The sequence below is a fragment of the Schistocerca nitens genome, chromosome 5 (genome assembly GCF_023898315.1).
Source record: "Schistocerca nitens isolate TAMUIC-IGC-003100 chromosome 5, iqSchNite1.1, whole genome shotgun sequence".
Classification (NCBI taxonomy): Eukaryota; Metazoa; Arthropoda; class Insecta; order Orthoptera; family Acrididae; genus Schistocerca; species Schistocerca nitens.
The window spans coordinates 791,352,350-791,496,528 of NC_064618.1; the positions used below are offsets into that span (position 1 = coordinate 791,352,350).

Consider the following 144,179-nt stretch of genomic DNA (forward strand, 5'->3'; position numbering starts at 1 on the left):
ATTCGAGCGTAGAGAAGATGAGGTATCATTATTTCTCCATCACAACGTTAAGTTTAGCCATAACGTGACGGGTCTTAGAAGTAATTTAATCGGTTTCGAGCGACTACGGCCATTCTTAATATTCAAAAGGTCTAAAAGCTACATTCGTTTGTTTTAAAGCTGGCATTGTATCCTCTAATGAGGATCGTGAAGCTAATCCAAGAGGAAAAATTTTTCAAATGGACTAATCGCGGTATTGTTGGGGCGGAGGAATGTCACAAAATGTTGATGATATGGTTGGCAAACAATTATTGCACAGCTGCAACCGAATGTGTGCAGTTTCGCAATACTGCTTCGAAAGTAGAAGTCATAACGCTATAAAACGTTTTGTGACGTATCTGGACATAAACACTTCCGCATATCAGCTTACCGATCATTTCTGATCAGTAAGCTCAAATGGTTCAAATGGCTCTGAGCACTATGGGACTCAACTGCTGAGGTCATTAGTCCCCTAGAACTTAGAACTAGTTAAACCTAACTAACCTAAGGACATCACAAACATCCATGCCCGAGGCAGGATTCGAACCTGCGACCGTAGCGGTCTTGCGGTTCCAGACTGCAGCGCCTTTAACCGCACGGCCACTTCGGCCGGCTTGATCAGTAAGCTCTCCTGTCTAGAGACTGCTCTCAAGTCTCGATGAAAGTAAGCTCCGATGACCCCATGTGTAGAAACTACAAACATATCGTTAGTTTGCAGGGGTGTAAACGACGTTCATAATCCGCATTAACACTGCTGTCTGTAAAATAATGTCGGTTGGGGTTGCTGACCCAACCTGCGCGGTGAAAACGCACCTCATGCGTCGCCCATTGCTTGCGTTACAATCAGTTTCCGCAGTAGGGTTGTTTGTTGTCTTCATTTGTTGATAACATGCTGTTTGAAACGAGAGATCTCCATCAATTGCTGCACGAAATGCAGCCCTTGCGTTGGGAAGTTTGAACCAACAAGTTGAATCATGTGAGCACTCACAGTAGGAAACAAAGGCAGCGCTGCTTGTTCACTACATGACGGCCATGGGTCCCGTTAGACTGAAACTGTTTTGGTTCGCAGGAGGGCCAACACCGTGTTACTAGAGGAGGCAGAAAGGCACGCGTTTTAGCTCACGCAGGCTGGCGTGAGGTCTGGAACAGGACAAGGAAATTAGAATTTAGAAATATTGGTGGAATACTTAACTTTTATTCGTTAATGAAGAACGTCGGTCTTGCCGGTACATGATTCACAGTATCAATGGTAACTGATAATGGCGCCTTGCTAGGTCGTAGCAAATGACGTAGCTGAAGGCTATGCTAAACTGTCGTCTCGGCAAATGAGAGAGTAATTTGTCAGTGAACCATCGCTAGCAAAGTCGGTTGTACAACTGGGGCGAGTGCTAGGAAGTCTCTCTAGACCTGCCGTGTGGCGGCGCTCGGTCTGCAATCACTGATAGTGGCGACACGCGGGTCCGACGTATACTAACTGACCGCGGCCTATTTAAAGGCTACCACCTAGCAAGTGTGGTGTCTGGCGGTGACACCACAGAAACAGGCACAGCCTCGGTAGCAGTCGGGTAGTCACAATTACACACTCCTCTATGTTTCTCTTCACCATACCCAGAGTAGCTAGAATGGTCTCAATGTCTGTAATAAACATTTTTATCGCGATGGGAGAGGGATTGTGATCATTATGTTCTAACTGAAAAAAAGCATGAGAACTGTTTCTGACCAACTGTAAAACTAGCACTGCAGCGCTATAACATGTTTTCATGGTTAGACAACGGTGTTCCGCGTTCTTGTAACCAGAAAGATAAAAACTAGCACTGTACATTACGCACGCCGAAGTTGAGTTCCGTAAAATGGTGCTCGGGTTCGAGTTCACGATCACTTAAGGGCCTACCGATTAGCTGGTGAACGTAAAGGTTACGTTCTGAGTTCGTACCTGTCCGTACATGGAGGCGAGCGACTTCCCGGGAAAAGTTGCAAGCAAACTGGTCCGTAGACACAGCAAAGTCAGTCTACAGCAACGTCCAAAGGTAAATCTAATACAAAGTACATACCGAGATCGTTAACACTGCACTGGTATGGAGCGTTCCGAACAACTTCGTACAGCGGCGTGCTCTGCTCAGGCGTACATTGCAGCCGACTCATAGGCCACTTGCAGCCCTAAAGTCTGCCCAACGCAGCCTTCGTTTCTATCTCAGCGAGCAGCCTCTGTCTGGTTCTGCCTCCCCTATGTCCCCAACACTGATCATATCGAAATACTTAATGCTCACTGCGTCTTCTTCCTTTCCGTATGATGATACGGTACACGTTTCACTGCATAATAAAACAATTCTATGTTTATTTGCCATTAGAAAGTAAATCCGTACAGCCTCTCAGATTGTCTATTGTTATTAATAATTAATTTTCACACAAACAAAAAATCAAACATACACATTTATAAAGACTAACGCTTAGGGTTCTGCATCACCGATTAATTACAATGTTGCTTGAATGAGTATATGCTGTTTCAACAAATACGGCAACAGACCCTTTCTTACGTGTTTTTATTTATACCGATATGTGTTTCGTGCTTTCGCCCTTCTTGAGTTGGCGAAACACGTATTTCAATATATAAATAGTACATCGTTAAAGATATAGACTGCAGTTTGGATGCTGCAACTGTCTTTCTATTACGCTTGCTGTTGTTCCTATTTTTCGCTTTTGTAAGAGAGGCACAAACAGTTTTTCTTTGCGTGATGCAGAAAAACAGCACAATGTTCGCCATGTTGCCTACTGACATGTTTGTTTACAATCGAAAATAATGTCTACAATCAAACATTACACTTTGCTTACGGCTTCTGAAAATACTGTGGAAGTCACTTGTGTGCGAATATTAATTTTTTTTAAATTTAAGCTTCTGAAAGATTAAAAGCTAAAATTGCTTATTATGCGATAGCCTGAGCCAAGTTAGCTTATTTTACAGTTTTTTTATGGTTTTAACAATTGCTATGTATGGTTATTTACTAAGTTCGTCACAAAAAGAAAAATTGTTTCTGGCACACTTGTAAATATCGACAATAGGAGCAAAAATAAACAGTATAGGTAGGCTGCTGCAGCATCCAAATTGCATTCAGTGTTTTTAATATTATACTAATTGAAGACTGAAACACGCATTACTTTAACTGAAGACGGCTGAAACCCCGAAAAGACGTGTTGGTGTAAATAAAAAAAAAAATAAAATAGTGGCTGATTACTGTATTTCTTAAAGCAATATAATCCACAGCCACGGAGCTCAACAACCAGTAAAATGGATAAATTAAGATTATACATAGTTCTGTAATGATTCACGTCTTTGGAAATCAGTAGGCAAACTGGCAATCCACAGTTAGGGTCTGCTTAAGTTTCAAAGCCACAAAAATGCCTCTAGGTCAAGATACCTGTTCTGCAATGTTGCCAACTCTAAGTGGCCACCGTGACGCATTTAGAAAGCTCCCCTTTCCCCAAGTCACCTCGTACTAAATTCCCTTGGCACCTCCGCGCCGACTGTATTCCTGTGACAATGCTTAGCCTCAGTTCGGACTGTGCTGTTGTCGTCCTGACTGCCGTGCCTCTAACACTGTATGTTGGTCCGCAGTTGGTGCTCCTGCTCGCGTCGGTAGTCCTGCACGAGGGAGACGCCGGAGGATTCGGCGGGGGCGGAGGAGGCGGCTATGGCGGCGGCGGCTACGGAGGAGGAGGGGGCGGGTGAGTAACACCAAAAAACCAACACAGGGATAAGGGAAAAAAATCTCAAAAAATCAATTCAGTATTCTACGTTCACCTCTAAATACAGCAGAGAATGCCTATAATAATCATTCACAGGAGATCTCAAGCTAACTCCATCTTTCCAAGATTCCAAAAGGCTTTTCACCTCATTCCTCACAAGCGGCTTCTAGTGACATTGGGTGCCTATGGAGTATCGTCGCAGTTACAAGACTGGATTCGTGGTTTCTTGTCAGAAAGGTCACTGTTCTTAGTAATTGAGGCGGAATCACTGAGAGAAATAGAAGTGATATTTGGGGTTCCTGACGGGAGTGTTATAGGCTCTCAACTGTTCCGTATATGTATAACCGACTTAGAAGACAATCTGAGCTTCCCTTGTAGACTGTTTGCATATGATACTGCCGTTTGCCAACTAGTAAAGTCATCAGCTGATCGAAAGGAATTGCAAATTAATTTAGATAAGATACGTTCAGGATTCGAAAGTGGCAATTAACCCTGAGCATCGGAAAATTATGAGCTCCTCCAGATAAGTATTAAGACCACCTGTTAAACTGCAGTAATACGAGAAATTACACAAATTTAGAGGGATTATGATTACTATTCACTTTAACTGGTACGATCACATAGATCACGTTGTGTCGAAGGCGAACCAAACACTGCGTTTTATTGACAGAACACTTATAAGATACTGTAAATGCACTAAAGAGACTACCTAGACTCCCCTTGTCTATGCTCTTCTGCACTGTTGCTGCGCGGTGCAGAATCCTTGTTTGTTGTTGTGGCCTTCAGTCAAAATATTGGTTTGATGCAGCTTTCCACCGCTACTCTATCCCGCGCAACGCCCTTCATTTCCGAATGTCTACCGCAACTTACATCCATTTGAATCTGCATGCTCGATTCATCCTTTGGTCTATCGCTACAATTCTCACACCCCTCACGTCCTTCCAACACCAACTGACAATTCGTTGATGCCTCATAACGTGTCGCATCAACCGATACATTTTTTTAAAATAAAGTTCTGCGGTAAATTTCTTTTCTCTTCAATTCGATTCAGTACCTCCTCATTACTAACACAATCTACACATCCAAGTAGCATTGTTACACCTGATATACTTTGCTACGAAGCACATACCGCTCTCGGATGAACGCGATCTAATGGCGCACGCAGTCGGATTCATTTCACGGAACGGAACGCTGTACGGCCTTTACAAGCAATGGGAAGGCAACCATAGAACAAAAAATAAATAAAAAAGAAATAAAAATAAATAAATAAAAAAAATTGGCTCTGAGCACTATGGGACTTAACATCTATGGTCATCAGTCCCCTAGAACTTAGAAATACTTAAACCTAACTAACCTAAGGACATCACACAACACCCAGTCATCACGAGGCAGAGGAAATGCCTGACACCGCCGGGAATCGAACCCGGGAACCCGGGTGCGGGAAGCGAGAACGCTACCGCACGACCACGAGCTGCGGACCCGCTGCGTTAGACGATGTCTTTAGTCTAGATGTAAATGCCATAGATATGGTTTTTTGTGTTAAAATACAGCTGTCTGGAAAACGACATTAGTCCTATTTTTCTCTCTGAATAACAAGCCATAGTAATCTGTTAGTTTCATATAATCGATGAGCTTCTCTTCGAGAAGACATCCTGAACGAATTAGCAATCTTACTTTTCGTTCGCTGTAATTCTGTTTCGTGTTGTCCACTAATTTTATGTATAGTACTTTTTAATCTGGGTAGTAATTTCGACAGACATTGCCACTGCGTACACAGCATCGAATGCCAGAATCCTGATAGTTATTTCCAAGCTTTTACGTGAGGAAATAGTCTCTTTACCCTGAGTCAACTTTACAGTAAGTTATGAATGATTTATTGTCGTACTATTATAATTCCACTAATTTCTTTTTTCATGAAAGATAAGGTCAGCACAGGTCACTAAATCTACGACTTTTTTCGGTCGATACTCGACATAGATTTCTGAAATTTAGATATTAATTTGGTATTTAGGCTTTTGTATGGTCGTATTGTACGATTATCTTTTGTTGACTGCAGTCTTTCCTACTGTTTCAGAAAGAAGTACATTCTTCACGTTCCCATCAAAGTGAAGACGATACATAAATACAACACTGTCTACAAGCACATCAAGAAAGGCAGCGGCGACTACGTCGTTGGTTACACTATAGAGGATGGTCATCATGGAGGTGGAGGATATGGAGGAGGCGGATACGGAGGAGGTGGAGGATATGGAGGAGGCGGAGGATACGGAGGTGGCCACGGAGGAGGAATAGCCATAGTGGGTGGAATAGGGGGCGGTCATGGCGGAGGCGGCGGCTACGGAGGCGGCGGCTACGGAGGCGGCGGATATGGAGGCGGCGGTGGTGGCGTGAAAATCGCCATCGTCGGAGGAATAGGCGGAGGCCACGGTGGCGGAGGATACGGAGGTGGCGGAGGATACGGAGGCGGCCACGACGTAGGAGGTGGCTACGGAGGAGGCGGCGGCGGATTCAGCAGTCACGGAGGAGACATCGGGGGTGGATACGGTGGAGGCGGTGGCGGCGGCTTCAGCAGCCACGGAGGCGACATCGGAGGCGGATATGGAGATGGTGGCGGTTTCAGCAGCCACGGTGGAGACATCGGAGGAGGTTACGGCGGAGGCGACATCGGAGGTGGATACGGAGGCGGCGGTGGTTACGGCGGAGGTGGCGGCTTCAGCAGCCACGGAGGAGACATCGGAGGTGATTATGGAGGCGGTCACCATGGCCACCACAAGAAGTGAGGCTCCAGTTTTCTGCAGTGACGTCACGCTGCAGTCTTCTCTCTCAGGGTGCGCCGGGCTGTGCGCCCAAATTGCGGTCCTCGCAGGAACCGTTCCGAGCCAGTAACCACGGCTACCAGCCAGTAACCACGGCTACCAGTCGTAACCGGGCCACGAAGGCGAGGAAGGAATCGCTGTGGCCACTTCCTAGTCCCAGCAGCAGATGCTGCCACTTCAACGTTGTGTTGTCATTGTTACGTTATTTTCTGTTATACTTTTCGTATTTTTGTACATTTCATAGTCTCTATGAGTAAACATTCCTTACGGAAAAGTAAACTGAGTTGGTACTTTTTGAACCTGAATGCTTCCCGCCTAAATACTGTACTTAAACATAGTATTCATTTACCAAAACATAGCAGAGGCTTATTCTGACACTAGCAACTATTTTGTGGAGTCAAAAGGTGAAGCTTTATTTTCTGAACAAGATTTCGGTTATTTTGCAGAACATGGTTAACTTAATTATACAAGGTTTTGTCCACAACAGTGTGTGAAAAGTGTAACTGATTTATTTGTCCTTCAGTTTATAAACCATACACTCGTCGCCTTAGAAATTCTCTGCCGTAATCGAACATCCAGGAACCTGCCAACGCTTTCGAACATTTCTTAGTCATTAACCACCGAAAGATAAGCCGAAAAACTATGATATCATCAAAACCCGTTACAGATGTCTCCGATGATATAAGTGGATAAGGCTCTGAAGTACATTAAGTATTCACAACCTCTAAAGAGTAACTTGCTTGAAACGGAACCAGCGTAGGCCAAATACACAAACAATGCAGTACGCTCAACTGGTACAAACAGTGCGTACATAGATCCAAAAACGAAGTAATTACACTACTGGCCATTAAAATTGCTACACTAAGAATAAATGCAGATGATAAACGGGTATTCACTGGTCAAATGTGATTACATTTTCACGCAATTTGGGTGCATAGATCTTGAGAAATCAGTACCCAGAACAACTACCTCTGGCCGTAATAACGTCCTTGATACGCCCGGGCATTGAGTCAAACAGAGCTTGGATGGCGTGTACAGATACAGCTGCCCACGCAGCTTCAACACGATACCACATTTCATCAAGAGTTGTGACTGGCGTATTGTGACGAGCCAGTTGCTCGGTCACCGTTCACCAGACGTTTTCACAATTGGTGAGAGATCTGGAGAATGTGCGTGCCAGGGCAGCAGTTGAACATTTTCTGTATACAGAAAGGCCCGTACAGGACCTGCAACATGAGGTCGTGCGTTATCCTGCTGAAATGTAGGGTTTCGCAGGGATAGAATGAATGGTATAGCCACGGGTCGTGACACATCTTAAATGTAACGTCTACTGTTCTAAGTGCCGTCAATGCGAACAAGAGGTCAGCGAGACGTGTAACCAATGGCACCCCATACCATCACGCCGGGTGATACGCCAGTATGGTAATGACGAATATTCGCTTCCAATCCGCGTTCACCGCGATGTCGCCAAACACGGATACGACCATCATGATGCTGTAAACAGAACCTAGATTCATCCGAAAAAATGACATTTTGACATTCCTGCACCCAGGTTCGTCGCTGAGTACACCATCGCAGACGCTCCTGTCTGTGATGCAGCGTCAAGCGTAACCGCAGCCATGGTCTCCGAGCTCATAGTCCCTGTTGCTGCAAACGTCGTCGAACTATTCGTGCAGATGGTTGTTGTCTTGCAAACGTCCCCATCTGGTGACTCAGGGATCGACACGTGTCTGCACGATCCGTTACAGCCATGCGGATAAGATGCCTGTCATCTCGACTGCTAGTGATACGAGGCCGTTGGGATCCAGCACGGCGTTCCGTATTACCCTCCTGAACCCACCGATTCCATATTCTGCTAACAGTCGTTGGATCTCGACCAACGAGAGCAGCAATGTCGCGACACGATAAACCGCAATCGCGATAGGCTACAATCCGACCTTTATCAAAGTCGGAAACGTGATGGTACGCATTTCTCCAGGCAACGCCGGGCAATAGCTGTTTGTGTATGAGAAATCGGTTGGAAACTTTCCTGACGTTAGCACGTTGTAGGTGTCGCCACCGGCGCCAACCTTGGGTGAATGCTCTGAAAAGCTAATCATTTGCATATCACAGTATCTTCTTCCTGTCGGTTAATTTTCGCGTCTGTATCACGTCATCTTCGTCGTGTAGCAATTTTAATGGCCAGTAGTCTATGTTACTTGAAACTGCCTGAAGAATCATCCTTCATGACTAGATGGCCGCCAACTATAGTAGAAGGCCTGAAGTCCGCGGTGCAGTGTACGAAGGAAAGACTCATGCTATTATTAGATTCGCATTGGGCTTTGATGAGGCTAAACAGCCATATGAGGCATTGGGAAAACAACCATTTTATGATCAAACAGTTAAGCAGAGTTTTCGGTTACAAGACATGCACAAAGCCGCTATATTCCTGTAGGTAAGGGGCCACAGCGCCCTTTATGGCAATAAATCGTCAGATAAACTTGTAAAGAAAAGTGATTTAATGTGCTATCAAGATCAATACAGGATCCTATAAACCGACCTAACCACTGTGCCCAAAAGACAACAGAGAACAATACAAAATAAACTGAGGCTGGAATCATAAGCTACTGATCAGTAAGAACGTGAAAAACATTAGCTCACGAAAAGAAATGTTTAGGACTGTTCTATAATGTCGGCAGCTGAGCATAATGAGCACCACAGGAACGCGGTAGCTAGTTGTGACAGGCTGTACACAGTCATTGTAACAACGTTTTCATGAATGCAGTTATGACAATATTATATCTGTGTCTGACTTGAAGAGGTTCAAATTAAGTATATATATTAAATCTTCTCTCCAGTCTATTAGTACTTCAGAAATAATATCAATCAAATGTTCCAGTTGTCTGTACATCATATCAGTGGCTCCTGTACAGAGTGATTCAAAAAGAAAGAATAGATTTCAATTCTTTGTTAGAAGAAACTACGAAAGACAAACTATGTCGCTGGATAGAGTTTTATGTTCTCAAAGACGCTCTGCCATACATTCAACACAAGCATAATGCGTTGCTTCAGAAACATCGAACGGTAGTCCATATCATTCTAGACACAGATCCACAGTTGTAAGTAGGCTGTTTAGGTTTTTATATTGGTAACACCACGTAGCGCTCTGTATGAAAATCACTGGCTGTGCTGTGTGCAGTCTGTGGCTGGTTAGCATTGTTGTAATATTCGCTATTGTAGTGGTGTGCAGTTGGCTGTTAACAGCACGTAGCGTTGCGCAGTTGGAGGTGAGCCGCCAGCAGTGGTGGATGTGGGGAGAGAGATGGCGGAGTTTTGAGAGCGGATGATCTGGACGTGTGTCCATCAGAGGCAGTAAATTTGTAAGACTGGATGCCATGAACTGATATATATATATATAAAATGACTTTTGAACACTATTGAGGTAAATACATTGTTTGTTCTTTATCACAATCTTTCGTTTGCTAACTATGCCTATCAGTAGTTAGTGACTTCAGTAGTTAGAATCTTTTATTTAGCTGGCAGTAGTGGCACTCGCTGTATTGCAGTAGTTTGAGTAACGAAGATTTTTCTGAGGTAAGTGATTCATGAAAGGTATAGTTATTGTTAGTCAGGGCCATTCTTTTGTAGGGATTATTGAAGGTCAGATTGCGTTGCGCTAAAAATATTGTGTGTCAATTTAGTGATGATCAGAATAAGTAAAGTGAGAAATGTCTGAGCACGTTCAGTTCTGCTCAGCTGTTTGAAAATCAAATAAGGGAATGTTTCACAGTTCCCTGTCTATTGAATCGACAGCTTCAAGAATTCGATTTCTCAGGGCTTGAAGAGTAGCTGCCATAGGTGGGACAAAGACTCTGTTTTTTATGTACCTGCACAAAACAATAGCGCAAGGTGTGAGGTCTGGTGACCTAGGAGGCCAAAAGCAATGAACAAGATCTTGTTGCCCACATTTTCCCTTCCAATTCTGCGGGATAATGTTAACACAACACCGCTCCTCAAGTCGTCATGCATAAAAATTAAATCAATGGAATGTTCGTGAAGTTGAGGAAACAACAAAGTTTGTCCAGGCATGACATTCCTGTCACTGTAGCCTCTGCAAAACAAAAGATAGGTCCATAAACTTTGTGAACACAAAAGGTGCAGAACACATTCCGGTTGGGTGAGTGTCATTCACTTTCGACGATGACGCTAAGGTTCTGTGACCCCCACAAATTCATACATTATGACTGTTTACTTCACCCGATAGATGAAACTTCGATTCATCCGAAAAGATGAGTCGTTCGGAAAAAGTGTCCTCTGCTATATCCTGGAGAATTGAAATGCAAAATTAGTACACTTTTGTTAAGGTCGCCGGGACGCAGTTCTTGCAGTAACTGCAACTTGTAAGGCTCTATGTGCAGGCGTCGTTTCAGAACACGCCACAACGTTTTCGAGAAAGTTAAAGTTCCTGGGCTGCCCCTCTTTTGGACTTCTGAGGGCTCCGTGTGATCGCGTCTCGCCTCATGACGCTTTCGGGATAATGCCATCTGTAAATCTGTGGTGCCAGCCCGTGACTTGGCAATTAGCCTGATCGTAGGTGGAGTGAAGTCTTTCCTTAGCCGAGCCGCTGGGGGGGATAGGGTTGTAATCCCATCGCCCCAGCCACCTTTTTATCCCCGGGAAAAATCGTCGGTAATTATCTGACAGCAGGCTGACTGGATGTGGAACTGTTCTGCAGGGACTGGAACGAGGAAAGATCGCCGCCAGTATCCAGGGTTGAACCCAAGATCTTGAAGTCCAGAGTCCAGTGCTTTACCCACTAGTCAACCAAGGCCACATAACATAGCAGACAAGACAGTAAAAGGAGAACATCGCAAAACGTAATAAAGCTGAGGATATACCTGCCAAAATCAATACGGAGTATCTTGTCACTTCGCACTCCACAACACCATCACTGCGCAACTGAGACAGGCAGTTCCACATTGAACAACGTAAACCGCCTCACCAGTAATGGGCGATAGTAACACCAACGCCTATGAGATCAGGCATATCGTCATACGACATACATTTGTCGTAGCAGAACCAGCCTTGTTAGTTAAAGTGCTATCCGTTTATTAACAACTACGACATTAACAACTACGACAGCCTTGTTAAGAACAAATACACTCCCTTCACTAAAAAGTTTTATACGTATAATCGTAGAAACATACCACCGTTTGAGTCTCGTATAGTTTTCCGTATGGTATGGAGGACATAGTGATAGACATCCCTGGGGTTGTGAAGCAGCTGGATGGGTTGAACATAAATAAATCGCCACGTCCTGATGGGATTCCAATTCGGTTTTACAGAGAGTACTCTACTGCATTGGTTCCTTACTTAGCTTGCATTTATCGCGAATCTCTTGCCCAACGTAAAGTCCCGAGCAAATGGAAAAAAGCGCAGGTGACGCCTGTATATAAGAAGGGTAGAAGGACGGATCCTCAAAATTACAGACCAATGTACTTAACATCGGTTTGTTGCAGCATTCTCGAACATATTCTCAGTTCGAATATAATGAATTTCCTTGAGACAGAGAAGTTGCTGTCCATGCATCACCACAGCTTTAGAAAGCATCGCTCCTGCGAAACGCAACTCACATGATATCTTGCGAACCATGGATGAAGGGTATCAAACGGATGCCATATTACTTGACTTCCGGAAAGCGTTTGACTCGGTGCCCCACTGCAGACTCCTAACTAAGGTACGAGCATATGGGATTGGTTCTAAAGTATGTGAGTGGCTCGAAGATCTCTTAAGTAATAGAACCCAGTACGTTGTCCTCGATGGTGAGTGTTCATCGGAGGTGAGGGTATCATCTGGAGTGCCCCAGTGAAGTGTGGTAGGTCCGCTGTTGTTTTCTATCTGCATAAATAATCTTTTGGATAGGGTGGATAGCAATGTGCGGCTGTTTGCTGATGATGCTGTGGTGTACGGGAAGGTGTCGTCGTTGAGTGACTGTAGGAGTATACAAGATGACTTGGACAGGATTTGTGATTGGTGTAAAGAATGGCAGCTAACTTTAAATATAGATAAATGTAAATTAATGCAGATGAATAGGGAAAATAATCCTGTAATGTTTGAATACTCCATTAGTAGTGTAGCGCTTGACACAGTCACGTCGATTAAATTTTTGGGCGTAACATTGCAGAGCGATATGAAGTGGGACAAGTATGTAATGGCAGTTGTGGGGAAGGCGGATGGTCGTCTTCGGTTCATTGGTAGAATTTTGGGAAGATGTGGTTCATCTGTAAAGGAGACCGCTTATAAAACACTAACACGACCTGTTCTTGAGTACTGCTCTAGCGTTTGGGATCCGTATCAGGTCGGATTGAGGGAGGACATAGAAGCAATTCAGAGGCGGGCTGCTAGATTTGTTACTTGTAGGTTTGATCATTACGCGAGTGTTACGGAAATGCTTCAGGAATTCGGGTGGGAGTCTCTGGAGGAAAGGCGTTCTTTTCATGAATCGCTACTGAGGAAATTTGGAGAACCAGCATTTGAGGCTGACGGCAGTACAATTTTATTGCCACCAACTTGCATTTCGCTGAAAGACCACAAAGATGAGGTAAGAGAGATTAGGGCTCGTACAGAGGCATATAGGCAGTCATTTTTCCCTCGTTCTGTTTGGGAGTGGAACGGGGAGAGAAGATGCTAGTTGTGGTACGAGGTACCTTCCGCCACGCACCGTATGGTGGATTGCAGAGTATGTATGTAGATGTAGATAAAATGTTTTTTAAGCATTACTCATATGATTATGCCCGAACTCACAGCCACTACTGTTACTAACGTCACCTAGTGGTGAGATTGTTTGCCTGACCAGATATTCCTCTTATAATAAAATTATAAACTGGCGACCAGTTGCAATGGATAAAGAATTCTTTATCTAGGTTTCAACAAATTTAAATTTGTCTTCTTTAGAAGGTGGCCTAAAAACAATGAGCATCATAGCTTCCATTAGAAAAGTATGAAACTTAAGTCAAGAATAGATTTTAATGTAAATTGGAGAGCTCTTGCATTACAGAAATATGAGAACGACGACTGGTACTTACAATTTTACATTAGTAAGGACTTATGTACCATCACCGTTTTTACAAATGTCGGCGTAGATCCATTTGTCAAAATTAAAATATAGCCCTAGAAATAGGGTTTGTCACGTAAATATGAATTAGTACATGGATCTTGCAGAGCTCACAACCGACTAAGTGTAATCGGCCAGCGTAGTTACTCTGCGACCAGGGCAGGTGGCGCCCGTGGCGCGAACCATGTGCCAATTGGCGTACAAAAGCAACGTGTAAATTATCAGTATTAATAACGTCCTTAGGTAAAGTAACAATGAAAAGAAGGAAAGCGTTTAGCACTCCCGTTATAACAGTATGGGAACCTTGGTACAATTAATGTAGTTATACATCAAAAAGGCAGGTGGCGCTTACGCCGAGAGAGTTACGCACAGTGGCATATACAGCCAAAATATAAAAATTACATTACTATATTAGTGAAGCCCACAAACGGTATATATGTCAGAACTTTAAAATTGACAATAATGGCTCTTAAGACAGAATTACGAACCCTGGTCCGCAATTCAGTTAATACACATTCGCAAACGTTGGTTCCCTGCCCTTGTCCTTAATGTTTATGACGTCATATCTCCTGAACTGTGAGTCGTACAGTGGTACAATATTGTAGGTACATTCAGCGGCATATTTAGCTGTTGTCTGCGATCTTTACTGCGAATGGACTTAGTAGTAAGGATGTAATAAATGTAAACGTCATGCATGATGCGGCAGTTTTTCACGCATCTCATTTTCTATGACAACTTACCTGCGGAACTAAGCGTCGTACAATGACATAATTTTGCGCTTACATTCAGTGGTGTCCGCAAAATGTATCGTGAATACAGTTAGTAGTAAAAAAGTAATACGTTATAAGATCGTGCCTCATGTGGTGCTTTTATTGCACGAACAGCGAGAAAGTATAAGCGATAAACATTTCTCTTTTCATCATTTTTCAGGGGTTACCAGCGAGAAAAAGTTTTGAAAAGGTTTAAAATTATGTGTAAAGTTTGTTGTAAGTCGATAAGAGCTCTCATTGTCAAATATTGGGTGAATAAAGCATGGGAATTCTCGCGACGCTGACTGTGCTTGTTTTTCACCCCCATCCTTTTGATAGGTAGGTGGTTCTTACCCCCATAGCGATTGCCGCCTGACAGTTATATGTGCACCAAGTTTGGTTCAGATTGATTCCAATAATCTTAATCTAATTTTTGATGCCAAAGAACATAATTCTTTCAGATCAGCCGCAAGGAACACAGACACGAATCCAGACCTCTGCGCTGCCTCAGAGTACTCTCAAAACCATCCGACTCCAGTTTCAAGAAGAATTCTGGAAGAATTGGAATTCAATTTCCTATTATCCCTCCTGCACCAAGGCCTAGGTACGTTTTTGGAAGGCCCAGTGGGACAAATTTTCTACTCATCTGGACACCGTCATCCGAAGGATCCTTCTAAAAGTCGGCAACTACTGCAGATTTGTCAAACTCGTTATAACAATAGCTAAACGGCACACACCTCATTCCGGGATGTAATGATGGCACAGAGAGGCTTTACCAAGAGCTTCGGAAGAGCAGAGACAATTAAGTAGCTGACGAGCTCCTCAATCGTCCAGGTTGAGAACGTCGTAAAAAGTAGAAACAAACAACCAGCAACGTGAACTTTAAAAAATCAGTTAGGAAAGTTTGGAGCCTCCTTAAGGAACTAGGTGTTCCTTCCTACACGTATGCCAATCTCAAGAGATATCGGCGGACCAGATTTCAGTTCCGTGTAATAAACAACACAACTGAAAATACGCCGTCAAGCAATGACAGCTCACCCTGTATACTCCAGGACATATACTGTCGATGATATAAATGAAGCACTAGCTCCTGAATTTGATGAAAACCACCTCAAATTCCTCAAAAACTCTGGAAAATGTACAAGAACATGGCTAAGCAATTTTTTTTTTCTGACATCCTACTAACAGGACGTACCCCTAAGGAGTACAAAGATTGAAAGTCATCGTAGTGCTGGAAACTAACAAACTAGAAAACCTACCTGAAAGTTAACGCACTATAGCTCTATTGGGTTCATGTTACAAATTCCTAGAAAGAATGATTCTAGAGTGAATAGGTCCACTGATATCAGAACACATTCCCGTTGACCAGGTTGGATTCAGACCCCATCGCAGTTGTGTCGAAGAGTTACTCAGCCTAATGACTTATACTGCAGTTGGGTTTCGAAAACGGTTGAAAACCGCAGTGTGTATAATGACTTGACTGCATCATACGACACGGTATGTATGTGGTATCATGCGGCCGAATAACATTTGTAATAAATAATATGCTCTCCGGCAGACCTTTCCAATTAATAATAGGTAACAAAAGGAGTAAAATGAGACATTTAAATAATGGACTCCCTCAATGCTCAGTACTCACTCCGGTCTTGTTTAATCTATGTATTTCGGATGTTTCAAATACGACATCTAAAATGTTTATATATGCCGACGACCTTGCCCTTACCGAGGAAAGCAGCAATATCATATCGGAAGCTGGGGAGCTACCTAGCTGACCGGAGACTAATTCCAAACAACACCGAAACTGGAGTATTGTGCTTTCTCCTCAGTAATAAACAAGCACGTCTTAAGTCCAAAATAGACTTCAACAATAAATCAGTTCGCTATAATCATTTCCCAAAATGTTTAGGGATAACAATGGATCGAACACTATCTTCTAAGAAGCATCTAGAAAACGCTGCAGCAAAACTCAACACCAGGAGCAAGATACTACATAAACTGTGAGATATCACTTGGAGAGCGAACGCAACCACCCTCAGAACATCAGCACTTAGTCTTGTGTATTCAGTTGCCGAATACTATGTTCCAGTCTGGTTAAAGAACCACCACCTGTAGAAAATTGACATCAACTGAATGAGACCATGAGAATAATTAGTGGAGGCTTAAAAAGCATCCCCTTCCTTGGCATGAGGTGTCAGTCAGCCTTCTCGGGGAATGGTCTGGGCGGTGGGACCTGACTGTTCTCGTCGCCGGCCGAAGTGGCCTTGCGGTTCTAGGCGCTACGGTCTGGAACCGCGCGACCGCTACGGTCGCAGGTTAGAATCCTGCCTCTGGCATGGATGTATGTGTTGTCCTTAGGTTAGTTAGGATTAAGTCGTTCTACGTTCTAGGGGACTGATGACCTTAGAAGTTAAGTCCCATAGTGCTCTGAGCCATTTTGGCTGCCTGTTTTGAGCCGTATCCCTCCTTATATTTTCGAAGAGAGGGGAGATTGGTTACGGAATACAACAAAATAGTAGCCAGTCTGCACCTTCAACTGCACAGTGACCTGCCTAAAACTGCTCTCCAGAAGCGAATGTTTAGATCTCCGCCACTACCGTTAGGACAACCACTTCTGAGGAACAGTATCAAAACTAACGACATGTGGAGAGAACGTTGGGAATCTCTGAAACCAGCTCAAGCTCCATCCACCATCGACACTACTTCGCCAAAAACACTAATGGAACTGCCTCACCACGTATGGAAAACACTCAACTAAATGAGAACGTCAAATGGCATCTGTCGTGACTCATTTTACAAATGGGAAATAGCCGAATCACCGAATTGCGACTGCGGAGAACCTCGTCAGATTGTTGCCCACATCGTCAACGAATGCCGCCCTACAGCATAGTCTGGAGAAAAACGTGATTTCTTTGAAGCTTTGAACTTTTCACTGGACTGGATTAATGGTCTAAACTTTAAAATTATAAATACTATTAGTATGCTCTGCATTATCCTTGTGTCTACATTGTGAAATTTTATCACTTCGTTTTACACATATTATTTTTATATATTACACCAGATTCCTGTAACCCATTCGCTAAATAAATAAATGACAAAAATCGGTCAGAAGGTTTTTTGAGGAAAGTGAACTGGCACGAAATCGAGCCACTACTTTGGATGGTGTAGATGAAGGCACTTTGATCAGCATAGTAAATTAATTTAAATCTCTTTGAATCATGAAGCAGTAATCTTCGCTTCATGAATAGATGTCTTATAAGCAGATGCGGCAGAGATCACGTTGATAACCTTTATAACAATCTGAAAACAAATTGCTATTGAAAATACTGGCATAATACTTGCTGTTATTTTGCGACTAGCTAAAGTTGATTTCCGTAGTCAAACCTAGAATAGTCGTCTCCATCACCCGACGACCACAGAATTTCACTATTAAAAATGTTATCCACTAGATTACAATCACGCAGGTAATGATCGCCGATGTGTCCATCACAAACACAATATCTTAATAAATAAACGTAAAACACACGGAATAAAATAGACAGATGAAGGTAATTTCCGAAGTATCTCAAGGAAGTACGATAGGACCGTTACTGCTCAATTGTATATGAATGATCGAGTAGAATGCGTCAGAAGCTCCTTAAGACTGTTCGCAGATGATGCTGTTGTCTACAACAAAGTAGAAACGCCAGAAGACAGTATCGATTTGCAGAATGACCTGCAGAGAATTGATGAATGGTGCAGTTCTGACAGTTGACCCTGAACGTAAACAAATGTCGCGCATATATAGGAAAAGAAATTTACTACTGTACAACTACACTATTGAGGACAAGTTGCTGGCAACAGTATCTACCGTAACCATGAGAAAGTATCCAGAGCGACCTTAAGTGGAAAGACCACATGAAACAAGTAGTGGGAGAAACAGATACCAGACTGAATTCATAGGAAGTATCTTAAAAGAAAACGTAATTAATTTACGAAGGTGGTGGCTTAACATGCGCGTGTTCCACCGGTTCTTTTCTTACTTTCTGTCTTTCTTTTGCTACCGCCTTTATCCCGCATTGTGCGCAGGGTCGGCAGGGTTACTTCAAGGGGTGGCCGGATGCCCTTCCTGCCGCCACCCCATACCCCCCGGGACGGTAGTAGTGTACCCCAGCTGTCTGCGTCTAGGGTAAATCGTGAAATAGTGTGAATGTGTTTCAAATTTCTGCGAGTCGTGGAACTGAGGCGGGACGTGGGGATCAGCCCGGTATTCACCTAGGAGGATGTGGAAAACTGCCATGCGCTTGTTCCACCGGTTCTTGAGTATTTCTTTATCAGTCTGGGAGCCTTACTAGGTAGGACTGATAGAAGAGAGAGAGAGAGAAGATCTAACGAAGAGCGGCACGTTTCTTCACGGTGTCGTTTATTCGACACGATAGCGTTGCAAAGATGCTCAAGAAACTGCAGTGGGAGACCTTACAAGAGATTGTTGCGTTTCGCAGAGAGGTTTACTATTGAGATTTCCAGAGATCACTTTCCGGGAAGAATGGAACAATACATTTCTTCCTCCCACAGACATCTCACAAAATGATCACAACGGGAAAGTTTTAGAAATTGGAGCTAATATGGACGCTTGCCGTCACTCATGCTTTCCACGCGCTATTCGCGATTGGAACAGGGAAAGGGGAATCAGCAAGGGATACCAGAATTACTTCCCGCCACACACCGTTAGCTGGCTTACGGAGTATTGCTGTAGATGTAGATGTGTTAACTTTGAAAATTAGAGACCCACTACGACTAAGCTAATCTACGAGGACAGCTCGATAAGAAATGCCATACTTTTTTTCTTGGCTAGTTTCTGTTGAAAAAATTGCGAAATTTTTTTGTGCAGCACAATGGAATATTCTCGCCTCGGCGCCTATACCATGTGTAGAAGTATGAAACCGGAATTTTCCTATAGATGGTGCTAGCCGTCAGTATATGGCCCGTGATACCGCGCCTGCAGCGCCATCTGCTTCCTGTAATGGCTCACGACGAATGTCAACACACTGCAACCCAAGTTCCATACATCGGTATCTGTTTCAGACCCATAAACATGTCGAGTTTTAGTGCCTACGAACTACGATTTGCTGACAGCATTGGTTTTTTTGTTATCATTTGAAGAAAACTGCTGCAGAATCGCATCGAATGCTTGTCGAAGCTTTCGGCGAACATGCTCTTGGGAAAACAAAGTGTTTCGAGTGGTTCAAAAAATTCGATAATGGTGATCTTGACGTGAGAAACTACGAGCGCTGGAAACAACCGAAAAAGTTCTAAGACAACGAATTGCAGGCCTTATTGGATGAAGATCATACTCAAACTCAACAGTAATTCGCGGAACAATTGAATGTGACGCAGAAAGCCCTTTTTTGGTTCAGAGCTATCGGAAAGGTGCAGAAAGCGGGAAAACGGGTTCCGCATGAGCTGAAAGAAAAACAGCAAGCGAATCGAGAGACACTTGTGAAATGCTGTGAAATACTGCTCGCCAGATACAAAAGAAAGTCGTTTCTTCATCGAATAGTGACATTTGATGAAAAATGGATATATTTTGAGAATTCCGAGCGTCATAAATCATGGGTGAATCCAAGCAAGCCATCGACATCTACTGCAAGACCAAATCGCTTAGGAAAGAAGACAATGCTCTGTGTTTGGTGGGAAGGGTATCATCTATTATGAGCTGCTAAAACCTGGTGAAACCGCTAACACTGATCGTTACCAACAGCAAATGATCGATTTAAATCGAGCATTACGTGAAAAACGACCGAAATATGGATAAAGGCAACACAAAGACATATTGCTGCATGATAACGCCCTAACAAACACAGCAAAACGGGTCAGGGAAACGATAGAGGCGTTCAGTTGGGAAATACTTGATTTCGTCCGACTATCATCTGTTTGCATCACTGGAAAACGTTCTCGCTGAACATCGCTTCAATTCGTATGAAAATGTACGAAAATGGCTTTCTGACCGGTTCGCTTCAAAAGAAGAACTGTTTTTTTGGCGTGCCATTCATAGTCTGCCGGAGAGATGGGAGAAATGTATCAATAGCAATGGCGATTATTTTGAAGAAAACTGAAAGGGAAGCAGTGGTTGGGAAGGGAGTGAGACAGGGTTGTAGCCTCTTCCCGGTGTTATTCAATCTGTATATTCAGCAAGCAATAAAGGAAACAAAAGAAAAATTCGGAGTAGGAATTAAAATCCATGGAGAAGAAATAAAAACTTTAAGGTTCGCCGATGACATTGTAATTCTGTCAGAGACAGCAAAGGACTTGGAAGAGGAGTTTAACAGAATAGACAGTGTCTTGAAAGGAGGATATAAGATGAACATCAACAAAAGCGAAACGAGGAAATGGAATGCAGTCGAGTTAACTCGGGTGACGCTGAGGGAATTAGATTAGGGAATGAGACACTTAAAAGTAGTAAAGGAGTTTTGCTATTTGGGGAGCAAAGTAACTGATGATGGTCGAAGTACAGAGGATATAAAATGTAGACTGGCAATGGCAATGAAAGCGTTTCTGAAGAAGAGAAATTTCTTAACATCGAGTATAGATTTAAGTGTCAGGAAGTCGTTTGTATGGAGTGTAACCATGGATGGAAGTGAAACGCGGACGATAAATAGTTTAGACAAGAAGAGAATAGAAGCTTTCGAAATGTGGTGCTACAGAAGAATGCTGAAGATTAGATGTGTAGCTCACATAACTAATGAAGAGGTATTGAATAGAATTGGGGAGAAGAGGAGTTTGTGGCACAACTGGAGTAGAAGAAGGGATCGGTTGGTAGAACATGTTCTGAGGCATCAAGGGATCACCAATTTAGTACTGGAGGGAAGCGTGGAGGGTAAAAATCGTAGAGGGAGACCAAGAGATGAATACACTAAGCAGATTCAGTAGGATGTAGGCTGCAGTAGGTACTGGGAGATGAAGCAGCTTGCACAGGATAGAGAAGCATGGAGAGCTGCATCAAACAAGTCTCAGGACTACAACAACAACAACATTGTTCATCAGTTTCAGATAACATACGTGTAATTATTGCAGCCAAATTCCGGTTTCATACTTCTACACTTGGCAGTTTCAGGAAGTTCTGAAAGGTGGCTGCACTATACGCAGCCTTCAAAATGGCGTCTGTTACGGAGGTGCGTTTCAAGCAGTGAGCTGTCACTGAGTTTCCATTGGCGGAAAACCAGAGCATCGCAGATATTCATTGGCGCTTCCAGAATGCATACGGAGATCTGACAGTGAATAAAGCACGGTGAATCACGCACACCTGTCAGATCTCACGCGTGCCAGGATCTCGCACCTTCCAACTTCCATCCGTTTGGCCCAATGAAGGATGAACTCCTCGAGAGTCAATATGTGGATGATGGGGAAGTTACTGATGCAGCGAGACATTGGGTCAGACGTCGAGCAGTAGAGTGGTAGCATGCGGGCCTATAGGCCATCCCAGTAAGCGGGCGTAATAGTGTGGTCATTATGAAGAAAAATAGGATTTTGTACCCAAAAGAGTCTAAAACCGTCACAGGGTCACCCAGTCGCCATTTCAGGGTGGCCATCTAACGGCGTCTAGGGGCATCAAAAACTTAATTTTCAGTATTTCGTATGATTGTTGAAGAATTGTAAAAAAATCACAGACAGGGTGTACACCACGCGCCTAGTGGACTGCGGGCGTCGCCACACAGGCCGCGCTTTCTCACGCTGCACTTCTTATCCAGGAGAGAGGCCACGCAGACAGGCATCCCGTACACACACTGTGCGCCTAGAAAGCGGCGCATCCAGCCGCTCACAATCTCTGGTAGCCTCGGTTCTGCTGAGTTCTTCGCAGCAGGCGTTCTGAACGCCGCATCTCGCTTTCACTGGAACCTGTTGCTGCATCATCTATACATATTATAAATTATGCTCCCCCGCCGAGTTTTTCTGTCTGTATGTGAATGCTAATTTCACGAACTACTAAAGGGATATTGGAACGGTTTTCAACAATAGATAGGCCCCTTCACGAGGAAGGTATTGGATTTATTACCACTACTCCAGGAAAGTCCGGTCGTAAAATCTTCGGCTATCTTTGCGAAGTCATGTCGGGTCGCTAGTGTGGCAATAATTTGAATAACCGACACTCTCTTGCGCAGTTAAGAGAAAGGCGAGTTTGCTTCTTTAGGATATCATGACTGCTTTTTTGCCTGAACACAACGTCCTACATTGTTCAAATGACACAGCAATGACTTTAGTACTTTCTTCAAAATTGTTCCAAGTAATAGGAGCAACAGGTAAAAACGGACACAACTGAGAAAGAAAGATTATTCTGGTACTATTGTCTCGGAGAGCACGAGAGGTAGTTTCGACCACCTAACAGAAAACGAGCCTCTTCGCTAGACACAATGGCCCGTTCTTTCGGCGTGTGTGACAGTCGTGTCTTAAATATATCTTTATATAATGAAGGTAACTATGATTAATATATGTTCAGTGCTGAGTCTTTGAGTTCAACGACGATAGAAAGAAAACACAAAGCAGAAGGCGTCAACAACATACATTCGCAATTTCTAACACCATTGGGAAAGCTGGCCACTAAACGATATTTCAGGTGGATGACTAATACCTATGAGACTGTGTCATTTCATAGTGAAAATAACTGTAATGAGTATGTGTAAAGTGTGATGTTATTTCGGTGTTGATTAATGGTAGACACAGATACAGATAACACTGCCGGCCGCGGTGGTCTAGCGGTTCTGGCGCTGCAGTCCGGAACCGCGGGACTGCTACGGTCGCAGGTTCGAATCCTGCCTCGGGCATGGGTGTTTGTGATGTCCTTAGGTTAGTTAGGTTTAAGTAGTTCTAAGTTCTAGGGGACTTATGACCTAAGATGTTGAGTCCCATAGTGCTCAGAGCCATTTGAACCATTTGAACAGATAACACTCTTTCGGAATTTCTTGCATCATTTGGGGAAATGGAAACCAAACAACTATTCTACTAAGTGTGTACCATGTATACCACCAGGCTTTCGGAAAAATATAATCTACACAATCCCGACAGTTGTACGGGTATATAGCGCGACAACTCTTGCACAGTCAGCTTAACATCTCATGCATCCAAGTTCATGACAAGAGTAATATAAAGAAGAATAGAAAACAAAATTGAGGATCTCTTGTGTGACGACCAACTTCGCTTTAGGAATGGTAAAGGTACCATAGAGGTAATACTGACCCTGCGGTTGATAACAAAAGCAAGACTTAAGCTAAATTAAGACACATTCAAAAGTTTTGGGGACTTTGAAAAAGCGTTCGACAGTGTAAAATGGAGCAAGATGTTCCACATACTCAGAAAAAGTAGAGACGGGTAAGCTAGACAAAAAACAAAACAAAGACCGTCAGAACACGCCTTGAAGGCGCAGCGGCACCAACCGGACGCCGTGTCACCCTCAGCCCTTAGGCGTAACGGGATGTGGAGGAGAGGCATGTGGTCAGCACACCTTTCTCCCGGATGTTGTTAGTTTTCGTGACCTGCCAGCTAGAGAAAAACGCAAGTAAAATACAATACGTATGTGTAAGAACCTGAAAGGAATAAAAGGAATGGAAGAGAAAGATCGAAGTGTTGTTCAACCTGTACGTTGATGAAGCAATACGGTAAATAAAAGGTTCATGAGTGGAATTAAAATGCAGGGTGAAAGAAATCAGCGATATGAGTTGCTGATGCCATGGAGCACAGAATATGGATTGGGAGTAGACAGAAAAATGACGGAAGAATTGAGTAGTAGCAGAAATGAGATTAGTGATAAGGTTTACATCAAAGTTGGGGCGCACGAAGAAGACGAAGTGATTGAACTCCACTACCTTGAAATAAAAATAACACAAGACGGACTTAATAAAGAAGACATAAATAAAGGACCGTCAGAGACAAAGAAGGCGTTCTTGGCCAGAATAACGCTAGTATTAAACAGTGACCTTAATTTGAGGAAGAAAATTCTGGGAATATACGTCTGTAAGAAGTGAATCATGAACTCTGGGGAAAGCGGAAGAGAATAAAATCGAATAGTTTGAAATGTGGTGCTATAGAAGGATATTGAAACTTAGATGGAGCGATAAGAAATGAGGAGGTTCTCCGCAGAACCGGCAACGAAATCAGTATCTGAAATATCTGACAAGAAGAGGGGACAAGATGATAGCACAAGTGTCAAGACGTCAAGGAATGACTTCCCTAGTACTAGAGCAAGCGATAGAGATTAAAAATCATAGGGGAAGCAGATGTTAGAATATATCCGACAAATAACTGAGGATATTGGGAGTAATAGCCATTGTGAGATGAAGAGGTTGGCCACGCGGGAGGTGTCCGTGCCGGGTCCCACCAACGAGTCAGATGGTGAGTGAAGGGAGAGGGTGAAGACCGGTGTTGACACATACCACATTGTATCAAGGGGACGTCGAGCTCAACTTCCCCATATGACGGACGTATCACAGTCAACAATGGAACATGTATCCTCACTCCATTGAGACACTGCGGAGAATGGACTTCAATCAATGACATTGGTGCAAAGCCAGGCGGTCAGAAGTTTTACGCTATTACCTCTCCTCCGGCTGCGGGCAAATACTTCTAGAGAATACTTCTTCGACCACCGGCATTTCAATCGGGTAGCTGCGAGTGGCGCGCAATTCCACAGACCTGCGTTAACGACTCAAAAGTATTAGACACATTCTCCGTTTCGAGAACAGTCATCTCTTGAAACGACAGTAGCCACCCCTTTACTTCTCACTGAATCATCGTGCGTAAGTATCTGTATTGCTACTCAGTGTCTTCTTAACTTTTTGCTTCCTTTCTTTATTTCTCCTTTTTTTATTTCTCTCGTTAAATTTTCACTATAATATAATTTTATAGAATAGGTTTCAATGTTTTAAAGAAGATAACGAACCACCAACAGCTGCTCTAATGCGTATTTGAGAGGGGCGTTCAATACGTAATGCAACACTTTTTTTCTGGCCATTCAGAATTTGATATGGAGCATCGTGGAATTTTCTTGCTTCAGCAACTATAGCTTCATAAAGTTGCGATAAGTGGCGGCGCTAAACATACCATTCACGGCGTCTGTAACGGAGGTGTGGTCTAAGCAGAGAGGTGTCATTGAGTTTCTTTTGGCGGGAAACCAGAGCATCGCAGACACTCACAGGCTCTTGCAGAATGTCTACGGACACCTGGCTGTGAAAAAAAGCACGGTGAGTCGTTGGTCGAGGCATCTGTCAGCATCGCAACTCAGCATCACAGATGTGTCTCCTGCACTGTTGGAACGTGAGGACACGCTCATTCGAGGTGATCGATGGATCACACGCAAACACGTCGACGCCCGACTGGACGTCACTGTTGGTAGTGGTGACCCAATCGGCCACCAGTTGGGGTAAAGGTGTGTGCCCGCACGGTTGCTAGCCGCCTAAAAGAAAACCATAAAGAGGAGCGAAAAACCATCTGTGCGGAATTGCTTGCGGTTACGAGGCTGAATGTCGCAATGTTTTATCGAACATCGTCACACGTGATGAAACATGGGTTCATCACTTCAGTATGGAAACAAAACGGCAATCCATGGAGTGGCACAACGCCACCTCTTTTCCGAAGAAAAAGTTTAAAGCCGTACCCTCAGCCGGTGACGTCGTGGCGACGGTCTTCTGGGACTCTGAAGGTGTTATTCTGCTTGACGCCCGCCCTCGAGGTGCAACGATCAACCCTGCAGTGTACTGCGCTACCCTCAGGAAAATTAAGAATCGACTTCAGCGTGTTCGTCGCCACAACAATTCAAACGAACTTCTACTTTGCATGACAATGAAAGGCTTGACCAGAGAGGAGCTCACAAAACTTCATTTGACTGTTCTTCCTCATCCACCCTACAGCCCGGATCTTGGACCTTCCGTCTTCCGTCTGTTTGGTCCAAAGAAGGATGAACTCCTCGAGACGCAGTACGTGGATGACGGGGTGGTTATTGGTGCAGCACGACGTTGGCTGCAATGTTGTCCAGTAGAGTGGTATCATGCCAGAAAGGTGGCGTAAAGCCGTCACGTTGGATGGAGATTGTGTTGAAAAACTGGAACGTCCCCTTAGAAAAATTTATGAATTACTGTGCTGGTAAACCCCTTACGTTATATGATTTTCAAACAGCTGAGCAAAACTGAACGTGCTCAGACATTTCTCTCTTTACGTATTCTGGTCGTCAATAAACTGACACACAATATTTTTAGCGCAACGCAATCTGACTTTCAATAATCCCTAGAAAAGAATGGCCCTGACTAACAATAACCTATACCTTTCATGAATCACTTACCTCACAAAAATCTTCGTTTCTTGAACTACTGAAATACAGCGAGCGCCAATACTGCCAAATAAATAAAAGGTTCTAACTACTGAAGGCACTAACTACTGATAGGCATACTTAGCAAATGAAAGATTTTGATAGAGAACAAACAATGAATTTACCTTAATAGCGTTCAAAAATCATTATGTAGATACGTAAAACGTGCAAGAGGGAAACCATTATGTGCTTATGAGAGTTGATGGCAGCAGACCGTATTATTCGTTTCGGACCTCTTGATAAGTATGGAGATGTGATTACACATGTCAATCACATCGCGATTACGGGCAGCATGGGGTTCACGCCTGAGCCTCAGGACGTGCGCTAGCAGCGCATGTCGGGTGTTTCAAGCGTCAACTTCGCGCCTCAAAATCTCGGGATGTAATGGGAATATTGTGGTGCAATCAACGCCATTGTGTATGTGCTTTGTCATGCTATGGATTGCTGAAGAAAAAATATAGGAGGTCCATTTAAAAAAAACATAAGTTTGTGTTAAAAAACACATATGCTTTCGTTTTAGAATGTTTCCAAATATGTACATTCATGGGCCCCAGCCCTACATTGATACCGGTGAAAGTCGTTTTCCAATAGCTGTTATTGTTCCAGAGATATTTTGGGTGGACAAGATAGCTGGGACACCCTGTATATATATATAAGTTCATGACATCCAGTCTTACAAATTTACTGTCTCTGATGGACACACGTCCAGATCATCCGCTCTCAAAACTCCGCCATCTCACTCCCCACATCCACCACTGCTGGCGGCTCACCTCCAACTGCGCAACGCTACGCGCTCTTCACACCCAACTGCCCAACACTACAATAGCGACTATTCCAACAATGCCAACCAGCCACAGACTTCACACAGCACAGTCAGTGATTTTCATATAGAGCGCTACGTGGCGTTACCAACATAAAAACCTAAGCAGCCTACTTACAAAACAGCGTTTTGTAGTTGAAAGTCTGGGTAATAATATACTGCATTGGAATTCTGAATAAAATCAACCGTTTCGTAGAAATAGTCTATTCCGCTACTTAGTGAACGCGTCTCGTTGAATAAGTTTTACTGTATTTAAATGACGGCATTACGAACCACGGAAATGTGCTCTAATGCGTACTTATTTATCGAAAACCAGTTCAAGTCACTGATACTACTACACCAGCCAAAAGGAAGGTTCCTTGGCGGCAACCACTGTACTGTTCTGCATATTGTCACACCGAAGACGTGTCACAATACTGAAGCAGCATCGGGATGGGATGCAAGTTTTCCTTTCCAGACTCAGAAAATCTCCCTCGCTGAGAAAGCATTACTTGGAGCCCATCCTGATGCTGCTTCAACTGTGCAGATGATGGCCAATGGTGGCCAATGCCTATGCGTAGTAAAAACGCGTTCATGTGACTCCGTCAGTGAAAATAATAAATGTCAAAACAAAACAGTCAGTCATTCACTGTCTCCCGAAAATAATATTAAGTACAGATGTTCAATACATTTATTCTGTCGCCACTAACTGTTCATTATTTAAAAACATCAACAATATTCATAAATAAAACACTAAGAAAAAAATAGTCTCAGTTATCTAAAACTCACATGGACTCCGCATTACAAAGAGACACATAAACACTGTACCAGCTCTCTGCAGGCTTTCCCACTTCGTAGCTCGGAGGTCAGCGTGTTTGGCTGCTAAGCAAAGGACAGTGGTTCGCTTCCCGATAATGCGAGTCATTTCCCTTCAATAGGAGGACTGAAAGAGGGTGCGCTTAGTCTGGTGATACCAACTGACGAGCTACTTGAGCGATAAGTAGCGGCTTCAAGGTCTAGAAAGTAGACAGCGGCCGAAAAATTTGTGTGTAGTCCCCCAAGCCCCTCCATATCGCATCCATATGATGCAATTGGCTGAGGATGACACGGCGGTCGATCGGTGCCAATTAGTGCATCTGCGGCAAGAACAGGGAGTCTATTTTGGTCTCCGAGGACAGGTTGTCAATTCAAACATTCTTTCACCGAGTCATACTTGTCAAGAAAACGCAATTTCAGTTTCTGCGTAAATCCAACTTCAGATAGCGTAGATCATCGGAAGACAGTAGTACTGCATCTTTATATAGTAGGGATGATAACTTTATCTGTATTTACAGGTCCTATTTTGTTTGCAGTCGATTTCGGTGCTACGTCATATGATCTTCAGGCCAGGTGATCATGTGAATGCGGTGTAACTGTCGTTACACATCTCATCCAGGGTACATCTTGTTGATGTGCTGTCGTTGTTCACACCATTACCGGAAAAAATTTCAGTATAGCGGACATCGATTCTGTGTACCCTGTATGAAATGTATAACGGCGATTGCCCAGCGTACACGTGATGACCTGGTGTAGAGGGACCTGAAGACGATGTCATGCAACACCGAACTCGATTGCAAATAAAATAAGACCTGTAAATACAGTAGAAGGTGTTATCACTACTACATACTTTCAATTTACATATTTATTTAGCGCTAAAATTCATCTCCTGCTGGAGATACAGAGAAGGTTAGGAGTAAAGACAAGGACAAATCGCCACATGCTGTTTTTTCTCTTTCTTTTTTAGTAGGTTTGCTCTGCCAACAAGAGCATCTTCTGATAGCTTTACATGCAATGCATTATGCAGTGTAGCATTTATTCTGCGGAGGTAGTCTTTCTAACTTTAGGATGGCGTCGTGTAGTAGGGAACCAGGGTTAAATTCTATTTCTCATGCTGACTCATATAGGCTTCAAGCGTAAATATAATACCCGCAAGTAAAACCTTTGTCCCTTTTTCCAGAAATACGGGAATATTTGCTTTTTAGTTTGTTTTCCTTCATTCAGAAGAAATAGACAGATCACTTTTTTTTGTTTTTTTTTTTTTTTTGCTTTACCTAGATGTTGAGAGAAGGAGAGAAGATTATTTAATGACACATACACAGCAATTACATTTAACGTAACGTTATTTGATTTAATGATAATAATTTATGATCAAAAATATTTTATTAGAAAAATAATAAAATTATAAAAAATTCATTAAACGTAATAACAGCGGGTTAGTGACTATGTATGTACATCTTATAGTAGTGCTTGTCTCATTAAGAAAAATAATAACAATAAGATAATCACAGTGATAAAGTCAACAATACAACAACTCTTATAAAACATGAAACAATTAAACAATAACAACAACTGAAAAATAATATTAACAACAAAACACAAATACAAGCCGAGGAACAGTTCAGTCTAAGGGTTATTTGATATGAAAAACGTTCATTAACAACGTGCTTCTACACTCGGACTGCAAATAGCGTCTCAGTGGGCAAAGAGAGCTACAAGTTGCGAACATAATGCTAAGTGATGAGGTATCGCAATGCTTTGCATTGCAAGCGGCGTACGAGAATCTAAACTAGAGAATAAGACTTTGGTTTGATTCGAGAAGGTTCTACGTCCATTGCTGACAGATCTTTCAGCAAAAGAATGCAGGCGCGCTTGATTTTCTTCAGTCGCAAGGGGGTGACAAACACAGCGATGCCCTAAGCCAAGTGGCACCAAGTTCTTAATGGTGGCCTTCATGGGTGGCGTTAAGACTGGCAACCTGTTTCCAGTTAGGGGCCGGGGCAGTGCTTAGTAGTGACTGAGGACTCGCATACTGCGGCCATAGCCGCTCCCGTATCCTGCCCCATAGCCGCCAGCGACGCCATAACCGCCATCCTCGATGCCGCCGCCCTCGTTGCTTGTCTCGTGCACGCTGAAACAGAAAGAACGATGTGCTGGCTTAAGAATTTGAAAGATTGCACCTGACAGTGGACAGAGAGCGAATTGACAATGCAGTTCTCATAAAACGTAGCAGAGCGTCTGAGAAAGTCGAGTGGTGTTCGTGTAAGAGATCGCACGCATATTAAGTAATGAGGGACCTGAAGGCACATGAATGCCGCTAAATACAGTTGTATTTCCTGAAGAAACGGGTTAAGGGGCTCCGGAAAGGCTCAAAATCATGAAAAGTTCAATTTTTACTTTTTTGCGTTTTCTGAATCTGCAGACTATTACCTTTTAATAGATATATAATTTATTCAATTCCGAAGACTACAACTATTTTTAAATTTTTTTGAAATGTGTTCTACATGGGCGTGACCCACTGTGGCGCTGTTAAACTGCTGTCAAATGCTGTTATTATTAACGTCCGTGTTCATCAGGTACATTTTAGTGATGTGAGATAAAGTATGTGTTGTGGCTAACCTGTGATGGTTCAATATATATCGCTGATGTGATTGTCGATTGTTTCATGTTTATTTACTCTGTCGTTATCTCGAAAATATTCGTAATTAATTCTGTTTCTTGAGTCTCTGTTTTGTTGAAGTATAATAATGAGTAAAAGTAAAGTTATTAGAAATCCTCTGAAGGCTTTTAAGAAAAGGAGAAATGTTGGAAAGGCAAAGGTATGTGTTATTACTGTAAACAATAAAGACGATGAAAATCCCCAACATAGCTTGTGTCACAAAGAAGAAGACAGTTGGTGTAAATATAACAAAGAATTGCTAACTGGTGAAGTGTACACTCATAAGCATAGTCTGCCTCATGCAATAATGGAGGTGATAAAACCTATTTTCAGAGACTTAGCAGCACCTGAAATGTTGAAAAAGTGTATTCACGGAAAAACTCAAAACCCCAATGAAAGTGTAAATAGTGTTATATGGTCGAGAATCCCCAAGACTGTATTTGTTGGAATAGAAACACTTCACTTTGGTGTGTATGATGCTGTTGCGACTTTCAACGATGGCAACATTGTAAGGTGCAAGGTATTTAGAAATATGGGAATGAAGATAGGTTCTAACATGGTACGAGCGATGCTTGCTTTAGACAAGGAACGCCTTCGGGCTGCAGACAGGGCTGTAAAGAGTCTAGAAATACAAGCAAGAGTAAACAGGAGGAGGAACAAGAGGAAGCTGGAGGAGGAGTTTGCAGAGGATGAAGATAATCCATCCTATGGACCTGGAATGCACTAAAAAGTTAATCCAATCTTTGTCGCTCGATTCCCAAAACTTTTATTTTCTCATACTAATTACATGTTTTCTAAGCATCTTCCAAACATATTTGTTTCAAACTTTCAGTAAATGTTACACAGTACCTTCTGCATAATTTAACACAGCCTTTTTCCAAAAAACTGTATATTTTTGAATATATAAATAAAAAATTGAAAAAAAATGTTGTGAATTTTCATTACAATTGAAAAAAAATCATCTTTAATAACTGAACTAAAATTTTGTAAAATCCCTGTGTTAAGTTGTAGCCCATATTCCAATAAATAATCTGTAAAAAGTTCAACTTCCTACCTCAAATACTTTGTGAGGAAAGATGTAATTTATAAGCGTTATTTTAACATTGCAAGTATAGGGCGTTCCGGAGCCCCTTAAGAAGAAAATTCAGGTCCAAGAGACGAGGGGAGGTTAATATCCATAACAGCATTATACAGCGCGTTCCACAAATATTGTGACTACCTTAAAGGGGCTGTAGAGGGTGTCTTGAGGAACAAATCTAAGATAGGAACCCTTATCCGGCAACGTCATCCAACGACACTACATAGCGTCGAAGTTATAGGTTCCGATAACTGCCACGAGACTACACCCTCGGTAGCAGTCTCGTAATATTGTTTGTTGGTCAATGATCACGATTGATTGCCACCATCGCCAGAGGAGAAGATGGAGCTAGCTCCTGTGTAGAAAGACCTTGTCTCCTATGAATGCGATGCTTCGATGCCTCGGTGGATTAGGATTTTGGACACGGGTCTCCATTCACTGTTTACTTTTCTCCAGTAGCCCTTTAAAATCTCATCGTTTTTCGGTATGCACTAGAAAAATAAACTGCATATGGAAACCCGTGTCCAAAACCGTCATCCACCGAGGAAGCAAAGCACCGCGTTCGTAAGAGACAAGGCCTGTCTACGCAGCTCTATCTTCTCCACTGGTGATCGTGACAACCAGTCGCGATCATTGACCAAGAAACGGCATTGCGAGACATTCCGCCTACAGTCTGCCAGCGTACAGAGTCACGTTTGCTGCACAAAGGCCGGCCTACTGGCAGGCGCCAGCGTCTATAACTTCGACATTCTGTAGCGTCGTTGGATGTCGTTCCTGGACACAGGTCATCACCCTCGAATTGTATCTCAAGACACCCTCTGCAATCCATCGAAGTTTGTCGTAACATTTTTGGGGCACTCTGTAGAATTGGTGAGTTGGCTGTGCGCAGTCACAAGTTGACCATGCGGTCAAGTGTCGTAATGAGACTAAGTAGGGTTTTAATGGCAACCAGAGCCGTGGTTACAGAAACATTAGGTCACTCTGCATTCATGATACAACAGTCGAATTGACTGTAACAGTGTTAAAATAGAAAAATTATGAACAAAGATATTGAGTCTACTAGCAACAATTTAAAATGACTTTGAACGGCTATCGCAATAAACATGGTTCCAGGCTGCAAATTTTTTAATTCAGCAACCTAAATAGTTTAATTTCGTGTGAGAATAATAATAATATGAGGTAAGTAGAAGACTTCTGTAAGGACAAGATACATAATCTTATTGAAGTTAAGACTACATCCCTATCTGGTAATTTAAAGATAGTTTGTTCATGTCAGTAGGAGGTGCCTGACCTTACACAGTGCATATAAAGCGTTCTTCATATAAAAATGAGATGTTCGCAGGAAGTTAACACATCCTGGAATGGTACTGGATGTAACTGATGCACAATCTGAGTTCCGAATAAGTACATGACAAAGTTATATAGGTTTTATCACATTCATGATGCATTTTAGAACCATCTCAGGGCATCGTTCAGTAATAGACCTGGAAAGGGCTTCAACAGTCAGCCGTGTAAAAGATATCTAAAGATGCATTTTCTAACCTCGACCTGGTCTTGGTGCATTTTTATTAAAATAATTAAAACACAAACTGTGACTAGTTGTTACTCTTTAAGCGAGTTTTTAATACTGTCAGTTTATGAAAAATTATTCTTGTACAAGTTGCCAGACTAAGGTAATAAACTAATCATAAATTTAAAAGCGACAGTGAACCATGGAATTTTCACGATTTGGTGGCCTCCACGCCTCAGCGATATAGATAGCCGTACGGAAGATGCAAACACATCGGAGAAGTGTCAGTGTAGAGGCCAGGCCGATTTATGATTCCTGAAGAGCGGCAGCAGGCTTTTGAATAGTTTCTGGGGCAGAAGTCTGGATGACTGATCTGGCCTTGCAACAATATTTAACAAAGCCTTGGTATGTTGGTATTGCCGCATGGATGAAAGCAAGGGGAAATCACAGGAGGAAGGACATACGGCTGTACTGCATGGTTTAATGATGATGGAAGCACTTACTATGTATCTATATACATAATTTGACGTTGATACCTACATCAGAATATTTTATCATCTGGAGATGGCAGTAGCCGAAACCGGTAATAGTGGAGTGTAAAAGTTTATGTGATCCAGACGGATCTGTAAAATAAAGTGCCACAATATGATCAGGCACTCATTTTCAGGCTTAAGTGAGAGATGATGGAATCATCTTGAATTAAAAAAATTTGCAGTGTAAAACGGTCCTACATTCGGATTTCCGGGTGGGGGCTACACAGGGGACGTTGCAGGAAGTACTGCAGTAACAAGAAGAGAAGTTTCTGAAAAAGAGAAATATTAAGTGCAATATAATTTTAAGCGTTAGGAAGTCTTCTCTGAAAGTATTGGACTGAAATGTGGAATGTACTGTTATATGGAACTGAACATGGACTATAACGAGTAAATACAGGACATGAATAGATTTTGAGGTGTTGTCCTGAAAATTTGTTGAGCAGTTCGGATAACTAATGAACAGATAAAGATCTGAATCGCAGAGAAAAAAAATTTATAGCACTACTTGACTAAAAGAAGAGACCGATTGACAGCGCACATCCTGAGCCGTTAAGAAATGGTCAATTTGGTAGTGTAGCGAAGTGTTAACAATCATGTTAATAAGTTCTTGTTCTAGTCGCAAGTCTGTCTGGATATCCCGTATGTAGGTATATTCTTTACTAGATGAAGACGCGGAACAGAATTGGAGACATCTACATATATACTCCCAAAGGCACCTTACGATGTGTGGCGGAGCGTTCTTTGCGTACTACTGTAATTTCTCCCCATTCCTGTTCCAGTAGCGAACCGTCTGCGGGAAATAATTGACGGTAAACCTCAGTGTGGGCTCGAACCTCTAATTTTACCTTCATGATCTTTTCGAGAGACGTATGCAGGAGAAGCGATATAATGACTGACTCTTCTAGGAACGTACACTCTCGAAATCTTAACAGTAAGTCACACCACAATGCACAATGCCTTCGTTGTAACATCTGCCAATGCAGTTGGCTGAATATCTCCGCGACACTTTCGCGCTTACTAAATGCAACTGTAACGAAACGCGCTGCTCTTCTTTGGATCTTTCTTTATCAATCTTATCTGATATGGATCCCAGACTGTATGGACTGCACTTTTTGAGTTCTCCCAAGGAACCTCTGTCTGGCGTAATCTTATTTGCGATTAGCTTTCTGTGGTCGGTCCACTTTCAATCGTTTCATACGCACATAACTAGATATTTAACGGGTGTGAGTGCTTCCAGTGATAGTTCTGCAAGACTTTCTACAAGACAAAATGCTCAGAGTTCCAGAGTCCATTACACACTCACGTAATATCAGGTTACAGCAGATGCTCACACACTTCTACAACAGCTAGACTGATGCGTTCCAACACGTCTGGCGTGAAGTGTTCAAACTACGGAGTTCAACAGTCAGTCAACGATGAGGTTAGTGGAAACGCATCAAAAAATCAGCTTCAGAACTTACAGACTCTCCTGCGTACTGCATACTGGTACATATGAGATGTTAGAACAGCTTTTATTCCAGTTCCACTGACTGTAGTAAGGCAAGTGTGACAAATGAGAGTAGAAACAATTATTTGCTTTAGTCTGTAGCAGCATTTTTATTTAGTCTACTGGCTACCAGTTCGGGCACGAGATCAGGCCATCCTATGATCAAAAAATCTCCGTAGATAGTTAAAATAGTTCTTTAAGAAATATTTACTTTTTTTCCTCTTTGATATTAAGTGGATGGTATAGATTGCATCATTTAAATATAGACAGCTCCATACCTCTGGCTCATAGAGGTCACGGTTTCTTCCCGAGTAGGTGTATCAATACTAAGAGCGTAAATGCTACAAGATGTTCGAAATTCTGATAAAAGCAGGGGTAAGCAATAGGGAAAGACGGATAATGTACAATATATACAAGAACCAAGAGTGAACAATAAGACTGGAACATCAAGAACGACGTGCTCTGGCTAAAAGGGGAATGAGACTGGCATGTAGTCTTTCGCATCTACTGTTCAACCTACACATCGAAAAAGTAATGATCGAAAAAAAAGAAAGGTTCAAGAGAGGAATTAAAATTCAGAGTGAAAGGATATCAATGTTAGGATTCGCTGATGATATTGCTATCGTCAGTGAAAGTTATCTGTTAAATGGAATGAATATTCTAACGAGAACAGAATATGGATTGAGAGAAAATCGAAGAAAGATGAAATGATGAGAAGTAGCAGAAACGTGGAGAGCGACAAATTTAACATCACGATTAGTGACCGGGAAGATGATGAAAAGGAATTCTGCTACCTAGGGAGTAGAACAACCTATGACGGACGGAGCAAGGAGAACATCAAAAGCAGACTAGCACTGCTAAAAAGGGCATTCCTGGCGAAGAGGAGTCTACTAGTATCAAACAAGGCTTTAATTTTCGACAGAAATTTCTGAGAATATACTTTGAGAGCACAGAACTGTATAGTAGTGAACCACGGACTGTGTGTAAACTGGAACAGTAGAGAATTGAAACGTTCGAGATTTGGTGGTACAGAAGAATGCTGAAAATTAGGTGGACTGATGTTGTTGTTGTTGTTGTGGTCTTCAGTCCAGAGACTGGTTTGATGCAGCTCTCCATGCTACTCTATCCTGTGCAAGCTTCTTCATCTCCCAGTACCTACTGCAACCTACATCCTTCTGTATCTGTTTAGTGTATTCATCTCTTGGTCTCCCTCTACGTTTTTTACCCTCCACGCTGCCCTCCAATACTAAATTGGTGATCCCTTGATGCCTCAGAAAATGCCGTACCAACCGATTCCTTCTTCTAGTCAAGTTGTGCCACAAATTTCTCTTCTCTCCAATTCTATTCAATACCTCCTCGTTAGTTATGTGATCTACCCATCTAATCTTCAGCATTCTTCTGTAGCACCACATTTCAAAAGCTTCTTTTCTCTTCTTGTCTAAACTATTTATCGTCCACGTTTCACTTACATACATGGCCACACTCCATACAGATACTCTCAGAAACGACTTCCTGACACTTAAATTTGTACTCGATGTTAACAAATTTTTCTTCTTCAGAAACGCTTTCCTCGCCATTGCCAGTCTACATTTTATATCCTCTCTACTTCGACCATCATCAGTTATTTTGCTCCCCAAATAGCAAAAGTCCTTTACTACTTTAAGCGTCTCATTTACTAATCTAATTCCCGCAGCATCACCCGATTTAATTAGACTACAGTCCATTTTTCTCGTTTTGCTTTTGTTGATGTTCATCTTATATCCTCCTTTCAAGACACTGTCCATTCCGTTCAACTGCTCTTCCAAGTCCTTTGCTGTCTCTGACAGAATTACAATGTCATCGGCAAACCTTAAAGTTTATATTTCTTCTCCACGGATTTTAATTCCTACTCCGAATTTTTCTTTTGTTTCCTTTGCTGCTTGCTCAATATACAGATTGAATAACATCGGGGATAGGCTACAGCCCTGTCTCACTCCCTTCCTAATGACTGCTTCCCATGCCCTCGGCACTTATAACTGCCATCTGGTTTCTGTACAAATTGTAAATAGCCTTTAGGTCCCTGTATTTTACCCCTGCCACCTTCAGAATTTGAAAGAGTCAACATTGTGAAAAGCTTTCACTAAGTCTACAAATGCTAGATACGTAGGTTTGCCTTTCCGTAATTTATTTTCTAAGATAAGTCGTAGGGTCAGTGTACTGCCTCACGTGTTCCAACATTTCTACGGAATCCAAACTGATCATCCCCGAGGTCAGCTTCTACCAGTTTTTCCATTTGTCTGTAAAGAATTCGTGTTGGTATTGTGCAGCCGTGGCTTATTAAGCCCTGGTCAGGTAAGGAATGAAACATGTTCTCCGCGGAATCAGTGAGGAAAGTAATGTATCGAAAACACTGACAAGAAGAAGGGAACAGGATGATAGGACATCTTACATCTTAAAACATCGGAGAATAACTTCCATGGTACTAGAGGGAGCTATAGAGGGTAAAAACTGTAGAGGAAGACAAACATTGTAATACATCCAGCAAATAATTGAAGACGTGGACCGCTATTGCTACTCTGAAATGAAGAGGCTAGCACAGGCGAGCAAGCCGTGGCGGGGAGCATCAAACCGGTCAGAAGACTGGTGACAAAAAAAAAAAAAACTAAAAGTAAAGGTCAGTGCCGTGATTTAAATAGCTCCAAACTGCCCCCAGAAGTGGTAAGAGTGTCCCCTAGTTGCAGAGTATTTTTATTAAAATATAGATATCTGAAAAGTGTTCGTAGTAGATGCGATGATATGTGGGCCGCCTCACCTGTACCCCTGCGAGGGCGCGGCCACGCCCGACCTGTGCCCAGCGAAGTGTAGGCCTCCGCCCCCGTAGCCGCCTCCGCCCAGGTGGTTGCCGTCGACCAACGAGGACAGCCCAGCCGCGTAGCCGCCGCCGTGCCCGCCCCCCAGGCTGTGGCGGATGCCGTGCGCCGTCAGCTCCGTCGTGATGCCGCTCGACGCACCGTCTCCGTAGCCGCCCCCGTAGCCGCCTCCGAAGCCGCCCCCGGACGAGCCCAGCCCCGAGTCCCCGTGGTACTCCACAGAGGAGGCGCCGCTGCCGCCGCCGTAGTCAGACGAGTCACCCGAGTGGTAGCCTTCCGAAATTCCAGAGGAACCTGCAACCGAACGAGAAAAACTCTGAGAAGCGTCCACGTAGGAAAGAACATCCTACCTAGTATTTATTTCTACCAAACCCAGACATTCCAGTGCCTATAGACACGCTTGTATAGACATACGTTCCATTGGTAAGCAAACTTCGCCTCAATACATATGCTTACCACTATGAAAAATGCTCCTATCATAGCACAAAAAAGGGCAAATGCGTCCTAGGCAGAGTTAGGAATGTAAAAGAAGGGAACTAGCTTTTCGACTTAACGGGAAGCTTCAAAGACTTTTAAATCAAAATATTTTGACAAGTATATTCCCTTCATTTACTTTATAGTATTAGTACCTCATGATCATCTATTATAAGGCATTGTGTCAAGTACAGTAACATGATACATGATGTCATGTCGTGAAACATGACAAATGCTATCACGTAACCAACAGAGAATTTGTCATATAGTGCAATATGCCACAAAGTGTCATTAAAGTCGCTCTGGAATACTTCCTATTACAGACGCACCCCCACTTTCGGATACTTCCTATTTTGGATCCATCCCAAACTCTAGAAGCAAATATATATAATTAATGTGATGACGATTAAGTTCCTTCAATGCTCGAACTCTTACGAAAATCGGCGAGATGCCGCAAATTATGAGACTAATGAGCAGGAGGACTACATTAGCAGTGTGTTGTATAAGATGAGGAGTTGTGTCTGACGGGTGGCATGCTAGGGTATTCCGTGCGGATGTGACGGCCATTGCCGTAGTGGACAGCGCATCTGCCTCGTAAGCAAGAGACCTGGATTCGAATCTCGGTCCAGCACAAATTTTCACCTTGCCCCATTGATATAAATAATTGCCCCTGGTAGCTAATGTCTTTAATTCCTTTGTGTCTTGACATAAATTTATACATATTTGTTTCTACCCCTCACTACCCATATAAAAGGCTGTGGGTTTAGGGGAGAAATGGTCTTCTAGGGTAAAAAATCAACCACCCCCACGCACAAATCAAAAAAATTTTAGCGTCTTCCCTGGAACAAATCTACACCCCAGAAATTTTATCCCTCCCAGGAAAACCTTTTTAGCTGTTGCATCTGTGCTCTTCAACCATATAACATCGTTTATTGTTTATTATGGGTGGCGAATCTTCTGGATTTTTGGCACAGGTGTGCCAACATCTCGCAGCTAAGAGAGCACAATGCGCTGGGGAAGTAGGGTTAACTCGTAAAAAGCGCAAATATGTCAACATGTTTTGATTTAAATGTCTCTGAAGCTGCCAGATAAGCTGGAAAGCTAGTTCCCTTCTTTTGCATCCCTAACTCAGACCAGGGCGGATTGGCCTTTTTGTGCTATGATAACAGCATTTTTTACTCTGGTTCCCAACTTTTACTATACCGCGAAATGTTGCAACAACCATTTAAGTATGAGTATGATTGGCTGAAATAAGCAGTAGAACTGCGAAACGAAGTCCGCGCGACAAAAGACTATCAACTTTTCAGTCCTCTACGAAAACTGACGAACTTATGCTTGTTTCGTGCGAAAACAACTTTTCCACAAGATGGGATAGCAGTTTTTGAAGATTTTATGTGCAACTTTAGACCGCTATATCGTGGCAAAGGATAAACCTTTCCCAAAAAAACTGAACAACCATTAGTTACATGTATTTGTCTATCTTCTTCTAAAATCCGACCTGATTCGCACAAGTTTAAAAGAATAGAAGAGGTGCGAGTAAAAAACTCACAAAAGACGAGTTTTTGCACATAAATTCCAAATGAAGCTACATTTTGAAAGAAAGTTTTCATTATTATCTGAGAATGCATTTTTTTCATTTCTCTCCCTCAATTGAAACCGTTTCCACGCACTCAGTTCACGTAATAGCTTGAAAAACCAGTTCTGACATCGCTACTAAAACTGCTCCACCCACACATCTTATCTTTAATCCACCAAGCTTAAACGAGAAATTAATACCACCACATCTCCGCAAGAAGTGTTCCACCGAGTACCCTGTAAAAATGAACTTTACGTCTCCCTGGGAACTGACAGAGTGCCATGGGCAGAGGATTTGTTCCACTACGAAAGCACTTTTTAAAAAGCGTCAATCACAGGGCAGTTATCTCCCCTACGCTGCCTGTTTCAGCTATTATATTTTAGTATTCGCTTATATTATATTCGTGGTAGCTTGTATCAGTCTTATCTCGACCTTAAGCTACTATTTGTTTATCATGAATTTCAGTTATTATAGCTGTAAGCGTACTACAGTAATTTTCTCTGTCACGCTAAACGATAACAGTCAAATAGTTGCAGGATAAAGATTTATTGACATCCTTGACCACGGTTTCGGTATATCTAAATATATTTTCATTAGAAGCAAAAATACAGGTGTAAAATGTTTAACCTTAGGAGATAACAGTGCGATAAAGAGTGAGGGTAATAACTTTATTCCTATTCCATTTTTGGGGAACGTATCATACAAGACAAGGAGACTTCTACTGAAGCAGTGCGGTTTCAGAGTTTACTTTTCCGTAAACAATAGCTTAAAACAAAGAGTGATTCATACTACTGGGGCACGGGAAGAACTTGGCATCAAATCCGGAGTCTACAAAATTACTTGTAACGACTGCCCCAACTACTACGTTGGACAGACAGGTAGACCCATTAAAGTAAGATATAAAGAACACATGCTAGGTAAAAATGGGGAAAATGTGTAGAATTCCACGTTTGCTGAACATCTATTGCTCTTACGACATATGCCACGTAAACTGGATGACGTAGAATTGTAAGAGAGTAAGGGTTACAAACTGGACCTGTTAGAGGAATTAGAAATTGTTAAATATCTATCTCGAAAAGATGGATTATTCTTAACAAACAAGTGCAGCTTAGAAACAAAAAATTTTTGGATGGTCTCAAAACTCTTCTTGCTCTAACGTAATATAGTCTGGCTGACTAGAAGCTAGTTTTCTTGTCTATTAATGCTGGTGAGATGCTCCTTTCCTGTCTTGTTGGGATTTTACGTATGTTTGATGATAGTTGTTCGCGGCTTTCGATGTGTACTGTGGTTAAAATGATTCTGTTATGGTTTTTATTCATGATGACAGATGGTTTCTTAATTTTAACTACTGGTGCCGCCTTTGGTACGATTGTTTTATGCATCTCCACTGCAGGATGTGATTTTAGTAAGTGACTAAAAGTTCTTGTGCATGTAATAATTTGGTAATTTTCATGGTTGCTTAAAGCTATAAGCGTTTGTTCCCTTGTGGTTGTTTTTTGTTTTTGTTTTTTTTTCGTGAAGATTTTTAACAGTTGCTGCTTCAGCCATGTTTAAAATTTTGAAATTTTCTCTGTTTTTTATTCACTGGGACTGTAATTACCTCGCAGTTTTTGCTGGCCACCCTCTGTAGGTCCTGCACCAATGCTCCAGCCTTCCGAAAATCCGCAATGTTTTTGACCGGCAAACGGTACTGCGAGGCATCCGCGTCATCCGCTCCGCTCAGCACAGAGAACACAATGCACAGAATCCATACGCCTAGCATCTTTACTATATTCATTACAGCTGCACGAGAGGATTGCATCGTTACACACGTCTGGCACGAAAGGTTCAAGTGAGCCAGCTTCCGAGACTGGCGGAAGATTCGCCACACACACGGTGCACCACAGGAGAGGGAATGAGAGAGACTCTCCTGTCCTGAGGCTTGGAAACCCTTTTGGACTAGTGGAGCATACATACCAGAGTGCAGCCCTACATATCTCTCTCGTTTCGAGAGGTACTGACTGGAGATTGGTGCTTAGCGTCCCGTCGACGGCGGGTTCATTGGAGATGGAACACAAGCTCGGATTAGCGAAAGATGGGGATGGAAAATTCTTCGTGCCCTTCCAAAGGAACCATCTCGGCATTTGCCTTAAGCGATTTAATGAAATCACGGAGAACCTAAGTGTCGATCTCCGGACAAGCAACAGTCCTCCCAAATGCGAGTCCAGGGTCGTACTTCACTGTTTTTGTTGTGGTCTTCAGTCCGAAGGTTGGCCTGACGCAGCTCCCCAGGTTGCTCCATTCTGTGCAAGCCTCTTCATCTGTAAGCTGCAACCTACATCCATTTGAAACTCTTTACTGTACTCATCTCTTGGTCTCTCCCTACACCTCTCTCCAATGTCACATCAACTGACTCCATCTTTCAGTAAACATATGCCGAAAATTTCTTTTTCCCAATTCTCTTTATTACCTAATCATTACTTACATGATCTTCCCATCTAATCTTCATCATTCTTCTGCGGGACCACATTTCAAAAGCTTCTGTTCTCTTCTTGTCTGACAATCGACCACGTTTCACATTCGTACAAGGCTACACTACAGAAAAGATGTCGTAACGCTTTTTAGCCAATGGCAGTCTACATTTTGTGCCCCTTCTTCTATGGCCAACATCAGTTATTTTGCTGCCCAAATGGCAAAACTTATCTATTACTTGTAGTAACTCAATCCCTAGACTAATTCACTCAGCGTCAACTGATTTAAGTCGATTACATTCCACTACTCTTTTTTTTTTCTTTTGCTAATGTTTAAGTTATATCCTCGTCGGCACACCTCAAAGCTTTTATTTCATCTCCCTGAGTAATTCCTGAATCTCTCTCTCTCTCTCTCTCTCTCTCTCTCTCTCTCTCTCTCTCTCTTTTGCGGGCCGGAGTGGCGTGCGGTTCTAGGCGCTACAGTCTGGAGCCGAGCGACCGCTCCGGTCGCAGGTTCGAATCCTGCCTAGGGCATGTATGTGTGTGATGTCCTTACAATGCTGTCTCAGTCCCTTCTCAATCACCGCTTCCCTTTTGTGCCCTTCGTCTTTGTAACTGCCGTCTGGTTTCTGTGCAAATTGCAAAAAGGTTTTCTCCGCCCATATTTTACCCCTGATAACTCCAGAATTTCAAAGGGTGTATACCGATTAGCAATATCAAAAGCTATAAACGTAGTATGCGTTTCTTTAACTTAAGTCATAGGGTCAGTATTTCCTCACTTGTTCCAATATTTCTCCAGAACTCAAACTGATCTTCTCCTAGCTCAGCATCTAGCAGTTTTTCCATTCTTCTGTAAATAATTCATATCAATATTTTGCCACGATAACTTATTACACTGATAGTTTCGTAATTTTCACACCTGTATGCACCTGCTGTCTTTTGAATTTGAATTATTTCACTCTTTTTGAAGTCTAGGGTATTTCCCCTGTGTCATATATCTTGCACATCAGGTGGAACAGTTTTGTCATTGCTGGCTCACCCCAAGGATATCTGTAGTACTGAGGGTCATCTACAACAGGGGCCTTTTTTCGGCTTAGGTCTTTCAGTGCCCTATCAAATTTTTCTCGGAGTATCATATCTGCCATCTCATCTATTTACTCTTCCCCTCCTATAAAATTTCCTTCATTTCTCTTGGATAACCCCTGTATGTATTCTTTCCATCCTTCAGCTTTTTCTTCTTTGCTCTGTACTGGTTTTTCGGTCCAGCTCTTGATATTCATATGACTACTTCTATTTTCTCCAAAGGCTTGTTTAATTTTTTTGAAGGTAGCACCTACCTGTCCCCTAATATACATGCATCTATAGACTTAAATTAGCCCTCTAAACGTTCCTGCTTAGCCATTTCGCACTTTTTGTCAGTCTAATTTTCTAGACAGTTATATAGCCTTTAGCCTCTTCATTTTCTGCGTTTTTATATTTTCTCGATTCATCAGTTAAATTCGGTACCTCCTGTTACATCCAAGGTGTTCTTCTAGGCGTTATCTTTTTACCTGTTTGATCCCCTGGTGCCTTCACTGTTCCATCTCTCAAAGTTACCTATTCGTCTTCTGTTGTATTCCTTTTCCATGTTTTAATCAATCGTTGCCTAATGCTTCTTTTGTAATTCTCTGCAACCTCTGGTTCTTTCAACTTAGCCAAGTCCCATCTCCATAATTTGCTACCTTTTTTACAAGTTCTTCAGTTTCAATCTACAGTACATAACCAATAAATTATGGTCACAATTCACATCTGTTACTGGAAATGTCTTGCAGTTTAAAATGTCGTCCTGAAATCACAGTCTTACCTTTAAATGGTCTATCGAGAAACTTCCAGTGTCTCCAATTCTCTTCCACGTGTACAACCTTCTTCCACGATTCTTAAATCGTGCTAGCTATGATTAAATTATCCTTTGTGCAAAATCCTACAAGTCGACTTCCTCTTTCAGTTCCTTTCCCCAGTTCATATTCTCCTACCATTTTCTGTTTTCTTCTTCCTATCATTACCGAATTCCAGTCACTCATCAGTGTTGTCCGCTACATTAATTACGTGAATAATTTCTTTTACCTCATCATACATTCCTTTCGTCTTTCCATCACCAGCGAAAGTAAACTGGATGTAAACTTGTACTATTGTGTGTGGGGAGGGAGGGGGCGAGGGGGGGGGGGCGGACGGGAGTGAGTGCTGTCTTTGTGTGTGTCTCGATTTGCTTTCGTATTGACAGGAGCAAAACAAATTGTTTGTTGGAAAGTGGCCACGAAAGAATGCTGTCACTTAAAACTGGCTTGTAGCCGAAATCGGTGAACAGTGGTTGAGTAAATGCATATCTGACAATTATTGTGGCTAAAATGAAAAATAAACAATTCTTTTCAAAAACGTTTAACTGTGGCATTCAAAACGCAAAACTTACATATCGTTAATTTTATATGTCCTAACAAATACCGTGTTTTTCTCTCCATGTGACAATAAGTCGAAAGTCTCACTTCGCTTGCGACCATTGCCTGCAAAGTCACATTTGTATTGTTTGTTTTCTAGTCTTATCAGTCTTTGTTCTTTTTGCATTGTGTAACTGAGATTATTACTGGTGATCTCGTCACCAGTTTTAACGGTTTTCACGATAACTGCTAAAGTTTCGTATAAACTGGTGATTAGGTCATCAATGAACTGTTAAACTACACGGTCTACTATACTGTCTCCCTAAATAAAGAGTCTTATTTCCGACAGTATACAGTAGGGGGGCAATTTTAATACGTTTTGCATTTCTTGTTTTCATTTTTTCGTTTCCTTCAATGGCAAACAGAAAAGGTGAAGCGGTAGTCCAGCGTAGAGCCTGGGCCTACCGTCATGTAATTTTGATTTCTAACAAGGGAACCTCCCCATCGCACCCCCCTCAGATTTAGTTATAAGTCGGCACAGTGGATAGGCCTTGAAAAATTGAACACAGATCAATCGAGAAAATAGGAAGAAGTTATATGGAACTATGAAAAAAAAGCAAAATATACAAACTGAGTAGTCCATGTGCAAGATAGGCAACAACAAGGACAATATGAACTGAGGATCTCCGTGGTCCCGTGGTTAGCGTCAGCAGCTGCGGCACGAGAGGTCCATGGTTCAAATCATCCCTCGAGTGAAAGAAATTTTATTTTCAGACAATTATCAAAGTTCAGGCACTCACACACAATCAACTTCGCCCTCCAAAATTCCATTACATGTTGAGATTTGCTTGGACATATGCAGGATTTGACGGTCTACACACGGAAAAATTTGAAAACTTTAAAAACATATGTTTTGACAGAGCACAGGGAAAACTGTGCGACTGTGAAACTATTGCATTCATTTGTTGCAGTTTATGTGACAACTCTTATGTTTTAATCACTTTTTGAGAGTAATTATCACATCCGCCCGCATCTCGTGGTCGTGCGGTAGCGTTCTCGCTTCCCACGCCCGGGTTCCCGGGTTCGATTCCCGGCGGGGTCAGGGATTTTCTCTGCCTCGTGATGGCTGGGTGTTGTGTGCTGTCCTTAGGTTAGTTAGGTTTAAGTAGTTCTAAGTTCTAGGGGACTTTTGACCACAGCAGTTGAGTCCCATAGTGCTCAGAGCCATTTGATTTAATTATCACATCCAAAAGAAAACCTAAATCGGGCAAGGTAGAAGAATCTTTTTACCCATTCGCCAAGTGTACAAGTTAGGTAGGTCGACAACATATTCCTGTCATGTGACGCACATGCCGTCACCAGTGTCGTATAGAATATATCAGACGTGTTTTCCTGTGGGGGAATCGGTTGACCTATAACCTTGCGATCAAATGTTTTCGGTTCCCATTGGAGAGGCACGTCCTTTCGTCTACTAATCGCACGGTTTTGCGGTGCGGTCGCAAAACACAGACACTAAACTTATTACAATGAACAGAGACGTCAATGAACGAACGGACAGATCATAACTTTGCGAAAATAAAAAAGTAAACTTTTCACGCAAGGGAAGACTTGAACCATGGACTTCTTGCTCCGCAGCTGCTCACGCTAACCACAAGATCACGGCGCTCCTGACCTCAGAACACCCTTGATGTTGCCTATCTTGCGCATGGACTACTCAGTTTGTATATTTTGCTTATTTTTTTCTTAGTTCCACACAACTTCTTCCTGTTTTCTCGATTGATCTGTGTTCAGTTTTTCAAGGCCTATCCACTGTGCCAACTTAAAACTAAATCTGAGGGGGGTGCGATGGGGAGGTTCCCTTGTAAGCGTTAAAAAACTAGGATGTTTTTCCTGTTCCTCGGTAAGAAGAAGGACTCGCTCTCTGTTAATGAACGAAGGTAGACGTACTTTATTTTATAGCGAGATCGGTGGTAGCCATTTTGGTTGTGAGAATAAGTAAAAAGTCTGTATTTTTGATGTGTGTAGAAGAAATATTATAGTAGTATTTCACCAGTGAAAAATTGAGTTATTATTCCAAGTAGCACTGGAATATATAAAAATACAAGAGCCCACCTGTGTGCTTCGCAGTTATTACGAAGATCCGATTACGAAAGGAATGATGGACACGGTCAAGATTTTGTAGGTGGATACTGCGATCGGACCTAGTATTATTAATTGGTAAGCAAAAATCTACAATACAACAAGAGAAAGAAAATTTCGTTTATGTGGAACTAATATATAAAAATTGTTTACCCATTTACAAGCATAGCTTAGCTTATTGTGCTTGTCCGACACACCGAAATATTAATCTCATTATTTCCATATATCTGAACATTTTTTATTTTTTATTATTTTATAGTACACGCAACAGTCTGACAGAAAAACAAAAACAAAAAACAAATCAAAAAGCCGGAAACGTGCGAGTAGGACATTCGGTCTGAGGGTTCAGTACAAAGTTAATTATGTTTGTAGATACCAAGAATAACCTTATGTGGTTCAATTTCTCGGTTCAAGTCTATCTACTGGAAGCCACTTGAGCAACTTGCGTGTCCCATACCCCATTTATCTAACTAGGGACAGGGTACCTACAGTTTAAAGTGAAAACCGAACCACGTGCTGTTTTTGACGACTCCTCATAGAGTCGAGAGGTGACGGCTCGATTCCAACGAAGACTGCCAAATTTGTGGCCCGTCCGTGATTCGATCCGACGACCTCCCGGTTTCCAGACAAGTGCATTTTCCATTATTGTTCCCGTCATTTGGTTTGGGCGGACGCCATGTGACACACCTTCAAATTCATCGTTGAATACTTCACCCAGTTTTTTTATTTATTTATTTATTGCATTTTTTTTAATACAGGAGGTAGCCAGCCCTCTGATCGAAAACGCTGAGCTACCGTGCCGGCACAACTAGACAACCAGGCCCGACATCTAGGTAGAGAGTTCGTCTACAGGTTTTGATTAGCGAGTCTGGGAGTACCAAAATATGTTACATACATGGAGTATCTTTTGACTGCATTGACTTACAATCGTAAATCATTTAGGGACCATCCTCCTTAGTATTGGACATAATTTCCAAATTTATACCTCTACCAACTACTTAGAAAAAGGAGGCCTCTACACACCGCCGTATCTTTTGATAGCACTGACTTACAAGCTTAAATTTTTTACACCGCCACGGAACCGTACATCTTACTGTTGGATATAAATTTCAACTTGATTCTTCTACCCGTTCCTGAGAAGAAGGGTTCTTAACAGACAGACAGACAGACGGACAGACGTACAACAAAGTGATCTACCCACAAGGTATCCGTTTTTACCGATTGAGGTAAGGAACCCTAAAAACGAACAATTTCGACGCGAATTTGCCTAAAATGCTCGCAGGTGACGCGCAAGAACGACTTAAGACGTGTAAAATAGCGAAACGCGTCTGAAGCGTTAAGCATCAACAGTTCAGGGAGTAAAAGTATCGCATTTATAAACGAGTTACAATAACTCTGAATGACTCGAATTAGAAATCCGTCCCTTCCTCTCTATAGCTCGAAATAGAAATCCCTCCTCCCTCATTCTCCCCCCCCCCCTCTCTCTCTCTGTCTAGGCGGTGCTTCTTAACAATGAGCTTTTCAGTGCTGTGCTTCATACTGTGTGTACTTACCAGAGTCGTATCCGTGAGACAAACCGGAGTCGCCGAAATTATGGTGTCCTATGGAGTGCGTGACGCCATGGCTCAGAAGAGCAGCGTGTGAACTCACGGAGTGGGACACGCCGCCGCCATCTGCACACGAAAACAAGCCTGTAACTTTCTCCTTGTTCCACAGGGAAGCAAATGCGTTAAAGGCAATTGCTTGCTGGGTCGTAATTATGACGTAATTTACCATGTGATGATTTCGTTAGTGAAAACACTTTTTATACATGTTATTTTTTAATTAGTTATTCATTTATTTATCCAGAGAATACGAGGTGCATTCAAGGTCTAAGGCCTCCGATTTTTTGATTTTTTTTCTCCGGACTGGAAAGAGATAGAAACATGCGCATTGTTTTAAAATGAGGCCGCATTCATTGTCAATACGTCCCAGAGATGGCAGCACCGTACGGCTGATGGAATTTTACCGCCAGCGGCGAGAATGAGAACTGTTTTAAATACTTAAAATGACGACGTTTTCCTTACTTGAACAGCGTGCAATCATTCGTTTTCTGAATTTGCGTGGTGTGAAACCAATTGAAATTCATCGACAGCTGAAGGAGACATGTGGTGATGGAGTTATGGATGTTTCGAAAGTGCGTTCGTGGGTGCGACAGTTTAATGAAGGCAGAACATCGTGTGACAACAAACCGAAACAACCTCGGGCTCGCACAAGCCGGTCTGACGACATGATCGAGAAAGTGGAGAGAATTGTTTTGGGGGATCGCCGAATGACTGTTGAACAGATCGCCTCCAGAGTTGGCATTTCTGTGGGTTCTGTGCACACAATCCTGCATGACGACCTGAAAATGCGAAAAGTGTCATCCAGGTGGGTGCCACGAATGCTGACGGACGACCACATGGCTGCCCGTGTGGCATGTTGCCAAGCAATGTTGACGCGCAACGACAGCATGAATGGGACTTTCTTTTCATCAGTTGTGACAATGGATGAGACGTGGATGCCATTTTTCAATCCAGAAACAAAGCGGCAGCAGCTCAATGGAAGCACACAGATTCACTGCCACCAAAAAGTTTCAGGTAACCGCCAGTGCTGAAAAAATGATGGTGTCCATGTTCTGGGACAGCGAGGGCGTCATCCTTACCCATTGAATTCCAAAGGGCACTACGGTAACAGGTGCATCCTACGAAAATGTTTTGAAGAACAAATTCCTTCCTGCACTGCAACAAAAACGTCCGGGAAGGGCTGTGCGTGTGCTGTTTCACCAAGACAACGCACCCGCACATCGAGCTAACGTTACGCAACAGTTTCTTCGTGATAACAACTTTGAAGTGATTCCTCATGCTCCCTACTCACCTGACCTGGCTCCTAGTGACTTTTGGCTTTTTCCAACAATGAAAGACACTCTCCGTGGCCGCATATTCACCAGCCGTGCTGCTATTGCCTCAGCGATTTTCCAGTGGTCAAAACAGACTCCTAAAGAAGCCTTCGCCGCTGCCATGGAATCATGGCGTCAGCGTTGTGAAAAATGTGTACGTCTGCAGCGCGATTACGTCGAGAAGTAACGCCAGTTTCATCGATTTCGGGTGAGTAGTTAATTAGAAAAAAAATCGGAGGCCTTAGAACTTGAATGCACCTCGTATTATGCTCAAAAGGCTCTCTGTCACACCGAAATAGGAGTTGTTCATATGTTACAATATATCTATTATGGCAAGGATTTTTTATAAGGTTGCTTATGTGTAGCATGGGACACAACATTCAGAAATAGCCGTGAGACAAACAGCGATAACAGTAATAGTTATAGTAGAAACCTAGTCGGTTTATGTTAGTGAAAAAGACACATTAGGGCCAAATTTAGACTGTGGCCCGTGATCAGTGGTTATACGAGCAGAGTTGAGAGGGAAAGAGTAATGAGGTAGAGCATAATTAATGAAGATACAAGAAAAAAGAAAAAGAACTGGAAGAAGAAGTGTGCATTTATTTGAAATTCAGCAGAAAAAAATCACTGCTTACGTAAGCACGTAAAGAGAAAAAGGGTAGAAGAACAGAGATAATTTACAGGAACAGAATCAAGACTGCGCTGTGACAACAATAGACATGAACGGTGAGAGAGGTGTGAGTAGGGGGTGGGGCGGGTTTGGGGTAGGAACAATGATGGTAGAAGAAAAAAAAGAAATCGGGTGAGTGAATGAACATTACGCTAATATTGGGAATTAAATTATGATGACAAAAGGAAGTGGTTTAGTCTTTTCTTGTTTGCAACAATAATTAAAATTGTGCTTAGCGTACAGGATAGTTAGGTTCGGGACGGACAGTTGTACTGGAGAATGTAGATTGTTTTTAAGTGGATTCTTACAACCACATAACTAGATAAGTGAGTCGTTTTAAACATGTTGAGATAATAGATACTGTTACTAGGCGGGATTAGCGTGTGCCCAGAAACTAGTGAAGGACATATAGCACTTAATAGTTATCTAACTTGTCCAGTCGCAACAATCCTTGTAAGAAGCATTGACAAAGGTCAAAGAGAAGTAATGTTGCGGATGTAATTCACAAAAGAATTCCTCTTTAGTTCTAATCGTCTAGAGTCTTCACTAGAAGTATCGTGTTACATTATACAACAGTACTGCAGGTTCGGCAGAGTGAATGAATACACAGTTTTCTCTCACTTTGATTAAATATGATCCGACATTTTTGAAGGGGGAGGAAGAAAGTCTTCCTACAGTGACGACAGTGGTTTCTGTTCAGCTTCGCTCTTCATGCAAAGTACTTCGGCGTTTTTAGATGAGATATTAGGAAACCATGAAAAAGAATAGAGGAAAGGTTTTTGCATGGTTCAGTTCTAATTAACTTCTGATGTGAAACCAAAATTACCTGAGAGTTCTTCGCATTTTATTTTAGGCTCAGCTTAACGCAGCCAACGGAGGGCCGAACCCAAGTCAATGTCAGTCAAAAACGGTTCAAATGGCTCTGAGCACTATGCGACTTAACTTCTGAGGTCAGCAGTCGCCTAGAACTTAGAACTAATTAAACCTAACTAACCTAAGGACATCACACACATCCATGCCCGAGGCAGGATTCGAACCTGCGACCGTAGCGGTCACGCGGTTCCAGACTGAAGCGCCCAGAACCGCACGGCCACACCGGCCGGCAATGTTAGTCGATTGGATGGCAGTACTGGTATATTCAGGTCCCTTCTAAGTAAAGCAGCAGGTCATATTTACAGAACGACACATACAGGTTGAATGTGTCAAAGTAATAAACTTCTTTTGTGAACAATACATTCCAAAATTCTGGTTGCAATATGTAAACTGCTGATTGGTTGGTAGAAACCGACGAACGGCGATTTTCATTCTTAGATACACAACGGACTATGCTTAGTTTCCATTCATCAAAAAATTCCCAGTTCACGAGAAACAAATTAAAGACGTCCGTCCAGGCTGGTATTATACTCTCAATATCCACCTGATGAAGCAGAAACCATCAGTAATCGGAGAAGGCTGCCAATCGTAAATCAGCTGTAGTCAAGGTTCTACACTGTTGGGCAAGAGAGCGTATCTTTCGAAGATACTCCGTCATTAGTTTGGGTTCGGAAAGCAGCTGTCAGCATCAGATGTTCACGTGCAGAAAAGTTCCTGGAACTTCAATGATTTACTTGTATAGTCACCTCTTCAGACTATCCTAGCAATTCGTCTTCAAGCACCTTTCTAATTTTTTTCCCCTTCTGCATCAATACAAGCGGAGGTGAACATTTTCCGTGACTGATATTTACGAGGATGCCATTAAAATACTCATTATTAATCCCACCCAGTATCAAGTTTTACTGCAGCCGATAATGATACTTTTCCGAATTCAGGCAGTTTCTTACACGACTTTGCTGTTCTTATCATAATCACTAAGTTTGTGTGTGTGTGTGTGTGTGTGTTTGTGTGTGTGTGTGTGTGTGTGTGTGTTTGTGTGTGTGTTTTAATGACAATTGGAGTGATTTCATCAAAAACAGAATACACCCGAACATTGTGGTATCACACATCGATACCATCCTATCAGCGCCTTTAATTTGCAGTGGAATTGCAAGTTCTCGTCAGGTAGTGACAGCAGTCGTGTGAGATCTAGCGGACCCAATGGAGCGCGCCTGATGAGCCGTTCCTCTAGTGGATCTGCACGAGTGCCCTGTGCCGTCGCGATATAGAACGGCAGGCGGCAGCCAGACACCCACTCGCACTTGGAGCCTCTTCGCTGCGATCTACTCAGAAGCTGCGGGAACCTCCCCATCGCACCCCCCTCAGATTTAGTTATAAGTTGGCACAGTGGATAGGCCTTGAAACACTGAACACAGATCAATCGAGAAAACAGGAAGTTATGTGGAACTATGAAAAAATAAGCAAAATATACAACTAAGTAGTCCATGCGGAAGACAGGCAACATCAAGGACAGTGTGAGCTCAGGAGCGCCGTGGTCCTGCGATTAGCGTGAGCAGCTGCGGAACGGGAGGTACTTGGTTCAAATCTTCCCTTGAGTGAAAATCTTACTTTCTTTATTTTCGCAAAGTTATGATCTGTCCGTTCGTTCATTGACGTCTCTGTTCACTGTAATGAGTGTCTGTGTTTTGCGACCGCTCCGCAAAGCCGTACGATTAGTGGTCGAAAGGACGTGCCTCTCCAATGGGAACCTAAAACATTTGATCGCAAGGTCATAGTTCAACCGATTCCTCCACAGGAAAACACGTCTGATATATTCTACACGACACTGGTGACGGCATGTGCGTCACATGACAGGAATATGTCGTCGACCCACCTAACTTGTACACTTGGCGAATGGGTAAAAAGATTCTTCTACTTTGCCCGATTTGGGTTTTCTTGTGGATGTGATAATCACTCCCAAAAAAGTGATGAAAACATAAGAATTTGTCACATAAACTGCAACAAATAAATGCAACAGTTTCACAGTCGCACAGTTTTCCCTGTGTCTTGTCAAAACATATGTTTTTAGCGTTTTCAAATTTTTCCGTGTGTAGACCGTCAAATCTTGCATATGTCCAAGCAAATCTGAACATGTCCTGGAATTTTGGAGAGCGAAGTTGATTATATAAAAAATTAAACTTCTCACTCGAGGGAAGACTTGAACCAATGACCTCTCGCTCAACAGCTCCACACGCTAACCACGGGACCACGGCGCTCGTGAGCTCAGACTGTCCTAGATGTTGCCTACCTTGCACCTGGACTATTTCGTTTGTATATTTTGCTTATTTTTTTCATAGTTCCACACAACTTCTTCCTGTTTTCTCGATTGATCTGTGTTCAATTTTTCAAGGCCTATCCACTGTGCCGACTTACAACTAAATCTGAGGGGGGTGCGATGGGGATGTTCCCTTGTTAGTACAGAGAGCCTCTTCCTTATAGACATTGGGCCTCTTTCCTACGATGCTAGGCTGACGCCACGTCATCACGGCTCCCACTCGATCATTCATACTTAGTACAGAGAGGCTCTTCCTTGTGGACATGGAGAGCTGGACTGCTGCATTTTTTGTAATGAGCCTTCGAACACTTGGAGATATGCAAATTGAGTAAATCTTCTGTTTACTGTGTTCGCTTGTTCGGTAATCATTTCTGCTCGTGTCCAGCTTTCCTATGACGACAGCTGCCACACCACTGTAATCCAGCTCTCCTTACTGTTGTGCGTGAAGTCGTACACAAGAAATAGCAGGACAGTACCCCTGAGAATGACACCAGAAGAAGCAGGAGATGAAGTGGAGCAGGTATAATGAGGAAAATTGGAAGGGAAATGATTGTGAAGAATAGGTATGTAATGGAAACTAAGGTATGAGAAGGAAGAAGGTGAGCGGGAAAAGGAGGAGGTGGAAGGGGACGTGCAAGGGTGAAATAGATAAGCGACAGGAGATGATGAACTGAACTAAAGAGAACATTGAGCACGAGGAAAAGTAAAAAGAACAAAAAAGTCTGAAGAGGAGAGAAGAAAGTTAAAATACGAACGGGAAACTTGAATAAGAAGACGAAGAGATTAAGTAAGAAGAGACAGATAGGTGAGGGAGAAGGAAGTGATTTGTGAGGAACAAAGATTTACGAGAAACAATTGGAAGTAGAGAAAGTAAGAGAAGGGTCATGGAGCAGAAAGTACTGGCAAAAGGAAGCGGCATGCAATGTAAGAAAGGAGAGGTAAGATGAAGATTATGTATGACCAGGAGGAGGAGCTGACTGCAGTGGCGGGATACGCACCGCCGTGTCCGTGTCCGATGATGCCGCCCCCGTGGCCGGAGTCAGGCACGTGGTGGATGGCGCCCATGACGTAGCCGTGTCCGTCGCCGAAGCTGAAGCCGTGCTGCGGCAGCTGAACGTGTCCGCCCCCGCCGTGGTGGCCGCCGCCCTCGATGTGCACCGACTCGCCACCGCCGCCGCCTCCCGCGTGGATCAGCACCGTCTTCGTGTGGTGCTTGTGCTTGATGAACTTCGGCACGTAGATCTTGAAGTGCACACTGCGCAACGGAAAGGGCGGTACTTATAAAATGTCCTCAGCTCATAAACAGAAATGACCCATTACTTGCTGATCTTAAACTCCGCATATTGGAGTGCCTAGCTTCATCCTGGTTTCAGTACAGTGGACGACAGTATTGGAGGCACATCTACATCTACATCTACATACATACTCCGCAATCCACCATACCGTGCGTGGCGGAGGGTACCTCGTACCACAACTAGCATCTACTCTCCCTGTTCCACTCCCAAACAGAACGAGGGAAAAATGACTGCCTATATGCCTCTGTACGAGCCCTAATCTCTCTTACCTCATCTTTGTGGTCTTTCAGCGAAATGTAAGTTGGTGGCAGTAAAATTGTACTGCAGTCAGCCTCAAATGCTGGTTCTCTAAATTTCCTCAGTAGCGATTCACGAAAAGAACGCCTTCTTTCCTCTAGAGACTCCCACCCGAGTTCCTGAAGCATTACCGTAACACTCGCGTGATGATCAAACCTACCAGTAACAAATCTAGCAGCCTGCCTCTGAATTGCTTCTATGTCCTCTCTCAATCCGACCAGATAGGGATCCAAAACCCTCGTGCAGTACTCAAGAATAGGTCGTATTAGTGTTTTATAAGCGGTCTCCTTTACAGATGAACCACATCTTTCCAAAATTCTACCAATGAACCGAAGACGACTATCCGCCTTCCCAACAACTGCCATTACATGCTTGTCCCACTTCATATCGCTCTGCAGTGTTACGCCCAAATATTTAATCGACGTGACTGTGTCGAGCGCTACACTACTAATGGGGTATTCAAACATTTCAGGGTTCTTTTTCCTATTCATCTGCATTAATTTACATTTATCTATATTTAAAGTTAGCTGCCATTCTTTACACCAATCACAAATCCTGTCCAAGTCATCTTCTATCCTCCTACAGTCACTCAACGACGACACCTTCCCGTACACCACAGCATCATCGGCAAACAGCCGCACATTGCTATCGACCCTATCCAAAAGATCATTTATGTAGATAGGAAACAACAGCGTACCTACCACACTTCCCTGGGGCACTCCAGATGATACCCTCACCAACCGATGAACACTCACCATCGAGGACAACGTACTGCGTTCTATTACTTAAGAAGTCTTCGAGCCACTCACATACTTGGGAACCAGTCCCATATGCTAATAACTTAGTTATGAGTCTGCAGTGAGGCACCGAGTCAAACGCTTTCCGAAAGTCAAGGAATATGGCATCCGTCTGATACCCTTCATCCATGGTTCGCAAGTTATCATGTGAAAAAAGGGCGAGTTGCGTTTCGCAGGAGCGATGCTTTCTAAAGCCGTGCTGATGCATGGACAGCAACTTCTCTGTCTCAAGGAAATTAATTATATTCGAACTGAGAATATGTTCGAGAATCCTGCAACAAACCGATGTTAAGTACATTGGTCTGTAATTTTGAGGATCCATACTTCTACCCTTCTTATATACACGCGTCACCTGCGCTTTTTTCCATTTGCTCGGGACTTTACGTTGGGCAAGAGATTCGCGATAAATGCAAGCTAAGTAAGTAGTAGAGTACTCTCTGTAAAACCGAATTAGAACCCCATCAGGACCTGGCGACTTATTTATTTTCAACCCATTCAGCTGCTTCGGTTGCTGAGAATAATGTGCAACAGAAATAAGCAACGAGTCACGTGTCCATTGCGACATCTAGAACGGATTATTATGAGACTTTCAAAAAACCTTTTGATGAACCGTGTTTATATCAACACTGTAATTCTGTTTGCTTTCATGATGTTCGACATGAGGATCAGGTGACGTAAAAAAATAAAAGGGTGTCACTTCTTAGGTATGTTGATACTACCCGGGTAATATCGCTCAAGTGCTTCGTTTGTGTGTACCAACAGATATTCCATCTAATAATGACACCGGATACGCAACTATTATTGAAATACATTTCTGCGTCACGAAACACGTTTCCTTTTATTCATTCAAAGCATCACTAATGCTGGAGCCTTTTTGACCATTTCTTTCTTGCAATGGATGTGTGAGGTCTACATGCATGTTTGATACCATTTTACCCTTTCGCACAGGTGCTGTCCGTAAAAAATAAAACGAAATGGCAGAGCATAAACAGTGAACAACGAAACATAGGGCAGAAAATGAAGTCTATCAGTAAGGCAATATGTTTCGGCCGACCAATAAAGCGATGGGAAGGGCTGTTTCCCCATTCCCCGCTACACACCTCGAGGGTATTCGTCTCAGGTGCGTGAGCAGCACACCATCCTCCAGGCCGTTAACATCAGCTTTCGACACTGGAGCCACTTTCTTTATTTCATACAGTTCCTGAGGTCTATTCATTTAGTTATTGAACTCCTTCTGTGTCCTTCCACACCTCCTCGCCTCCCCCCCCCCCTCCAAAAAAATACCAACATTTATCTCACAGGACTGCTCTGTTCGCCCATAACAAACCAAAGGACGGTAGGTAGTGATTCCGTAGATTGCACTCAGATTCCTTGACTTCTGGAAGACATTCGATACAGTTCCGCACGGTCACTCAGCGACGAAAATACGAGTTAACGGAATATCGGACCGGCATTGTGACCTTATTTAGGACTTCCCAATAGATAGTATTTAACATTCCATACTTAGTTTGTAACGCCGGAAATGCATATCCTCCTATTTCCATCTATTGCACTGCAAATTTTTTTCCTTATTTTGTTACCTGAAAATATAACATTTCTGTGTCTTTGTATATTGTAACTGTTTTACTATTTGTATATATATATGCATTTATTTCGATGTATAATTGGTTTGTTTTGTGAATATTATTTGTATTTATACGCTGGGTCTGGCCTAGGGAAAACTATGCTATCGAACGATTACATCGATAGGTCGTGTGGCGAACCAAAGTGTTTAGGATCTTTGGTAGTGTTAACTCTGCCTCGTGGAGCGCGGGCAGAGCAGAGAGAGTCTGGCTGGAGTAGTGCAGTGGAGCAGGTGTGTTGTGTGACGCTCCCGCGAGTTGCCGCGCTTTCGGGGTTTGGCAGCACGTAATTGCGCTCGAATTGCTATGATAGTTTCTGACACGGTGTCGCGGACGGGAAGCATTAGCTGGCGCACATCAAGAGCCCGTTTCACCTGACGACCGTGTCGAGAAGAAGGCGCGCCAACATCCAGCTTCTGCAACAGCGACGGCCGACAATGAGTGACTGTCGTCACCTGCTCGACCGACGACTGCAAACCTTCAATCAACCAACAAGGAAGACTGGAAGCACGTAAAGTTTTAGAACTGTATGGCAGACCTCAGCTTTTAAAATTGTTGCGTCACAAAATTACAGCAACTTAGCATGAACCTTTGTTGCTCATTGTCCCAATTGCATTACCAAGCAGGGTCCCTTCCTTTTCCGAAATGAACCCGAGCGTCGTTGAAATTCAGACGCCAGAATTAAAGTAATATCATTCCATTTCACTGCTTTAATTTTAAAGTTCAGTTAAAATATTCATACAATATTTAGATTACACAAGCACAAATTAAGAGTGCGAGTTTTGTTACCATATTTTAGCTTACCTGTGACTGCAGCTCAGCTTGGTACGTGCTAAATTTTACTATTGTTAATTGTTCAGAATCATTTAATTCAAGTTCAAAGTTAAATCTCTTATTTCTAAATTGCGTAAATTCAAGTAGCTTTTGAGATGATTGTTGAGGTAGCCCAAGACTAACCTTATTTTACTGAATTTCGTAGTGCTTCAGAAACAAATATCACTATTAATTTCAGTCACTAAATTAACTTTCAATTTTCCGGTTTTATTAATTCTTTTGCTAAATTAAGTCAGAGTGTAGCGAAATTTATTACTTCCGACAAACATTCAGTTTTCACACAACACGTGTCAACCTTCAGTTGCCACGCTTCTAGTGCTAATTATATGTGTAATCACCTTTCTTTTTCAGTTACTATAGTAATTGTCCATAGGATTGGCGACCGTAATTTCCCTCAAATCTCAAATATTTAATTACCGCTAGTTAATTGTTAACGTAACGGCCGCACGTTTACTTTCTTTATTAACTTTACCCCTTTTCAAAATTAATTTCTACCAGTTTCATTTGCATTTTTCCTTTCATTTAGATGTAACCCTTTCCTCCTTCTTTACCGACAAATTAACTTCGGTGAAGATTGCTTTTCCCAAATTTCCATTAGGTACACGCGGTTTAATTTTTCACTGTCATTAAGGTCGATAAGTGAGGGGGAGGTTACAAGTTGGCCACAACTGTGAGATGTCACTCCGGATGAATGCCGAAGAAATGTTGCAAGGTCTTCCTGTTTATGATGCGTAATACACACTGTTTAGTCACATTAATGTGACTAACTGTGAAAAGCTTGAATAACCGACTTTTGCAGCGCGGTCCATTGCGAGACGTGCAGGAAGGCCGTCAGCCAGGTTCTGGATGGTACTGACAGGGATGTGAAGCTATGCCTACTCCGGTGCAATGACCAGCCGCACTAGGTTTCCCGGTGGAGGATCCGCGGGACGAAAGGCTCGATCGAGGTGGTCCCACAGACCCCCTGATCCAACAGACCCTCGACTGGGTTTAAATCCGGGGAGTTTCGTGGCCAGGAGACTACGGTAAACGCATCCTGGTGCTCTTCGCACGTACACGGCGAGCTGTGTGACACGTTGCATTGCCCTGCTATCGTGCCGAGAAAAACAAACTGTATATAGGGGTGGACATGATCCCCAAATATAGATGCATACTTCTGCGATCCATTGTGGCTACCAGAATTACCCACGGAATACCACGACAATATTTCCCAGACCATAATGCTCCCTCCTCCAGCCTGGACCCTTCTGAAGATTGTTACAAGACGCTTGCTTTCAGACATTTCATGCATTACACGCCAACATCCATCTGTCCGATGAAGCATAAAACGAGATTCATCTGGAAACACCACCCGTCGCCACTCAGTGAACGTCCAGATGCGTTACTGGCGTGCAAATTCCTCCCTCCGTCGCCCGAGACCAGCAGTCAGCATGGCTGCATGAATCAAGCTCGCGCAGCGGAGGTCCATACGCAGCAATGCTCACTGAATGGTCGTCGAGGAGACACTCCTCGAGTCAGCATAAGGTCACCTCTAAAATCACATTCTCTTCCCAATAAACCACACCACCCATCCTCCCTGCCTCCCCATAACTCACTTCCTCAACCTATCTCTCTCTCGGCCCTTCCTCTCTCCTCCTACCCCTCTTCTCTCTCTCTCTCTCTCTCTCTCTCTCTCTCTCTCTCTCTCTCTCTCCCCCTTCCGCTCTCTCTGTCTCTTCTCACTCACACACACACACACACACACGTAAGCTAAATATCTCATTCGATAACACCACTTTAAATGGCACGCCACACCTAAACAAACACGAAACGAAACAAATAAAAACCACATATCTCCAACAACATGTTAAATGGCATCAGAAACGTTTTGTTTGGCTGCCAAATTGTACAAAATGCGTGGTAACAGGAAGTAACTACAATAGCAGACGAAATACACTACTGGCCATTAAAATTGCTACACCACGAATATGACGTGCAACACACGCGAAATTTAACCGACAGGAAGAAGATGCTGTGATATGCAGATGATTAGCTTTCCAGAGCATTCACACAAGGTTGGCGCAAGTGGCAACACCTACAACGTGCTGACATGAGAAAAGTTTCCAACCGATTTCCCATACACAAACAGCAGTTGACCGGCGTTTCCTGGTGAAACGTTGTTGTGATGCCTCGTGAAAGGAGGAGAAATGCGTATCATCACGTTTCCGACTTTGATAAAGGCCGGATTGTAGCCTATCGCGATTGCGGTTTATCGTATCGCGACATTGCTGCTCGCGTTGGTAGAGATCCAATGACTGTTAGCAGAATATGGAATCGGTGGGTTCAGGAGGGTAATACGGAACGCCGTGCTGGATCCCAACGGCCTCGTATCACTAGCAGTCGAGATGACAGGCATCTTATCGACATGGCTGCAACGGATCGTGCAGCCACGTCTCGGTCCCTGAGTCAACAGATGAGGACGTCTGAAAGACAACAACCATCTGCACGAAATGTTCGACGACGTTTGCAGCAGCATGGACTATCAGCTCGGAGACCATGGCTGCGGCTACCCTTGACGCTGCATCACAGACAGGAGCGCCTGCGATGGTGTACTCAACGACGAACCTGGGTGCACGAATGGCAAAACGTCATTTTTTCGGATGAATCCAGGTTCTGTTTACAGCATCATGATGGTCGCATCCGTGTTTGGCGACATCGCGGTGAACGCACATAGGAAGCGTGTATTCGTCATCGCCATACTGGCGTATCACCCGCTGTGATGGTATGGGGTGCCATTGGTTACACGTCTCGGTCGCCTCTTGTTCGCATTGACGGCACTTTGAACAATGGACGTTACATTTCAGATGTATTACCACCCGTGGCTCTACTCTTCATTCGATACCTGCGAAACCCTACATTTCAGCAGGATAATGCACGACAGCATGTTGCAGGTCATGTACGGGCCTTTCTGGATACGGAAAATGTTCGACTGCTGCCCTGGCCAGCACATTCTCCAGATCTCTCACCAATTGAAAACGTCTGGTCAATGGTGGCCGAGCAACTGGCTCGTCACAATACGCCAGTCACTACTCTTGATGAGCTGTGGTACCTGTACACGCCTTCCAAGCTCTGTTTGACTCAATGCCCAGGCGTATCACGACTGTTATTACGGCCACAGGTGGTTGTTCTGGGTACTGATTTCTGAGGATCTATGCACCCAAATTGCGTGAAAATGTAATCACATTTCAGTTCTAGTATAATATATTTGTCCAATGAATGCCCGTATATCATCTGCATTTCTTCTTGGTGTAGCGGTTTTGATGGCTTTAACACGACACAGACAAGTGAGCACTAAAACATAGAAAAACCATAATTAAAACACCAAATAATGTGATAGGTAGTGATTCTCAGTCGGAAACGCACGACAGACAAAAAATAGAAAACATTTCATCGTTTTCAGATGACAAGCTGTAGAATGTATGGCACACTTAAAGCTGCCACCATAATAACGTGAGGTATGTAAACAAATACCGGTTGGTTATAATAAACGTGCAGCTACTCACGGAGGTCCACTATGGGTTGTAATTGTTGTATGGAAGCGATACTTGGTACATATGGTAATGCGTTAATGCGGAATCGATTTATGCTGAAAAAAATTCCATTTTTGGCCACCAGGTGCGAATCTGGTGCTGTACAGCATCTCTACGACGGATTCGGTGCTCATATTGAACTAATTTTGTAAGCGTCAGCAATCGGCATTAGGTCTTTCTCACTTGTTCGACCTTTCCTCTCCACGTCCCGTTCCTAATCCACTACATATGGAAACATTTCTATACGTCTTTCTTGTATTCGCATCGCCAGATTTGCACCTGATGGTCAAACCTGGAACTAATTCCGCTTTAAGACATTATAATGTCTACCAAGTTTCGCTGCCATCCGATAGTTACAGCCCACTCCGGTCTTGTGTGAGTAACTGCACTTTAGTTATAACCACCCAGTATTTACATTGGTATTATGTCTTGATCTCATATGAAAATAATACTTTTAAGCATATCGTAAATGAATAACACATAACGCCTCAGTTCAGTGACATATATCTTAACTGTATACTTTATGTAAACTAATGCAAAGTATTTCGCACCTAATGATATCTCCTTTTGCAAATCTAAATAATTTTGAGTCTAAACTCACATAACATAACAATTAAAGAAAATAAAAATTCTACTGAAGATAGCACATTAAGTGCTGCAGCAAAACTACAAAGTAGCGTTTTCCGTAAGGCAGTATTCCTCTCCAGTTTTGTCTTTTCAACCACGCAAGTAAGAAGATCTACAACATCCAAAAGATTATTATGTCTAGTGATTATTGGTTAAGCTTTTCACTTTTCGGTTATTTCAGTTAATGTGGTAGTCAGAGGTAACAATATGAAAGAATATTTTCCACTGCTTTGTTTTCCACCACAGTGATGGATGGGTCATACAGTGTATCCCTAGGATATCAGAAGACCACTGTGCAAAAACTACAAGGCATACGGAAAACAGGCACACATCAGTGGATAGAGAATCTCTCCAAGTTCTTATTCACGTTACAGATGCTCAGTAGGGGCACCCTTGGTGACGCGGCAAACGTCAATACTCGCGTACAGCTCATTGACACGAATTATCCAGGAAGGTGCGACAGCAACCCAATCTGTAAGCCTGTTCAGTGAGTTGCCTGTCTGCAGGCGCGCACTAACTCTACGTGACAACACAGAGCTGGTATGTCTATGAGGGCATCCTGAAAAGTAATTCCTCCGAATTCCTCTGTTCTCATTATCGGGTGAGATGTTACGTGGAATGCTTGTTACTGAGTCGGCTTCCCAGCTTCGTTGCAAATTGAAACTGTCTGCCGCTAGATGTCTCCGAATTGTAGCGTGTAACAAATCTGTTTTCAACGTAAATATGTCGATGCGTGAGAAACAGCATGCTGTAACTAGTTTCGAACCGCAGAGAACGTGTCTCCAAGTGGAATACGTTGTTTTTGTTGTGGTCTTCAGTCCAGAGACTGGTTTGATGCAGCTCTCCATGCTACTCTATCCTGTGCAAGCTTCTTCATCTCCCAGTACCTACTGCAACCTACATCCTTCTGAATCTGCTTAGTGTATTCATCTCTTGGCCTCCCTCTACGATTTTTACCCTCCACGCTGCCCTCCAATGCTAAATTTGTGATCCCTTGATGCCTCAGAACATGACCTACCAACCGATCCCTTCTCCTAGTCAAGTTGTGCCACAAACTTCTCTTCTCCCCAATCCTATTCAACACCTCATTAGTTATGTGATCTACCCATCTAATCTTCAGCATTCTTCTGTAGCACCACATTTCGAAAGCGTCTATTCTTTTCTTGTCTAAACTATTTATCGTCCATATTTCACTTCCATACATGGCTACACTCCATACAAATACTTTCAGAAACGACTTCCTAACACTTAAATGAATACTCGATGTTAACAAATTTCTCTTCTTCAGAAACGCTTTCCTTGCCATTGCCAGTTTACATTTTATATCCTCTCTACTTCGACCATCATCAGTTATTTTGCTCCCCAAATAGCAAAACTCCTTTACTACTTTAAGCGTCTCATTTACTAATCTAATTCCCGCAGCATCACCCGACTTAATTCGACTACATTCCATTATCCTCGTTTTGCTTTTGTTGATGTTCATCTTATATTCTCCTTTCAAGACACTGTCCATTCCGTTCAACTGCTCTTCCAAGTCCTTTGCTGTCTCTGACAGAATTACAATGTCATCGGCGAACCTCAAAGTTTTAATTTCTTCTCCATGGATTTTAATACCTACTCCAAATTTTTCTTTTGTTTCCTTTACTGCTTGCTCAATCGAAAAAGAATGGAAACTGTGTACGATGATGATTGTATCGGCATCAGTAATCTACGACGTTCGGTTGCTGGTGCTCGTAATGAAGGAAACGATGGTGCTAACCTTAACATGTGTGACACGGATCGGAGTGGACGACCAGGTGTGGCAACCGACGAGACTCTGCGGAATCGTGTTATGAACTCATCAGACCAAATCACGGATAACACAGCACAGCTCTCACGTAAGTGTGGCACACCAGGAGAGTGTGTGCAGCCCTTCACTGCAGAACTACGGTACAGAAAACTGGATGCACGGTGGGTGCCTCGAATGCTCACTCCTGGCGTGAAATGGAGGAGATTGGACATCTCTCAACAATTTCTTTTGTGTTTTGAATGTGAGATTGTCCTTAACAACACTGCGACTGGTGATGAAATCTGGGTCCACCATTTTGATCCCGGAAACAAGAGAATGTCAGTGGAGTTCTGCCATGAAAGATCACCGGCGCCAAAAAATTTCAAAATCGTACCACCAGCAGGTGGGGTCAAATTCACAGTGTTCTGGTGAATTTGGAATTCATGGCTAAAAGCACAACAATATATTCTGCAACGTGTTGCGAACGTCTCGAAAAACTGGAAACACGAGTCCGAATAGTTCGTCCACAAACATAGCACCCTCTTCTTTAGCGTGCGAGGTCACACAAGAACGCTACAACATATGCAACAAACCGATGTCTTGAGTTCATTGTCATCGACCATCCTCCATACAATCCGGACTTGGCCCCATCCGATTTTCATCCGATTCCAAAACTTAAACAACACATTCGACGACTACGCTTTTATATCGATGAAGCGGTGCAAGACGAAGTGAGGTTGTGCCTCCATCAATAAAGTCAAACATTCCACAGTGGCGGTATCAACAAAGTGGTCTTGGGGAGAAACGTATGCCGTCTCTTTCCACTGACATGTGGCCTTTTGCTGTATGGCTTGCAGTTCCACACAGTCGTCTTATAAAAATCCTGATAACTTATCGTGGAACACGTACATCCCATTGGTAGTGTAATGGTTAAAATAGCTGATGGTGTGACTTTACTCACTGTTTGTAGTCTCCTTTGGATCCCGCCTCGGCAGTGGATAACACGACCGCCGCCGCAACCAGCTTCACCTGTAGACACGGAAAAACCATCGGCCAAGTCAGTATTTGCTCAACAGCATTTCGGGAAAATGAAGACGCAGAATCATCAGCGCCCTCTTACAGAATAGTGAAGTGAAACATTCTGCAGGAAATTTCACTGAGTCAGCGGTATTAAGCGAAAGTGACTAGAGGAAGGACGAGAAGATAAAAAAGCATGCCTTAGAAAAAAAATGAACCAAACATTTATAAACGTGGAGCTATTGAAAACGCAGTCGTGTGGCTTAACTAGGGGAAAAAAGAAAACGCCTAAAATTGCAGGTTCAAACCTCTTATTTTATTATACCAGGATCGATTTCCGGGCTTGTAGTCTCACTATCGGATGTGGCAGGTCGCTGGGAGCATCATTTAGTGCTCGGTGCACGTTACTAAAAAACGACATATGTCAGGTTAGACCGCACGACGATCCTATGTATGTATAACGTACAACTGATGATGACGCTAGAAGCCTTCGAAATCGATGTAGTACAATATAATCAAGAGTTGTTAATTGAAGTCTAAAGCAGTTTCTTTTTTTCCTGATTAATTGACAGTCATGTAGGCATATAGCCTTTGCAATCGTTCCTTTTCATACCCCTACAAATTGTTACACTCAGGTGAAACCCGAACTCAAATTTTTTATGTGAGAAGGTTACTAATAATCTCACTCAGTATATGCTTTTCTGCGATTCTGCTTTAGATTCCGTTCACTAATTCTGATTTCAGCCTCAGTGTTCCTTTACAATGTGGTTGCGTACAATATGTCGACGCATGTCTGTAAATTTACTTACGTGTCTGCTTTAATATTTAAGCCATGCAGATACACCTGTGTCCTCATTCTTTGCAGCTTAATGACCAAGTGTTAGGTTTCCTCCACCGCTATTCATAAAGTAAATTTTTGGTTTTTCCAAACGGTGTGACGTGACATTTTAGTCTTTGGTAGACTTTGTGGAGTGCGTCGCGATTTTTTTAATCAGATGTCTTGTAATACTAACAAGCCAATCGCCTTGCTACTGTGGTAACACCGATTCCAGCAGATCACAGTAGTTAAGCTTGTTGGGCTTTATGGGTGACCGTCTGGTTGTGCTTAGTCTAGTTAGCTATCAGGATGCACTCAGCCTCTGTGTAGCCAGTTGAGAAGCCACTTGATCGAAAAGCGGCGGCTCCGGTCATGAAAGCTCGCAACGTCCAGAAGAACGCGAGTTGGTAAAAAATGGTTCAAATGGCTCTGAGCACTATGGGACTTAACATCTATGGTCATCAGTCCCCTAGAACTTAGAACTACTTAAACCTAACTAACCTAAGGACAGCACACAACACCCAGCCATCACGAGGCAGAGAAAATCCCTGACCCCGCCGGGAATCGAACCCGGGAACCCGGGCGTGGGAAGCGAGAACGCTACCGCACGACCACGGGCGCGAGTTGGTAAGTCTATAATGCCATTACTTGGTCGTTTGTACAACTCAACAACTTTTAGTGCGTCAGTTTAAGTTTTTGTGAATTTTCGGATTCAGATTTTGTTCTAAATGTTTACATGTAAAACCGTTGTCATATAAATGTATTTAAAAAATGAAAACGTGTATTTTGGAAAATATTTGTAAAAAACTTATTTTACAAATAATCAATAGAGTATTATAGCGCTTCTATATCCATACTAATAATAAAATTGTAAAGCAACTGTGTCTGTCTGTTTGAACAAACTAATCTCGTCGAAAACTACTAGGAGATACTTTATGGGGCCTTCACATGTAACTTGAGTGTAGCTTGGGGCAACGTATAGGCTTTATTTCATCAAAACCGGATGACGAAAAAAATATTGTGTTTTAAAGTTTTACCTGAAATCGTCTGCTCAGCTTACTATTAGTAGCTCGGATGTTTACTCATCTCGGCGTAGTACACCAAAGAGCCAAGCGTTTGGAAGTTTACGTCAATTACAAAATTAAGGGCTGCAATATTATCTTGACGACTACAAAGTAACAGCTATTTTACTTGGCTATGATATACGAGTATACTGATTTCGCTTTGAGTATTAAAAATTTAATAAAATTGAGAACTTCTTTCGATAGTTTTGTTTGTGACTTCTTTTCTAGGAATGTTTTTTTGATCTCAGCGACAGAAGTATTTTTGGAAGTTTACGTCGCTGACAGAACTAAGCACCGTACTCTTATCTTCACGAATATAAACTAACATTGAATTTGCTTGGCTAGGATACACGTAATTACTGATGAAGCTTTGTGTATTAAAAACTTTTCTTCTTTCGATAGGAAGGAAAAATGAATTTATTAAATTTGTTTTGTGATTTGGGTGTCTACTCATTACAATATTTATTAATAAAAATGCCTAAAAATGGTCGAATCTTTCTGGATACGCCAAACAAAGTAAGAGACTGAGGACTGTATGGTCTCAAGAATCCAATAAATGTCATCAAGCGAGACTTGCTGCAGCTTGAGAACATCAGACTTTAACTGCTGCTTTGGGAATTCCTTCCGAAAGTGAGCTTCGACGTAACTCTAATAGAGAGAGTCATGCATTATCTCGCTGCTCAGATAGCTTGATTCTCAGTTATTTCTTTCCAACGTAACACAGTAGAAGCAGAAATTTTTACGGATTGTGGCACAGGTGAACGAATTTGTACATCCCAAATCCCCATTTTCCCAACAGTTTACTACTTCGCTTTGAACGTGTAGAATTCTCCTGTGGGCTTAAGTTATGCCATAAACAAAGCACAAAACCGGACGCTGTGTGTTACGGGCGCGGACCTCTCTCTCATGTTAGTAATGCAAACAAGTTATTTGTTCATGTCCCTGACGCTATAATGCTCTACTTCAAACGTTGTATACACAGAAACTTTATAAGTAAAAAATAAATTCCACATGTCGAAGTCGTGGGCAGAGCTACATGTAAATACCCAGCAAGGACAATACCGAATTTCTCAGATAGTTTGAAATAAATATCTGTTGCATGATGAACACATGGAGTAGGAATATGGCTAGTGACGAATGCAAGCGGATGTTTGACAGACTGTTGAGCTTTGTAAATGGGCAATATGAAGAGAATAATAGGTACGGAGAAGATGCCCACACCACTATCCGAGGAAATGCATTATGGTTAACCAAGTGTGAAATTGCTCATTGATGAAGCTAGAGAAGTTATACAGTAACGTGCTAAAGAACTTTTATACCTCAGTTAGGCCCCACTCAGTTTTGTACACTGACCACTCAGTAAATTAAAACACAGCTTAGCTGATAACACAGTGCTTTAAATGAATTTTTGCTGTGTTTTTGTGTATATAGAACATTATATCCCAAACTTAAATCTGTTCCTCTGCACAGATGTACTGTATAGAATCAGAATAGCCATTGTTATTTTAGTATTTAATTACCTGAACAATTAGTCAAAAACACATTTACATAATTGCTGGCACAAAAATGTATATACCAATATATTTTTCCCGCTGCACTGCACTTCGTAGATGATATTGTTCCAGTTATCTATGAATAACGTAGTATGACTGTGTGCATATGGTTACAGTGTGATTGTGCCTTCGCGAACGTAAAAGTGAATACGTTCCTGTTCTTTTGGTCTTAATGTCACATTTCATTTGCTGTGTTAATACCGCGCATTGTGAGTATATCGGTGTTGTGAATCGGTGCCTCAAAAACTTATACTCATTTAAATCACTTTTTTAAAAAAAAGCATTTTACAAAATTAGATGGCTTTGTTGTTGTATATCTTTTTGTTCAATATTTTGGAGTAGATAATTTTACACGTTTTTTATATTTTATTGTGTGATTACAACCAGTGCAGATTTATATCTAACTTAATTGAATTAAATATTGAAATTCTTGAAGAGAAAGTGAATCAAATGAATGTCACTGAATTGCAATAACTGAAATTTTCGACACACAGGTACTGGCAATAGCTAACGAAATTTAAATTTGCAGGCACATTAGCACTTATTTAACACTGTCATTCTTCTGTTACGTTAACTGTACGTGTACATAGGAATTGTCGAATTAATTCATATCATACTTTATGAATTGGTTAAGAGATAGTCCGCAGCAGTCTCAACTTTTTATGTTCGCAATATGACGCATTTTCTCTATAATGTGAACTATAATAAATTTTAATCAGTTTCTTCACTGTCTGTAGAAGACGACACCTGCAACGGTGGGCAGCTGTTAGTTCTGTTCTGCGTTAATTCGAGTACTAATGAAAACTTGGAACAGTGCTAACCTTACTTTCCTACTTACTGAAAAGAGTGCTTGGGAGAAGGCGTCGTCAACATTTCTCAGAACGTATCTTCGAATACTTCGTCCTGGATAAAACAAATGCAGTGCAATCCAAAAAGTCAAGAAATTATTCCGCATCATTGAAAAGATAACACAGTATTTTAACGTAGGAAACGTTTCGTCATGTTTCCTTTGCACCCCATATTTTCGATAGGAAAATGGTTGGCAGCCGGCGTAACGTTCAGAGTAAGTTGCCAGAGCACGAATTTTTAAAATACGCTTTATGTTGGTATTGTATGGAGGTAGGAACTAAGCCCTTGTGAAATCTTTGAGACGCTTAACCCAAACTGCAGAGATCCAGAATCTGACATTGTCCTTTGCGTCTTTCCTATAATGCTCTTCCGTAACTGTTTCATCAAAACAGGATTACCAGTGGTTAAATTTACTGGTGAATGCGTAAGTATTGAAATCTACGCTGATGAGTCAAAACATTGTGACCTCTGAAATTCTTCAAGCTTTCCCCGTATCTGTTGATATCTTGAGGTGTCGAATGTTCTGTCGGATATCAGGATCGTCCGTGCACAATATTTCAACAATATGAATAATATACACTACTGGCCATTAAAATTGCTACACCACGAAGATGACGTGCTACAGACGCGAAATTTAACCGACAGGAACAAGATGCTGTGATATGCAAATGATTAGCTTTTCAGAGCATTCACACAAGGTTGGCGCCGGTTGCGACACCTACAACATGCTGATATCAGGAAAGTTCCCACCAATTTCTCATACACAAACAGCAGTTGACCGGCGTTGCCTGATGAAACGTTGTTGTGATGCCTCGTGTAAGGAGGAGAAATGTGTACCATCACGTTACCGACTTTGATAAAGGTCGGATTGTAGCCTATCGCGATTGCGGTTTATCGTATCGCGACACTGCTGCTCGCGTTGGTAGAGATCCAATGACTGTTACCAGAATATGGAATCGGTGGGTTCAGGAGGGTAATACGGAACGCCGTGCTGGATCCTAACGACCTCGTATCACTAGCAGTCGAGATGACAGGCATCTTATCCGCAGGGCTGTAACGGATCGTGCAGCCACGTCTCGATCAGTCAGTCAACAGATGGGGACGTTTGCAAGACAACAACCATCTGCACGAACAGTTCGACGACGTTTGCAGCAGCATGGACTATCAGCTCGGAGACCATGGCTTTGGTTACCCTTGACGCTGCATCACAGACAGGAGCGCCTGCGATGGTGTACTCAACCACGAACCTGGGTGCACGAATGGCAAAACGTCATTTTTTCGGATGAATCCAGGTTCTGTTTACAGCATCGTGATGGTCGCATCCGTGTTTGGCGACATTGCGGTGTACGCACATTGGAAGCGTGTATTCGTCATCGCCATATTGGCGTATCACCCGTAATGATGGTATGGGGTGCCATTGGTTACACGTCTCGGTCAACTCTTGTTCGCATTGACGGCACTTTGAACAGTGGACGTTACATTTCAGATGTGTTAAGACCCGTGGCTCTACCCTTCATTCGATCCCTGCGAAACCCTACATTTCAGCAGGATAATGCACGACCGCACGTTGCAGGTCCTGTACGGGCCTTTCTGGATGCAGAAGATGTTCGACTGCTGCCCTGGCCTGCACATTCTCCAGATCTCTTATCAACTGAAAACGTCTGGTGAATGGTGGCCGAGCAACTGCCTCGTCAAAATACGCCAGTCACTACTCTTGATGAACTGTGGTATCGTGTTGAAGCTGCATGGGTAGCTGTACCTGTACACGCCATCCAAGCTCTGTTTGACTCGATGCCCAGGCGTATCAAGGCCGTTATTACGGCCAGAGGTGATTGTTCTGGGTACTGATTTCTCAGGATCTATGCACCCAAATTGCGTGAAAATGTAATCACATGTCAGTTCTAGTATAATATATTTGTCCAATGAATCAATGAATACACGTTTATCATCTGCATTTCTTCTTTTAATGGCCAGTAGTGTACTTTGCCAATGAGGCATGGCGTACATTGGCCAAACAACTCGGAGAGTGGGCCTTGGAAGTCGAGAACATCGGAGGCACAATGGCTGGGACAGGCAACTAAATCAGCCATCGCCGATCATTGTCTGGAATTTAATCTTCCACGAATTACGAGAAAACGTTGGTCTGGCACAGATTTCGGATACCGTAACAGTGTTATAAGAGCGTCAATAGAAATAAAGGTGGTGGTAAACCTCTCGAATCGTGACTCTAGATAGCTACTTAGCAAAGTCTGGAAAGAAGAACTGAGAATGCGGAGTCGTGGACGAGTCCCATACAGAACACCAGGTGTACCGGGCAGAGAACGGAACGCCAGGTCGCGGTTAGGCGCAGCGGTTCGAAGGAGGAACGTCTCAGGAAGTTCCTAGTGGGAAAGGATCACAGACGGAACGCCTAGAACCGAGCATGGAGGCGCACCGGACGAAAACGGAACGTCAGCTCGCGGTCAGATGCGCCGGGCCGAAGACTGTATGTCCCATGGCGCTTTTAGTGAGAACTGACAGCAGATGGAACTCCCAGAACTGAACAAGGAAAGGAGAGGCAGTAGGCACGAATATTGGACCAGTTCCACTCATCTCACAGTTTCAGGTAGCACGTGTTGCAGAAAACGAGTCACGTTGCCGAAATACTGTGTATGGACAATGCCGATATCCGGCAGAATAAATGACACCTCAAGACGTCGTTATGACTACTAAGCACCGGGAGATAGCGGTCATGTGACGCATTAAGGAATGTATATGAGTGGAACAGAGACAGAGACGAATGTGGAATCATTTTAGCGAGTATACAGGCCGCAAATGGGGGAATCCGGCGACATAAGGGACTTCGACAAAGCCCAGATGGCTCTTGCCCGGCGTCTGGGAATGGGCTTTCGGAAAAAGTGAACCTTGTCCGCTGCTCGCATGGTGCTGTCATGAACATCTACGGAAAGTGGTTGAAGAACAGTAAAATCACGATTAGGCGACAGGGTATTGGACGTCACGCCTCATCAAGTGACTTGGAAACTTGCGCCCCCCCCCCCCCCCCTGTAAAGCACGATAGACGATGATATATGGGAGACCTGACGACAGAGTACAATGCTGATGCAGACAAAAGTGTTAGGAGCACGCTGTTCAGCGCTTGTTGTTGAAGATGGGTCTCCGCAGGATACAACCCCTACGTGTTGACAAGTTGACCCAGTAAGATGGCAGTGGATACAGTATCATCGAGAGTGGACCGTGGATCAACGGAAGCGTGTTGGTAGGTCGAGTGAACCACGTTACCTGTTACACTATGTGGATAGCTGTGTCCCTATATGCTGTTGTCCAGGGGAGAGACTGGCTGGAACGAGCGCCACGCTAGAAAGACAGGCTGTTGGTCGCAGTATTACGCTATGGGGAACATTCACCTGGGTTTCAGTGGGCCTGTAGCTGTAATCGAGCGCCATGAGAACTGTACACTACGTGAATACTATTACACACCATCTGCGTTCCCATTCGTGCTTTATGTCTTCCTCGATGGTGACGGCATCTTCCAGCAGGGCAACTGTCCGTGTCACAAGGCCAGAATCATACTGTAGTGGTTTAAGGAACATGTTAGTGATCTCACATTGATGTCTCGGCCATCACATCTGCCTGATCTGAAACTGCTTGCACACATCTGGGATGCTATCAGGCGCCATCTCTGCGCCCATAGATAATCGGCCTGTAGTGTATAGTAATCGGTGACGTATGCTTGGACATCCGGCGACACAGACCTCCGGAAACCTACCAAGGACTCTAATCCATGGCAAGCAGAATCGCTGGGATTCCAGAGATGGACCAACACGCTATTAAACATGTGATCATTACTTTTTGGCACATCTGCCACCTATTTACTATTGTTTTGCTGTGGACTTCATTTCTTATTGTTCCTCTTTGAATTGAACCGAGACGGAAACGCTTATACAGCGCACCATTACTTAGATGAATGTACGAGCTTGCCAAAAAACAAATTGAGGCTTGGAGTGACCTCGAGTCTAATAGTGACTATACTGCTCTCCACCGTCTGACACATCTTGACACTTTATTGCATTTCCATCTCATCGCGTCGACGGTTTTCTTATTGGGAACGACCACGAACACTATCTGCTGTTTCGAACAGTAGTTCCATCTTTCTTTTGTTCATGGAGTTAATACGTCAACTACGAGAGGCAGTATTAATGTTCTGACTAATGTTTGTTACAGTGGTAGTAAAATCCTCAAAACTCAAAGTGAATAGAATCGGTGTTTAAATTAATGAAAATATTTTGTAAGAAATACGATTAAATATTTCTGAGCAAAGGCCTCCCCAGTTCATCAGTGCTCCATTATTTTTTTTTTCAACCTGTAGAATGACGTCCCGTCGTCAACGATGATCCACAGATTCTTGTGTCAAGCAGAGATGTGAGTTCACATTATTTCTTTGTTAAACTTTTGGTGATGACTTTGTGTTGGTCTGTTAGATGCCTCCAGTTAATGTAGTAGTTCACATTTTCATTGCTCTAATGGTTGCGGTAATTTATAACGCTGCCATGTCCACAGCTCGTGGTCGTGCGGTAGCGTTCTCGCTTCCGCGCCCGGGTTCCCGGGTTCGATTCCCTGCGGGGTCAGGGGTTTTCTCTGCCTCGTGATGACTGGGTGTTGTGTGATGTCCTTAGGTTAGTTAGGTTTAAGTAGTTCTAAGTTCTGGGGGACTGATGACCATAGATGTTAAGTCCCATAGTACTCAGAGCCATTTGAACCATTTGAACGCTGCCATGGGAGCGGTATTGTCCTACCTCTCGTATATGATACATTGAGTCTTTCAGGTTGTCTACTTTACTGTCAACCGCTTTCTAATCATTTCATTTGTTGTGCCCATATGGAGTTTGTTATATAGATCAACCATTCTGGTGTTAACTGAATCTTCTGTCGGTTCTCGATCTTCCGTCGGTTCTTGATAGAACAACATTATAATAAATGAAAAGTGCTCGTTTGCTTTTACTCTAGAGTGAACTGCAGAACAAAAGTAAACTAGAGCTTTTCATTTATTATTCTGGTATAACGGCTGGCAACAATTACCCATCGAAGTATCACATTTTGTACTACTTGGAGGCGGTTTATCTGTGTTTGGCTAGCCATACTCCTAACGAGTTGCCGGACAGCATTTCTGAAAGGACTGTGGTATTATACAGTCGTAATTTGGCTATGGTGCTTGGGTCACAGCTTTTAAAAAAAGGAGAAAAGTTTCTTAGCCATTCCAATAGCTTTCTTTCTAAGGTCTTCTTTATTTTTAAGGAGGAAGAATTGTCTGTCCTGGGTAACCCCTTAAGTACGTCGCCTTAGCACTCCATGTAATGTCTTGTCCATTCAGTCTCAGTGTAACAGGCATCTGCGGGCGTTTTTTACTGAAGTAAATGGCAATCGTCTTAGCTGGGTTTAACCGTGATTTGTTAATCTTGCACCATGTCGCTGTAGCGTCGAGTTTTCTTGCAGTCGTCTGATACTGGTTCGGATGTGTCTTCCTGTGGTGAAGTAGGCCGTATCATCATAAAACTGTGCTATTTGCACTCCAACAACTGTTGGCACTTCGTTGACGTAAATATTGAATAATAAGGATGAGAGAACCGATACTTGGGGCAGCCGCGCTCTTGCGTCGGATGATTGGCCTTCGATTGTTGCTACCATTTTTCTATCTGTCGGGTAATTAACAATTAGTTTGATGTAACAAGATGGAATTGGCATTTGTTATTCCAGTTTCCGGATTAGGTGTTCTCCCCAAACCTGGTAATATGCTTTTACTACGTCAAGAAAAAGTGCAGCGGTGGCACTGATTATGTCAAGCTTCTTTGTAACGTGTACTGCTAGACGTAACAATTGCAGCCCTGCTGACAATTTCAGTTGAAAATCGCGTTGTTCTGCCCGAATTGTACCACCAGCCACTAGAGGTTCAAGGATACGGGAGTAGCTAATCCTTTCGAAGGTTTTGCTCATTCCGCTAAGGAGGTTAATAGGTCTGTAATTTGTAGCTATTGTTGCATCCTTCCATGGCGTTGGGATAGGCACTATTTTAGTGATTTTCCAGGATGTAGGAAAATAGTTTTGATTTTCCTGTATGCTTTCAAAAAAATGTTCAAATGTGTGTGAAATCTTATGGGACTTAACTGCTAAGGTCATCAGTCCCTAAGCTGACACACTACTTAACCTAAATTATCCCAAGGACAAACACACACACCCATGCCCGAGGGAGTACTCGAACCTCCGCCGGGACCAAGCCGCACAGTCCATGACTGCAGCGCCTGCTGTACGCTTTCCTTCGTTTTTCCGATGTCTTCGCATTTTTCCTGTAGCCATTTCGTCTTAGCTTCCCTGCGCTTCCTATTTATTACATTCCTCAGTGACTTGTATTTCTCTATTCCAGAGTTTCCCGGAATATTTTTGTACTTCCTCCTTTCATCGATCAATTGAAGTATTTCTTCTGTTACCCATCGTTCCTTCGCAGTTACATCTACATCTACATCTACATCTATACTCCACGAGCCACCTTACGGTGTGTGGCGGAGGGTACTTATTGTACCACTATCTGATCCCCCCTTCCCTGTTCCATTCACGAATTGTGCGTGGGAAGAACGACTGCTTGTAAGTCTCCGTATTTGCTCTAATTTCTCGGATCTTTTCGTTGTGATCATTACGCGAGATATATGTGGGCGGTAGTAATATGTTGCCCATCTCTTCCCGGAATGTGCTCTCTCGTAATTTCGATAATAAACCTCTCCGTATTGCGTAACGCCTTTCTTGAAGTGTCCGCCACTGGAGCTTGTTCAGCATCTCCGTAACGCTCTCGCGCTGACTAAATGTCCCCATGACGAATCGCGCTGCTTTTCGCTGGATCATGTCTATCTCTTCTATTAATCCAACCTGGTAAGGGTCCCATACTGATGAGCAATACTCAAGAATCGGACGAACAAGCGTTTTGTAAGCTACTTCTTTCGTCGATGAGTCACATTTTCTTAGAATTCTTCCTATGAATCTCAACCTGGCGCCTGCTTTTCCCACTATTTGTTTTATGTGATCATTCCACTTCAGATCGCTCCGGATAGTAACTCCTAAGTATTTTACGGTCGTTACCGCTTCCAATGATTTACCACCTATGGCATAATCGTACTGGAATGGATTTCTGCCCCTATGTATGCGCATTATATTACATTTATCTACGTTTAGGGAAAGCTGCCAGCTGTCGCACCATTCATTAATCCTCTGCAGGTCTTCCTGGAGTACGTACGAGTCTTCTGATGTTGCTACTTTCTTGTAGACAACCGTGTCATCTGCAAATAGCCTCACGGAGCTACCGATGTTGTCAACTAAGTCATTTATGTATATTGTAAACAATAAAGGTCCTATCATGCTTCCTTGCGGTACTCCCGAAATTACCTCTACATCTGCAGATTTTGAACCGTTAAGAATGACATGTTGTGTTCTTTCTTCTAGGAAATCCTGAATCCAATCACAAACCTGGTCCGATATTCCGTAAGCTCGTATTTTTTTCACTAAACGTAAGTGCGGAACCGTATCAAATGCCTTCCTGAAGTCCAGGAATACGGCATCAATCTGCTCGCCAGTGTCTACGGCACTGTGAATTTCTTGGACAAATAGGGCGAGCTGAGTTTCACATGATCTCTGTTTGCGGAATCCATGTTGGTTATGATGAAGGAGATTTGTATTATCTAAGAACGTCATAATACGAGAACATAAAACATGTTCCATTATTCTACAACAGATTGACGTAAGCGAAATAGGCCTATAATTATTCGCATCTGATTTATGACCCTTCTTGAAAATGGGAACGACCTGCGCTTTCTTCCAGTCGCTAGGTACTTTACGTTCTTCCAGAGATCTACGATAAATTGCTGATAGAAAGGGGGCAAGTTCTTTAGCATAATCACTGTAGAATCTTACGGGTATCTCGTCTGGTCCGGATGCTTTTCCGCTACTAAGTGATAGCAGTTGTTTTTCAATTCCGATATCGTTTATTTCAATATTTTCCATTTTGGTGTCCGTGCGACGGCTGAAGTCAGGGACCGTGTTACGATTTTCCGCAGTGAAACAGTTTCGGAACACTGAATTCAGTATTTCTGCCTTTCTTCGGTCGTTCTCTGTTTCGGTGCCATCGTGGTCAACGAGTGACTGAATAGGGGATTTAGATCCGTTTACCGATTTTACATATGACCAAAACTTTTTAGGGTTCTTGTTTAGATTGTTTGCCAATGTTTTATGTTCGAATTCGTTGAATGCTTCTCTCATTGCTCTCTTTACGCTCTTTTTCGCTTCGTTCAGCTTTTCCTTATCAGCTATGATTCGACTACTCTTAAACCTATGATGAAGCTTTCTTTGTTTCCGTAGTACCTTTCGTACATGATTGTTATACCACGGTGGATCTTTCCCCTCGCTTTGGACCTTAGTCGGTACGAACTTATCTAAGGCGTACTGTGTACCTTCTGTGTACCTATGTTTTCCTTCCCAACTTCTGTAATGTCCGTTTTTAGAGATGTCCATTCCTCTTCAACTGTACTGTCTACTGAGCTACGCCTTATTGCTGTATCTATAGCCTTAGAGAACTTCAACCATATCTCGTCATTCCTTAGTACTTCCTTCTTTGCTTATTGATACTTCCTGGCTAATGTCTTAAACTTCAGCCTACACTTCATCACTACTATATTGTGATATGAGTCTATATGTGCTCTTGGGTACATCTTACAATCCAGTATTGATTTCGGAATCTCTGTCTGACAATGATGTAATATAACTAAAATCTTCCCGTATCACCCGGCCTTTTCCAAGTAAACCTCCTCCTCTTGTGATTCCTGAACACAGTATTCACTATTACTAGCTGAAACGTGTTACAAAACTCAATTACTCCTTGTCCCAAGCCCATATTCTCCTGTAACCTTTTCTTCTACTCCTTGCCCTACAACTGCATTCTAGTTCCCCATGACTATTAGACTTTCATCCCCCTTTACATGCTGTATTACCCTTTCAATATCCTCATACACTTTCTCTATCTCTTCATCTTCAGCTTGCGACGTCGGCATGTATACCTGAACTATCGTTGTTAGTGTTGGTTTGCTGTCGATTCTGATAAGAACAACCCTATCACTGAAATGTTCCCAGTAACACACTCTCTGCCCTACCTTCCTATTCATAACGAATCCTGCTCCCGTTATACCATTTTCTGCTGCTGTTGGTATTACCTTATACTCATATGACAATCTGACTAGAAATCCTTGTCTTATTTCCATTTCACTTCACTGACACCTACTACATCTAGATTGAGCCTTTGCATTTCCCTTTTCAGATTTTCTAGTTCCCTACCACGTTGGAGCTTCTGACATTCCACGCACGCCCCGACTCGTAGAACGTTATCCTTTCGTTGATTATTCAGTCTTTTTCTCATGGTCACCTCCCCCTTACAGTAAAGCTGCATGCCCTCGGGAAAAATTACGGCTGTAGTTTCCCCTTGCTTTCAGCCGTTCGCAGTACCAGCACAGCAAGGCCATTTTGGTTATTGTTACAAGGCCAGATCAGTCAATCATTCAGACTGTTGCAAGAATGGATGGTGTCTTGAAGGGAGGATATAAGATGAACATCAACAAAAGCAAAACGAGGATAATGGAATGTAGTCAAATTAAATCGGGTGATGCTGAGGGAATTAGATTAGGAAATGAGACACTTAAAGTAGTAAAGGAGTTTTGCTATTTGGGGAGCAAAATAACTGATGATGGTCGAAGTAGAGAGGATATAAAATGTAGACTGGCAATGGCAAGGAAAGCGTTTCTGAAGAAGAGAAATTTGTTAACATCGGGTATAGATTTAAGTGTGAGGGAGTCATTTCTGAAAGTATTTGTATGGAGTGTAGCCATGTATGGAAGTGAAACATGGACGATAAATAGTTTGGACAAGAAGAGAATAGAAGCTTTCGAAATGTGGTGCTACAGAAGAATGCTGAAGATTAGATGGGTAGATCACTGAATAGGATTGGGGAGAAGAGGAGTTTGTGGCACAACTTGACCAGAAGAAGGGATCGGTTGGTAGGACATGTTCTGAGGCATGAAGGGATCACCAATTTAGTATTGGAGGGCAGCGTGGAGGGTAAAAATCGTAGGGGGAGACCAAGAGATGAATACACTAAGCAGATTCAGAAGGATGTAGGTTGCAGTAGGTACTGGGAGATGAAGATGCTTGCACAGGATAGAGTAGCATGGAGAGCTGCATCAAACCAGTCTCAGGACTGAAGACCACAACAACAACAACAACAACAACCTCCCCCTTGGCAGTCCCCTCCCGGAGATCCGAATGGGGGACTATTCCGTAATCTTTTGCCAATGGAGAGATCATCATGACACTTCTTCAATTACAGCCCATATGTCCTGTGGATACACGTTACGTGTCATTAATGCAGTGATCTCCATAGCCTTTGCATCCTCATGCCGTTGATTCTTCCGTCTTTAGGGGCAGTTTCCCACCTCTAAGACAAGAGAGTGCCCTGAACCTCTGTCCTCTCCTTCGCCCTCTTTGACGAGGCCGTTGGCAGAATGATGGTGACTTCTCATGCCGGAAGTCTTCGGCTGCCAATGCCTTCGGTGATATTAAAAGCAAGGGTGATAACATTCAGAGTGCAACGGGAATTCCACTGTTAAATGCAGAGGAGAGAGGGGATAGGTGGGAAGAGTACATTGAAAGCCTCTGTGAGGGGGGAAGATTTGTCTGATGTGATAGAAGAAGCAACAGGAGTGGATTTAAAAGAGATAGGAGACCCAGTAGTGGAATCAGATTTAAAAGAGCTTTGGAGGACTTGAGATCAAATAAGACAGAAGGGATAGATAACATTCCATCAGAATTTCTAAAATCATTGGGGGAAGTGGCAGCAAAACGACTATTCACGTTGGTGTGTAGAATTTATGAGTCGGACGACATACCATCCGACTTTCGGAAAAGCATCATCCACACAATTCCGAAGACGTCAAGAGCTGACAAGTGCAAGAATCATCACACAATCAGCTTAACAGCTCATGCATCCAAGTTGCTTGCAAGAATAATATATCAAAGAATGGAAAAGAAAATTGAGGATGTGCTACTTGACGATCAGTTTGGTTTTGGGGAAAGGTAAAGGCACCAGAGAGGCAATTCTGACGTTGCGGTTAATGATGGAAGCAAGACTAAAGAAAAATCAAGACACGTTCATAGGATTTGTCGAGCTGGAAAAAGCGTTCGACAATGTAAAATGGTGCAAGATGTTCGAAATTCTGAAAAAAGTAGGGGTAAGCCATAGGGAGAGACGGGTCATAAACAACATGTACAACAGCCAAGAGTGAACGACCAAGAACGAAGTGCTCGTATTAAAAAGGGTGTAAGACAAGGATGTAGCCTTTCGCCCCTACTGTTCAATCTGTACATCGAGGAAGCAATGGTGGAAATAAAAGAAAGGTTCAGGAGTGGAATTAAAATCCAAGGTGAAAGGATATCAATGATGATATTGCTATCTTGAGTGAAAGTGAAGAAGAATTACATGATCTACTGAACGGAATCAAGAGTCTAATGTGTACAGAGTATGGATTGAGAGTAAATCGAAGAAAGACGAAGGTAATGAGAAGTAGTAGAAATGGGAACAGTGAGAAACTTAACATCAGGATTGATGGTCACAAAGTAGATGAAGCTAAGGAATTATGTAACCTAGGCAGTAAAATAAGCAATGACGGGCGGACCAAGGTGGACATCAAAAGCAGACTAGCAATGGCAAACAGGACAATCCTGGCCAAGAGAAGTCTACTAATACCAAATATCGGCCTTAATATGAGGAAGAAATTTCTGAGAATGTACGTCTGGAGTACAGCATTGTATGGTAGTGAAACATGGACTGTGGGAAAACCAGAACCGAAGAGAATCGAAGCATTTGAGATGTGGTGCTGCAGACGAATGTTGAAAATTAGATGGACTAATAAGGTAAGGATTGAGGAGGTTATGCGCAAAATCGCAGAGGAAAGAAACATGTGGAAAACACTGATAAGGAGAAGGGACAGGATGATAGGACATCTTTTAAGTCATGAGGGAATGAGTTCCAGAGGGAGCTGTAAAGGCAAAAACTGTAGAGGAAGACAGAGGTTGGAATAAATCCAGAAACTAATTGAGAACGTAGGTTGCAAGTGCTACTCTGAGATGAGGGGGTTAGCATAGGACAGGAATTCGTGGCGGGCCGCATCAAACCAGTCAGAGGACTGATGAAAAAAAAATGAAAAAAAAAAGTTGTTCAGGTGGCAACTGTTGTAAGTTCTGGTTAACAGCACGAGCGGTTTTCTTGGCAAATTCTCCAAGTGGAGTTCGCTTATTTTGTCAATGCCTGGCGTCTTACTCGCCTGTAGTTTCTTGATTCCCGTTCTTGCCTGACTTTGTGTAGTGAGTCTTGGACGCGATCTGTCGCCTGTTGCCATACTCCGGTTCACAAGCTGGTTAGAGGTATATTCGTTCTGTCTCTGGGCTAACATTGCCAAATCCGTTGTAACCACGCCGACCCTGCGATCGCTGCGGTATTATGGCATAAGCAAAAGAAAGACAGAAAGATTAACGTGCTATGCTAACTGGAAATTACAAATGTGTTGCCTTTGCTGCTCTCGTTCCTGTTGCGATTACTGGTAAGATTTGACGGCAATCTGCACAGAAGGAAATGGTACAACCGGCCATAGACCTATTCTGCTCTGTGAAACGCTTCAGCGGATATTTTATGGGATACCAGAACCTCATCCCAAACAATGGAAATGCAGTCCTGCATCAGTCACCACGATACTGTCCGCCCCTGGTAGCAGAGTGGTCAGCGAGACTGAATGTCAATTCCAAGGGCCTGGGTTAGTTTCCCGGCGGGCTCGGAGATCTTTTCCGCTCCGGGACTGGGTGTTGTGTTGTCCTAACCATCATCATTTCATTCCCATCGACGCGCAAGTCGCCGAAGTGGCGTCAAATCGAAAGACTTGCACCTGGCGAACGGTCTACCCGACGGGAGGCTCTAGTCACACGACAACAACAACCACTATACTTTGTTTTGAAATATTGTTGATGCTGTACAAGTCAAGTATCGTTCCCAAAGTGGCAGGGGATTTCAGTTCATCGCTGCTCAGCGAATTAGAACGATATATATATATATATATATATATATATATATATATATATATATATATATATATATATACTCCTGGAAATGGAAAAAAGAACACATTGACACCGGTGTGTCAGACCCACCATACTTGCTCCGGACACTGCGAGAGGGCTGTACAAGCAATGATCACACGCACGGCACAGCGGACACACCAGGAACCGCGGTGTTGGCCGTCGAATGGCGCTAGCTGCGCAGCATTTGTGCACCGCCGCCGTCAGTGTCAGCCAGTTTGCCGTGGCATACGGAGCTCCATCGCAGTCTTTAACACTGGTAGCATGCCGCGACAGCGTGGACGTGAACCGTATGTGCAGTTGACGGACTTTGAGCGAGGGCGTATAGTGGGCATGCGGGAGGCCGGGTGGACGTACCGCCGAATTGCTCAACACGTGGGGCGTGAGGTCTCCACAGTACATCGATGTTGTAGCCAGTGGTCGGCGGAAGGTGCACGTGCCCGTCGACCTGGGACCGGACCGCAGCGACGCACGGATGCACGCCAAGACCGTAGGATCCTACGCAGTGCCGTAGGGGACCGCACCGCCACTTCCCAGCAAATTAGGGACACTGTTGCTCCTGGGGTATCGGCGAGGACCATTCGCAACCGTCTCCATGAAGCTGGGCTACGGTCCCGCACACCGTTAGGCCGTCTTCCGCTCACGCCCCAACATCGTGCAGCCCGCCTCCAGTGGTGTCGCGACAGGCGTGAATGGAGGGACGAATGGAGACGTGTCGTCTTCAGCGATGAGAGTCGCTTCTGCCTTGGTGCCAATGATGGTCGTATGCGTGTTTGGCGCCGTGCAGGTGAGCGCCACAATCAGGACTGCATACGACCGAGGCACACAGGGCCAACACCCGGCATCATGGTGTGGGGAGCGATCTCCTTCACTGGCCGTACACCACTGGTGATCGTCGAGGGGACACTGAATATTGCACGGTACATCCAAACCGTCATCGAACCCATCGTTCTACCATTCCTAGACCGGCAAGGGAACTTGCTGTTCCAACAGGACAATGCACGTCCGCATGTATCCCGTGCCACCCAACGTGCTCTAGAAGGTGTAAGTCAACTACCCTGGCCAGCAAGATCTCCGGATCTGTCCCCCATTGAGCATGTTTGGGACTGGATGAAGCGTCGTCTCACGCGGTCTGCACGTCCAGCACGAACGCTGGTCCAACTGAGGCGCCAGATGGAAATGGCATGGCAAGCCGTTCCACAGGACTACATCCAGCATCTCTACGATCGTCTCCATGGGAGAATAGCAGCCTGCATTGCTGCGAAAGGTGGATATACACTGTACTAGTGCCGACATTGTGCATGCTCTGTTGCCTGTGGTTCTGTCAGTGTGATCATGTGACGTATCTGACCCCAGGAATGTGTCAATAAAGTTTCCCCTTCCTGGGACAATGAATTCACGGTGTTCTTATTTCAATTTCCAGGAGTATATATATATATATATATATATATATATATATATATATATATATATATATATATATATATATATATGCCGGCCGGTGTGGCCGAGCGGTTCTAGGCGCTTCAGTCTGGCACCGCGCGACCGCTACGGTCGCAGGTTCGAATCCTGCCTCGGGCATGGATGTGTGTGATGTCCTTAGGTTAGTTAAGTCGTTCTAAGTTCTAGGGGACTGATGACCTCAGATGTTAAGTCCCAAAGTGCTCAGAGCCATTTGAACCGAATCACTCTGCCTACTACTGAAAATCAGATCAAATTCCCTACAGTAGTTACTGAGATTTCTGATGGATTACGAATGCAGTGTACCTTTGTAACGGTAAAAAATATTTTTGTGTGATATAATTACAAAATAAACAGTTTTCTGATTTTCTCCCTTTACTCGTATTGTGAAACCTTATTCATTGGCAAATTTTATGATTCTACATCAATTGGAAATGTCCCATAGTTTTTTATGAGTGAGTTTGCGAGTATCATAAAACTTTCATATCTACTGATTGCAATGACTTAGAAATTTAAGCTTTGTACATCGCCAAGGGACCCTAAAAGTAAGTGACATGCATTTCAACCTTATGTCTCTACCCATTCTTGACAAAAAAAGGTCTTAATACGTGGATAGACAGACAAACATAAAAAAACTAACAATTTTCGGATTTTTATCTTGTATTTACACTACTACTGGCTAAATTTCATGATTCTAGATCATCGGGAAGTACCATAAAGGTTTTGATGAATGAGTTGGTGAATATCAAAATATATGACCTAAATGGCCGTATCCTTTGACTGCAATGGCGTAGAAGCTTAATTTTTTACATCTTGGTATACGGAATAAATTTCAGCTTAATACTTCTACCCACTCGCTAGAAAACGGGGTCTTAACAGGCAGGTGGACGCACCAACGGACAACAAACAGATCTTACATGTGTTACGTTATTACCTATTGAGGTACGGGACCTTAAAAAGACCATTTCCCGTTTATTGTCAGATACAATCCAGTAAAACTCACTTCGCGCAGGGTCTTGTGCAAAACATCTTTCTAACGTGGAAAATGAATATTTGATATTTGCAGCAAAAGGAATTTCTTTTAATATTTGCACGTTTGTCAAAAGATCGACTTTTCGAAACTTTCTATAATGCACGGTCGCTATTTTAATAGTGGTTTTTAATTTATTATTATTTTTTCTTTTTTATTATTTGGTTTTTAAATTATGATTAAATTTTATATTATTCTGGCTTTGGGTTATTGAATCTTCAATTAAATGAAGAAAAATTACGTACTTGAAAAATCATGTAAAAATACTTTTTTAATATTGAAAGTGAAATTTTTTTAGCCAGGCTCCTCTACCGGGATTGTCTGTTGGCAAATATAATTTTGGGACGTGATTTACGCCTAAAATCTATCGGATTTTGTTTTGTGAAAAGTGGAACTTTAAATGTAGGTTCTGTTCTGAAAGCAAACCAAACGTATTGCACACACCGGTGCCGTTAATACGCGATCAATCACTAACAGACATCCCCAGACAAAGTAAGCCATAATTTGACTATAAAATTCATGAAAACAGTTGAGGAAAAAAGGTATGATTAGTCGTAATAACAAACACATTGAAATTAAATAGTTATTATTACGCAAAATAAGCACAAATAACAAAACCTCTACATAACATTGAGCAAGCAATAACTTTTTTGACCGTATCAGACAATGGCTGATTAGGAAGAGAGAGAACAAAAGGTTGCCGGTCCTCGTTCACTTAAAATTACAGAGATATTAACTTCATTGTAATCACAGTGTCTTTTAAGCAGTGATAAAATCTTCTCAGCGGTACTGAGCGAAAACACAGTCACGAAATCCGTTAACACTTGGGGGAACATTACAATTCCTGGCGACATTCTTTTCGTTCTTCCTCGGTGATTCCAGTAACCATATCGTTTGTTTTGGCGTTCCCTTTTGAAATAACCCATCGTTGCAGCTTTCTCATAATGAATCCTCATATTACATAACATTTCATTTTCTGCTGTCTCCTTAAAACAGCTTCTAGTCATGTTAAAAACGACCACACGCGCTTCACTGCGCAAACACCTTCTCTTCACATTAGGAGCGGTTTCTCCACATATGGAAAGCTAAGCCATCTTCTCTGCTAATAAAATAGCGCACTCGCTGATTACAGCTAAGTCACTAATTAAGTTAACTAACTAAGTTAAATGTGTGAGGAAATTTCGGGTAAAGGTATGAAGTTCAGGGGAAAATGTAAGAGTATTTGTGTATGCTAAGTATTTATACACCAATCCGTGAGTTAATTACCTACATACTTATCGTTGTTAATACAAAAAAGCATTTTATTCTAAAGACAGACGCATTAAGAGCGGGAGTACAAACGCGTTGTTTGGGTACTCTTATCTCGATAGGAGGATAATAGTATACATTCAGCTGGGCAAAAATTTGCTTTTGAAATTCCTCAAGATTGATGACAGAGAAAGGTCTAACACTTTCATAAACGGCAAAATATTCAAGCTAACATTCTTTACACTTATCACCCTGCATCCACGCATCTGGCAAATGCAGTTTATCGAGATATGTTTTCTGAGGGACTATGACTGACCAACGCTAATGATACTGCACTCACACAGTCAGTTCATACGTATCATATCAGAAATCTGCACAGAGCGTTGATGTCACATCAAATATAACGACGTTGACAAATTTGATGTTGCTGAACACAGACTGATAAACAGACAATTATTTTGATAAACAGAAATCTTATCCCATGCATCTACCTACTGGAATTCTGTCTTCAGAGAAACCGTTGAGATCAGAATGTTCAGCAATATCTTTAGACGTGATAGCAGCCAGCATTTCATGCTGGAAGAATACAGAAATAAAATAATATAATAATGAAGAAATAATTGAATCAACATTGCTGGTAATATTCCTCCGTTACAGATATCGAAATAATTTCTGACAGTATATGGAGGATCCGTGACTTCGTAACGTTTCCATACAAAAATTCTGCCAACAAAATAAAGTACTATACGACCTATTCGCTGTGATGAATGCCAGCTTGCCCTAAATGTTAAAAAATGTAGCTTAATACAGATGAATAGGAAAAACAACTGTGTAAATTTCGAATAATTGGTGGTGCACTGCTTGTCACAGTCACGAAGATTAAATAACGTTGCAAAGCTACGAAATGGTGTGATCACGTTAAGATCGGTAATAGGGAAGGCAAATAGTACACTTCGGTTTATTTCGAGAACTTCAGGAAAATGTAGCGCATCTATGGAGGAGATGACGAATAGAGTCATTCTTGAGTACTGTTCGAGTGAGTAATTCGTATCAGATCGGATTAAAGGAAGACAGCGAAGCAATTCAAAGGTGTACTGCTAGTTTTGTTACTGTTAGGTTCGATCAACAAGCGAGTGTTGCGGAGATGCTTCGTTGTTTCAAACTGGAATCGCTGGAGGGAAGCCGATGGATGTTCTCTTCGCGAAACGCTATTGAGAAATGAGTAGTTCATTCCTGTTAGCTGCTTATAGTGTATTATTCTATCGTATTATAGACTTATTTGGCGTTATTGCCAGATTGTAGTACAACCTGCAATCAATACACAGAGTATAGACGTCATCAATTACATGGTAGTTTACATAGAATATGTACAAAGGTATACTTAAGTTGTTCATTTATATACTGCATCTGTGACTGGTCGCTGTTTACCTAGTGCCTGGTATTACAAACAATTATGCGTTTTTCATAAGATTTGACAGTTGGTTCTATTTTGACAGGTTATTAATTTGATACAGTTTTACTTACATTAAGTTGTTACAACGAATTTAGCTATATACTGGATTTGTATACTCTCGTAATTTTCTTGAATGATACGTATTTTTTGTAACATTTGACAGCTGCTTCTACATTGACAGCCTTACAGCTTAATCCAGAGAAGCTGCATGTGCACACTTTTTAAACATACAACATCTCTGGATCAAGGTGTAAGGTTGTCAATATAGAAACAGCTGTCAAATATTGCGAAAAATACATAATTTTTCACAATATAAGAAAATGGCTCTGAGCACTATGGGACTTAACATCTGAGGTCATCAGTCCCCTAGAACTTAGAACTACTTAAACCTAACTAACCTAAGGACATCACACACATCCATGCCCGAGGCAGGATTCGAACCTGCGACCGTAGCGGTCGCGCGGTTCCAGACTGAAGCGCCTTTAACCGCTTGGCCACACCGGCCGGCACAACATAAGACAGCCAGAAAATAGCGACGAGACAGAGCTGCAGTATGTACACACGTGATGAACAACTTAACGTAAGCACACCTTTGCACATATTCTATGTAAACTACCATCTACTTGACGACATGTATACTATGTATAATGACTGTACGTTGTACTATAAAATGGCATAACGCCGAAATAAGCATAGAGTACGAACGAATAATAAAATCTAACCAAGTAACAGGAATTAACTATTCATTAAAATATCATACTGTGACCCATATTGCACTGCAGGCTCTACGGTGCCGAAACTATTGAGAAAATATAGAGAATCTATCTTTGCGGCTGACTGCAGAACGATTCTACTGCCGCCAACATACATTTCACTTCAAAATCCTCGGAGAGAAGATAAGGGAAACTTGGGCTCGTTCGCAGGTATATTGATAGTCGCTTTTCCCTCGCTCCACCTGCGAGTGAAACAGGAAGGGAAGTAGAGGAAGTCATCGAATAAATCCGCATAACATTTATCCTAGACTTCGGAGTTAATTCGCTTATCGTTAATTCCTTGGCATCAGCTGTACTGGGTATAGCTCTAATACCCAATAGTGACATACGAAAATTTTGCCGGATCGAGAATCGAAACCGAATTTCCAGCTCATCGCGGTTGGTCCCCTTAACCACTTCGCCTCCCCGGACCGACGCAAACTTCCGTATCTCACACCGTCTACATCCTGTTATCATAGTCAATTAAATTCATCATTTAATTCTCGCCACATTACTTGGATTCCCGCAACAGGGAGAATGAGCCAACGAGGACTCGAGACCAATGCTGTTATCATCGCGTGCCCTTGTAGTCTGAATGAACAGGCACTGTTGAAGATAAAGGAAATTCGGGTTCGACTCCCTGTCCGGCAAAAAAAGTTCGTTATGTTATCATTTGGTAGTAGATATCTACCTAAAACAGCTAATGCCAAAGATATCACATTCAGCGAATTAATTTCGAAGTATTTCGTACAGTTGTGAATCGTCAACAGTGTCTGTTCTTTCAGACATACGTGAGCAAATTTATCCAAGAGGCAGTTTAAAAAATAACGAAACTGTACTAGTAGCGTCTGGAAAGTAAGATGATAATGAATCAGCTGCAGCTGTAGTTGTAAAACTACCGTAAACTACCATAAGTAAGTGTAGACTGCGGTAGTTTTCCTAGTAGGTTTGGTCACTTAAGGTCGCAAACACTTTACCTCTACGTTGGATGTGTTACATACCTAGGGTGTTACCTCATATCGATGGCTTTCTTTACGTACGCCATCAGTGTACTACTAGATTCCCCTAGGAACCGAAAGCGGTGAACAGGCTACAAGCTGAATAAGGATATATAAACGAATCTTTTTTTTCTTTTGCGTAGTTATCCTCCTGCCTTTTACTTAAGAATATCACTGACCTCAATTTGCAGTAGGATTTTGGAGCATGTACTGTACTCGGACATTATGAATCACCTTGAATAAAATGACTTATTGATACATAACCAACACGGAGTCATAAAATATCATTCTTGTGCAACACAACTAGCTCTTTATTCCAATGAAGTAATGAGTGCTGTCGACAAGGGATCTCAGATCGATTCTATATTCCTAGATTTCCAGAAGCCTTTTGATACCGTTCCTCACATGCGACTATTAATCAAATTGCTTGCATATGGAGTATCGTCTCAGTTGTGTGACTGGATTCGTGGTTTTCTCTCAGAGAAGTAACAGTTCGTAGTGATAGACGGTAAATAATCGAGTAGATCAGAAGTGATATCAGGCGTTCCGCAAGGTAGTGTCATAGGCCCTTTCTACTAAATACCTAGGAACTACAATTACGAGCAACTTAAATCGGAAAGGCCATATAAAAAATATTGTGGGGAAGGCGAAACAAAGACTGCGCTTTGTTGGCAGAACACTTAGAAGATGCGACAAACCCACTAAAGAGACAGCCTACATTACACTTGTGCGTCCTCTGCTGGAATATTTCTGCGCGGTATGGGATCCTTACCAGGTAGGATTGACGGAGGACATCGAAAAAGTGCAAAGAAGGGCAGCTCGCTTCGCGTTATCGCGCAATAGGGGAGAGAGTGTCACTGATATGATACGCGAGTTGATGTGGGAGTCACCGAAACAAAGGCGGTTTTCTTTGCGGCGAGATCTACTTACGAAATTTCAATCACCAACTTTATCTTCCGAATGCGTAAATATTTTGTTGACACCCACCAACGTAGGGAGAAATGATCATCATAATAAAATAAGAGAAATCAGAGCTCGAACGGAAATATTTAGGTGTTCCTTTTTGCCTCGCGTCATTCGAGAGTGGAATGGTAGAGAAGTAGTATGAAAATGGTTCGATGAACCCTGTGCCAGGCACTTAAGTGTGAATTGCAGAGTAACCATGTAGATGTAGATGTAGATGTAGATGTAAACAGTATTTATAGCAAAACTGAAATTGTCGATGTTTAATTCAGGTTTTATTTGAAAAACTCTTGATTGTTAACCAGAAACAGAGGGAAGTTGTAGTAAAAATACTTGAATACAATACAGATTTCTCATACGGCGGTAGAAAACGCAATTACTTCAACATAAATACAATATAAAACAATGCAAAACGAAAATATATCAAACGTCGCTACAAAACTTCGTCGAACTTCTATAAAAGCTTTCACGTCTATGGATATCAGGAAAATCTTGTCTTTGATCATGATAAAGAACATTCTATTGAGCACAAAATAACAACAATAATCACATATTTTTTATGTTTGTGCACGTAAACTGTACTTGCAGAAAAAGTACCTGTTTTGGCTACTTAAAAGTGCAGAAGTTACACGATTGACTAATTTTTATTACTTACGAGATGCAATTTATATTCTGTAAGAGTATAAAATGAACAATGAACGAACAATGAATAATGTGCACCTCTAACTATGTGCAAAACAAACTAAAAAGACAAAGAGAAGTTGTCGGCTCCCAGTCCCTGTCTTACACATTCATTTATGTTTCTTTCCTTCCATTTCTAGCAGTGATAATGGTAATCCTTACATTTACTACCCTACCCCCATGAACCATGGATCTTGCCGTTGGTGAGGAGGCTTGCGTGCCTCAGCGATACAGATGGCCGTACCGTAGGTGCAACCACAACGGAGGTGCATCTGTTGAGAGGCCAGACAAACGTGTGGTTCCTGAAGAGGGGTAGCAGCCTTTGCAGTAGTTGCAGGGGCAACAGTCTGGATGATTGACTGATCTGGCCTTGCAACACTAACCAAAACGGCCGTGCTGTGCTGGTACTGCGAACGGCTGAAAGCAAGGGGAAACTACAGCCGTAATTTTTCCCCAGGACATGCAGCTTTACTGTATGGTTAAATGATGATGGCGTCCTGTTGGGTAAAATATTCCGGAGGTAAAATAGTCCCCCATTCGGATCTCCGGGCGGGGACTACTCAGGGGGACGTCGTTACCAGGAGAAAGAAAACTGGCGTTCTACGGATCGGAGCGTGGAATGTCAGATCCCTTAATCGGGCAGGTAGGTTAGAAAATTTAAAAAGGGAAATGGATAGGTTGAAGTTAGATATAGTGGGAATTAGTGAAGTTCGGTGGCAGGAGGAACAAGACTTTTGGTCAGGTGAATACAGGCAATGGCAAGGAAAGCGTTTCTGAAGAAGAGAAATTTGTTAACATCGAGTACAGATTTAAGTGTCAGGAAGTCGTTTCTGAAAGTATTTGTATGGAGTGTAGCCATGTATGGAAGTGAAACATGGACGATAAATAGTTTGGACAAGAAGAGAATAGAAGCTTTCGAAATATGGTGCTACAGAAGAATGCTGAAGATTAGGTGGGTAGACCACATAACTAATGAGGAGGTATTGAATAGAATTGGAGAGAAGAGGAGTTTGTGGCACAACTTGACAAGAAGAAGGGACCGGTTGGTAGGACATGTTCTGAGGCATCAAGGGATCACAAATTTAGCGCTGGAGGTCAGTGTGGAGGGTAAAAATCGTAGAGGGAGACCAAGAGATGAATACATTAAGCAGATTCAGAAGGATGTAGGTTGCAGTAAGTACTGGGAGATGAAGAAGCTTGCACAGGATAGAGTAGCATGGAGAGCTGTATCAAACCTGTCTCAGGACTGAAGACAACAAGAACAACAACAACAACATTTACTACATTATTAGATCATTTGTGTAGTGTAGCAAAACTGGTGAACCGTAGTTTTGGTAGAACGCAACTCTACTTGCGGCAAGAGAAACTACCGGGAGCGTGGAGACTTGGTACTCACAAACGTCGCGAACCGCATGTCTTGTGGTGAGGCGTGCGTACTGCGTAGCTGCTGCGAGGCGTGTGCGGAGGCCGGCGCGTGGCCCATCTTTATAGCCGCTCCGCCCCCGCCGCCGCCGCCGCCGCCGCCACCACCCCCACGGGGCGTCAGCCGGCGCCTCTCGCCGTCCGCCTTTTTGCGGGCCGCTCACCGCCCGACAACAATACGGGAGGAGAGCAGAGGAGAGCACGGCCGAGAGCGCGTGTTTTTCGGAGCGCGGCGCGCGGCGAGAGTGGCCATCGCCGGCTCGGATGTCCGCGGGCTGCCGGTCGCTGTGCAATGCGATGCTTCTAGCGGAGCACCGGGTTACCCACTTGTCTGGTCACTTTCAGGCGGTGATTCACAAGTGCAGCGATAGGCAACTAGCAGTACGAAGGAAACACCGCGTAATACAGGGTCTCTCAAAAACATTCATCCGATTTCACGAGAAAGCACTTACTATATGAATTCCTTCACCAAAGAAGACGACGTAAGTATTCCTGAATTCCAACTAAGAACAACTGCCAAGATGAGGAACATAGAAGTAGATATCCTCGGTGTAACAAAGCAGCTTAAATCATCATGAGATTTTCACTCTGCAGCGGAGTGTGCGCTGATATGAAACTTCCTGGCAGATTAAAACTGTGTGCCCGACCGAGACTCGAACTCGGGACCTTTGCCTTTCGCGGACAAGTGCTCTACCATCTGAGCTACCTTGTCTCCGCAGTATCCTTTCTTTCAGGAGTGCTAGTTCTGCAAGGTTCGCAGGAGAGCTTCTGTAAAGTTTGGAAGGTAGGAGACGAGATACTGGCAGAAGTAAAGCTGTGAGTACCGGGCGTGAGTCGTGCTTCGGTAGCTCAGATGGTAGAGCACTTGCCCGCGATAGGCAAAGGTCCCGAGTTCGAGTCTCGGTCGGGCACACAGTTTTAATCTGCCAGGAAGTTTAATATCAGCGCACAATCCGCTGCAGAGTGAAAATCTCATTCTGGAAACATCCCCCAGGCTGTGGCTAAGCCATGTCTCCGCAGTATCCTTTCTTTCAGGAGTGCTAGTTCTGCAAGGTTCGCAGGAGAGCTTCTGTAAAGTTTGGAGGGTAGGAGACGAGATACTGGCAGAAATAAAGCTGTGAGTACCGGGCGTGAGTCGTGCTTCGGTAGCTCAGATGGTAGAGCAATTGCCCGCGATAGGCAAAGGTCTCGAGTTCGAGTCTCGGTCGGGCACACAGTATTAATCTGCCAGGAAGTTTCAGCTTAAATCACTTAATAAAGGCAAGGCCTCCGGTCCAGATTGTATACCAGTCAGGTTCCTCTCAGAGTATGCTGATAAAATAGCTCCATATTTAGCAATTATATACAACCTCTCGCTCACAGAAAGGTACGTACCTAAAGACTGGAAAATTGCTCAAGTCACACTAATACCCAAAAAGAGAAGTAGGAGTAATCCGCTGAATTAAAGGCCTGTATCACTAACGTCGATTTGCAGTACGGTTTTAGAACATATACTGTATTCGAACATTGTGAAGTACCTCGAAGAAAACCATTTATTGACACATAGTCAGCACGGTTTCAGAAAATATCGTTCTTGTGAAACACAACTAGCTCTTTATACTCTGAAGTAACAAGTGCTATGGACAGGGGATGTCAAATTGATTCCATAATTTTTAGATTTCCAGAAGGCTTTCGACACCGTTCCTCACAAGCATCTTCTAATCAAACTGTGTGCCTACGGAGTATCGCCTCAGTTGAGCGACTGGATTCGTGATTTCCCGTTAGAAAGGTCACAGTTCGTAGTAATAGACGGTAAGTCATCGCGTAAAACAGAAGTAATATCCGGCGTTCCCCAAGGAAGTGTTATAGGCCCTCTATTGTTCCTGATCTCTATTAACGACTTAGGAGACAATCTGAGTAGCCGTCTTAGATTGTTTGCAGATGATGCTGTCATTTACTGTCTTGTAAAGTCATCATATGATCAAAACGACTTGCAAAACGATGTAGATAACATACCTGTATGGTGCGAAAAGTGGCAATTGAACCTGAATAAAGAAAAGTGCGAAGTTATTCACATGAGCACTAAAAGAAATCAGCTAAATTTCGATTACGAGATAAGTCACACAAATCTGAGGGCTGTAAATTCAACTAAATATTTAGGGATTACAATTACAAATAACCTAAATTGGAACGATCACATAGATAATATTGTGGGTAGAGCAAACCAAAGACTGCGGTTCATTGGCAGAACACTTAGAAGGTGCAACAGGTCTACCAAAGAGACTGCTTACACTGCGCTTGTCCGCCCTATTCTGGAGTACTGCTGTGCGGTGTGGGATCCGCATCAGGTGGGACTGACGGATGACATCGAAAAAGTACAAAGAAGGGCAGCTCGTTTTGTACTATCGCGAAATAGGGGAGATAGTGTCACAGACATATTACGTGAATTGGAGTGGCAATCATTAAAACAAATGCGTTTTTCGTTGTGACGGGATCTTCTCATGAAATTTCAATCACCAGTTTTCTCCTTCGATTGCGAAAACATTCTGTTGGCACCCACCTACATAGGGAGAAATGATCATCACGATAAAATAAGAGAAATCAGGCCTCGCACGGAAAAATTTAAGTGCTCGTTTTCCCCGCGTGCCGTTCGAGAGTGGAACGGTAGAGTGACAGCATGAAGGTTGTTCATTGAACCCTCTGCCAGGCAGTTTATTGTGAATAGCAGAGTAATCACGTAAATGTAGATGTAGAAGACAAAATGTGATGTACGTCTTAACCTTTTACCTTGGCTCAAGTTATAGGTCTTGAGGAAAATAGATACCAGCAGCCGTAATTTTATTAATTATTTTATTTAGTTACCAGTTTCGGTGCCTTATTAGCACCATCTTGAGGCCCCTATACACGTAGCTAGCTAAGTCATCTAAATGTCTGTGGTATAATCTTCTCCATAGATGGGAACCCTTTACACCTCTGGCAATTGACAGTTGGCGTTAGACAGAGAAGTCTACTGTTACCAGTTGGACGTAGTGGTCCCTGTAATAGCACAGATGTTTGGATGACACATCTAGCTACGTGCATACGGGCTGAATATGGAGGCATCGAAACTGGTAACGTAATAAAATTAAGGTTTCTGTTATCTGTTTTCTTTAAATCTTCGACCAGCCGCAATATATTTACAGAAGATGGAATTACATAAACAAGTTATAAGTTTCCAGTTCACGTGTCTCTTGAGCGGCTAGCTAGCTTCTTTTTATTATCATTCATTTATTTATTTACTTTTGTTCTTGGGCAGCAAAGACCATACAGCAAACGGCAGTTGCAAAAGCGTCATATTAAAACAATTGCGATTTCCACAGTAGAACAAAACAACAAAAAGAGTTCGATGTACAAACATACGTTCTTAATGTAAAATAAACACTATTGGCGGTATAACCATAACACAGAAAATGCTTTACCATACTTACTTAGGTAAGTTACAAGCTGTCGCTGGTAAAGCTCAGAAATGGCAGTCCCATCACCAGTTTTACCTGAAAAGGACCCACACCACATTCAGTACTCAGTCTAGCCTCGGAAACAGGACGACTTACCGGAATATGACATGGGTAACAAATAGGAGCAAGAGAAAATGGTTTAATGGAGCTTGGAAAATTGCAACCTGTTCTTAAGGAAGTCGAATTAGCCAAACATTTGAAAGGAAAGGAAATAGATTTTACAGTAGTTATAGAAACAAAGATAACCCATCTGGAACTATAAATGTTGAACACTATATTATAATCTACAGCCAAGTAAAGCAAGAACTATGGATACGTAAATGAACGCATTGTACTACTAAGAATTAAAGGTCAAAGTGGCATCCTAAGAATAATAGCAACTTACGCCTCCGAAGAAGGAAAAATTGACACGTCCAAGACCTTTTACAAACCGTTACATGTGATCTTAAAGAGATACAAAAAAATATATTTTACTTACGGGAGATCTCAATGCTACAATTTGAAATATACCAATTCCAAAAAAAGTAGGGACATTTGGAGAAAAAAAAACGGAAAAATACTCAGAGATTTTGCTACCTTTAATCATTTAAAAATTACCAATACTTTCTTTAGGAAGAAAGACATACACAAATTTACCTGGTAGCAACAGGATATTGATCTATTATAGACTACATAACAATAAATTAGAGATACCCTGGACAGGTTAGAGATACCGCAGTTTATCGAGAAGTGGATACTGGATCAGATCACTTCTTATTGGTGTCAGTAATTGACTTCTGTGCAAAACCAAAGAAAACAATTAACAATCAACAGGAATAAAAACTTCTTAAAGTTTACACCTTAGAAGATAGCTCCATATCCAATCTCTATCAAAAGCGGATGACAAAACATTAGCAAATTTAGAAACGGTAAAACACTTGGAAAAATAATGGAAAAATTTAAAACAGACATAACGAGGTTCTGGAGAAGAAAAGGAAATACAGAAAAACAAGAAGTTTTCAAGACCTACGTAGACAATCCCACTAATAATAAGTATAATGAATACAAAGAGAAGAGAAATAACGCGAAATGCATAACTCAGAAAGTACACATAGAATCAAGGGAACGCTTCATTATTAACATAGAGCATGATTTGCATGGCAGAGAAACTATCGCTTATAAAGTGATGAAATCAGTCAACAGACAAGAAAAATGATCGTATACGTGTTGATAATATGGGAGAGAACGAATGGATAGCTTATTATAAAAAAATCATGGAAGGATGATACTTTAATTCAGAGATTACCTAAACTAAACAACACGAAAGGCCTGGACGTTATTGATATGAGAGAACTGACGAAAGCTCTAAAAGCTACAAAAATAGAAAAGCCACTGGTTTAGATAGTATTAATATGGAACTGTGGCATTATGGAGGGTTATTCCTGCATCTAAGACTTCGTCACATATTCAGTCAGTGTTGGAGAAATAAGAAGATACCTAAAGACTGGCTGAGAGCCAAAGTAATATCTATCTTTAAGAGAGGGATAAAAATAAATTTAGTAACTACCGAGGCACAAGCCTCCTATAATCAGGCTATAAATTTATGCCAAAATCCTGAATGCAAGACGTAAAAATATCATTGAAAAATTAATGTCTGAAGAACAATCAGGTTTTAGAAAAGGGCGGTCAACTGTTGAAAACGTATTTACACTGCAACAAGTTATAGAAAGTAGACGAGAGTTCAACAGTGAAACTCATCTCACTTTTGTGGATTTTAAGAAAACTTTCGAAAATGTAAATAGAGAAGTGCTGTCGAATTTCATTGCTGAACGAGGTTATCTACCTCACCTCATAAACGCTATTAAGACCCTATAGACAAACATCGGAATTGTTAGATATATGGGAAATTTAACAATAAATCCAATAAACACAAACAAATATTGTATTTCTCCAACACTCTCAAATGCATATGTAGATGAAGTTATCAGCAAATGGAGAATGTTGAACATAAGTGGAGTTCTTTTAGATCGTGACACTAGATTATGCTTTGCAGAAGATAGCCTCAAATTACAGCCTAACATTGCCGGTACATAAAACGAAAGTGATGACGTTTCAGGGCAGACAATCAGGAAGATCTAAAACAGTCTTGAATAATAAAATCTTGGAGCAAGTAAAACATTTTAAGTATTTAGGCTGCATCATCAGTTACGAATATAACCAAGACGTGGACCAAAAAATTGAATAAATTTACTTCCATATGTGGAACCATCATTCAAATTTTGCAGAGTAAGAGAAAAGCAGTACCAACCCTTACTTACTAATTAGATTAAAAATCGGTAGTATCATACCTCAATGGGGAACTTGAAACTTTCAGCACAGGGCAGGAGCATGTAGAGGAACTATGGCTCAAGTTTAAAATAATAGTTGACCTTGCACTGGATAGGTATGTGTCCAGTAGAACAGTTCATAATGGGAGGGGCCCTCCATGGTATACAGTCACTGTAAAGAAACTTCTAAGGAAATAGAGATTACTGCATAACAGGTGCAAAACAAATTGTAGAGCAATAGATAGAGAAGTACTCAATGAAACGCGTTTGGCTGTCAAGAGAGCAATGCGTGATTTCTACAGTGACTACCATAGCAGGATATTGTCAAATGATATTTCTCAAAATCCGAAGACATACTGGCCATATGAAGACAAGCGCGGAAAAACGCGCTAACCCTCAAATGTAAAAGCTTAGAGATAAGTGATGCCGTCTGTTGTTGGGTACGGGAACTATCAAAATTGACATCAGTCTCACCCCTAAATACCACATTAGGGTATTTAAGGGTGAGACCAATGTCAGTGTTGATAGTTCCCGTAGCCAGCAACAGATGGCAACACTGCTCCTAGCGAATAAGACAGGAACTGAAATTGAGGGTAGCAAAGTAAAGTTGAATTGCTTAACTCTGTTTTCAAATGTTCTTTTACAAAGGAAAACCCAGGAGAACTGCCCCAATTTAATCCTCGTAGCGCTGAAACTATGAATGAAATAAATGTTAGTGTCAGTGGTGTTGAGAAATAGCTGAAATCGTCAAAATTAAACAAAGTTCCAGGGTCTGATGGAATCCCTATCAGTTTCTGTACTGAATTTTGACTAAGTTAGCCCCTCTTCTAACTACAATCTATCGTATGTGCCTTGAACAAAACACTGTGCCCAGTTCTTGGGAAAAAAAGGTCACACCCGTCCACAAGAAGGGGAGTAGAAGTGATCCACAAAACTACCGTCCAATATCCTTGACAGCGATTTGTTGTAGAATCTTAGAACATATTCTGAGCTCGAACGTAATGAGATATCTCGAACAGAATGACCTCCTCAGTGCCAACCAGCATAAAAAATGGTTCAAATGGCTCTGAGCACTATGGGACTCAACTGCTGTGGTCATAAGTCCCCTAGAACTTAGAACTACTTAAACCTAACTAACCTAAGGACAGCACACAACACCCAGCCATCACGAGGCAGAGAAAATCCCCGACCCCGCCGGGAATCGAACCTGGGAACCCGGGCGTGGGAGCCAACCAGCATAGATTCCGCAAACATTGATCATATGAAACCCAGCTTGCACTTTTCTTACATGACACACTGACAGCTTTGAATCAAGGCGGTCTGATAGATGCTGTATTTCTTGATTTCCGAAAAGCATTTAACTCAGTACCACACCTGCGCTTAGTGTCAAAAGTACGATCATATGGCGTTTCATGTGAAATTTGCGACTGGACTGAGGACTTTTTGGTAGGGGGGATGCAGCATGTTATCTTGGATGGAGAGTTATTATGGCTCTGAGCACTATGCGACTTAACTTCTGAGGTCATCAGTCGTCTAGAACTTAGAACTAATTAAACCTAACTAACCTAAGGACATCACACACATCCATGCCCGAGGCAGGATTCGAACCTGCGACCGTAGCGGTCGCTCGGCTCCAGGCTGTAGCGCCTAGAACCGCACAGCCACTCCGGCCGGCCGGAGAGTTATTATCAGATGTAATAGTAACTTCAGGTGTGCCCCGGGGAAGTGTGTTGGGACCCCTGTTGTTCATGTTGTTTATCAGTGACCTTACAGACAATGTTAATAATAACCTCAGACTTCCTGCAGATGATGGAGTTATCTATGATGAAGTACTGTCTGAAAGAAGGTACTTAAGTATTACGTCAGATCTTGATGAGATCTCAAAGTGGTGCAAAGATTGGCAACTTGCTTTAAATGTTCAGAAATGTAGAATTGTGCACTACACAAAAAGGAAAAAACCTAATCTTCTATGACTGTTATATCAATGAGTCACATTTGGGATCGTCACACTGTGTAGAGATATGAACTGGAGTGATCACATAGGTTAAGTCGTGGATAAAGCGGTTTATTGGTAGAACACTGAGGAACTGCAATCAGTCTATAAAGGAGATTGCTTACCAATCACTTGAGCAACCGGTTCTAGAATATTGCTCAAGTGTGTGGCACCCATACCAAGTAGGAGTAACAGGAGATATTGAAAGTAAACAGATAAGGGTAGCAAGAACGGTCCCCGGTTTGTTCGATCCGTGGCAGAGTGTCACAGATACTAAAAGAACTGAAATGGAAGACTCTTGAAGATAGAGGATAAGATTAGAATAATTACACAACGGACAATGGTATTCAAACATTCATTCTTCCCGCGCTCCAGACTTGAATGGAACGAATAGAAACTCTAAGAAATGGTACAATGGGACGTACCGTCTGCCATGCACCTCACGGTGGTTTGCAGACTATAGATGTAGACTTGTGGAAGTGGAGCAAGGGCAACAACAAAACACCAAGAAAGTAGAATACAGGCTCAAGAAATAATATTCCTAACAAGGGAACCTCCCCATCGCAGCCCCCTCAGATTTAGTTGTAAGTTGGCATAGTGGATAGGCCTTGAAAAACGGAACACAGATCAATCGAGAGAACAGGAAGAAGTTGTGTGGAACTCCTCAGCTCACATTTTCCTATATGTTGCTTATCGTGCGCATGGGCTACTCAGTTTGTATATTTTGCTTATTTTTTCATAGTTCCACACAACTTCTTCCTGTTTTCTCGATTGATCTGTGTTCCGTTTTTCAAGGCCTATCCACTGTGCCAACTTATAACTAAATCTGAGGGGGGTGCGATGGGGAGGTTCCCTTGAAAGAAGTGTGGAAAGGTGTACGAGAGGATATCGAAAAAGAAATAAAGGTGTGAGGAAACATTTAGGAATATATAACCTAAACGAAAAAATAAAGGAAAATAGGAGAAAATGGAAGGAACATGTAGAACGTATGGGTGGAGAAAGATTCCCAGTAAACGTACCAAATTGTAAATGCTCTAGAAGAAGAAATGTCGGGAGACCATGCAGAAGATTTGTACAGTAACAGCCAATTTGCCAAATTCATGAATTGAAGAAGTCGAAGAAACACCAAAAGTTGAACACCAAACAACCAGCACTAGTTACAACAATTCCAAGTTAACATTAGAGCAACAATGATTAGAGTGTGAAGTACAAATTTAAGTCGTTATATAAAGTAAAAAAAAACACAAAATTACCACTCAGCGGAGAATGACGTCCACAGTAACTTATAACTGAAAGCTGAACAAAACGGCGACGTTTACAAAGACAAGTTCTCAATGCAAAGAAACAACACAAACAGACGGCCCAGTTTCCTAAACCGGCTGGTTCCATTGGAGGACAAGGTCCACACAATGTATAGGTCTAAGCTGGATTCCGGCGTCTTTTAAACAGTTAGCGAGTAATACCGGTGAAGTAAAGCACTTACACTTGCAGATCGGGTACTTGGCGCACACTAAAATGAAGTGGTTCAGATCCGACATCGCCGTTGTGTCCTGATCACAATGCCCAGAAGCAGTCATTTTCAACCGGTGTAGGTGGGCGGCGTAACATCCGTGTCTCAGCCTCATGCGGATGAGAGAGGTCACTTGATGTCTACTATGCTTCGCCGAGGTCACCTATGGCTGAGAAGAGGCGTTCCGATGTACGACCGCCAGGTGGCTGCCCTTATAGTGCTAGGACATGTGCTGTTCACAATTCCAGTCGTAATAAGCAGGTTTTCTGACCGTCGAGTTGATATCTGTATAAGAAACTGGTGTTAGATGGAAATGCTCTTCCGTAATGCTCCACTTAGCGAGGTGGTCAACAGTCACTGTGAAGAACGCCTTGATGTCCTTTTATCCAAAGTGAGCAGACGTCAATGTCCAATGTACGCGCGTCTATTATGGCCTCCAAGACATCCCAGACATATCTGTTAGTCTGTTTATCAACACACTCTGGGAGTCCGGAAAGTTCGTCGGTCATAATAAATAGCCTCCTTGATGTCCAGTAACCCCGCCATGTAGATATACGATTCAGGCATCCGTGCAAACATTTGATAAATGTCGTTAGAAGGGCTGAAGAGGGCGTATCGCGCCCGCCTAACTTTTATAGCCATCCGTACAGATGTGAGGCTTACTGTAGTCAGTGTCGGGTAGGAAAGTCCTCGAGGGCGTGATTAATGTTCGTCCCTCTTCTGAAATCGGATGGCAAGTACGACACCGGGACTGTGTGTAAATTCCTAAGGGACCAAAGTGCTGAGTTCAACGGTATGCGAAAACAAGGGAGTTTCGAGTCTTGAAGAACTAGCGGTAAAAGATGTTGCCATTTTTCATAGCTGAAAATTAGAAGCGGAGATCGATTCGTCCTTCGTCTGCGACATGCCTCCGTGAACGGTTACCTAATTCGCTCACTCGTTCATTACCGAATGTACTTCGAATCCAGGTCGGCGCAGACAAGAAAACTGGTATACTTGACTGCACTGCATCCGCGAACCCCTTATCCGTATTCATAGATATTAAAATTTTATTAATCTATTCACAGCTGTAGCTCAGCAGCTGCAGATTATATCAACAAACATAAAAAGTCAGTCGTCAGCTGCACAAAAAACGGTTATTTAGTTCATTTTACCGGCGTCAACATTTTAAAATGTCACCTTCAGAAGTGAAATACGCTCAGATCATTGACAAGCCAACGTGACAATAAGAATCGGACGGTAGTGTCCTACAGAAAGTACATATGAAAGAAAAATACATAAAAAAACAGAAGTAAAATGGGTTTGTTTGTTTTAACAAACCCATTTTATTTCTGTTTTTTAATCTTATCTATTTTACACTTGTTTTAATGTAAAATAGATAAGCTTGTGAAACACAACGTATCGTTGTTAGAGAACCAGTAAACAGAGTCACATCGCAGAAAAATATATGATATGTCCGATGAGTAGCAAGTAGTAAACTGTCGTCAAATCGTAAATCGTACCTAGTATATGCGACGAAAGTCAATCAACGTGCTGGTGGCATGGGCAGCATCCCAGCGTATCCGCTCCAGAGTTACATATCTGATGGAGGTGGTGCAGCATATTACTAAGGATATTGCCTGCTATTGTGATGCGCGTGGTGTCTTTGTTGAACTTCGTGTTCATTTTGCCGTCGCCTCACAGTAGCGGAGGCTATCTGTCTAGTAGAACCATCAGCCGCTTGCAGCGGTCAGTGTCCCCGTTTCTCTGCCCAAGGCTGCGAATAAAACCCTGGCAGAGCTTCTCACCTTCTCTAAGAGTTTCTTGGCGTGCTCTTGGTATCTACCGAGCACAAGTTTCTCTTCCGCTGCCTCGAGTAGATAGTACGAGGAAAGCTCCAAGGCACATGGTAATCTCTTCTGAGTGCCTTGTTTTGTTGTCGCTGAATGATACCAGTGTGGAAGTTCGCTGCAGTTCCGCAAACTGGGCACTCGTAATCCATTGGTGGGCGTGTGTAACTGCGGAATTCGATGGAGACGGGACTTCTCATGGAGCAATGAGTATAGTACTCCGGCGCAGCAAAGGTCTTATAGCAAATGTCGTTAACGGGTTCATCGATGTCAACTGGTGCTCTATTGTGATACTGACAAGGGAACCTCCCCATCGCACCCCCCTCAGATTTAGTTATTAGTTGGCACAGTGGATAGGCCTTGAAAAACTGAACACAGATCAATCGAGAAAACAGGAAGAAGTTTTGTCGAACTATGAAAAAAATAAGCAAAATATACAAATTGAGTAGTCGATGTGCAACATAAGCCACATCAAGGACAATCTGATCCGAGGAGCGCCGTAGTCTCGTGGTTAGCGTAAGCAACTGCGTTACTAGAGGACGTCGGTTCAAGTCTTCCCTCGAGTAAAAATTTTAACTTCTTTATTTTCTAGCAATTGACGTGTGTCAATTATCAAAGTTCAGGCACTCACACAATCAACTTCGCTCTCGAAAATTCCAGTTCAGATTTGCTTGGACATATGCAGGATTTGACGGTCTACACACGAAAAAAATTGGAAAACGTTAAAAACATATGTTTTGACAGAGCACAGGGAAAACTGTGTCACTGTGAAACTGTTGCATTCATTTGTTGCCGTTTATGTGACAAACTCTTATGTTTTCATCACTTTTTTGGGAGTTATTATCACATCCACAAGAAAACCTAAATCGGGCAAGGTAGAAGAATCATTTTACCCATTCGCCAAGTGTACTAGTTAGGTGGGTCGACAACATATTCCTGTCATGTGACGCACATGCCGTCACCATTGTCGTATAGAATATATCAGACGTGTTTTCCTGTGGAGGAATCGGTTGACCTATGACCTTGCGATCAAATGTTTTCGGTTCCCATTGGAGAGGAACGTACTTTCGTCTATTAATCGCACGGTTTTGCGGTGCGGTCGCAAAACACAGACACTAAACTTATTACTGTGAACAGAGACGTCAATGAACGAACTGACAGGTCATAACTTTGCGAAAAGAAATAAAGTAAAATTTTTACCTGAGGGTAGACTTGAACCACAGACCTCACGTTTCGCAGTTGTTCACGCTAACCACGGGACCACAGCGCTCCTGAGCGGACACTATGCTCGATGTTACTTATGTTGTACATGGACTACGCAGTTTGTATATTTTACTTATTTTTTCTGTAGTTCCACACAACTTCTTCCTGTTTTCTCGATTGATCTGTGTTCAGTTTTTCAAGGCCTGTCCACTGTGCCAACTTATAACTAAATCTGAGGGGGGTGCGATGGGGAGGTTCCCTTGTGAGATGTCGGGTTGTGTTCGTCCACTGAATTGTCGTATCAAGGGGAAATAACGTTCGCTATGGATGTGGCACTTCCCTTGGTGATGAGTAGCGCCTGAGTCTAGCTGCATTAAAGCCGATGCGACAGTCTGTTGCCCCCTGCTCTAAGTCATTGCAGGCGTCTTGAAGTCTTCGCTGTATTGCTTGTGGCCATCAACTTCTGGTAATGAGCACCATGCTATCGGCATAGACGTATCTGCTTACTCTATGTTGGAAGATCCGCTGTGCAGGCACTGCGTAAGAAAGGACTGATCAGTAATCCCTGGGTCACACCAGCTTGTGTCTCTCTGACACCGACTCTGCGGTTAATAAGGCAGTCATCCGACAACTTCACAGACGGTGCTGGCAGTTCATGAATGCATAGCTTACATATGAGTGCACAGTGCCAGACACTGCCGAGAGCTACGCACACGTCGAACAGAACAGTGTGCAATATTCCCTGTTTTTGAAAGCTGTCGTGGACTCTTCAACAATATGTAATTGAAGTCTCTGTTGATTCATTGTGGACGCGGGACAGCGGCTGGTCAAATATTTAAGGTATTTTATTTTATTTACGCTACCAGTTTCGCCAATTAATATGCCTTCTTCAGGTCCCATATGCACCTCTCACACTGGGGCCATCTGTTTCTGGATATCGTGAATTTTCAAGTGCTCCTTTCGGAGACTTGACTGTAACTCTTGACTGACGTTGGAGACGAGCGATGCCATCTTCTCTGCCCACCTGGCATTTCTATGCATCATCAGGACTGCCCTGATTTGTCGTTGCAGCCGATTTGCCCGTGTCTCGTACTCGCGTTGCCTGGTTGTGTGCCAGTTCTTCTCAAATAGCTCTGAGCACAATGGGACTTAACATCTGAGGTCATCAGTCCCCTAGAACTTAGAACTACTTAAACCTAACTAACCTAAGGACATTACACACATCCATGCCCGAGGCAGGATTCGAACCTGCGACCGTAGCAGTCTCCTGGTTCCAGATTGAAGCACCTAGAACCGCTAGGCCACCGCGGCCGGCCCAGTTCTTCTCTCGGATTATCTTCAGTATCCCGGGTGATAGAGATTCCTGTCTCCTTCCCGCTGCATACTGGGTGTTTTGCAATATAGAAGTTCTAATGGCGTTGCTGATTACTGCAGTGTTGTGATCAACACGTTATCCCTGCTCCAGCAGTTTCGACGATTGAGGTTTCCGTTTCCTGGCGCAACATCGGTTGGTGATATGTCTCTCAGTTTGTTCACGATGTCTTGCGGCATCTTGAATTGGACACTGGTAGTACTGCCGTTGAAAACACCACTGGGAGGTGGTCAGAAGAGAGGGCATGTACCACTTCCTTTCGCACGAATACCCTTGATGGCTCAAATGGTTCAAATGGCTCTGAGCACTATGGGACTCAACTGCTGAGGTCATAAGTCCCCTAGAACTTAGAACTACTTAAACCTAACTAACCTAAGGACAACACACACATCCATGCCCGAGGCAGGATTCGAACCTGCGACCGTAGCGGTCGCGCGGTTCCAGACTGTAGCGCCAGAACCGCTCGGCCACCAGCGGCCGGCAATACCCTTGATAATACCGATGTCTATCATATCCGTCGCGCTCTGTTGTGGGGAAAACTGTTCGTTCTCCAGGGCCGTGCACTTGGGCGTGCGCCTTTTCCACTTCTCTAAGGTGTGTGCGGTCGCTTCTGATTGTTGTCCTCGAGTTCTAGAGGGCATGTTTGCAATTTAAGTCTGCAGCTATAATACACTTGCAATGTATCTGCAACAAATTTCGTTCGTCTTGCGGCGTCGGGTGACCCCTTGGTTGGTGATATGCTGCAAAGAATGTGACTGTGCCTTGACGAGTTCGGACAGCGACAGCAGTTGCCTCGATGTGTGGCAAGGTCGGAGTGGCGGCAGCCTTGCAGTGTTGCAGCGACTTGCGTACGTATATTGCTGTTCCGCCACCCACTATTAGGTGGGAGCATTGCGGTAACTGCTGTAATTGGCAACATCCGCTTGAGGTCCAAGATGGTTACACATACCAGGCAGACAATATTTTCCTCTTCAAGAAACTGTCGAAATTCCTGTAGATGGTGGAAAATTGCATTGATGTTCAATTTGGTGATTGAATTATCTTGTGTGTTTCTATTCCTGGCCGTGAGCGGGTCCTACTGGTGTGCTGGATTGTTGCATCATGCTACTTACGGATACTGTAGCAGTGGCAGTGATGGTGGACGGAAGGTTAGCAACGGATTTCTGGAATTCCCCCAACGCTGACTTCAGTGTTCTGATGAGCTACATGGAACCGACTTGTTCCGCCTTTGATGACTGCTGCTGTGATTAGATTAGATTAGATTAGTACTTGGGCCATAGATCATGAATACGACACTTCGTAATGATAGGGAACGTGTCAAATGGCTCTGAGCACTATAGGACTTGACTTCTGAGGTCATCAGTCCCCTAGAACTTAGAACTACTTAAACCTAACTAACCTAAGGACATCACAAACATCCACGCCCGAGGCAGGATTCGAACCTGCGACCGTAGAGGTCGCGCGGTTCCAGACTATATAATAAAAGGTGTCTATACAAGATATTACATTACACAAAATATTACATGACACTTAATATATATATATATATATATATATATTATTTTTTTTTTTTTTTTTTTGTGGGTGTTGGCGAAATTACCCACTTACTATATCCAAAGATTCATCTAATGAGTAGAAGGAGTTGCCATTCAGAAATTCTTTTAATTTCCTTTTAAATGCTATATGGCTATCTGTCAGACTTTTGATGCTATTGGGTAAGTGACCAAAGATTTTTGTGGCAGCATGATTTACCCTCTTCTGAGCCAAAGTTAGATTTAATCTTGAGTAGTGAAGATCATCCTTTCTCCTCGTGTTGTAGCCATGTACACTGCTGTTACTTTTGAATTCGTTCAGATTGTTAATAACAAATTTCATAAGTGAATATATATATATATATATATATATATATATATATATATATATATATATGTATATATATATATATACGGCTATTACAAATGATTGAAGCGATTTCATAAATTCACTATAGCTCCATTCATTGACATATGGTCACGACACACTACAGATACGTAGAAAAACTCATAAAGTTTTGTTCGGCTGAAGCCGCACTTCAGGTTTCTGCCGCCAGAGCGCTCGAGAGCGCAGTGAGACAAAATGGCGACAGGAGCCGAGAAAGCGTATGTCGTGCTTGAAATGCACTCACATGAGTCAGTCATAACAATGCAACGACACTTCAGGACGAAGTTCAACAAAGATCCACCAACTTCTAACTCCATTCGGCGATGGTATGCGCAGTTTAAGGCTTCTGGATGCCTCTGTAAGGGGAAATCAACGGGTCGGCCTGCAGTGAGCGAAGAAACGGTTGAACGCGTGCAGGCAAGTTTCACGCGTAGCCCGCGGAAGTCGACGAATAAAGCAAGCAGGGAGCTAAACGTACCACAGCCGACGGTTTGGAAAATCTTACGGAAAAGGCTAAAGCAGAAGCCTTACCATTTACAATTGCTACAAGCCCTGACACCCGATGACAAAGTCAAACAGCTCATGGAAGAGGATGTGTTCAGTGCGAAACTTGTTTTCAGTGATGAAGCAACATTTTTTCTTAATGGTGAAGTGAACAGACACAATGTGCAAATCTGGGCGGTAGAGAATCCTCACGCATTCGTGCAGCAAATTCGCAATTCACCAAAAGTTAACGTGTTTTGTGCAATCTCACGGTTTAAAGTTTACGGCCCCTTTTTCTTCTGCGAAAAAAACGTTACAGGACACGTGTATCTGGACATGCTGGAAAATTGGCTCATGCCACAACTGGAGACCGACAGCGCCGACTTCATCTTTCAACAGGATGATGCTCCACCTCACTTCCATCATGATGTTCGCCATTTCTTAAACAGGAGATTGGAAAACCGATGGATCGGTCGTGGTGGAGATCATGATCGGCAATTCATGTCATGTCCTCCACGCTCCCCCAACTTAACCCCATACGATTTCTTTCTGTGGGGTTATGTGAAAGATTCAGTGTTTAAACCTCCTCTACCAAGAAACGTGCCAGAACTGCGAGCTCTCATCAACGATGCTTTCGAACTCATTGATGGGGACATGCTGCGCCGAGTGTGGGAGGAACTTGATTATCGGCTTGATGTCTGCCGAATCACTAAAGGGGCACATATCGAACATTTGTGAATGCCTAAAAAAACTTTTTGAGTTTTTGTATGTGTGTGCAAAGCATTGTGAAAATATCTCAAACAATAAAGTTATTGTAGAGCTGTGAAATCGCTTCAATCATTTGTAATAGCCCTGTATATATATATATATATATATATATATATATATATATATATATATATATATATATATATATATATTGTGAGGCTAGAGTGAAGATCTCTAACTCTTTAAATAAGTGTCTGCAGGATGATCTTGGATGAGCTCCAGCAATTATTCCGATTACAAGCTTTTGTGCAATGAACACTCTTTTACTCAATGATGAGTTACCCCATAATATGCTGCCTTACGAAAACAGAGAATGAAAATAGCCGTGGTAAGCTAATTTACTGAGATGTATATCGCCAAAATTTGCAATGACCTTAATAGCATAAGTAGCTGAACTCAAACGTTTCAGCAGATCTTCAGTGTGTTTTTTCCAGTTCAACCCCTCATGAATGCATACACCTAGAAATTTTGAATATTCGACCTTAGCTACCGACTTCTGATAAAAGTCTATATTTATTAATGGTGTTATTCCATTTACTGTGTGGAACTGTAAGTTCTCTTTGGTGTTCCATCGTCAGCCTATTCTTCTAGCGAGCTGATGTAGGCGATGCCCTTAACGACGTCAGACATAAGAGCTCCTGGCAGTATTTCAGCGGCTCGCCGTGCCAGAAGACGCGGCTTCCATGGCTCTCCCGGTTCCACTTGGACTGTCTTCACTGTATAAGTACGAGGCCTTTGCTGTCGGTGCTGGCTAGACTCCTCATCAAGAGGTGGAAGGCTCATTCTGTATTCTTCACACATTCTTGTGTGCGCTGCAGCCTCTGTAGTTGGCTGGATGGGCAATGCAACAGTTGCAGCAAGTAGGTGCCTCGTCTTTGGGACATGTGCACAGACGGCTGTCACGTTCTCCGCAGCACTTCACACATCCCGGCGGCATTGTACAATATCTTGATACGTGATATTCCACAGTGCGCACTGTGGAACAACGCAGGAAAGAACATGATAGGTATTACCGCCTACGCTATCCAGAGAAATCTGCGCTGGCTGAGCATGCGTTAGAAAACGGTCACCACATAAAATTTGACGATACGTCTGTCGTGGCTCGCACTAACGGCTTCTGAGACAGTTTAATAAAGGAAGCTATTGAAATAAAAATTACCGCAAACACCCCGAATAGAGACGGTGGCTTGCAGCTCAGCGCTGCGTGGGATCCAGCGATCGCGCGGTTGATGAGGGCACATCGAACGCCGACTCAAAACATGCCCATATATGGCAATGTCACGGGCACCAGTGACGTCACAATCGGCACAGTCACACCAGCAGCCCACTGGCAGTCATAACACTTGACAATGGCCAAGGAGTGCTTGGCCGAAAGCTCGTGTAGTTTTAAGCAATTGACGCAGTTGGAAACCCGAGAACATTTTATTCAACGCACAGACTATTTGACAGCAGGATCACAGCTACAGATTATCATTTCCAGCTAGTTACCTGCTGGACATGAAAACAGATCAGCACACCTCAACCCTATGACTACATCGAGCTATTCTTTTTAAGCAGACCCGTGCGTAGCCCAATTACCTATGGTACGAGAAACGTCAGGTAAAGTGGCAACCGGTTTGCTCGTGTGGGATGCTGTTTAGAGAACAATTACTCAGCAAAAAACCGTTAAATAACGTCGAAAATAGTGCAGTGAAATTGCGGAAGAATTATCGCTACCATTAGTGTCTGTGTGAGGGAAGTTGGGAATCAAAATGGTGGAGATACTGAACGTGGGCTGAGTTAGAACAATTTTCCACTGAGTGTTTACCATGGAAGTATATGTTCTTTTGAGTTTTTCTTTACAGTGAAGTATTCATTTTAAAAAAAGTTGTGACACATTTCTTGCGTCACCCTGTATATTGAAGAAAACATGTTACGGTGTGTTACAGACTCTCATTTCCTGTTATCGGTGTTTAATTCGTGGAAAGAATATATCTCGGTAAACACCAGTGTGATGTCAAATGCTACCTACTTTCCCGTCATGGTCGTTTCGAGATACATACCTCGGAGGAAGTAATAAGCTGCCTGACTCTTATCGTAACGTTCGCTCTCGGAATTGCAGCGCTATATTTCTCCGCGGTTACAGTGTCTGCCAACGGACTTCGGTGAGCAGCTCCATGACACTCTCGCGCATACTAAACAAAGTTATCATGAAATGTATCGATCTTATATGAATCTTCTCTACAGGGTGGGCGAGAATTAACTCCCTATTAAAAATTGGTTACAGCTGATTTAGTACCAAACAAATTTTCATGAAACAAAAAACATTTTAGTCCTTACAGTGGTAAAATTTTTATGCATTGTTAAAATTCAACATAGGCACCATCATCATCTACGTTTTTATAAACGAATGTGAATGCTTGCAAGAGGCTTCTGCAGATAATAGAGCGGTACGTTTCCAGGAACTTGGCGAATTTGCTCCTCCAGTTCGTCAAGAGTTTTTCGGTTTACGCGATAAACTTCTTCTTTTGCTCACTCCCAGAGGAAGAAATCTCAGTGCGGTAGGTCAGTACTCCCTGCTTGTCATTCGAGAGGTCCACGATGCTCCAACTAGCGTCCAGAGTTTCCAGCCACTGTCCATCTTGCATAAAGATTAGCTCGTTGTAATTGTTCTACGTGCCTATAATACCGTGAACATAATTTTCAACCACGTGAAGATACGTTCTGCATTCATTGCGTCTCGAATGAGATACGGACCCATAACTTTCGTGAATGTAACGTCGCACCACTCTGTGAATGTTGGGCGATGTCAGCTTTGTTCAGCAACCACCCTCGCATCCTCTATTGCCCAATAGTAATTGTGTCGGTTAACAGACCCACCAAACCCAAAACACTGCTTCATCTGATCACAGGGTATTACCGAAAATATCGAACCAACCTCCATACCAAGCAAGCATCATCTCCCCATATTCCACTCGACGATCACAGTCTTCTGACGGTAATTCCTGACAGTAGACAGGAATTCAACTCTTTCTTAGAGCAGTTCGGATTCGTGTGTCAAGTGAAACCATCTTTGCGAAGCGCCTGCCTCTGTGATTTCTAAGAACTTGAGTGAACAATTTCTGAACCAGGCGCACATTTTCCTTCGTCCTGGATGCTGAGGGTTGACAGCTTCTCCAAACATGTGATACAGAATAGGCGTCCATTAGCTTTGAGTGGCAGTTCCTTATGGTCTTTCAATCTACGGAGGTACGAGGTCCCTTCACAATTCGCCACCATCTCTGTATTTGTATCACGGATCGCCACATTTCGCACCGGGATGCTAGCTGAGCACGCGCACGGGGAAGGTTAGACATTTTGCCATAGCCATTGACGTATATAATGTAATAAATGTAGTAAATTCTACCACCGTAAGGAATATTTTTTTATAAAAATTAGTTTAATATTAAAAAAGTTAAATTTCGTCCATCCTGTATGTTCTTTATTAAACCTATCTGCTAAGGACCGTATATTCACGATCAGTTATCAAGATTCCTTCTAACGATTGTTCTCCAAGCCACTTCTTACCTGGTTGAGCTACAATTCCCTGGTATTCCCCCAATGAATATTAACCTGGCAACAGCTATTTCTAAAATATCGTCAAAACTTAGGTCGCTCTGAAACGGTACTCGCCGTTGCTGTTGTTACCATTTCCAGCGATTTGGTTCCAATAGTATAATTCCATCTACTTGTTCTCAGAATGTCGTACATAGATGAACTACAGGTATTATAGAATAGTCGGGCAAATGGAATACCATGATTTTTCCTCCATCGAATGGTCTTAATAAGCAGGAGATGCATAAACTACATAAAAATGTTTCCGAGGTGCTCTGTAGCGAGTCCACGCAGTCTCCAGACATAGTGTGAGTTAGGGCGCAGAATATTTGTTTTCGTAGTTGACAAAATTTTTACAGCTCAGTTTTCAAAAAACAAGTGATAATTATTTAAAATTTACACTAACAATTAAAACTATGCAATTTGTTTAGTAAAACAGTAGTAGGTCGTTATGTGTCACGCGATTTTTGGCTATAGATGCAGTTGGTGCGTTTTTACGCTGTGTAATTCAAAATGGGGTGTCGGGCAGTACAGAATACTTGGTAAAGTGTGGGCCTACCTCGACTGAGCATGTCCTGAGAAGGAAGATTACATTTCTTCATCCGCAAATAGATGAACGCAAAAGAATCACTTATACTAGATAAACAAATAATTGTTTCAGAACCACGATTTGAAGTTAATGAACTCAACATATTTGTTACCGAATAAAATTATTTTTTCCTTTACTGATAATTGTTTCAATAATTTATATTAAGATCAATGTTATAAATATGTTTTGTGAACATTGAAAATACTTTTCTCCAAATTTACACGATTATATGCATTTTTACCACCGTATTTCAGATTTCCCGACTATTCTATATTGACCTCCAAATGCAACTTAAAACTTTAATTCCTTGTGCGTATTCTTTTAATTTTATTAAGATAAATACAAGTGTTTTAAGTATTTATTTCGAGATAGTTGAAATGTATTATAAAGAACGTCTGAGATCTAAGAATGAGTTCAGTTTGAAGAGACAGCTACGAAAGTAAAGGGTATTCCATAATACCCCAACTTATCACTTTGCGCTGACGGTCAACTTCCTAGCCCTGTAACAAGCGCCTATCCGCATCACGTCTTCCTGGATTTCGGTACAGCTTTCTGATGTTACTATTTTCTTACCTACAGCAGCATGTGGCGTTTCTCCTGTCGGGAAGTGTGTAATAATATATTTGAAACCATCAGCTCACAGACTCCCAATCCTGAGCGCTCATAAAATAATTAAATTCTTTCACTCAGTTGAAGCTGCCTGTGACAATGGCCAAATATTTAAATCATCAAAATATGCCAACGGTTTATTAAACCGAAGTGTTAATACTTGGGTCCTGGGTTCTCATCTCACTACATTGTTAAACCACTTCTTCCTTACGCGAATCTAAAGCTCAACTTTCTCTCAGAGATTACAGCTTTTCCTAAGAATAAGTACTTTGCCCTGCCAGTAATTTTTCAACCACATTGAAACAAAACTGCTCAGCATATTAACCTTCAGTTCACTTATCGCGCTACAATACTTTCACAAAGACATCTTCAAGCAAGATCGAAGAGAAACGCTTTAACACATTTTAAAATATATTTTCGAATACGCCTTGCGCTTTATATTTCCCTGTCTATCCTTAAATGTTTCAATTCAAATAAGTTTCAACATTAACTTAAACATAATAAAGTTTCTGGTTCAATATTAAGTAATATCTCAAGGACGCAACGTAAAGTATTATGGCCGTCAGTCAGTCAGACAGAGCAAAGACTAACTCTTACATCTTTTATTTTTATTTTTTTAACTGCAGCACTGGTGTCCCAACGCTCCATGGCGGACCAGTATTGTCGACTTGCTGTCTTCACACACACTGTTCTGGCTGGGTACTATATCTCCCCAGGAACTTCTGGATACTAAATGGAGTGGCAATAACTCTTTCTAGAACATTTTATACCACAAATTACCACACAATAAACCCCATACGTCTGACTTCCTCCGGTCGCTCAGCAAAGGTTTTCAGTACATTCTCCTATCTTTGTTATTTATAAGAGGAGTAAAATTAACGTAGGCTACTGACGGTCGTCATAAGCAAAACTTTACATGCATCCCCTCTCCAACAAAACAATACCGTCTAAATTGTTGAGATGGTCGAACGAGTCACAGGCTGGATGAATTGTAAATCGTAGCTTTTGTACATTTTTAAATTGTAACTTTTTTTAATATTTCAATAGTAGAATCAGATCTGTGGGTCACTGCCTTCAATTATATCAGCATCATACATACGGGTCCATAAAGTGACTGATCATGTTTTATAAAAATCTGCACCAGTGGCCTAACCCTCACTTCACACAAAGCATACGTTCAAAAACCCTAAGATACGAGTATAATAGCGTCAATTATTTCTTCATCTTAAACGCAAGTAACATAAATGCATTTGACTTCTTTATAAATTTTCTGTACCCTGGTGTTACTTGGCCACTCTACAGCTTCCTAACATTCCATCTTAATCTCAATGCAGAATACAATTAACGACAAGTAAATACACATCGTTTCTTTACGTTAAAATACTAACTGATGCTTATATTTCCTTTATGTCGTGTCCAGGCTGCTGACCTACTCTGTAAATAATTTTACTTTGCATTATGACATGTGGCAGTGACAGGAATAAATCATCAGTTACGAGTACATTAATTCACTTCTTTATTCGTATATAATACCATTTATTTGTCCGCCATCGCCTTATTCCTTTCAGATGTCGGTACTGGGAATACATCTTTCACTCCACGTATTTAAATGTGCTAATGTAACTTAATTCGGATTTCTTGAATTCCCAATACACACATTATTCTTAAGACAACAGATTCTTACGAATGCAAAGACTGTATTTCGCACCAGTACAGAATTCCTCTTATTTACTATTAATACTTAATTATTTTTCTGAGCAAACATTTTAAAGTGTCATTTACTAAGGAACTTCACAATACTGACTGAAATATTCACTCATTTGATCATCAGATTCACTAAAACGGCTATGCAACTATACACTAGCGTCTGAAAGAATTTTGTTTAACTTATGCATATGCTCTGTTGCGCTAAACCAAAGATTCTATTATAACAGCTTCATTTATGCATAGAGTAAATATCTCTGGAGTGAGCATTGCGTTCTGCGCATGTTGTCAACATTAAACCAGGATTGTCACGTGTTTTCGGGACTTCGCTGTGCGTGTGTGCTTTCTGCGGCGTTTGAAGTTTATAATATCAAGAGCTTTTTTTGTGTTTCACCGTTTGTTGATAGTGTAATAGCGAGGGTGAATTACTTTTGTTGCTACGGATGTAAAGAAAAATATGTGAAAGGAGGGATAGTAACTTTTCATGGGTACAAACCATGTAGCTCTAATTATAGTTATCGTATTAGTAAGACACACTGTATATGTTTAAAAATTTCGAGACGCCTTATAATTAAGGCTTGACTCTGTGGACCTATTTTTCTACGATTTTATGACTACATAACAGATATTACTGCTTGTACAAAAGCTTACAAACAATCGCTTCCTCTCGTAAATTTGCTAGTGGAACAGGAAAGGGAATGGTTAGTGGTTTCAGTAACTACTATCGTCCATGCATTTATCAGTGACTTGTCGATTATGTATATTGATTATTCAGTCTACTATTTATTAATAAACTGGGAGCAGCAACTTAAAATGTGTTAAATAAATACCTCAAAGTGCCACCAGTAAGAAAAATTGTGCTTTAGGTCGCAAAAACGAGAAAATAAATACGCAGAAATACAAGAAAAAAGGACGAATTAGCAGGGATATCATCGCTAATGTGTGGCAAATTCGGTGTTTTTCGGACACTTGCAAAAGTACTAGCGTACTGTCAAGTCGTTTTGCAGGACTATCACTGCAAAAATGTACGTCAGGCTCTGCAATACTATAAAGTGCCGTATTATACCGAAAACTACCAAAACTCGAGTGCATCTGAACCGTGACACCTATCGCAAAGAAGCAGAATGTAATATCACATGCCCTTAAAAGTTACGTAGCTGGTTTATTCCCGGTATCAAATGGATACTGTTAAAATGTCTGCGCAACATATATAAATAATCCACGACACTTACGAAAAGAATCCGTCTGTACTAGGGATGTAGTGACATTCTAAACATACAGGGCGCTATACGGACAAACACACGACGTCCCGAGATCACGTGACCAGGCCGGCAATGTATGTTGACAACACAAAACCTGTTCTGCGCATGTGAATGCTCACTCCAGAGATAATTACTCTATGCATTTATGCATGGAGGTAAAAAAAGAGGGGAGGTGGCATTACGTCACAAACTTGAATTCGATGTCAGCCATCTTAATTAGCCCAAGACGTTAGGTTCGCCGCATTCATACCCCCATAGTTGACTGCGGTGACACTGCCCTGTGACCTCACTCTGACTGTGTCGTATTACTAGAGTAAATACATAATCAGTAACAGAAAATCCTTCCAAATTGCCTTCCTGGCACAATGTTATTCGTGTAAGCTTTATAATTTTTGTATTTAAAACAGTTATTGCGCACACACGACAAAAACAATGAAAAAGAAGCACTCGTAAACAGTAATCTGCTAATGTTATGGGCTACTTAAAATGGTGCCCACTCTGACTTCAAAACAACGTTCAGTATAAGTCTGTAACGCCTCCTCCCTTCCTTTTATACCTTCAGGAATTTATGCCTCAGCAGCTGAAAACGATCGGATGCTTAATAGCGTTAGTTATACGACTATTACATAAATATTTAAATTTCCTTAACTTAGTTATTTACTTTTCAATAATAAATAAGTAAGCAAACATATAAATGAGGCTGTTGTGCCCCTGGTAAGTAAATAAGGTAAATCTTTCTGAACAAAAAGTATTTTGCCAGTTCTCTCACTGGTTAACGTGAGGCACACCGCATTTCCTATGGTTCATGGTGCCCTGAACATGACTTCACATAGTATCGCCTGGCTTAGGGCAATAACTGCATCTGAAGTCTATGCTTTCTACATTTCCATTAATTAATATATTCCTTACTTGTAAATACTTTGCATCTACATAACGTTGCATGCCAGTGACCACAAAAAGTTCGTGACTTGACTTTGCCCTTTCGACGGATAATAATTGACATAATAATTTTAAATACTTATTCATTGCTTAATACTCCACTCAAATATTCATTAACATTATGAAACGTCCCCTTTGAACAATATACACGACTGTCCTTAACCTGACACACAATATTTATAGCGCAACGCAATCTGACTTTCCACACACAATATTTTGTTAACGCAACGCAATCTGACTTTCAAAATTCTCTACAAGAGAATGGCCCTGACTAACATTAACCTGTACTTTTCAGAAATCACTTACCTCACAAAAATCTTGGTTACTCCCACTACTGCAATACAGCAAGCGCCACTACTGCCAGCTAAATAAAAGATTCAAACTATGGAAGGCACTAACTACTGATAGGGATAGTTAGCAAATGAAAGATATTAATAGAGAACAAACAATGTATTTACCTTGATATCATGACAAATTACAAAACTCCGCCATCTCTCTCCCCACATCCACCACTGCTGGCGGCTCACCTCCAACTGCGCAACGCTACGCGCTGTTCACAGCCAGCTGCCTAACACTACAATGGCGAGTATTACAACAATGCAAAACAGCCACAGGCTGCACACAGCACAGCCAGTGATTTTCATACAGAGGTGGCGTTACCAATAAAAAAAACCTAAACAGCCTACTTACATAGCCCCCATGCTCCCCACAAAAAATTTTACAAATTTTGTTGGGCACTGGCCAATACATATTTGTTAAAATTTTTTTTCACAATTACAATAACAAAGAAATCAAATGCACACACTTATTGATACAATGTTGGTCAAAAGCTAAAATTTTCTCACAGTCCATAAAGACAGTCCTGATCATTCATCACATTGCAGTGTTTTTCTCAAAGTCTGAGCAGTAAAAGAAAATGCACATGGAAGTAGTGGATTTCCATGCAGTCTTGAAGAAGTATCGTTGTCCTTCCAACGGAAAGACAGTGCTGACTCTCGACATGCTGACAGGTAATGGGCCACAAGAGAGCAAACCCACAGCGGAGTCAGTCGAAGTTTTGAAGAGTATTGGTGGGTTGGTCATCACAGAGCAGACCCACTGTAGTCCTGGTAGAGATTACGGTATTGGTGGGCCACCAGAGGTGCAGACCCACTGCAGTCCTTGTAGAAATAATGGTATTGGTGGGCCATCAAAGATGCAGACCCACTGTAGTCCTTGTAGAGACGATGGTACTGGTGGGCCACCAGAGGCGCAGACCCACTGTAGTCCTTGTAGAGATGGCCAGCAGCCATCTGTTGTCACTGTGCAGGTACACAATCACCATTGAAGAGTCTTGCGGATAATATAACAAGTCCATAACCACCACTTGTGCACTCACAAAGTTGTTGGAATTGTCCTTAGAACAAGCAATGCTGTTATCCAGTCCCTTGCTGAATTATTAACACACGTGCAAACACTAACAGTCCCTACTCCTCACATATTGTCCATATACTATGACCAATAGAAACGTGTGCAGTGAAATGTAACTTACAAGTTACTTAATTTGATGACCTGGTGTCAATTACAATTTTATAACATAAGAATACAATTACAAAGGTACAAAATACATCATTAAAAACATAATAGTAGAGATTACATTCGTAGTAATAGGGGCTTTACAAAAGAATAGAAATAAACATATACATCAGTGTTACAAAAATAATGACATAAGTACATACATAAAGATCAGAATAACTTTTGGAATATCAACTTCCACATATGAGCAACAAAACAGAATTTACCAAGTAAATAACATAGTATTAGAAAAATTCTACAACATAGCTCTAATCAGCTAAACACATAAAGACAGGAAAAACACAAATACACAAGGGTACACAAACACATAGAGGGATGACACAAAAGGAATGGATAGGGTTCGTTTTCAGTGTAACTTTTGGTACTGCAGTCCAACCCAAAACTTCATTCCATAGATCTTTCGTCTTATTTCCACATTTGTTTCCACCAAAAAAATCCTATTCAAGCATGCTTTCTGTATATATATATATATGTTCACATATTTCTTACCTCATTATTTATTTTCCATTATCTTACTTCATCATTTATTTCCAAGAAAATCCTACCTAAACCTGTTGTCCCTAAAACCTACTTTTTTGTTCATATCCTCTTTCAAAATACTGTTTTGGCCAAACCATTTTCTTATAGATTTTCAATGTATTTCTTCCAATTCATCACAACTTGTTCTCTTATATAGTCTACCCCCTCTTAAGCTAACTTAAATCTACTGAGCTCAGATATATATACCAAGGGACGAGGCAGTGCAGTATCACATAAAACAATTAATATAAACAGCAATGAAAAAAAACGCAGATTTGCGAAGCAAGCAGTATTAAGAAATTAGCAAAGCAATTGTAATATTACAACTAATCTAAGGCAATGTGCAGCAAACAATAAAATTAAATCATTAGTAAAACTGGCTTAACAGAATAATACAAAGTCAAATTCAATAACACTATGCCTGGCAAACAGCAGAAGCAAAAGCAATAAATTATATCTAAACATGACAACGCTCAAGCAGAAAAATATTACAGTAAAGACAACAATGCAGATAAGGGAAATGTATAATCACATCTTAATGTCTATGTAATTAAAGTGGTGCACCACAACAACTTATTGTAAAAAAAATATTACCATGTACTTGAAAAGAAAATTATGTGTGCAGTAACTGTTACTAGTCCCTTCTTATTGTTCTTTCCATTCCAAGAGCTCCTTTTTCGAAGAATGTGGGTCATAAAGTAATTATTTAATAGATCTGTTGACAGAAAGTGTTCACATTAGCAAATGAATTTTTTTTTTTATGAAACCAATGCTGCAACACAGCTGGAAACTAGATATCAAATGAAATAAGCAACTATGTACAAAGTAAAGCATAAAATAATCATTCAGTAGTCATGTGACATTTCATAAGTTAGAAATTCTCTCAACTCTCGTAGAAAGACGCTTGTCGTAATCAGGTGTGCAGATGTAAAAATATTTCTCGTCATTTCATTAGGCATTTCTGTCGCCATATGGCATTTCTCTCAACTAGCACGACAATAGCCGTGAAATGTTGCGATGCTTTCTACAAAGGAACGTCAAGCGAGGATAATGGCTTCCCCTTTTTTTTTTCTACCTGTGCCGCTGGAAGGCTAATGGCTTTTTTTTTTTCGGGCGGCTGTCGGCCTGGTGTCTGACACAGCTGTGTGCCCACGACGTATTACGTGCAGGTGGTCACTTAACTTTCGTACGGAAATATTTACGACAGCAGTTTCCGCTACAATGGCAGTCTTAAATAAAAATATTTCACAGGTCAAGAATTAGCGTTGCAAACCTGTAAAAACAAAATCCCATGAATATAACAGTGTCCAAAAAATTTTCGTCGGCATTGTGATACATTCACGCATTTACACACATTTCATAATTCTAAAATACGATTCTTGGTTTCCAACATCCTTTTCCACAAAGCAGAGTCCCTAAATCACTATTCATTACTCCTTACCTTATTACACATATATATATCGTCGACACATAATCAAATTCCTCATATAGCATCAGCTTCTTGACCATAAACATACCTCAGCAGCATAATACACATCGTCGTCGTAATAATAACATCATAAAACCTCAGTCAAATCTCAAAAACGTCGTAGCTTCCTCCAATAATTTCAAAACCTAAAAAAATTCTCTGCTCATTTCAATAGTGTCATCAACCTCAAACGTACTTTAAAATCATGATCCCATACCAAATACATCATTCAAAGCTCTCATAGTATCACAATGGTTCCAAAAAAAAATATGAACAGTTCACAAAGTACAGACAAAATACAATTTCATACGTGTGAAGTTATCCAACTGTGTAATTGCGTAAACATCTGTCACTGACGTAGTAAAAAAAAAAATGTTTGTTTCTCTGTCAAATAATCAGATAGCTGTGTAATTCTGTGTTGGAGAAATATGGTACCGATATGTAAAGTTGTATAAGCAAATACCATATTAGCTAGGGCTCCTTGTGCTTGCCAAACACATGGTACACAAAGTAAGCGTGTACCCTCCTGAGGATAAATGTAATTATACCCTCAGGTGTTACAAATTACAGCAATGGAATGAAATGTATGACGGAAAACTTTCTTTGCAATTTAAAAATCTTAAAAAATAAATGTTTGAAGTACAAAATTAATCACTCAAATACGTGTCCTGTAGCGCTAAACTGTGCGTCATGTTGTAAGATAATCTCTGTGGAAGTGCCGTAGTTATCGTCCTCCGAAAGCTAAGTTCTGCAGAAGTCAATGTACTTACCTGATGATACACAAAAGTGAAATGCTTTGCGTATAGATATCTTAGTTATTACGCTTATTGTTGTGATGAAGAAAGTATTGTGCTGTAACGTATTGTTGTGCTACGGAAAAGGCTGTCTCATTGTTGCTATACCACAAAAGTTACTACTAAAACATGTTTTAATTTCTTGAATAATGCCGAAAAACTGTGCAGATATAAAACAGATACACCGCAAAAGCAACATTGTAAATTGTCACTCATTAGTAACGTCGTGATAAAATCCTGTAGCTGTCACATAAACTAACCACTGTGTCATCTAGTATCTCTCAGAAAGCACTTTAAATCCAGAATGTATTTTCAAATAAACCAAAATGTTGCATTAAAATCTCAAGTTAAAAAAGCACATTATCTCTCAATAAACGGTGTTACATGTGAAATGTGGTGTAAACCTTTGCTCTTCCTAGTACGCAGAGTTTCAACTTTAACGCAATTATCAAGTGGTATACGTCGGTAAAGAATACTGGAATTTTTCTCAAGGTTAGCGTCTGTGTTATTTTTCTCGGAGCCAGCGGGCGCACGCGGCTGCCTGCTGTGCGAGTCATTGTCTGTTTCTTTGCTGGCGCGCGTCGTTATTCGGATTAGGAGACCGAACTTCTACAAATTCGCCTTGCCGAGAGGGCCCAGCTCTGTTTGAATCCCGCCAGTTCTGATGCAATTCAGGTCTGTCGTTACGATCACATCGTCTGTCGTCATGTCGGTAGTTTCTGTGGTTTCTTTCTTGTCGGTTAAGTGGTGGAGAATTTCTCCCTGAATCGTAACTGCGCGTTGGACCGTTGCGTCTAAAGTTATTCTGTCCCTCGTAATAATAATTGTTTTGGTTCCCATATTGTCTGTTTCTCTGATTGTCTCTGTGATAGTCATTACCGCGGAGAGGTGATCTTTCCCTGTAATTATTACTACTCTGCCAACGGTTGTTATACGGGTGGTGTCTGTTTCGGTCACGATTTGTGTTGTGAGAATAGCCTTGTCGCGTCCAGTTATTATTTCTTTCATCGCGGAATTGCGACGGATGTGATCTGTAATTGTTGTGCTCGTGCGTTCCGCGATTGTCAGTGTCAATTTCTAGTTCTTGTAAGAGTCCTTGAAATGCTTCAATGTCGTCTTTGCAACGTCCTGCCAAAATAATATGTCGCAAATGTTCAGGCAGTTTGATTAAGCAAATGCGGATGAGTTCTGAGGGGCTGTATGGGTTTGACAGGTACTGATTCTTGTGCAACATGTCTTCAAAATATTTCACAAGACTGGAGAATTCAGATTGTTCGAAATGTTTCATCATTATGATGCCATGTTTTACTCGGTCTTGTGTGGCTTGAGACCAATATGCTGAGAGGAAGGCATGGTAAAATTCTCCTTCACTATGACAATCGTGAATGACCGAACGCATTCTTACAGCTGGTTCATTCTCTAAATAGCCACACATAAATTCTAATCTGTGTTCTAATGACCAGTTAGGTGGAAAACAATGAGAGAATTGATGGAGCCACGCTTGTGGATGAATGTCGTTGGCAGAATTTTTAAACGTTTTGAATTTACGTGTAGTAATGAACAGCTTATAGTCAAAGTCATCATGTCGGCGAGTCGCATATCGGTCATTATTACGTCGTTTCGGCAGTTCCATCTCAAAATTCGGTGTGCCTTGCCAATTTCTGTCATAATTTCCGAAGTGTCCTGTGTTATTATTTTGTGGCTGTTCCATATTGCTAAGTCCCTCTTCCCGTATTGGGGCGCGAGTGTCCTCCGAAATACGTAATTCTTGTACTACCTGTGTCAGCTGATCTTGTACTTCGCGGATTTCTCTTTGGTGTTGCGTATTAAATTGATTCTGATTTTGTTTGAATTTCCTAATTTGTTCGCACTCTTCTGTGTCATTAAAGACTACCGGTTTTGTGTCATTCAGATTATCATCTACCTTCGTAGATAAATTATTTAGCTGATCCGAAAGTTCAACTACTTTCTCTGATAATGTACTAATTTCCTCCATGTGTCTTTCTACTGTGTCTTTTAAGTTTTCCTGGGTTTTTGCAAGTTGCGTAACCGAATCGGTAGATGCAACTGAGTCAAATTTAGCTTGCAAGGTCTCATGATTTTCATGAACAGTAGTTTGCAGTTCTTTTATGGCTACTTCGTGATTCTGTAGTGCATTTTCATGCCGCGAAAAAATAGGTTGGAAATGCTCACAAATTTGTGTTTTTACGTCGTTACAGACTTTTTGACATTTCGATTCAATGTGATGTAACTCATTAGTTAAATCCGCACGTGTTTGTTCAAGAGTTTGCTCCAATGAGTCTAACTTTTGAAGCTGTTGCTGTGTTTGACTCTGATTTTGTTCCATTTGTTTCTGATTTTGTTCCATTTGTTTCTGATTTTGTTCAATTGTGTCTAATTTTTGAAGATTTTGTCCCATTTGTTTCTGATTTTGTTCGAGCGTTGTGTCTAACTTTTTAAGCTTTTGTTGTGTTTGTCCCATTTGTTGTATTAATTGTAATAACAATGCACTGGTGTCTGGAACATGTTCCTCAGTGCTTTTCGGCAGTGAATTTGCACCGGAAACATTCACATTTTGACAAGCAGAAAATGTGTCTTGACTCATTTGAGAAAACGGTGAGGACCCAAATCCTGAATTCACAGCATTTGCGAGATTGTTTCCTGTCGTTTCGGATTCCTGAGGCGAGCTGTCGCCGACCGATCGATCGATAATGCTTCCCTGTTCTCTAATTGTTTCGCTGTCTACACCATTGTTTGCAGCCCGCTCCATTTCCCTATGCACAGCTACCAAATTATTACTTTGAACATCTGTTAATTCATTACACAGTGGTGCTGGCAAGCTACGCTCGTCGTCACTATTATTTCTCAGTTTGCTTTGGAGCCTAGTGTTACGTTTTTCACACGCCATTATTGTCACAGTATTTCACACGACAACACAGAAAAACACAATTTGAAGAGCAAAAATAAGAAAACACATTAACATAGCACTGAAAATAATATCTAGTTAATTGCAGCTGCGAAATACTTGGTGTAAATCTACATGCATCCCACAACTGTTTTACTGTACAACAATGAAAGACTGCAACTACAAAGGAAATTCTCTCTATAATTACGCGCTAGCAATAAACAGAATCTACACTAATTACACAAACTACAAGGAAAAAATCAGAAGATTCCAGTGAGGTATCCTGGCAGGGTCGCCATATGAAACGTCCCCTTTTGAACATTTTTTTACACGACTGTCCTTAACCTGACACACAATACTTATAGCGCAACGCAATCTGACTTTCCACACACAATATTTTGTTAACGCAACGCAATCTGACTTTCAAAATTCTCTACAAGAGAATGGCCCTGACTAACATTAACCTGTACTTTTCAGAAATCACTTACCTCACAAAAATCTTGGTTACTCCCACTACTGCAATACAGCAAGCGCCACTACTGCCAGCTAAATAAAAGATTCAAACTATGGAAGGCACTAACTACTGATAGGGATAGTTAGCAAATGAAAGATATTAATAGAGAACAAACAATGTATTTACCTTGATATCATGACAAATTACAAAACTCCGCCATCTCTCTCCCCACATCCACCACTGCTGGCGGCTCACCTCCAACTGCGCAACGCTACGCGCTGTTCACAGCCAGCTGCCTAACACTACAATGGCGAGTATTACAACAATGCAAAACAGCCACAGGCTGCACACAGCACAGCCAGTGATTTTCATACAGAGGTGGCGTTACCAATAAAAAAAACCTAAACAGCCTACTTACAACATTAATACGCATATTACAATGATGCTTAACGCCACAACACAATCAGTATCTCCGTTAGTATTCAGTCTTCCCTGACATAGAGTCTAACCTTCTCGTATAAAATAAAAATGATAATTTTTTTGTTACTATCTTAACCCATGAAAACTGATAAATTTTGACGTAAGCAGCGCTACGCCATGGCCCTGTGAAATCAATCTCCAATTTGCCCGTGAGAAATAAACTGAAAAACTCTTTCCTCGTGATGGTGTCGCCGGATAACGCTGTCTATATATCCGCTCGTAATTGGAACAGTTTAGTGCAATGCTGGCCTATCTACTGTATTAATACTGGACAACATTTGTCTGAGATCTGAATTATTAGAAAAACTGACTTTGCTTGATGACATAGCTGCACAGGTGGACGTCTGATTACTAAAGAACAGATGACTATGATCTGAGAAAATTTCTGAAATATTTAAATTTAAATAAATGACTGGATCGGGATTGGCAATGACTTAAGGCAAAATTATTCCTTCCTTTCTTTATTGACTGGTAAAAATTATATTCTGAAAATCTTTTACATTATTGATAAAGATCTGCAATGCATTATATGAAAAATTGAATATTACAAATCAGGGTCAACTGGTGTTGACGAATCACAAAAAGATTGAAACAAATTCGTATTAACATCTCAGACAAGTGACTTAACTACGCGCATGTCAATAAAAATAATAAAATTTACCTTACAATACATGGTTATGAACTGCGCTGTACCAACTGCACTGTAGCAGCGAGCGATTGCAACTACCCTGTAACAGCGAGCGATTGCAACAACTGCCGAGACTGCTCTGACCCGCGACTCTATAGCAGCAAAGATATTTTCTGTCGCAGGCAGCGCGTGAGCAATACATCGAAATTACATTTGCTTCAGCAGCGTGGTGAACCCTTTACAACACTGAATTCAAAGCTTAAATATTCTCCTAAGTATTCACTATAATTTAAGTATTTTTCAAAGTTAGGGTTACAATGCATAATGTACTCTATTATATTCGCTAGAACACAAAAGCTCTTTCTTGGATTTTACTTGAAAGTTATTCAACGTTTTATACACTGATCAGCCAGACCATTATAACCACCTGCCTAACAGCCGGCAAGTCCACCGTTGGCGCGGATAACAGCGACGAAGCGTCGTGGCCTGGAAGCAGTGAGGCCTTGGTAGATCGCTGGGGGCAGATGGCACCACATCTGCACACATAAGTCATCAGACCATGCAACGCTCTGCCACTGTGCCAATATCCAGTGTCGCAGTTGCCGATGTCATGATGCTCATGGTGCTATCATTGGCACATGCATGGGTCGTCGGCTGCGGAAACCCATTGTTAGGAGTGTTCTGTGCTCTTTGTGTTCAGACACACTTGTACTCTGCCCAGCCTTGAAGTCTGACGTTAGTTCCGCACAGTTCACCACCTGTCCTATTTTACCAACCTGCCAGCCTTCGACGTCCGACGTCTGTAATGAGGGATAGCCTCCCAACCCCACGACGTCTGAAAGTGCTTTAACTTTGGTTTCGCCACGTGCTGAAGACACTCACCATGCACTCCTCGAACACCGGAAAAGTCGTGCAGTTTCCAAAATGCTCGTCCCGAGCCTCCAGGCCATCAGAATCTGCCGTCAGCCGTCCGTCAAACTCAGAGGATCGCGCGCCTTCGCCATACTAAACACGGACAGTACTCTGACTGAAATTACATGCTCCATGCTTGTGTCTGACTAGCAGTCATTCCTTTCCAGTTGACGCTGCTATCGCCTGGACGGGTATATACTGATAGTAGATCGGTGGTCGTAATGTTGTGAAAGATCAGTGTATTTGTCCCGGTATTTGAAACCCCATCCAGCAGGTTGACCTCTTAAATGCCTTAACAATACCTCTAATTCTCTTAACATATGTTCCCCATTTAGGAAATGTTCCCATTTCCTAAGCCTAACCATTTAACCAGCGTCGTTAATAATATTCTCCTACGCAACTCAGTTCCGTGCAAATGTTGAATACATTTGGTAGCATCTTCACTCGTTGCCATCACAACATAACTGTAGCACCCTGCTTTAGGCTTCTTAGAATTTACTCTGACCCTGTGCTAGCTTCCCATACTTAGCAAATATATCCCTCAGGTCTGTTGCGTGTGTTAATGGAGAAACCCCACTAACACTTACAGCTCTACTGTTGTTATAGTTCATGTTGATTCACGGTATATCCTTTTTAGAGTTTCCTTGATAATTCGTTACCAGTTGCTCAATTTCAGTTTTTAAAACCTCTCTCGTCTGACTATAACCAGATTTCAACGTTTGTCTGTTTCCAGGATTTTCGTGTATACCAAATTTTAATTCTTTATACTTACGTTTCCATTCCTTACAGTCGCTAACAACTGTATTCAGCTGGCCACTCGAGAGAGTTGCTAATTACTGTGATACATGTACAAGATCGTTTTATGTTTAAATCGGTTGTTGTTTTGGGAGTCCGCCCCTGGTAGCTGAATGGCCAGCGCAACGGAAGTCATACCTAACAAAAAAATGTTCAAATGGCTCTGAGCACTATGGGACTTAACATCTGAGGTCATGAGTCCCCTAGGGCCGGCCGCGGTGGCCGTGCGGTTCTAGGCGCTGCAGTCCGGAACCGCGGGACTGCTACGGTCGCAGGTTCGAATCCTGCCTCGGGCATGGATGTGTGTGATGTCCTTAGGTTAGTTAGGTTTAAGTAGTTCTAACTTCTAGGGGACTGATGACCTAAGATGTTAAGTCCCATAGTGCTCAGAGCCATTTGAACCATTTCATGAGTCCCCTAGAATTTAGAACTATTTAAACCTAACTTACCTAAAAACATCACACACGTCCATGCCCGAGGCAGAATTCGAACCTGCGACCGTAGCAGTCGCACGGTTGCAGACTGGAGCGCCTAGTACCGCTCGGCCACACAGGCCGGCTGTCTGGTTCGATTCCCGGCTGCGTCGGAGATTTTCTCCGCTCAGGGACTGGGTGTTGTGTTGCCCTAATCATCACCATTTCATCCCCATCGACACGCTAGTCGCCGACGTGGCGTCAACTGGAAAGAACTTGCACCAGGCGAACGGTCTAACCAACGGGAGGCCCTAGCCATACGGCATTTCCATTCCCATTGGGAGTGGACTTTGTGAAGGTTGTTTACCATTTAAATTATTGGATTGTGATATAATTGGAAAGCAAATGTGTAACGAAAAGTGCAACCTGTATGTAAATTAATTCAGCACACCATTCCATTTTTCTCTAGTAAGTTTGATGTCTTGAGTAGGTGTTTTGGTTGTCCCGCCTTTACGGTGTGGGGATTTTACCGATTGCGGATTTCAATACCCAGGGGTTTACACTGTGGCGAATGACATTACTCTAACTGGTTGTAGTGCTATAGTTAAGGATTTAGCAACTGTGGCGGTAGGAAATGAAGATAGGTTGTAACCTTCCCGTATGTAATAATTTCCGGTACAAAATTGACTGTGAATTGAAACTGATAAATTCTGGACCTAAGCAGCGCTACGTCATGGCCCTGTGAAATCAACCTGAATAAACTGAAAAGTCCTTACCTCATCATGGTGCCGCCGGATAACGTTGTCTATATATCTGCTCCTAAATGGCACAGCTTAGTGCAATGCTGGCCTATCTACTATTACTGAACAACATTTGACTAAGATTTGCATTATTAGAAAAATAACTGACTTTGGTTGTTGACACAGCTGCATAGCTGGCCCTCTGATCATTAACCAACACATGACTATGATCTGGGAAAATTTGTAAAATATTTAAATTCAAGTAAATTACTGGTAAAAAATTATGTTCTGAAAAACCTTATTACTGAAAACATTTCTGTAAACCATTACAAAATAAATTTTAACATTACAAGTCTGGCTTAATTAGTGTCGACAAATCACAAAAAGATTGAAACAAATTTAAATACGCGCATGGCGATGAAGAATAATAAAGTTTACCTTACACTACATCGGAATGAAATTCGCTGCACCAGCGGCGACTGATACTGCTCTTACATGGCTAGCAACTGTACTGTAGCGGTGAGTTACTACGACTTCTCCGTAACAGCGAGCTATTGCGACTGCTTTGTAGTAGCGTGCGATTATTACTGCTGCCGACACTGCTCTGACCTGCGATTCTATTGCAGCAGAGATGTTTTATATCGCAGGCAGAGCGTGAGCAATACATCAAAATTACATTTGCTCCAGCAGGGTAGTGAAAAATAAACCTCTTAAATAATGAACCCCCTTACAAGGTATTAAAGTCCTAAGGATGTGGTTGTCATTAGAAACGAAGCACATGCTTGGTCTGGGGAACGTTCAGGAAGTCAGTCGCCTTCCCCGTTTCAAAAGACCCGTCCCAGCATTTGCCTTGAGTGATTTAGAGAAATAACTGAAGACCTCAATCTGGATGACCGGACGGCTTTAGTGGCTTGCCAGTGCTCCACCTCCCTCGGTGTAAGTGGATGTAGCAATGGCGAAGGCCAGTAATTTTATATTAGCGTGCCGTTTTATTGGCTACTAGTTATGCAAGTAAGGATACATACTGCTTGTGTTTGAGTTGTAGCTACAACTGAAGAAATATACAGGGTGTTAAGTAATATGTTGAAAGCGTCTGTGGAATGGATAGAGGACTTAAAGAGAAGCAATAAATCTATGTGTACATATGGTCAATTTCTTTTATTTTCGTAGTTAGACATATTTTTCTTGTTACACGTTTGCTTCGTTTTTGTCTACTTGTTTTCATATTTTCAGCTTGGTTCCATAGGTATTTTTTCTTTTAAAATGTTTTCTACTGGTGGAGAAATGAAATGCTCTAACACAATCTTATAAACGCCGCATCAAGCATTGTCTTATTCGATCCTGTATTCTAGGCTTCTGCTGTATCAGATGAAATCATTATTGAAGATGGCTGCGGAAAATTTCTTCATTAGCAATAGGTCTTCAATACACTATGTCTTTAAATGCTCCCAAAATTATAAATCCAATGGACTGAGATCTTCTGCTCTCAATTTTTATTTTTGGCGGCAAAAAGTTTCTGCAACTAACAAAATATAAAAAATTGACCGTATCTATAACGGAACTTTTTTGCTTCTTTTTAATTCCCCTGAGATTTACCAAAAATTAATTACCACTCTGCAGAAATAAATTTCCTTTTCCAGTTATCTGAGGACAGTAGCTGCCACAGTATTTATTAACCATCTTTGATGGGCGAGATAAACAAATCAGAAAAAGAAGCCTTTTTGTAACTTAACAGCTTACCCGAAGATGTGAAGTAATGCAGATTAATAGAGAAAAACATACACACAGAGTAGCAAAAAGATACTAGTGATATGATTTAAGATGAACATGAAGACTGTTATTTATAGCTTGAGGACCTTTATTATTAAAAAAATCAAAACCAGAAGAGAAACAGAATTACTGTGCTGCAATAAAATCTGACAAAACAATATTCCTGTCTCCTCAGTTTTGGTTGCAACGATCGGGAGAGCGGTTTATGTTGACCACATGCCCCTCCATATAGCATCCAATGACGCCCCGGACACAGGATGACACGGTGGTCGAACGGGCCCGATTGGCCCGTCTACGGCTAGGGCGCGGAACTTTAGTTACTTTAGTCGCGGGTGACATTATTTGCAGTGATGCCATACTCAAAGAAATATAACGTAAATAATTTGAGCGAACGGACGTACCCGAAACTTTCACGGTATGTTATCTAAAATAGTAATAATGGAAATCAACGTATACAAAGAGTTCTTCAAAGTCTGTCCTTTGTGGTCTATTTACTGTTGTTGAGTCGGCCATAGTGCCGCTTTGATCGTCACTGCAGGGGCAGTTTTTGTACATAGGCCGTCGCCTGTAATGTCACACGGTTTGAACATAGGCGTCCGAAACTAGTCACCATCAAGAAATAAAAAAGATACTTCCTGATGCAACTTATGACGGAGCTGCAACCATTTATTTCAGGAATACAAAAAGAGGTAGCACGAATGGCCAAAGGTTTGTCTGACTCAAGGGAGAACGTTTCGGAACTGGTAAACACCTGGATTAGCAGGCGCTTCAACATACACATCAACTACCGCTGATGCTTGCGAAGCTTCAAGTGCCACAAGTAATTGAGGAATCAATTATATACTTCAGCCCCATACGCATAGCTCTCATGCGGACAGCGAAGATAGGATTCGACTAATTACAGAGAGCACACAATCTTGAAGCAGTAAAAATGGCTCTGAGCACTATGGGACTTAACATCTGAGGTCACCAGTCCCCTAGAACTTAGAACTACTTAAACCTAACTAACCTAAGGACGTCACACACATCCATGCCCGAGGCAGGATTCGCACTGCGACCGTAGCGGTCGCGCGGTTCCAGACTGGAGCGCCTAGAACCGCTCCTTCACACCGGCCGGCCTTGAAGCAGCATTTCTTCTCGCAGTGCGTACATGAATAGAACGGGAAGAAATTTTCATACCTGGTCAAATGGAAAGTACCCTGTGCCACGCATTTCACAATGGTTTGCAAAGTCTGGATATAGATGTAGGGAAAGTGTTTTGACATATGTCTGAGTCCTGTCAACAGGAGAGTAACCTTCCTTTTCTGAACACCTAAATTGCTCAGCTGAAAGTGGCAAATCGGTTTGAGTGTGTTGTCTTCTAATATAGCAGTGTAATTTAAGGCAAGCGTCTGGAAGGCCCATCATTTGAGCTCAGAACATCGGCCAGGATTGTTGCGTCTGCACACAATAGAGAGAATCCTCAACGTTGGAAGAGCCAAGAACGCAAAAAGGTCACCGGGTATTTCTTGCGCCAAGTCGCGTTGGTCATCGACCGCGAACAAAGAGCACGGATAAAGATCTCGAGGCACCAGAACGGGAGAAAGCGATGTTTACGGGACTGCTAGCAGGGGAAACCGATTTACTATGTTTTATTTAGAACTGGAAGGGGATCTGACGGGTCTAGTTTTCCACGGAAACAGCGTTCCCAACACGTCACTTCCCCGTTCCGTACAGTACACAATACGCAACTTAGTTTTAAACTCGAATCGTTGAGCCGCGACTCTGGGAGTATTGTTCGTATACCGCACGGCCTTCACGTCGTTTTCAGATGGTTAATCACAGCAGTTTAGACGATTATAGAGCGGTTACTCCGCTGCGCTCCTAATATATAACAGGTGGAATAAAAACACGAAAACAAGGACAACAGAGGAAGAAAACATACAGCTTCAACAATTCGCATCAGATAGTCTTTTCTACGCAGAGGTAGAAAAAAATTGGTTTGATATATAACCGGTTACTGAGTATACACGGTTATCATATGATTGGGACAGTAGACTTACGATAGTTCGAATAAATGAGAACTCGATGTAAAAAAAAAAGTTCGGTTCATCAGGAGGGAATCAAGAAAAATCAGAAATAAGGGTATCCCCTAAAAAAGAAAGTTAAGAAACTGTGCTGTACTTTCAGTAATGTTGGTATTTCTTTGCAGAGTGAAGTAGAAACTAACCACTAGAATTGCAATACTGGATGACACACTGTCGTTCCCGGGTTCGATTCCCGGCGGGGTCAGGGATTTTCTCTGCCTCGTGATGGCTGGGTGTTGCGTGATGTCCTTAGGTTAGTTAGGTTTAAGTAGTTCTAAGTTCTAGGGGACTGATGACCATAGATGTTAAGTCCCATAGTGCTCAGAGCCAGAGGACACACTGTCACGAGAGAAGCAACAAGTTATCAACATTTTTCAAAATATTTGTCGTAACAGTCTCAGCTGCAGTTAGTAACACTTGATAACTAGTTCCGAGCACATTTATGACCATCTTCAGATCTAACAATAAAATAAAGTCAAAAATTAATAAGTAACTATTTCTGTAGATAACATGCATGAAAATTATTTGAAGTGTCAAAAATTCTTCAAAATTTTACCGAATAAGTAGATTGACAGTATTTAAATTTGAGGTTCTTAAAACTGTACCTGGTTGATCACGAGCTGTGAGAAGTCATAATTCTTTTTAAAAAATCACAGTCACATGCTGTAACATAAAACGAGCAGCACTACAGTTAGAAAGAATATTCTGTGGCATCAAGCATTTCATTAAAAACGCTTCACATAATCATAGAGACCCACGCGTCATGGGTGATTGGTGTGGAGGGGAGGAGGAAAGTGGGAGGGGAGAGAAACAGACTGATACTATGCGGTAATAAAAAAATGGTTCAAATGGCTCTGAGCACTATGGGACTTAACATCTGAGGTCATCAGTCCCCTAGAACTTAGAACTACTTAAACCTAACTAACCTAAGGACATCACACACATCCATGCCCGAGGGAGGATTCGAACCTGCGACCGTAGCGGTCGCGCGGTTCCAGACTGAAGCACCTAGAACCGCTCGGCCACAACGACCGGCTATTAAAACGTAACATGGATACTGTCTAGACGTATAAGACAATTAGTTTGAAACTAAAAACTACTTTTGACATGAAAAACATCTTGTTAAAATTCATAATTAAAATCAAACTTTGATCTGAAACATGTGCACGCAGTTGTCACCGGGGGCGTCTAAGGCGTGCTTACTGCTTGTGCAGATTGTGCTCACAGCCCTCTAGTGTCCACTCCACGACTTAGCAACGTTACTAGTAAGTGCGCCGAGCAGCTAAAGTTGTCTTCTTCAGAGTGGGGCCGTAGCAAAAGGTTGGAGAGCTGCTGATGACTGGCCAGTCTGAGTAAGTCATCAAAATTCTTGAAATACACGCAATCCTTGACGCCACACTGGAGATTGAGTACTTTATCTTGAAACGTCCCCTTTTGAACAATTTTACACGACTGTGCTTAACCTGACACACAATATTTTTTTAGCGCAACGCGATCTGACTTTCAACACACAATATTTTGTTAGCGCAACGCAATCTGACTTTCAATAATCTCTACAAGAGAATGGCCCTGACTAACATTAAACTATACTTTTCGCAAATCACTTACCTCACAAAAATCTTCGCTGCTCAAGCTACTGCAATACAGCGAGCGCCACTACTGCCAGCTAAATAAAAGATTCAAACTATGGAAGGCACTAACTACTGATAGGGATAGTTAGCAAATGAAAGATATTAATAGAGAACAAAGAATGTATTTACCTTTATATCATATATATATATATATATATATATATATATATATATATATATATATATATATATATATGTAGCAGTTCATGACAACTTCCAAAACTCCGCCATCTCTCTCCCCACATCCACCACTGCTGGCGGCTCACCTCCAACTGCGCAACGTTACGCGCTGTTCACAGCCAGCTGCCTAACACTACAATGGCGAGTATTACAACAATGCAAAGCAGCCACAGACTGCACACGGCACAGCCGGTGATTTTCATACTGAGGTGGCGTTATCAATAAAAAAACCTAAACAGCCTACTTAGATAGCCCCCATGCTCCCCACAAAAAATTTTACAAATTGGGTTGGGCAGTGCCCAATACAGATTTGAAAAAATTTTTCATAATTACAATAACTAAGAAATCAAATGCACACACTTATTGATACAATGTTGGTCAAAAGCTAAAATTTTCTCACAGTCCATAAAGACAGTCTTGATCATTCATCACATTGCAGTGTTTTTCTCAAAGTCTGAGCAGTAAAAGAAAATGCACACGGAAGTAGTGGAATTTCATACAGTCTTGAAGAAGTAGTGTTGTCCTTCCAACAGAAAGACAGTGCTGACTCTTGACATGCTGACAGGTAATGGGCCACAACAGAGCAAACCCACAGCGGAGTCAATCGAAGTTGTGAAGAGTATTGGTGGGTAGGTCATCACAGAGCAGACCCACTGTAGTCCTGGTAGAGATTGTGGTATTGGTGAGTCAGCAAAGACGCAGACCCACTGTAGTCCTTGTAGAGACGGCCAGCAGCCATCTGTTGCGACTGTGCAGGTGCACAATCACCATCGAAGAGTCTTGCGGATAATGTAGCAAGTCCATAACCACCACTTGTGCACTCACAAAGTTTTTGGAATTGTCCTTAGAACCAGCAATGCTGTTATCCAGTCCCTTGCTGAATTATTAACACACATGCAAACACTAACAGTCCCTACTTCTCACATATTGTCCATATACTATGACCAATAGAAACGTGGGCAGTGAAATGTAACTTACAAGTTAATAATATGATGAACTGGTGTCTATACAATTTTATAACATAAGAACACAATAACAAAGGTACAAAACACATCATTAAAGAACATAACAATACAAATAACATTTGCGGTAATAGGGGCTTTACAAAAGAATAAAAATATATACATCAGTGTTACAAAAATAATGACATAAGTACATACATAAAGATCAGAATAACTTTTGAAACATCACCTCCACATATGAGCAACAAAACAGAATTTACCAAGTAAATAACATAGTATTAGAAAAATTCTACAACATAGCTCTAATCAGCTAAACACATAAAGACAGGAAAAACATAAATACACAAGGGTACACAAACACATAGAGGGATGACACAAAAGGAATGGATAGGGTTCGTTTTCAGTGTAACTTTTGTTACTGCAGTATTGTGCGAACAAAACCTTTTTTGTTCTTGGAGATCTCCCTGTGTTCATCATTATTCCCAAAAGGTCCTATCTGTACCTCTTTTCTGTATTCCAACCATAAGTCTTTCAAAATAAATATGGCTCATTGTACAATACTCATTTAGGCCCAAATCTTTTTTTATATACCTTGTCAATGCATTGCTTCCAATTCATCATAGTTAGTTTCTTATATAGTCTACCCCCTCTTAAGCTAACTTAAATCTACTGAGCTCAGATATATATACCAAGGGACGAGGCAATGCAGCATCACATAAAACAATAAACATCAATGACAAAAATTTCAAACTGGCAAAGCAAGCTACAGTAAATCTAAATTACCAAGCAATTCAACATTACAACTAATATGAGGCAATGTGCAGCAAACAATAAAATAATCATTAGTAAAACTGGCTTAACAGCGTAATACAAAATCAAATTCAGTAACATTATGCCTGGCAAACAGCAGAAGCAAAAGCAATAAATTATATCTAAACATGACAACGCTCAAGCAGAAAAATATTACAGTAAAGACAACAATGCAGATAAGGGAAATGTATAATCACATCTTAATGTCTATGTAATTAAAGTGGTGCACCACAACAACTTATTGTAAAAAAAATATTACCATGTACTTGAAAAGAAAATTATGTGTGCAGTAACTGTTACTAGTCCCTTCTTATTGTTCTTTCCATTCCAAGAGCTCCTTTTTCGAAGAATGTGGGTCATAAAGTAATTATTTAATAGATCTGTTGACAGAAAGTGTTCACATTAGCAAATGAATTTTTTTTTTTTTATGAAACCAATGCTGCAACACAGCTGGAAACTAGATATCAAATGAAATAAGCAACTATGTACAAAGTAAAGCATAAAATAATCATTCAGTAGTCATGTGACATTTCATAAGTTAGAAATTCTCTCAACTCTCGTAGAAAGACGCTTGTCGTAATCAGGTGTGCAGATGTAAAAATATTTCTCGTCATTTCATTAGGCATTTCTGTCGCCATATGGCATTTCTCTCAACTAGCACGACAATAGCCGTGAAATGTTGCGATGCTTTCTACAAAGGAACGTCAAGCGAGGATAATGGCCTCCCCTTTTTTTTTTTCTACCTGTGCCGCTGGAAGGCTAATGGCTTTTTTTTTTCGGGCAGCTGTCGGCCTGGTGGGTGCCCGCGACGCATTACGTGCAGGTGGTCACTTAACTTTCGTACGGAAATATTTACGACAGCAGTTTGCGCTACAGTGGCAGTCTGATATAAAAATGTTTCACAGGTCAAGAATTAGTGTTGCAAATCTGTAGAAACAAAATCCTATAAATATAAGTGTCCAAAAAAAAATATTCGTCAGCATTGTGATACAGTCACGCATTTACACAAATTTCATAACTCTTAAAGTACGATTCTTGGTTTCCAACATACTTCTTCACAAGTCAGAGGCCCTAACCGCTACTCATTACTCCTTACCTTATTACACATATATATATTCGTCGACGCTTCTTTAATATTTCATTATCTGAAATATGTAGCATAATCAAATTCCTCATATAGCATCAGCTTCTTGACCATAAACATACCTCAGCAGCATAATACACATCGTCGTCGTAAAAATAACGTCATAAAACCTCAGGCAAATCTCAAAATCGTCGTAGCTTCCTCCAACAGTTTCAAAACCTAAAAAAATTCTCTGCTCATGTCAAAAGTGTCATCTGCCTCAAACGTACTTTAAAATCATGCTCCCTTACCGAATACATCATTCAAAGCTCTCATAGTATCACAATGCTTCCGAAAAAATATGAACAGTTCACAAAGTACAGACAAAATGCAATTTCATAAGTGTGAAGTTATTCAACTGTGTAATTACGTAAACATCTGTCACTAATGCAGTAAAAAATGTTTATCTCTCAGTTAAATAATCAGATAGCTGTGTAATTTGTGTGTTAGAGAAATATGGTACCGATGTGTAAAGTTGTATAAGCAAATACCATATTAGCTAGGGCTCCTTGTGCGTGCCAAACACATGGTACACAAAGTAGGCGTGTACCCCCCTGAGGATGAATGTAATTATACCCTCAGGTGTTACAAATTACAGCAATGGAATGAAATGTATCTCGGAAAACTTTCTTTGTAATTCAAAAATCTTTAAAAATAAATGTTTTAAGTACAAAATTAATCACTGAAATACGTGTCCTGTAGCGCTAAACTGTGCGTCATGTTGTAAGATAATCTCTGTGGAAGTCTCGTAGTTCTCGTCCTCCGAAAGCTAAGTTCTGCAGAAGTCAATGTACTTACCTGATGATACACAAAAGTGAAATGCTTTGCGTATAGATATCTTAGTTATTACGCTTATTGTTGTGATGAAGAAAGTACTGTGCTGTAACGTATTGTTGTGCTACGGAAAAGGCTGCCTCATTGTTGCTATACCACAAAAGTTACTACTAAAACATGTTTTACTTTCCAGAAGAATTCAGAAAAACTGTGCAGATATAAAACAGATACACCGCAAAAGCAACAAGGTCAATTGTGTCACACATTAGTAGCGTCGTGATATAGTCGTGTAGCTGTCAAATAAACTAACCACTGTGTCACCTGGTATCTCTCAGAAAGCACCTTGAATCCATAATGTATTTGCAAGTAAACCAAAATGTTGCATTAAAAAAAAAGCAGATTATCTTTCAATAAACGGTTTTACATGTGAAATGTGGTGTAAACCTTTACTCTTCCTAGTACGCAGAGTTTCAACTTCAACGCAATTATCATGTGGTATACGTCGGATTCTGTAAGGTCCATTGTAAACTAGAAAGAATTTGTGACTCAAGTGTTTCTTCTTATGTGACAATGAATGAGCTTTAATGAGAACTTTCTGACCAATATACAATTTCTTTGCGTTTGCTTTTCCGTGTAGTTTTCTCCTTTTGTCTGCTGCAGATTTTATATTTTTAAGAGCCAAATCAATTATGTCTTTGTGTCGAAGATTACGTGTGTTCGGGAAAGGTACAAGCTCTCTGATTCTGTTCGGTGGTTTTTCATTCTTCAGCACAAGAGTAGGTGGTAAAGCAGTGGAGTCATGAGGCATTTCATTCAGCACGTTTTGAAATAAGTGTAAATATCTGTCCCAATGCTGATGCTTTCTGTGACAATAAAGTCTGCAAAGCTTATTGATTTCTTTCATAATCCGTTCGGCGGGGTTACAATGTGGTGAATACAATGAAATAAAAACAGGTTTGATTTTATGGTTGCGAAGCATGCGAGACCAAACAGCAGATCTGAATTGCGGTCCGTTATCTGAAATGACTTTAGCAACGTGGCCAACTTCACGTAAGAAATTTTTAACAAAGGCGTTGGATACAGATCGTCCAGTGGCTTTACGTAACGGAGTGAAAGAAACAAATTTGGAAGTAAGTTCAACAGCGACTAGAACGTACGAAAATCCATTCGATGTTCTGACAAGGGGTCCCAATAGATCAACTGCAGCAAATTCTTTTAATTTAGAAGGAATAATAGGAAACAACGGAGCACGATGTGAGACAGTAGATGGTTTCGCCTTTTGACAAAGTTTACAAATAGACAAAACTCTTCGAATTCTCTTTTCCATATTGTTAAAATAACAAGTCGTTCGAAGAATATGATAACATTTTCGTGGACCAAAATGTGCGTAGCTGAAATGAATGTACCAAATGAGCTTATTAACAAAATCGTCAGGAATGCAAAGTACCCATAGCTTGTCATCAACAGTGCAGCGTTTGAACAGTATATTGTTTCTAACCAGATAATAATGCCGAATCTGTGTGTGTGTCTTTTCCTGCCATTTGCTTTTGATGTCTTTCCAAATCGGATCTTTATCTTGTTCATGAGCAATGTCCTTTAAAGATGTGGTGATGAAGTTTTCAAAGGCGACTTTCTGAATGTAAAGAATACTGAAATTTTTCTCGAGGTTGCCTTCTGTGTTACTTTTCTCAAGCCCAGCCGGTGCGCGTGACAGTGCGTCCGCAACAATGTTCTCTTTGCCGGGAATGTAGACTATTGTGAAGTGGAATTCTTGCAGAAACAATGCCCAACGTTTTAACCTGTCATGATTTAATTTTGAAGACATAAGAAATTGTAATGCACGATGATCACTGTATACTTTTACGTGCTTACCAGAAAGAAAGAAACGGAATTTGTTAAATGCCCAAACGATAGCTAAAGCTTCTAATTCAGTAACGGAATAATTTTTTTCAGATTTTGTTAGCACTCGGCTAGCAAAAGCAATGGTTTTCTGAACAGTAGTGTCATTTTCTGTGGCTTCTTGAAATAAATGGGCACCAAGACCGACTTTAGAAGAATCCGTGCTAAGGCAGAAATCTTGTGACAGATCTGGATGAGCTAGAATTGGCGCGTTAAGTAGCGATTCTTTCAAAGAATTGAATTCCAACTGTGCTTGTTCGTCCCAGTTCCAAATAGTATTTTTTCCAGTGAGAGAACAAAGTTTTGGTGTAACAAGAATTTGCATATTCAGAAAACGACGGTAAAAATTTACGAGACCTAGAAAACTGCGGACTTGTCTTTTTGTGGATGGAACTGGAATGGCTCTGATTGCTTCTAACTTTTCAGGATCCGGCTGAATGCCTTCAGAAGAAATAATATGTCCCAAAAACCTCACCTTTGACCTACCGAAGTCAGACTTTTCCAAGTTAACTGTAATTCCAGATTCTGCAAAAATACGTAACAAACTGTTGAGGATGCGATTATGTTGTTCCCATGAAGCTTCTGCTATTAGAATATCGTCCACATATAAGGTGATGTGACGTTTTAAGAACTCAGGTAATATGGAATTTAGCCCGCGAATGAATGCTGCTGAAGAAATGTTCAAACCAAAAGGAAGTTTCCGAAACTGATAACAAACGCCGAAACAAAGGAAAGCTGTGTATTTTCTACATTCTGGATGAAGTTCGATCTGATAAAAGCTGGATCTGAGATCAATGGAAGACAACACTTTTACACCATTAAAATTTTGAAGAAGTTCTTCCAACGTTTGCGGCCTGTCTGTTTCAGGAATAATGATCGTATTGATTTGTCTCGAATCTAAGACAAGCCTGATTGATCCATTTTTCTTCTCAACAACATGTAATGGATTGTTGTATGAGCTTACTGCAGGCTCAATAATGCCCTCGTCAAGCATAGATTGTATTTCTGTTCTAACACGGTCCCTATAATGCGCCGGAATTACGTATGGTCTAACACAAAATTTAGTATGCTCACGAACACGAAATTGGTATTGAAATCCCTTGATGGTTCCTGTTTTATGAGTAAAAACTGTGGAATGTGCTTGTAAAATCTCAAAAAGGTCCTGCCTATCAGTGTCATTACAATTCTCAATTGTTTGAATTTTATTCTGAATTAACTCATAAGTATCAAATGCGCCGTCGATATCACCCCTGTCAGTACTTGCAGAGTGATTGTTAGTGTCAAGTTCCGTCGAAAATTCCGAACTGTTGTCTAACAGGAGGTAAAGCCGATTAATTTCTTCGTCATGGTTTGAGAGCCAATCTTCAAAATTCAAAGCTACTGACTTACCTTCTTTTTCTAAACTTATTTCAGCATCGTGAAAGCTTAAGATTGCTTTGTATTTATTCAAAAAGTCTACTCCCAGTATAATTTCCGTCGACAATAATGGAACAATAAGAAAGTTCATAGAGAAGCTGTGGCTTTGACAAAAGAATTCTAAGTAGGTTTGTTGGCGTACATCTACACTTTTTCCAAAGATTGCACCTTGTAATTTAATCTTACGTAACGGAAGTGTGGGGCAATCGTTCGATATGTTGCATTTTCTAAAAGCTGTTTCACTAATTACTGAAATGGGACTGCCAGAGTCAAGTACTGCCGTAAATTTTACGTCATTTACTGTAATGTGAATCACAGGATATGCAATGTTGTTATGTTTTACGTCGTGTTCTTGGAGTAAGATGTCCCTAATGTCTTCCATTTTTACGTAATTACTTGCTACGGCAGCTGCGTCGTTAGTGTCACACGTGCGTTTCGTGGCTGCCAGCTGTATGAGTCACTGCCTATTGTCTCTTTGTTGGCGCGCGTCGTTATTGGGGTTTGGAGACCTAACTTCTACAAATTCACCGTGACGAGACGGCCCTGCCCTGTTTAAATCCCGCCAGTTCTGATGCAATTCAGGTCTGTCGTTACGATCACATCGTCTGTCGTCATGTTGGTAGTTTCTGTGGTTTCTTTCTTGTCGGTTAAGTGGTGGAGAATTTCTCCCTGAATCGTAACTGCGCGCTGGACCGTTGCGTCTAAAGTTA

At 41.9% G+C, this 144,179-nt stretch overlaps 2 protein-coding genes across 2 annotated transcripts in view; one reads left to right on the forward strand and one right to left on the reverse strand.

Moving 5' to 3' along the window:
• The window catches only part of LOC126260719 (uncharacterized), a 17,263-nt gene extending 10,409 nt beyond the window's left edge, over positions 1–6,854 (forward strand). Inside the window, exons 2-3 of the mRNA XM_049958057.1 lie at positions 3,629–3,738; positions 5,834–6,854. Coding sequence (XP_049814014.1) covers positions 3,629–3,738; positions 5,834–6,539 — 816 coding nt within the window. The 3' untranslated portion in view covers positions 6,540–6,854. The remainder of the gene's footprint in view (positions 1–3,628; positions 3,739–5,833) is intronic.
• A 23,183-nt stretch (positions 6,855–30,037) lies between these two features.
• On the reverse strand, positions 30,038–93,683 carry LOC126260721 (uncharacterized). Its single transcript, XM_049958058.1, has 6 exons — positions 93,597–93,683; positions 66,070–66,137; positions 55,298–55,554; positions 49,079–49,198; positions 38,418–38,769; positions 30,038–30,491 (listed from the first exon to the last, which is right to left on the reverse strand). Exons 1-6 carry the CDS (start codon positions 93,681–93,683, stop codon positions 30,368–30,370), a joined length of 1,008 nt encoding a protein of 335 aa, XP_049814015.1. The 3' UTR covers positions 30,038–30,367.
• Positions 93,684–144,179: the final 50,496 nt, after the last annotated feature.

What these genes read in the sequence shown, in the direction of transcription:
- LOC126260721 (XM_049958058.1), bottom strand. Translation starts at nt 93,683, where the DNA reads ATGGGCCACGCGCCGGCCTCCGCACACGCCTCGCAGCAGCTACGCAGT. An exon ending in ACATGCGGTTCGCGACGTTT is followed by an intron (nt 66,138 to 93,596) that starts GTGAGTACCAAG and finishes CCGTGTCTACAG; the next exon opens with GTGAAGCTGGTTGCGGCGGC. An exon ending in CATCGGACACGGACACGGCG is followed by an intron (nt 49,199 to 55,297) that starts GTGCGTATCCCG and finishes TTTCGTGTGCAG; the next exon opens with ATGGCGGCGGCGTGTCCCAC.